Source organism: Antechinus flavipes, chromosome 2, assembly GCF_016432865.1.
Source record: "Antechinus flavipes isolate AdamAnt ecotype Samford, QLD, Australia chromosome 2, AdamAnt_v2, whole genome shotgun sequence".
Classification (NCBI taxonomy): domain Eukaryota; kingdom Metazoa; phylum Chordata; class Mammalia; order Dasyuromorphia; family Dasyuridae; genus Antechinus; species Antechinus flavipes.
The window spans coordinates 294,582,958-294,691,950 of record NC_067399.1 but is presented as its reverse complement, the minus strand read 5'-3'; the positions used below and the strand labels follow the sequence as shown (position 1 = coordinate 294,691,950).

The window sequence follows — 108,993 nt, the reverse complement described above, 5'->3', positions numbered from 1 at the left end:
ACCCCAATACAGTCTGTCATGGACTGGCCATTTCAGGAGCTAGCCCACTTCCAGCCCTGGTGGATGATACTTACAGGAGTGTCAGGATCAAACACAGTAGGCCATGAAGATGCTTTCTGCCTCCTAACTCTAGCCAGTCTCTCTCCTTTTTCACAACAGACTGAGTTGATCTAAGATGGAACAGCTTATTACCCATTAATCTGGTTTTCCTAAAAGATCTAGAAAAATGCGAGGGGAGTTAGTCAGCATTCCCTTTATCTGATACCTTGTGTAAGACCCCACTCATAAGAAATCTGGCCTCTTAGCTGCACAGTTCCCCATTCTCCAAAGTGGGACAGGAATATTCATGCTCCAAAGCCACCTTGGCTTGGGGTGAAGAAGAGATTCAAGAACAGTCTAAACTTTAGGATGAGTGTGGTAAACTTGGATCGTCATCATAAACATTCAAGAACATTCATTCTTGAAGAGAACATGATGTTAGGGATGATACCACGACATGTAAGTGGGAAGACGTGCAAAGTCACTAGTCTCATCCCTTCCAGAGCCTTCTGAGTTCAGTGGCAAGATATAGATTAGGATGACTGGGGATGGCCCCTGAGGTAGTGGGAGATCTGGGCCTTTTTAAGCTAAGGTTTTTCCCAGATCTTAGTTCATCTTAAGACAATGACCCTGCGGTGAAAGTCTAAGTAAGAAATAAAGGCCTCTTTTATCTAGTCAAAAAAAAATCTGGGAGGGAAGGATCCTCAGGATTTCTGGCCAAAACAGAAATATTGCTATTTACATTCACTCTGAATCAATCAAATTCATAAGCCAACCATAAGCTTGGCCTGGGACCTGTTGTTGACCAATTAATGAGAGCCAGAGTGATGTGGGTTTAAGACATAATCCTTAAGAAAGAAATCTAGCCAGTAAACCCCAAGATACATTGGAAGGTTTCAGCAATCAAAAAAACACATTACTTTCTTTGGGGAAGAGTACCTTCAGGTAAGAGCATGATATCCTAAGAAGGAAGGAAGAAAGGAAGGAAGGAAGGAGAGAAGGAGTAAGGAAGAAAGGAAGGGAGGGAGGGAAGGAGGGAGGAAGGAAGGACTATTATTATTATTACTAAGGTAGTTTGAAAAAGAAGTTGGGAGAATGGCTAAACAGATTGTGTTATCTTATGATGGTGTGTATGCTATAAGAAAGAAAGAGAGAGAGAAAAAAAAGACAGAGAGGGGGAGGGAAGGAAAGGAAAGAAGAAACGGAGGGAGAAGGGAAGGGGAGAAAGGCAGGGAGGAAGAGCAGCATTTGTCAATTTTCAAGTTGCAATTGCTAACACTGAAAATTTAACAATTATCTCTACAAGTCAGCTCTAGCAGAGCTGTCCCAGCACATCCCAACCCAACAACACTGTGAGGTAAGAACCATTATTATCCCTGTTTTATGGATGAGAAAACCAGCTCTGAGAGAATTAAACATGATTTGCTCAGGGTCACACAGCTAGCTAGTAAACATCTGATGTCAGACTTTAAATTCAGGTCTTCCTGACAGCAGATCCAGCTCTCTATCCACCATTCTATGTAAGAAACATAACTTGGCCTGAAGCTGAAACTAGGACAAGACAGTGGCAACAGGAGCATGAAGAATATTGTTCAGAGCTTTGAATTTGTGCCAGTGTTTGAGGTGATAGATATAATTAAAAAGATCTGGAGTCAGCATCCAAGAATAAATAATTTGCCCAGTAAAGTTGAGTATAATCCCGAATGGGGAAAAAAAAAGATATTTGATGAACTAAAAGACTTTCAAACATTTGTAACAAAAAGACCAAAACTCAATGGAAAATTTGACATAAAAGATCCAGAAGAAATTAAAAAAAAACATTAAAGACTTATTTTATATATATACAAATGTATACATATTATGTATGTTACCAGTCTTCTTAAAATAAATTATAATATGTGTATTACTATTATGATGGTTATATATACTATAAGAAATGATGAGCAGGAAGCTCTCAGAAGAACCTAAAAAGACTTCCATGAACTGAAGCAAAACGAAATGTATTGTGCATAAAATAATAGCAATATCATAACATAATCAACTATGAATGATTTAGGTATTCTCAGCAATACAATGATTAAATACACAAAACACACACAAACACAATTAAAAGGGAAGCACAAAGCTAGGAAAAAATTTCTAATCAGTGTTTATGATAAAGGTCTCATTTCTAAAATATATAAAGAACTATGTCAAATTTATAAGAATACAAGTTATTCCCCAATTCATAGTCAAAGGATATGAACAATTTTCAGATGAAGAAATTAAAGCCATCTATAGTCATATGAAAAAATGTCCTAAATCCCTATTGATTAGAAAAATGCAAATTTAAAAAAAAACCCTCTAAAGGTTTAAAAAAAAAAACCTTAGAGCTAGATGGCATCACCTCTCAGATTGGCTAAAATGACAGGAAAGATAATAAAAGCTGGAGGGGATGTGGGAAAATTGAGACACTAATGCATTGTTGATGAAGTTATGAAATGATCCGATCATTCTGGAAAGCAATTTGGAACTATGCCTAAAGGGATATAAAACTGCATACCCTTTGATCCAGCAGTGTCTCTACTGGGCCTGTATCCCAAGGAAATCATAAAAGAAGGAAAAGGATACTCCTGCTCATCATTTCTTATAGTATATATAACCATCATAATAGTAATACACGTATTATAATTTATTTTAAGAAGACTGGTAACATACATAATATGTATACATTTGTATATATATAAAATAAGATTATTTTTGTGAGGGAGGGAGAAGAATTGAAAAATGAATAGATTCCATTAATTGGGAAATGGTTGGATAAGTTAGGGTATATGAAAGTAATGAAATATTATTGTTCTGTAAAAATGATGAACAAGCTGATTTTAGAAAGGGCTAGAAAGATTTACATGAACTGATGCTAAACAAAACAAGAAGAACTAGGAATATACTGTACACAATAACAGCAAGAATGTGCGATGATCAACAATGAAAGGCTTGATTCAGTGATCCAAGGCAATTCCAGTAAACTTTGCATGGAAAATGCCATCTGCATTCAGAGAGAGAACTATGGAGACTGAATGTAATCAACACATGCTATATTCTCTTTTTTATTGAAGTTTTTTATTTTCAAAACATATGCAAGGATAGTTATTTTGACATTGATTTTTTAAAAACCTTGTGTTCCATTTTTTTCCCTCTCTTCCCCACCCCTTCCCTAGATGGCATGTAATTCAATATATGTTAGACATGGTAAAAAAAAATATGCTAAATCCAAAATAAGCCATACATATTTATATAATTATCTTGTTGCGCAAGAAAAATACAATTAAAAAAAAATGAGAAAGGGCAGTTAGATGATGTCAGCTCTGAAGTCAGCAGGACCTGAGTTCAAATTTGGCCTCAGACACTTAACACTTCCTGGCTGTGTGTGACCCTGGGCAAGTCACTTAACCTCAATTGCCTCAGCAAAAAAATAAATTAAAATAATAATAATAAAATTTTAAAAGAAAGAATAACATTCAAGTAAACCACAACAAAAAGAGTGAAATACTATGTTGTAATTCACCCTCAGTTCCCACAGTCCTCTCTATAGATGTAGATGACTCTCATCATCACAAGATCATTGGAATTGCTCTGGATCATCCAGCTGTTGAAAAGAGCTGGGTCCATCAGAATTGATCATCATATAATATTGATGTATTCATGTATAACAATCTCCTGGTCCTGCTCATTTCACTAGCATCAGTTCACGTAAGTCTCTCCAAATTTCTCTGAAATCATCCTACTGATCATTTCTTAAAGATATGGTCAATTTTTTTTTTTTTTTTGTCTTGTGGTTTTTCCCTTTTGTGCTGATTTTTTCTTCTCCAACATGATTCATAAGGAAATGTGTTTTTTAAAAAAGAATATACATGTATAACCAAAATAAATAAATAAATACAATAATCCAAGACAACTCTGAGGGACTTATGATAAAAAATACTATCCACACCCAGAATTAATGCTGTCTCAATATAGATTGATGCATATTTTCTAAATTTTCCTTTCTTGAGAGTATTTTTTTTGGTCTATATTTTCTTTCACAACATGAATGTCATGAAGTTGTTTTGCATGACTAACATATATAACCTATATCAAATTGCTTGCATTCTTAATTGGAGTGGGAGGTGGGGACAGAAAAGAGGAGAGAACCAGGAACTCAAAGTTTTAAAAATGAATGCTAAAAAATGTTTTTGCATGTAACTGGGCGATGGGATGAGGGGGAGAGAAGGAAAACTAAAGAAAACTGAAAAAAAAAGAAAGAAAGATTGAGGTTGTTTGTACAATCAGGTGATTCTAAAAGACAAAAATGGGTAGGAAACATTAAGGAGCAATTATATTATAAAAATGGGGTGTGAGAGGAAGAACTAATACCAAGGAAGCATGTAGGGATGAAGGGCTGGTAAAGTTGGAACTTGTTATTTGGGTTGAAGAGGGAACAATAGAAAACACCTGGGTTTAAATCCTGGCTATACGATCCTAATCAAATAAAATTCCTCTCATTGAAATCTCAGTTTCTTGCTCTAGAAAATGGAGAAAAAAATAATACTTCTATTACTAGCTCAAAATATGGCTGAGAAAAAAGTAATTTTTCTTTTAAATGAGTTTTTTTATTTTCAAAATATATGCAAAGATAGTTTTCAACATTCACCCTTGAAAAACCTTATTTTCCAAATTTTTCTCTTCCCCCACTTCTATTGTGGTTCAAGTGTTCTTCTTTAAAATATTATAAAAGTTCTCTCTGGGTGACTTCCCTGGAATCAGGATTTTGTCGGTCCCTGTTCGGGCACCAAAATGTGGTGATCTTTTTCTTCTAGCCCGGTTAGCTTAGAGGTCTATCTCTCTGCTTGGTTCCAAGAGCTCCCTTCGTGGTCGCCAAATCCAAAGGTTTTATCCTTCAGCCTCTGCCTCTGCTTTCTTCAGCCTCCAACCAGCACAGAGATGGAATGGATCTCTTGTCTCCTTCACTTGGGGCTCGGCTAGCTTTCTGGTGAGTCTTTCAGACCAGCTTGGTCTCAGTGGGGGGCGTGCAGGAGCCCAGCCACCAACTCCTCTCCAATGCAGCTGAACTCTCTTCTGCGACCAGCCAGCCAAGTGGAAAATATATTCTTTCTTGCCTTGCCTCGGAGAGAGGGCTTCTGGCATAACTCCGCTGAAAATCTCGACTTGTAGCTTCTTCACTCTGAAAAACTTCTTTGACTGGCCCATTGAAGCTCTATTTATGCTCCTTCAAGAGAGGGATTGTAGGTTTTCTCCCATAGTGCTCTCTGGCCCAAAGAGCTTCGAGGGAGGTGTGAACTCACAAAGGTACAAAGTTTACTTTGTGAATCTGGCAAACTTGTGAACTCCAATGAGTAAAGGTGCAAACACAAGCATTGTACTAATTAGTTCTACTTAGTACCTTGTTTCTGGTTCTGCCCAAAACATCTTCTTGTAAGATTAGATCAACTCTAATGAGTTAGCAGTTTGTAAGGATTCCAACACACTTCCTCACCTAGACAGCAAGTAATCCAATATATCTTAAACATATACAATTCTTCTATACATATTTCCATATTTATCATGCTGTATAAGAAAAATCAGATCAAAAAGGAAAAAAATGGAAAAAAAATGCAAGCAAGGTGAAATATGCTTTGATACACATTCAGTCTCCATACTTCTTTCTTTAGATGTTAATGGCTTTTTTCATCACAAATCTACTGGAATTGTGTTGAATCAGTTCATTGTTGAAAAGAACCAAGTCCATCACAGTTGATCATCCACAATCATGTTGTTATTGTATAGAATGATCTCTTGGTTCTACGCATTTCACTCAGGAACAGTTCATGTCAATCTCTCCAGGACTCTCTGAAATCATTCTGCTAGTCGTTTCTTACAGAACAGTAATATTCCATAACATTCATATACCACAATTTATTCAGCCATTCTCCAATTGATGGGCATCTACTCAGTTTCCAGTTTCTGGCCACCACAAAGAGGGCTGCCACAACATTTTTGCACATGTGGCTCCCTTTCCCTCCTTTAAGATCTCTTCGGGATATAAGCCCAGTGTATACACATTGTGATAGCCTTTTAAGCATAGTACCAGATTGCTCTACAGAATGTTGAATCAGTTCACAACTCCACCAACAATGTATCAGTGTCCCAGTTTTCCCACATCCCCTCCAATATTTGTCATTATCTTTTCCTGTCATTCTAGCCAATCTGACATGTGTAGTGATACCTCAGAATTGTCTTAATTTGCATTTCTCTGATCAATACTGATTTAGAGCATTTTTTCATATAACTAGAAATGCTTTTCTTTACCTGAAAACTTCATATCCTTTGACCATTTATCAATTGGAGAATGGCTTGTATTTTCATAGGTTCGAGTCAATTCTCTCTACATTTTGGAAATGAAGCCTTTATCAGAATCCTTGAGATATGAAATTTTTTTCCCAATTAAGAAAGTAAATTTTTGACTTTAAAGCCTTTACACAAAGTTGAATTATTATCATGTTTGCAAAACTGTAAATATGTAATTTAACTACAGTTTATGCCCCAGGTATCCTTTCACATTGTAAAGTTGCTTTTTATTTATTAAATTATTAATTTATATTTATCTTGGCAAGTTACTTCTCTTGGAATTTTTTTCCTCATCTGTAAAATGGGAATGAGAATTTTTGCATTACCTTGTTTCCTTAGTCTAATAAGATGGAAAAAAGCATTCATTAAATAGTTACTATGTGTCAAAGTGCTATGACTAGAAATACAAATAGAGAAGCAAGAGAGTTTTTGAGAATCCAGAATATGAAAAAAAAAAAAATCTTGTTAAGGTCATTGTAGATGTAAATTTTAGTGTTTTCATGGCTCAATACTGATGGTCTCTTGGGAGAGACTTCAAATCTGGCCTCGGACTTTTAGCTGTGTGATTTTAGGCAATTCTTTAATCTCAATTACCTCAAAAAAAAAAAAAAAAAAAAAAAAGGGAGGTCCCGAAGAGTATGTCTTCCTTCCTTCCTTCTTTGCAGAAGTGAAGGAATAGCATGACCTCCTTTAGCAAATAGTGGATTCTTCCACATTGGAGGTCTTCAAGCAGAGCTTGGTTGACAACTAGGTGGGTATGTTTTCTGGATTTTCCTTTTAGATCTAGGTTAGCTTAGATGGACACTTGACTATAAAATTCTTTTGAGTTGAAATCCTCTGATCCTGTGATCAGGAAGTCAGTAGCATAAATACATGATGGAATTGGTTTATATGCTAGCTAATTTTATTACAGTGTTATTTCCCCCCATTTTTTAAAGAAGTTAACAATTAAATCAAAATTTAATTTAAAAAAGAAATATGAACAATTTTCAGATGAAGAAATCAAAACTATTTCCAGTGGTATGAAAAGGTACTCTAAATCACTACTGATCAGAGAAATGCAAATTAAGACAACTGTGAGACACCACATCTCTCAGTTTGGCTATGATGACAGGAAAAGATAATGTGGAATGTTAGAGGGGATGTGGGGAAACTGGGACTCTGATACATTATTAGTGGAATTGTGAATGGATTCAGCCATTCTGGAGAGCAACTTGGAACTATGCTCAAAAAGGTATCAAACTGTGCATACCCTTTAACCCAGCAGTGTTTCTACTGGGCTTATACCCAAAGAGATTTTAAAGGAGGGAAAGGGACCCACATGTGCAAAAATGTTTGTGGCAGCCCTGTTTGTAGTGGCCAGAAACTGGAAACTTGAGTAGATGCCCATCAATTGGAGAATGGCTGAATAAATTGTGGTATATGAATGTTAACAGAATATTATTGTTCTGTAAGAAATGACCAACAGGATGAATACAGAGAGGCTTGGAGAGACTTACATGAACTGACGCTGAGTGAAATGAGCACAACCAGATCATTATACACAGCAACAAGATTATACTATGATCAATTCTGACGGACTCTTTAGCAACAAGATGATTCAGGCCAGTTCCAATGGTCTTGTGGTGAAGAAAGCCATCTGCACCCAGAGAGAGAGCTGTGGGAGCTGAATGGTCCTCGCAAGAGTACCAAAGGGAGTCTAATACAAAAATGGTTAAGAATTCATCCATGCTTTTGTTCAGGACTTGTATCCAAAAGAGATTTATTGAAGGATCTTTTTTTTTTTTTAATTGAAACTTTTTGTGTATGGATCACAACATAGTATTTTCACTTAGTAACTTAGGTTCCAATCTCCCCTCCCTGTCAGACTGGTTGGAAGAGGTTGGAACCAGATTATAAAAGGAACAGATGAGTTCTGAAAGCATCAGAGTTAATTAGCCTAGAGAAAGGAAGTGGTAGACTGGCACTTTAGGAATATAATGCTGGGAGCTGGGGGAGAGGAAGGAGGGAGATGGACTCAAGTGTAAACTTACCTCAACAAAAATTCTTTTTAGAAAAACACTTCATAATCCTTGAAAATACTAGATTGCTCACTCCTGCAATGGGCAGGTTTGGTTACAGTTTTTAAGAGACAAATTCATTTGAAGAAAAATACAGAGATCTTTTTCTAAATTTGTTTTATTTAAATTTTTACAGAATCTTGATTGAAATTAAGTATGTAGTTACAATTCCAGTAACAATTTCTACAAAAATGCACATACAATACCAGAATTTGTTTTTAAAGCAAACTAATATCATCTTCCTGTTTTGCATAAAACATGCGCTGAGCACATTTCTATCTTGACCAAAATTAGTCTCTAAGAGGAGAAGTGGCCCAATAAAGTCAGAAAAGGAGTTGTGAACAACAGGTATAAAAGAAGTTTTTTGGTTAAAGTTAAAGAAGGATCAGTGCCTTTCCCCAAACAAGCCCTTCGGTGCTAGTGGCAATTTGTTGTTGTGTTGACAACCAGTCTCAGATTTAATAGGTCTTGTCTCTGGCTAGGTAAGTTACTTTGGGGCACTGGGTCAATAACAACTGGCAGGACTATGGCTTATCTAGACTTTGTAGGCCCAGCCCCTACCACAGAATCCATACACCTTAGGTACTTTTAGAATAAATATTTATTGAAAAAGACAAACTTTTAGTACAGCCTTGGCCCATAGGTTAAAAAAAAAACAAACTGTCAAAAAAAAAGTAGAAAGAGTACTGAATTTGGAGTCAGAAGACCCAAATTCAAATCTTACAATTTCCTTACAACCTGTGACTGGTCACTTAAATTCTCTGACCTTATTTCCTTATTGGTAAGATAAAAGGCTTATATTTAAGAGGGATTCTAAGGTCCCTTCCAGTCCTAAATTCTATGATCCTATTATCTGAAAAATAAAAGTACACAGGCTGAGTCTGTCCTCCTTGCCACCACCAGTCGTGCTGGCCCTCCTAACGAGTCCTGATAACTTCCAAGTGAGATCCCTGAGGAGCCTTAGCTCCGAAGAGACTGTGTCAAAGACTCCAGCAAAATCCTTACTCTTGCCAGGACTGTTAACTATCAGGGCTGTGTAGGAGCCCTCCTGAGGTTCAGAGAGCACAAGGATCTTCCAATCAAAGACAGCCCCACTGTCCCAGCAGAACTACTAGAAAAAGCAGTTTAATTTCTTCTAAACCTAAAGCCTGACATCTCTAAGGTGATAGTCATGAGTGGGCATGTCAAAATGGAGTTCCTGCTGAGCTTAGCTGGCCTCTATGTGAATATGTATTTTGTCAGCAGGACCTAAGAAATCCAATGTAGTCAATGTGTCCTAAAGCACATCCATCATCTATTTCCAAAAAAAGTGGTTCACATAGAGGGAGGCACGATTCAAGGCTACATACTTTTCAATGAATGCTCTTGCTCCAAAAAAAAAAAAAAAAAAAAAAAAAAAAAAAAAAAAAGGGGGTGAAAGACTGTCAAGGAGACTGTACCAACTGACATGGCTTTCCATGGAGCTTACTTTTCACAAATGTAGGAAACTTGACCAGCATCCAAAGGAGATGCCATCACAATTAAAAGGAAATAGGGTATCAATTTTTCTGTTACCCAAAAAAAAAAAAAAATCATCCATGAGCACAAAATGTTTTTTTCTACCCATTTTCATAGAGTCTATCCCCTTCCATATGGGGCACATTCTGCCCTGGTCACAAAGGTCACTCCTAGGAGAATATTCTGCCACAGATTATTTGCTTCAGCATAGGTTTGGAGAGAACATAATTTTCTGGGACCCTGATAACAGCTTTTCTAAAATATGACAATATCAAAGTAGGTCAGTTTTTAATGTAGGCTCATAAGTATCCCTGATAATATCAAAAAATCCAAAGCACTTTGTAAACAACCATCAAAATTTAACAGAGTTAATACCTGGCTTATAGTACTAGGCAGCAGAAAAGGGGCTATTATCCTGGCAACCTTTTCTTAAAACCAAATCAAACTCCCTAAAACCTAAAAAACAATTGAGACTGGGGGCGGAGCATGGGAGTCAACAACCAGAGTTACATTGAACTGAATACACAATGAGAATCATAGGTAGTGAAATTAGAATATGCATTCTGGTCACTAAAGTAATGGCATGTACTAACAGCAGAAGGCTGGATAAGTCCTCTTGGAAAGGAGCATGGTGAAAAGGGGACCAAACAGTTAGAAATGTGCCTCATTTATTTATCTAACATCAGCATTCCCATTTGGTCTGAAATAAAAAAATCTCATTTATGCCATTCTAGCTGCAGTAATATTGCATCCCATCTAGCCGCCTTCTCTTTCTTGACTGAAATTCTTCAAAGAACTGCTGAATGTCCTCTCTCTTAACGACCTGTTGGTGAATAATAAAATAAGCAGTAATTAGGAGAAAATAAAAGTCACAAAAAAGCAAAACATACGGTTAAAATTATCCTCTTCCCCAAAAGAGAATAAGAATACAGCTTTTTAAAATTCCTTCCTACACTCATTAAAATTCCAGCCTTCCCACCCCTCTACCCCTGAATTCTAAAGCAGCCCAAAATGATGAAGCTTGGGAAACTGCTATCAGGTGATGAAATATGTACCAGTATTTGTGGCCCTGCAAATGTCCTAGCCCTGATGCCAACGATCCAGACTTGTGATGGAAAAAGCCTGGAATTAGAACATGAGGGACAACTAGGTGGCGCAGTGGAGAGACCTGAGGAGTCCAGAGGACCTGAGTTCAAATCTAGTCCCACATATTTAACACTTCCTGGGCTGTGTGGCCCTGGGCAAATCACTTAACCCAACTGCCTCAGCAACAACAACAACAACAACAACAACAAAAAAAAGGGTATGAAACCTAAATAACTTCTGAATCTCATTTTTCTTACTCTCGGGCAATGAAATGGCAGCAGGATAGAATGCTAGCCTTAAAGGCAGGCAGAACTGAATTCAAATTTTGACAGACACTTGCTAGCCATGTAAACCTTAAGCAAGTCACAATCTCCTTCAGTCTTAGATTCTTCATCAGTAAAATGAATAGCACCACCACTTCATAGAGTTACTGTGAGGATCAAAATGAGATAACATATGTACAGCTCTTTGTAAACTTTAAAGTGTTATAGACAAGTTAGCCAGCAGTAGTAAATAATTTTGAAAATGACTTTACAAAGTATTTAAAAGCACTTTTCTAGTAACTTCATGAAGCAGTTAATACAGAACCAAGATCAGAGAAGTTCATTGAGTTGTCCGGGGTCACAGAGCTTGTAAAATTCTGAAGTGGGACCCAAATCCAAATTTCCTGCTTTTCTACACCCCTAGGACACCAGGCTAAGTGCTGCAGGAATTGAGAGGAGGGCTGATACACCCACTTGACTGTGCTGTAAAAATGCCAAAGAGCTACTCTCACAGCAGCTGCTCTCACCATCTCTAGGCAAAGTGCTTGACAGAGAAGTAGCACAAATGCCTCCTGGGCAGCTGACCTGGGTTCACTTCCTCAGGAGTGTACAATACTCAGATATGCAGTCCTTGAAGCACCTGATGATGTTCAACTTAGGACAATTCAGGAGCCTTAGCCCCGAGTACATCATGTACCTAGCAGCAGATGTGGCCAATAGGGTAAATTTCCCCACAGGGTATTCTCTATTAGAGAAATGTTTAACTGATATCACTAAAGACACACAATGTGGTTAACTATGTGCCTGATAAAGGCTGGAACCATTTATTGAATCTATTATTGTCTCCACCAATAAGGACTTCATGGGCTCCCATTTACCAAAGTCCAAAAATATTAAAAACACAATTTTTACTTTGTAAATTATTGATACTTCAATATATCAAAAAATGCCAGCATTAATATGTTCATTGGGAAAGCCACCTTTTGGTGATGAATTTTTAGGCCATCACAGTCTATAAAAAAATAACTCACAATGTCTCTCGATTCCAAATGATAGTCTCTTGATTCACCTTTAAAAAATAAGTATGATATGATCTCAACAAGAGGAATTAACATCTTTCCAAATGTTCAAGGATTATTTTTTAAAGAATGTTTTGTATGTATAATTATAAATTCTGAGTATGTTCTTGGTAGACTGATATTTTAAGTACCTGTAGTTATTTGGAAATGGATTTTTTTTTTCTGTTATTTTATTCCTGGATTTATTCTTGCTACAGAGAAATGATAATTACATGTTCTTATTTTGTACCATGTAACTTCCTAAAACTAATAATTTTCTCAAATTTTTTTCTCAAATAATTTTGATCTTCGAGGGTTTTCTAGGTTAACACTCTTATCACCTGTAAATAAGGATCATTCTGTCTCATCTTTGCCAATTTTAGTGTCTTTAATTTCTTTCTCTTGTTTTAATGCTACTATTAGCATTCCTAACATTATGATAAATAATACTAGAGATCAGATATCCTTGTTTTATCCATATATTTCCCAGAAAAGCTTCTGATGTTTTCTACATTGCAAGTAATGCTAGCTATAGTTTGTTTTTTAATTGATTAAAAATAATCCTTCAAATATTATGCTTTCTATGTTAAAAAAAAAAAAAAGTGTATTTCATCAGTTTTTTTATTCATCTACCAACATAATTATGTGATTTGGAATTTTTTTTAAATAATAGCTTTTTATTCTCAAAATGTATGCAAAAATAATATTCAACATTCACTCTTGCAAAACCTTGTGTTCCAAATTTTTCTCCCTCTCCTAGACAGTAAATAATGCAAAATAGGTTAAATATGTGCAATTCTTCTATACATATTTCTACATTTATCATGCTGCACAAGAAAAATCAAATGAAAAAGAAAAAAAGACAAGCAAACAACCAAAAAAAAAGGTGAAAGTATGCTGTGATTCACATTCAGTTCCCATAGTTCTCTTTCTGTGTGCAGATGACTCTCCATCACAAGTCCATTGCAATTGGCCTAAATCATCTCATTATTGAAAAGTTTCAACCGTCAAAACTGATCACTGTGTAATCTTGCTATAACTATATACAATGTTCTCTTGGTTCTACCCACTTCACTTAGCATCAGTTCATGTAAGTCTCTCCAGGACATTTTGAAATATTCCTGATCATTTCTTAGAAAACAATAATATTCCATTATATTTAGATATCATAGCTTATTCAGCCATTCCCCAACTTATGGGCACCCAGTCACTTTCCAGTTCCTTGCCACCCCAAAGAGAGTTGCTACAAACATTTTTGCATATGTGCATATCTTTCCCTTTTTTATGATCTCTTTTTTGGGTTATATTGCTGGATCAAAGGGTATGCAAAATTTGATAGCCCTTTGAGCACAGTTGATTTGGCATGTTTTTAACACAATAAGTTATGCTGTTTTCCTAATCCTGGACCATCCTTATATTATGTAGTATAAATTTAACTTCATCATAGTGAATTTCCCTTCTCCAGGAATTTCTTTATGATCTACTCAACTTCATTTGCTGAGAAGAGATTAAGATCTCAATTTCATAGTAGTCTAGCCCTACCAGACCTAAAACTGTATTATAAAGCAGCAGTCATCAAAACCATTTGGTACTGGCTAAGAAACAGAGTGGTAGATCAGTAGAATATGTTAGGTTCACAATTCACAATAGTCAATGACTACAGTAACCTGCAAAACGACTCCAGCTTCTGAGAGAACTCACTATTTAATAAAAATTGCTGGAAAAACTGAAAAATAATATGGCAGAAACTAAGTATTGACCAACATCTAACACTCTAGACCAAAATAGGTTCATGATAAAGGTAACACTATAAGCAAATTAGGAGAACAAGAGAGAGTCTACTTCTCAGATCTGTATGAAAAGGGAAGAATTTATAGTCAAAGAAGAAATAGAGAACATTATGAAATGCAAAATATACAGTAATTTTGATCACATCAAATTTAAAAGTTTTTGCACATACAAAACCAATGCAGCCAATATTAGAAGGGAAGGAGAAAGCTGGGGAAAAATTTGTAAAGCCAGTGTTTCTGATTATATACAGAACTGCCTCAAATTTATAATATAAGCCATTCCCTAAATGATAAATGATCAAAGGATATGAAGACAATTTTCAAAGACATTAAAGCCATTTCTAATTATATGAAAAAGTGCTCTAAATAACTATTGATCAGAGAAATACAAAATAGCTCTGAGGTACCCCTTCATATTTCTCAGACTGGCTAAGATGACAGAAAAAGAAAATGATAAATGTTGGAGGGGATGTGGGAAAACTGGAGCATTAATGCATCATTGTTGGACCAACCATTCTGGAGAGCACTCTGGAACTTTGCTCAAAGGGCTTTAAAAATGCATACCCTTTGATCCAGCACTGTTTCTACTGGGTCTATATCCCACATGTGCAAAAATGTTTGTAGCAGCCCTTTTCATAATGGAAAGGAACTAGAAATTGAGTGGATGGCCATCAGCGAGGCACTGGCTGAATAAATTATGATATAAGAATGTAATTGAATATTATTGTCCTATAAAAAATGATGAACAGGCTGATTTCAAAATAGCCTGGAAAGACTTACATGAACTGATGCTAAGAGAAATGAATAGAATCAAGAGAACATTGTACACAGCAATAAGATTATATGATAATCAACTATGATGGACTTGGTTCTTTTCAACAATGAAGTGATTCAAGACAATTCCAATGCACTTATAATAAAAAGTACCACATCCAGAGAGAAAACAATATGGAGACTAAATGTGCATCAAAGGCATTATTTTCATCTTTTTTTGTTATTGTTTGTAATAACATTTTTTTTCTTGTGGTTTATTCCCTTTTGATCTGATTTTTCTTGTGCAGCATAATGAATATGGAAATATATTTAAAAGAACTGTACACATGCTGTCTTGGGGGGAAAGGAAAGGTGAATGTTGAAAACTATCTTTGCATGTATTTGGGAAAAAAATACTCAATTTTTAAAAAATATCTCACTTTCATGTTCTAGAGATCTGGGTATTGTATTAGTTAAGGAATTATTCATTTCTTTAAAATTATCTATCTTGTTAGCATAAAATTATGCATAATGCATTTTATTTCTTAATTGTTTTATCACCAAGTTCATTTTTATTGACTGATTTTACTTTCTCTTTCTGTAACCAGATTTGCTATAGAGGTTTATCAATTTTTATTTGGAGATGAGCTTCTTATCTGAAAAGAACTGCTAAGGAAATTGGATATCTCATAAGCTCCAAGTGGATATATAATCTAAATATTTAAAAATATATGCTAAAAACACTGAAGAACCACCAGATCAGGTAGTTTTCAAAGATGGCTATAGAAGAGTTCTTTACCAAACAATCATAAAAAATAAAATATAACATATCAGAAATTGAAAAACTTTTGCATAAACAAAATCAACTCAATTGTGAAATGCAGGGAAGCAGATGCCTGAGAAAAAGCTTTGCATCAATCATTCCCAATTCAAATAGTATCCATCAATGATCCAAGGATATAAAAAAACAATATTCAAAACATCTACAAACTCTTATCAAACATATGAAACACTACCCTAAATCATCAATAATCACAGAAATGCAGATTAAAAGGAATAAGTCAAAGAAGTAAGATCCAATTTCTTGTCTTTTCCCCTTCTGACTTATCTCTATTGATTTCTTTCCTTATTCTCCCTTTCAACCTATGACCTCTGGTTCAACTCTCTCCAACCCATGTCTTCCCAAGGTTCCAATCATTTTCTCCTTTCAATTTAAATTAGTACAAAAATGCACCAATCCCTTCTTATTGAAGTCCATCTCATGGATTATCTAAACTATCCCAGCACTATTGCTTGTTTATTTCAGCCACTCCTGCTAACAATCAAACTCCCTCTTCTCCTTGTGTAACCTTCCTCACACTGTTCTGTCTTACTGTTCCACCAAAACAAGAGGAATGAATATATATATATACTGATCTTCTTCGCTACTTGCTTTGCATGCTTTTTCTATATAGAAGGTTCCTCTATATTATCTGACCATCAACAATGTTTGCTAATTTTTTACTTTGATATTTTTAATTTTGAAGTCTGACCATCAGATTTCTTGGTGAATTAAATCTGGGGTTTTTATCAGTATTCTATGGATTCTCTTGATCTGTATTGAGCAATCTGCTCCCACTCTTTCTGAGGAATTTTTCTACATGGTTTTTAGAACTATGATATTATTTTTCATTACTGCATTTCTGGTCCTTCCCCTGTCCAAAATCATGTCCCCAGAGTTTCATATCCTTCCACAAACACTCCCTTTTCTTCTTCATTACTCAAGGTAAAATCCTTTCCCAGAAAGGGAATACCCAGCACAAGGCCCAAACCTGACAGCCCAGGTGGGAATTCACCAAAGTTCAACTGTAAAAGTTGCCTAAAATTGATATAGTATGAGGAATAGGCAGCATCAGTAAACACTATGGGAATAAGGGAAAAAATAGGGGCTTTTAGTACCAAAAACTATAGGCTGTGGAATAGGTCTTAATTTTTCCAGCAAGAATTACTATAGCAGGTTCATTCATCTTTCTTCCTTCTATTGTTGCTGAGTTTTCTGTATTTTAGTATTTTCACTTCTGAACCTATCATATCCACGATCACTTATGGTACCACAAAATCCTACTACATTAATATACTATAATTTGTTTCACTATTCCCCAGTTAAAAGCCCTTTTTTTTGGTTTTTGATTCCAGTTTTTTGCTACAACAACAAAGTGTTGTTCTGAATATTGTTCTGGGTGTGGATTTCTCCTCATCTGTCTTTGATCTCTTCTTCTGGGAATGTGCTGAATGATGGTGACCCCAGATCAAAGGGATGCACAAGTTTGACGATTTTGAGAATACAGTTTCAAATTGCTTTCAGACTGGTTGGAACAGTTCTATTAACAATGCATTTATTCAATTATTGTTCAGTAAGAAATGACCAATAGGATGATTTCAGAAAGGCCTGGAGAGACATACATGAACTGATGCTGAGTGAAATGAGCAGGACCAGGAGATCATTATATACTTCAACAATACTATACGATGATCAATTCTGATGGACCTGGCCGTCCTCAGCAATGAGACGAACCAAATCAGTTCCAATAGAGCAGTAATGAACTGAACCAGCTACACCCAGTGAAAGAAATCTGGGAGATTACTAAGAACCATTACATGGAATTCCCAATCCCTATATTTTTTTCTGCCTGCATTTTTGATTTCCTTCACAGGCTAATTGTACACTATTTCAGAGTCCGATTCTTTTTGTACAGCAAAATAACAGTTTGGACATGTATACTTATTTTGTATTTAATTTATACTTTAACACATTTAACATGTATTGGTCAACCTGCCATCTAGGGGAGGGGGCGGGGAGAAGGAGGGGAAAAATTGGAACAAAAGGCTTGGCAATTGTCAATGCTGCAAAATTACCCATGCATATAACTTGTAAATAAAAAGCAATTTTAAAAAATGATATCATACTATGTCATCTATTAAAATACTGAATTTAAAAAAATGCATTTATTCAATTGTTACCTCTATACAATCCCTCCAACAACTGTAATTTACTTTTGTTATCTTTGCCTCTCTACTTTGCCACCATACTGGGTATGAGAGGAAACTTTAGTTATTTTCATTTCATTTTCTCTTATTATTAATAATTTGGAGCATTTTTTTCATGTGATTGTTCAAAGTTTATATTTCCTCATTTGAGAACTACCTGTTCATAGTCTTTAACCTTTATTTATAAACATTTGAATCAATTCTTTATAAATATACTGAATGTTAAACTTCTATCAGATAAATTTTCTATGAAGATTTTTTCTCAGTTAATAATTTTCCTTCTAGTTCTAACTACATTTATTTTGTTTGAACAGATTTTCAATTTTATATAATCCGTATCAGCTGAAGTGTTATCAACCAAGAATAGTTCAATAGTAAGTTATCAGAAAATTAGTTAAGAAGATGGTGAGTCCACATTCTCTCTTGGTATCCAGGCAATGTCTAAAGATAGCTTCCCCCTAGTCTATTTTAGGAATAAACCCTTCATCCCCAGGGTAAAGGACGTGGAGGTGGGTAAGGTCTATGCCCACAACAATATTCATAGAGGCACTTTTTGATATAACAAAGAACTGGGTTTACAGAATAACAAAGATAAGAGTTGTACATGGTCTTCACTACTAAATGGAGTAACCAAATAGTTAAATGTCCTCAGAACAGTATCTTCATATAGTCTTAAAATCAAGAATTATATTCTCCTTCTGCACTACATGAGCATTCAGAAAGTAGAAGAGCCTTGAACTTTGTATCCTTTTTATATTTCATATCAAATATGAGAATTCATTATTCTTTGCCCCTAAGCCCAGCTCTCTTTTTTCTATGGAGGGCAGCCTTCGAGTTATCTTTGACTACTGGATTTCTCTCACATATACAGTGCATTCCCCAGTGAGCCAAGACTGGTTGATTCTGCCTCTATTACAGGTCTCAAATCCACCATCTCTCTCTTCGCACAGCCATCACTCTTGTTCTGGAATTCTTCACCTCTTATTCACACTAAAGCGATATAGCTGTATTCATCCTTCACATAGCTACCAATGTAAATGTTGGCTATCTCTAGAGCGAAATAAAAACTCTTCTGGCAGATTTAAAGCCCATCATAATCTAATTCTAAAAAGTAAAAGAGAGAGAGAAAGAGAGAGAGAGAGAAAGAGAGAGAGAGAAGCAGAGTACAAAAAGGAAAAAAGATAGAGAAAAAATATAAGAAATTAATGGTCATAGTACCAAATATCAGAAACTTTTGGAATCAAAAAAATAAAAAGTTCCAAAACAGAACTCCCAAATTATCAAGTTTCACCTTAAAAGTCCTTCAAAATACAGAATACCTTGTGTCTTGAGTATATGTATATCTGGATACGAAACAGGCACCTGAACCTTTATTGTTCCAGAAAGCACAGGACATGTCTACTGTATGTAGTAAACAAACATCTGAATTAAAAAGAAGAGACTTGCCAATGATACACCCAATATACCTCAGCTACAGGGAAAATGAAGCACTCTCTTTCTCTAATAGTACACTGATAGAGTAAGCCACAATAGGTAACTATAGAATAATATAACCTGTACTACAGTGTACACATAGGCAGCAGAACAAAGCTACAATTGAATAAAATATCATTTGACCTGCACAGCAGCATACATAAAACACAACAATGTGGGAATTGTACAGAAATCACTGCATAATATGGACAGCAAGCTTCCTCTAGTGAGATAAAGGGGAGCAGAATTAAAAAACTGAATTAGGTTTAAAAGAGAAGATAAGAATCTGCACATGACAGAAAAAGGGCAAATAGAGTAAAATGCTAACGAGACAGTACAATATTGGTTCAATTTTCCTTGATGACATAAAGGAAGGTCAGCTATTCAAATTATCTGCAGATGTCTATCCTTCTAAAATTGTTTAACAGTTCTGTACTTCATAATTTCTTAAGTTAGAGTATTTAAACGATGTTTGCATGACCTTTAATTTTAGAAATATGAAGAAGCCTCTATATTTGGCTCAATGTTAACTGAAAAATAATGCAATTTACTTGAGCAAATGCAGTTGATGATAATAAAAGATAACATTTATATAGTATTCTAAGGATTACAAAGTATATGTGACAGGGAATATAAATATTATGCCCACTGTACAGGTGAGAAACCTGAGACAGAACTATAAATTGTCTTTGCAAGGCCAGGACTTCAACGCAGGTTTTCTCATTTTAAATCTTTCCCACTACACTGATACCTCTTTCATAAGTCAAGCATGTCTCCTATAGAATAGCTTTTTCAACTGAAATTGAGATAATTTATTAAAGACTATTTATATACAGTTTAAAAAAACAATTAAAATGTAAGATATATCATAAGAATTCTGGGACATTTCTGACCAGTCTATACTCTAAAAAGTTTTATAATAATTAAATGGATCTCTCTTAGCAATGCTTGCCAATATCTAACCAAGAAGGTACTAGGGAATTATATTCCCCTGAGAAGTCTTATATAGAATGCTGACTTTTTTTTTTTTAAATATGATAATGCTTGAAGAACATTCCTCCTTCAAAATCTAAGAAGACAATAAGAGCAAGTGATGGAAAAAAGTAGATACATGTGGCTGATTATGTTAGTGAGGAAGAAATGACTAATAATGTTTTGAAAGCTACTGCAAAGTTAAAAAAAACATGAAAGCAACAGTCAAGATGTCTTTCTGGATGGTTTAAAAACAAAACAAAACAAAACAAACAGGTAGAAGAAACTTGCTTTAGTCTTTGATTCAACAATGTTTCAGAAAGGAAGTCATGTTACACCACCCAGGAAATGATGTTATCTGAACATCTTTTGCATCTTTATGATGAAGAGATCTAATGGCACAACTGATCATTTAAACTGTCAAAGAAAATAATCCATTTTTAAGGAACTCAAAGCAATGTTTTAAAAGTTGTAATTCATCTTACCGTTCCTTCATCAGCAAATCTCCTGAGATAGTCTTTAAGTTCAGTCTTTAAATCATTATATTCTATAAGAGAAAAAAATACACATTAACTTCAATGAAGAAGCATCTACTATTAAAAAAAACTTTTCTGTCACTATGCTTGAAAGAGATTTGTCTACTAGCATTTTTAAACTCAAATTATTCCTCTTATATGAAACCAGAAGTTCATTTCACATACTGCCTTAAATTCTTTTGAACTCCCTTCAACTTCATCTCAGGAACTCCAGTCCTAAAAAAGTACAGATCTAACTCCAAATATGATTAGCTCAGAAATTAAAAAATATTTTTTTTTCTTCTATAAATTTAATCTTTGGGAAAATTCAGGTAAGTCATGTTTAATCTCTAAATCCACACTACTTATATCCATGAAAAAACATTTTTAAAAATATGTCTATTAAAAACTTTGAACTCTACTATATATACTTGGGTAGATAGAGAAAAGAAGATATCACACAAAGAGGCAGTATCATATCTGTGTTATGAGATCATAAAATCTGGTGGAGAAATTAAACTACAACAACTTATATTAATGGACACAAATATATACAGCACTCATAATATATATTTAGGTAAGCATATGACAGAGAGAGAGAGAAAAGAAAATTTTAGAGGAAGAAAACTTTAAGTTCACAATATTACTGTTGAAGGTTCTTAAAAGATCATTTATCCTCTCCTTTTAGAAATAGGAAAATTAAGGTCTAGAGATTAAGTGATCAGCCCAAGTCATAAAACATTTAAGTAGCAGAAATAGGACTTAAATGAAGGCCTTCTGATTACTTTTTTTCTTACTACAACTGGAATCAAAGAGCTTGGCCCAAGTTAAGTGATGGAAGGGGAAAGAAAAGGAACAAGACAGCAAGAAGGAAGAGGCTCTCATCAAGAAAGAATCTGAAGGCTGGAGGTTTGTTAAAAGACAAATTTTTCTAGAAATGCAGGACAAATTAATGAACAATAAATGTAGGAAAGATAGAATTCTGGTGGAACATGTAGAAATTACTCTGAATAAAAGAGGGCTGGGAAGGAGAAGAGTCATAGAAATAGCAAAAATTTCATTTCATTTTTTTTTTTTTATTTGCATGGGTAATTTTTCAGCATTGACCCCTGCAAAATCTTCTGTTCCAACTTTTTCCCCTCCACTCCACATCCTCCACTAGATGGCAGGTAGACCAATACATGTTAAATATGTTAAAGTATATGTTAAATACAATATATGTATACATATCCATACAGTTATTTTGCTGCACAAAAAGAATCGAACTTAGAAATAAGGTTAAAAATAACCTGAGAAGGAAATTAAAAAATGCAAGCAGACAAAAACAGAGGGAGTGGAAATGCTATGTTGTGGGTCACACTCATTTCCCACAGTTCTTTCGCTGGATATAGCTGGTTCTCTTCATTATTGAACAAATGAAACCGATTTGGTTCATCTCATTGTTGAAGAGACCACGTCCATCAGAATAGATCATGATATAGTATTGTTGTTGAAATATATAATGATCTCCTGGTCCTGCTCATTTCACTCAGCATCAGTTCATTTAAGTCTACAAATCTCTCTGTAGTCATCCTGCTGGTCATTTCTTAAAGAACAGTAATATTCCATAACATTCATATACCACAATTTATTCAGCCATTCTCCAACTGATGGGCATCTACTCAGTTTCCAGGTTCTGGCCACTACAAAGAAGGCTACCACAAACATTTTTGCACACGTGGGTCCCTTTCCCTTCTCTAGTATCTCTTTGGGATATAAGCCCAGTAGTAACACTGCTGGATCAAAGGGTATGAACAGAAAAATTTCATTTCTAATTAGAAATTCTAACTACTACTTAAAATTCTAATTCTACATAACTAATAGAAATTTGTAACAAAAGTAGGATTCTTTTTAATCTAGAAGCAAAATGAAGAACAAAAGAACAATATCAGGATTGACTAATTTGAGTAGCACTGGATAATTAAGAAACAGAAGAAACTGGCTTTCTATTACTTCTTTATCCACACTTATTCAAAATAGCACATTTTGTTATTTTTCAAGTATGCCATCTTTGGGGAATGCAGTTTTATTATAATAATTAGAGCAGCCAAAACCAGTATAACATTAAAAAATTTAAGCAACAGCAGTGACAGATGGTGCCCAAATCAAACACCTTCAATAAAACTTGGCCTTTCCTATTATTCTTTGCAAATAATATGATGGTATACTTAGAAAATCCCAGAGCAACAACTAAAAAACTAGTTAAAATAACAATTTTAATAATGTTTTATACACACACACAAACACACGTGTATAAGTATATATAAAAGTCACTACCATATCTACAAATTACTAATTAAGTCCAGCAGTAAGAGGAGAAAAAGAAATTCCATTTAAAACAACTGCAGTCAACATAAAATACTTGGAAGTCTTGTCTATCAAGACAAACCCAGGAACTATATGAACCCTAACCCTAAATTTTTCACACAAATAAAGTCAGATCTAAACAAATGGAGAAATATTAATTGCTCATGAATATGTTTAGAATTTAGAATATATTTAAAATTATAATAAAAATGACATTTCTATCTAAATTAATTTACTTACACCAATCAAACTACCCCCACCAAAAATGTTTTAAAGATTAGAAAAAATAATAAAATTTATCTGGAAAAGCAAAAAAAAAAAACAAGAATATCAAGGAAATCAGTGAAAATAAAATGTAAAAGGTGGTGACCTAAGAATCAGATCTCAAACTGTATTACAAAATGGAAATCATCAAAACAATTTGGTACTAGCTAAGAAACAGAGTGATAGATAAATGGAATAGATTAGGTACATTATTCACAACAGTAAATGACCATAGTAATCTACCTAATATTTAGTAAACTCAAAAGATCCAAGCACTTAAGAAAACTCATTATCTCACAAAAATGGTTAGGAAAACTGGAAAGAAGTTTGACAAAAACTAGATATTGACCAACACTGTGTAGGAAGATATGGTCAAAATGGATTCATGAGTTAGACATAAAGGGTAATGTCATAAGCAAATTAAGTGAGCACAAAAAATTTTATCTGTCAGATCTATAAGAATTCTGATTATACTGAATTAAAAAGGGTTTGCACAAACCAAACTAATATAGCCAAGATTAGAAGGAAAGCAGAAAAATTAGGAAAAAAATTTACATTTAAGCTTTTCTGGTAAAGTTTTATTTCTCAAATACATAGAGAACTGAGTATAAGAATACAAATCATTCTCCTACTGATAAATGGTCAAAGGATATGAACAGGCAGTTTTCAGAAGAGGAAATCAAAACTAGCTATAAAGGTATGAAAAAAATAATCTAAATCACTATTGACGAGAGAAACATAAATTAAAAACAACTTTTATATACCACCTCATACCTATCAGATTAGCTAACATGACAAAAAAGGCAAAGGACAAATATTGGAGGTATGGAAAAACTGGGATGCTAATGCACAAGTCTAACAATTCTGAAGGGCAATTTGGAACTATGTCCAAAGGGCTAGACAAATGTGAATATCCAGTGATTTAGCAATATCACTACTAGATCTATATCCCAAAGAGATCAATTAAAAAGAACAAGATCTATATACAAAAATATCTGTAGCAGTTCTTTTAGTGATAATAAAGAATTAGAGACTGAGACTGAGACTGAAGGGATGTTACAGCTGAACAAGTTGTGGTTCATGATTTTGACAGAATACTATTGTGATGAAAAGAAATGATGAACAGGATGCTTTCAAAAAAACATGGGAAGACTTACGTGAACTGATACAAAGTGAAGTTAGCAGCTGCAGAAACAGCAACATTATACAATGATCAATTATGAATGACAGCCATTTTTTGCAACAACCCAAGATAATTCTAAAGGATGTATGATGAAAAATGCTATTTCCCTCCAGAGAAAGAATAGACGGCATATGAATGCAAATTGAAGTTTATTATACTTTCTTTTCTTTTGTTCTTCTTTTGTGACATGGGCAAAACAGAAATGTTTTGCACAATTATATATATATAATCTAAAACAAAGTGCTTTCCTTCTCAAGGAGGAGAAAGGATGAGGGAATTTGGAATTATTTTATGTATAACAGAAAAAAAAATTAGAAAAATAACTTGCCTTTTTGAGAAATGATATTAAAACTAAAATGACATTACTATATTAGCCTCAGTACAGTGCAGGTAATAAAATGAAATATGCTTTATAAATATTCCCAAATTCCACATGAGATAATATTTACCACAGATAAGTTCCACTTGCTGGACTCTATTCATGCTGTTAAGTGTATCCATTAAAGGGTCTCTCCTATCTGTTCCCTGGTCACTTTTGCCTTTGTTCTCATAAGCCAGGACTGTATCATATTCATCTGTCAGGAATAGGATTTCTAGATCTGCATACATTTTCTTTAAAGATAAAATAAAAATATCTCATTACTATTCATTACATTTACTACTCTCAAAGCTCAATCTCATGAAAAATAAATAATTATTTGATGAACAGAGTTTTAATCAATGAGAAATTGGGAGTACTTGGTAAGAAATCTAAAAAGCTATAGTAAAAGGGAAATGTTTTATTTTCTTATCATATAGGTCACTAGAAATGACAAACACTATATAAGAACATCAAAAAACATTTACACAATCCCTGTAGCACAAGATCCACTAGAAGTCATAAGAATTTTTAGTATAACCAAGGGATTCAACTACATCAATGGCTGTAATTAAATACCTCAGAATTAGTCCAAGTCATCTGCTAAAAGGAATTTGGGCAAATTTTTCCAAATAAGAACCCATGTTCTAAATCAAAATTCACAGAGGAACAAAGAGAAAAATATTATGTAATTCTAAATTCCTGCTATAATTATATTCTCGACATCAACTTCAAAATATATCTTCATTTCTTTGTTTTAAAAATTTCTTCCCTAAACAATAAAAAACTAACTAGACTCAGTAATACTCACCATGCAGTCACTACAGGTACATAATTTGTTACGCCAGTTATGGGGCCAATAGGTGGCAGTATCTTGCTTTACATACATCTTGGTCCTCAGATCTTGTAACTTGCAGACTGAATGGGATTCTGTATTCTGATGTTCATTCATGGAAACTGTCTAGATAAATTAAATCATCAGGGTTTTTTTGGTTGTGCTTTTAAATTATTATAGTTTCATTCTTTAGTTTAAACTTTGAAAAACAATATTCTTTGCATGTAAAATAGTAAAAGTATTTAGAGTATTACTACAAACCATTAAAATTATAATCAAATATTATTTTAGTAATAATTTTATTATAATGGAATATACTTAATTTATATAATCAATTTAGTTTAAATGTTTTATATCTGCATATTAAAATTCACTTTACTTAGCTTAAGCTTTGACTTTTCCATAGCCCATAATACTCCTACCTAATATTAATATGATTCTTACTTGTAGATCAGATTCAGAACCAGAGCTGGTAGATGGTTCATCAACTTGCTCTGTTTTATTCTCTTCCCTGATGATTTTTCCCTTTTCTAGGATGCTCTCTTCAGGAATACTTTCATGATTATTTGTTCCATTTTCAGCTTTGATGACTTTCTGGTCTTCTGTTCCATCAACATTCAGGATCCCATCATCTTCAGCAGTTATTATTTTGGTGACTGTAGGAACTAGGAGATAATCATCCTTACATTTGTCAGAGGTAAATTCTCCTGTCTTGTTGCTAATATTACTTGCAGAGTTTAGGAAGGGAGAACACTACAAATTTGAGGGATATTACAGAAATAAAACTAATAATTAATCCCCACACTTAACAGGTTATAATAGCGTAACTTTCAACCCAATAGGAATGGGTTTTTTGGGATAGCAAGGTAGTTCAGTGGATGGAGTTGCCAGCTCAGAGTCAGGAAGACTTACCTTAGTTCAAATCTGGTCTCAGATATTTACTGGCTATATAACCCTGGGCAAGTCACGTGCTTTAAGTACTATGGGGAATAGGGAGATATGTAGGAGAAAGAAGATTCCTGCCTTCAAAATAACTTCCAATTTGTTTAGAAAAGTAAATGGTCGTCACGCAGAAATGTAACAATTCAAAATAGCTTATGACAATTTACATGGATACTATAAGGTTTGCAAAGCATTTTCCTCAAATCTATTCTGATATAAATAGTATAAAATATTATTATGCACCTTTTACAGATGAAGAAAAATGAAGTCCTCAACTTTAATTGGTTTGACCAATATCATACCTACTAAGCTATAGGGTAGATTTGAATTTAGGTTTACTGCTTCTGAAATCCAAATCTAGCACCCTACCACACCATAGTAGAATACTATGCAAATTGAAGCATATTATACTTTCTTTTCTTTTGTTCTTCTTTTGCAACATGGGCAAAACAGAAATATATTTTGCACAATTATATACACATAATCTATAACAAAGTGCTTTCCTTCTCAAGGAGGAAGAAAGGATGAGGGAATTTGGAATTAATTGTATGTATAACAGAAATTACAAAAGGTGAAAAACACTATACCTGGATCCACATTCAGTCTCTCTGGATGTGGATGGCACTTTACATTCCAAGTCTATTGAAATTGTCCAGAACAAGGAGTAAGGGAAGGAAGTTGAAGAGAAGTAGATTTCTTCACAAAGTCATATTCCAAAATGGATTGGACTGCTTGAGATGGGGTGAAATATTGGATTCTTCATCAGAAATCTGTGTTTCATTGTTGAAAAGAGCCATGTCCGTCAAAATTGATCATCATACAATCTCATTTTACTATATACAATGCTCTATTGGTTCTGCTCACTTCATTCCAGCATCAGTTCTTGTATAAGTTTTTCCAGACTTCTGAATTCAGCCTGCTCATCATTTCTTAAAACACAATGATATTCTATTACATTCATATGCCACACTTTCTATCAAATGAGTGTTATAGGTAGTAAAACACCATTACGGTCTTTTGTGGTAGAGAAAGGGTTTCATGGAAGTACTAAGATTTCAGATGGGACCAGAAGGATAAATACCTCTTAAGAAAAGTAGAGATGAGAGAGCAGGGCATTTCAAGTGTTGGGAATGGCAGAGTATACCAAGTTCGAGATGTGGAGAGTTGTATAAAGAACTAAGAATGCAAAAGGACCTCAGAAAACATCTGGTTTAACTCGGATCTGACAGCCCCTTCTACAACATTCCTGTTAAAGGAGTCACCCAGCATTCACCTGAAGATTTCTGATGAAGAATCCAATATTTCACCCCCATCTCAAGCAGCCCAATCCATTTTGGAATATGACTTTGTGAAGAAATCTACTTCTCTTCAACTTCCTTCCCTTACTCCTTGTTTCACTGCTAGACTAAGCATATCAAGGTTAAACTTCCACATAGAGAAGCCCTTTAAACACTGGGAAACAATTATCAGCTGGGGTGTATTGGAGCCAGCTTTAAAAGGCTTGCAAGAACTGGTTCTTAAATTTTCTGTGTGAACATTGCTACAGATCAGGCCTTGAACAAGTTTTATTGTCTATACTTTAAAATCTAGTAAGGCAGATTAAACTTAAAAGTATGTGTATATTGTCCTATCCTTCTCTACCCATTATTAAATATTAGCCAGCACACCCTTTTTATCTCTGTGAACAGCTAGAGCTCAGCAGAAGTGTAAGAGGAGGCTCAAGGAATGAAGTCATCATGAGACTAGAGGCTAAGAATACAGTAAGTAGCATTTACATAGCACTTTAAATTCATTATCTTATTTATGTCCCACAAAACCCACCTATCAAGGGAGAGATACTGTAAAGGGAATAGTAAAATAAAATGCAAAAACCATAGGACCTCAGAGAGCACATAATCCAACCACCACCTAAAACAAAGACTCCCTTTCAAAGTACTGAAGCAAGTGGTTTTCTCCTTAAGTTTTTTTTTTTTTTTTTGCCAGTGATCTAGAAATTGTTTATTTTCACAATGTTCAAAAATATCATTAAAAAGGGGGAAAAACTGACATGTACAAAAGAATCTATAGAAGCTCCTTATGTGATGACAAAGAATTGGAAATTGAGTGGATGCCCATTTTTTAGGAAATGGCTGAGGAAGGTGTGGTATATGAATGTAATAGAATATTATTGTGTTTTAAGAAATGATGAGCAGGCTGAATTCAGAAGTCTGGAAAGACTTCCACAAGAACTAATGCTGGAGTGAAGTGAGCAGAAATCAACAGAATATTGTATACAGTAATAATAAGATTGTATGATGATCAATTCTGACAGATACAGCTCTTTTCAACAATGAAATAGTTCTGAACAATTCCAACAGACTTGGGATGTAAAATGCCAACCACATCCAGAGAAGAGAATTATGGAGACTGAATGCGGATCCAAGCATAGTGTTTTCACTTTTTGTTGTTGTTTCTTCGCTTCCCCTCCCCCCCCTACTTTTGATCTGATTTTTCTTGGGCAGCATGACAAATATGGAAATATGTTTAGGAGATTGCACATGTTCAATCTACATGTCTTGAGAAAGGAGGGTGGGGGAGAGGGAGAAAAATCTGGACACAAGGTTTTGCAAAGGTTAATGTTGAAAACTATCTTTGCATATATTTGGAAAAATAAAATACTATTAAAAAAAGAAATAATGAAAAGACAAATTTTAGAAAAACTTGTAAAGATTTACATGAACTGATGCTGAATGAAAGGAGTAGAAGCAGAACATTGTACACAATAACAGCAACATTGTGTTATGATCAACCATAATAAACTTAACTCCTCTCAGCAATAAAATGATTCTATACAATTCCAAAATTGTTATCTATATTGTTATACAATTCACGGAAAATGTTATCTATATTCAGAGAAAGAACTATGGAATATGAATGCAAATTCAAGCATACTATTTTCATCTTTTGTTTGTTTTTCATGGCTTTTCCTTGTAGTTCTGTCTTTTCTTTTACAACAGGAATAATGAGGAAATATGTTTACCTTACTGTACATATATATATATATATATATATATATATATATATATCAAATTACTGCCATCTTGGAGATAGGGGATGGAAAAGAGGGAAAAAAATTGGAACTAAAAATGAATGTTGAAAACTATCTTTACATGTAATTGGAAAGAAATGAAACATTAAATTTTTTTTTCATATACTTTACTTTTACTTCTTTTTGCAAAAAAAAAAAATCTGCTATATAAAAAAGACTCAAATCTGAGACTTCTGTAGTCTTTTAAAGGACTCCTGTTATGAAAACTTGGTGATTAACAATTAACAATTCATTGGTAACTTTACCCCCTCACCTCTACCCAACCCCTTTCTTATTACTATAGAGGCCAGCACCACCCTCCAGGTTTCTCAGGTTCATGACTTAGAAGTCATTTAACCTGCAAATAAATGGCTGTCTTCCCCACTGTTGTGTGAATGAGAGGGCAGGGATTGTCTTTTGTCTCTTTTAGTGCCTGGAACATAGCAAGTGCTTCATAAAGATGTATTGACTGAGGACATTTAAAAATTAAATCATTTTGTCATGGTCACACAGATAATGTGTTTTAGAGGTGGGTTTTGAATTTAGATAGTGACAAAGATATTGGACTTGGAATTAAAACATTGGAGTTCAAAAAAAAAAAAAAAAAAGACATTGAAGTTCAAAAGTGACTTCAGACTCTTATTATATGACCTTAGATAAGTTACCTGTCTGCCTGCTTTCTTATCTGCAAAATGAGGATAATAATTTGTTTCACAGGGTTATTATGACATCAAATTGAGATAATGCAGTGAAAATGCTTTGCAAACTTAAAAGCACAATATAAATATTAGCTATTAAAAATAACATCATCTATCAAAGGTTCAGGAAAAAAATAAAGGAGATGCTACTATAATGGATGTTATTAAGAAGGATAAGGACTGAAAAAGAAAAGAACTGATTTCTTAAATTTCTAACACATTTTTCCATTATTCTAGCTTAGACTCATTATTTGCTGGATGTCAAGCATGCAAAAAGATCTCTCTCAGCTTAGGAAGAGAGCAATATTCACAGGAAGTTCAAGACTTGGAGCAGGCCTAGGCCCTGAATATCTGATAACCTTGACACCCAACAGAGAGTTCTCCCAGGTTTAAGGTAGGGAGGAATTTTAGGGATACGAGGGTTCATTCCTATACACATGGGTCCCATAAGTAGAAAAAAAGAATGGCATTTAAAGTTGGAAATTCCCTATTTCAGTTCTGGTTCTGCTAAAAGCATAGCTACAGATGATTAGACATTATTTAATCCAACTCTCTCATTTTATAGATGAGGAAACCAAGGCCTAGTGGACAGAGTGATTTGGTGCTCAAGATGCTATAGGTGAAGTATGCAGGCTAAAGCATAAGCAGACTCCAGGTTTCCTGATTCTAAGTTCAGTACTTCACCCACTGGGTCATACTGAGCGTCTTCCATAGGACTCTTGAGTCCTGTGGCTAGAATAGAGAGTCTAGCTAGGAAAGTAGTAGAAGTGGATAACCTTAGAGAAGGCTAAACAATATGGACTTTACTCCTCAGGCACTACAGATTTCTAAGCAAGAGTAAGCATCTAAAAGGATGAATCTGGTCCCATATATCATCTTAGAAGACAATTGAGATTGGTGACAGTGAAACCAGGCAGGAACTGATTTTAGGAAACCTGGCCTACATCAATAAAATCTGTGGTAATGGTAGTAAGGATCTGAAACGATGCTTACTGTGAAAGAAGAAATGACAGTACTCATAATAATAAAGAAAAGAGAAAGGTCTAAGTAGTCTCCAGCTTTCAACAAAGTCTTCTCTGTTGTCTATTAAGCTGATAATCTAAATGATGCTAACTCGTATGTTCTTCTTCAATATCCATTTTCCAAAGGGACACAAATCAAACTTTACAGGTTTTTTTTCCTCTACTCTCCAACCTAGCAGTGAGGCGCCTGTTACAGTGCACTTAAATGACAGCTTGATTGGAGGGTTGTTTCAGTTATCATTAATAGTCTGGAAATAGTGATAAAGTTACCTGCTAACTGTGCAGCATAAGCCCACAAAAAGGAACAGCGTTTCATGCAAGCTTGGCACACCATCTCTTGGAAATCCCCACTCTCAGGAGGAATTGCACCCAGATGCTGTCAATTCATAAAATAGAATGTTCCAATGATCTCCAATTTTTCAACAAATACATTAATTTTTAAGCTACTAAAGTAGTGTGCTGATAATATTCAACATATATAGCAACTTTTAGTAATGTCTATTACAAAATAGAAAATATTAATTTAAAAAAAAAAGATCTTACAACTTTTATATTAGCTTCAAAAAATGAAAGAAACATTCCTCACCCTTCCATGGAACCAATCTTCACAAACTACACATTGGATCATCTCATCTGGAATCTAGCAAAAAAAAGGCAATGTTGTGATAAATAAAGATATCCAAGATACACCAATAGTTCTCACACACAAAATTTTAAGTCTTTTTGCTCAGTGTTAATTGGTTGAGAACTCTTCATCAAGCCTCTAACAGCATATCCTGCAGTTAGATTTCAAATGTGTATTTTAATTTAAATATTAAATGAAAAAATAAATGAGAGAAATAATGAACCTGGTGATAAATAGTATAAGGTATCATGAAAATGAATTGGAAAATCAATGTTGAAACCACAATCTTGATAATAAAGGAAGCAAAGGCAAACAATATAGGAGACACTCAGAAAAAAATCAGACCATAGAAGTCAAATAACCTGAATTCAAGCCTTGCACCTGAAAAGCACTAGTTTTGTGACCATAGGAAAACAAGTCACTAAAGTTTGTAATGCTTTTGGTAACTCTCTAAGAATATAAGCAGCACATAAATTACTGTTCTATAGAGGCAACGAGATCTCAAGCTGGGAATTCTCTACACAACCTCCTTCAAAAGGATAATAGTAAAAAACAGAATTATTGAATACAGAGAAGTATCCAATTTTTAAATGTCTTTTTTATTTTTATCTAGTCTTTCATATGATATTCTACATTTTTATGTTTACATGTATACTACATACTTGTCTTTTTATTTTTAAATTTCTTTAAAAACTGGCTTTTTTTTTCCTTCTTCATTTTTCTCTTTCTCTTTATTGGTTCACTTATGGCTTCTGTCCACTTTCTTTAAACCCACATAAACATCAAGTTTTTAATCTATATACACACATAACAGATTGATTCATAGCTGTTTTCAATTTATTCTTCCATAATTCAATTTAGTAACTGTAGCCCAAAGGTAATTAGAAGGAATAGAAAAAAAGACTATTTACTCAGAAGAAGACAGGAAAATGACTGAGGAGGGGGGTACAGGAAAGACATGGGCAATGGCAGATTGTTACACTTGAGCTGAGAGCCCTCTTGTGGTCTTAAAGAAAACCAAATTATAAACTTAAATCCCCATTTCCTTCACTTTAGGGGCAAAAAGCTACAAAGCTCAATGGAAAAAACAATGAATTTAGAATAACAAGACCTGTGTGAGAAAATGGCCCTTTCCTCTCTGGCTAAGTTTCCTATATGATCCCTTTCAACTCAAAGATGGAAAAATTTGTTAGGGCTTTAAATTGATCAATTTGATCATTTTACATATGAAAAAATTGATTCCCAGAGAGCTGAAATGACTTGCCAACATCACACAACTAGTTCTGGAACAGCTGAGAATAGGACATAGACTATCATAAGTCTATTATTTACAACATACCTGGTAGGCTGTTTCATTCTTAAGAAAAAAGCCAGTGGATAGAGTACTATCCCTGAAGTCAGGAGGACCTAAGTTCAAATGTGGTCTCAGACACTTAACATTTCCTAGTTGTGTGACCCTCGACAAGTCACTTAACTCCAATTACTTCAGGAAAAAAAAAGAGAAAAAAGAAAAAACCTAGAAGTTCAATCCTTACCATGCATTCCCATGACCCTCAGGTGACATGGACTCTAATCTTGACCCTTAATTTTCTTACCTCATCTTCAGGATCAGGATAAGGTCTCTTGCAAATGCAATACAGTCCAAAAAAGTTGTCATTATATTTATTGCCTGAATTTAATTTTCCTTTTTCCTAAAAGTAAGATAATACTAGTTTCAATATACAATATAATCTTAACTTTTAAATAACTGCAAAAAAAAGGATATATAGCATGAAAATTATCTTGGCATTACCAAAATTTCTGCCCAAAAGAAAATCTATCCTTTAAGACAGTTGCATCAAACTAAAACAGAAGCAAGGGCTACTAAACCAGACATAAGTATTTCATGAGCTGGATATTTATTGACTTGGAAAAACCACATATTAACATTATTCATGTTTTATAATATTGTTATTTATCTTGTTAAATGTTTCCCAATTACATTTTAATCTGGGTGGAGCCATGCTTGGAAGAGTGTGGGGTCATGGAGGTGTTAAAAACATCTGTTTTAAGACATTTTCAAACCAGAAAAGTTCAGCCCTTCAAAGAGACGTTTTTATCTAAGAGACAGGTTAAAAGAGAAACTTTCTTCTTACTCTTTCTTAACATTACTGATAAATCCTGGCTTCTCAGCAAGAGTATATTTATTGTAATATTTATGTATATTTGTATATTTATTATAACTAATTACCAAACTCTCACTGCAAACAAATGGGATCATCCTGAACTAAAAAGGGGAGACTGAAATCCTGATGGAATTTCAGATCTCGTCTAATGCCCAGTCAGACTGATCAAAGCTCTCAAAAAGACAAGATAATAGTCTACTTCTTCAAATTAACTTCCCTTTTTCAAAGAACAGGAAGGGAGATAGCCTCAAGCCTCTAGTAATCAAATCATGATTAAATTTGTCAATTAAGAAAATTTAACTTCTACAGACTGAAATCGTGTCTACCTTTAATAGACAGTTTCATGAACTGCTATGTTTAGAACAATTCATCATCAACCCTATGGTAAAGAGTGTCTCCAAAAAAAAAAATTAGACTGGTTTTCAGATGATAGACACAAGGCCTCACTGTTAGGTCCATATCCAAAGTCTTTCCAGCTTGTGATTTACTGGTATAACATTCAAGATCGAGTCACCCTTCACATCATCTATTATAGAACAGGACTTTATTACAAGATTAGGCAATAAAATAATGAAAAGTAGTAAAAAAATTCTTTTATCTACATTCACTTTGATACTATTTGTTCAAATTTTATAGTACCACATTTTCCTCAGAAAAGATCCATAGCATAAATTAAATTCACTTTGATATGTAACATATTTTAGTAAGATACTTCGAGTAGTAATCTATTTTTTAGTTCCTTTAATTTTGTTCTAAACTGTAGAACTTAAATGACTTTATTACTTAGCCTTGCAAACAAATAATAAAGAGATTAAATTCTAATGCAGATAAAGCTAATTTTCAAGGGAAATAACAAACCAATAATTTGTTTTCTGGCATCTAATCTTATGATACTATTTTTTAAGTGATTGAAAAATTTACTTACAGGAAGTAATTTGCATTCCAGATTTTTAAACTTGCTATTTCCACAATCACACCGAAAATTTCTGAAACAAAGGAAAAAGGTATTAAGTTCAACTTACTTTTAAAAATTAATGTCTTATTCTTTATGTTCAGAAGTCAAGTTATAGTCATTCTCCATTTTTTTCGTTTAGAAATTACACTTGGTTACTATGACCTGATCCTTGAACAAAAGTATTAAGAGAAAAATTGTATAATCCCCCCAAAAGAAAAAGAGGCCAAAAAGAATGCAGAAATAATCAAGTAAACTACTACAGATAAAGTTCACTTGCTTGACCCCATGTATGTAAATTTAAGGTAAATAAGTTTAGGTAAATTAATTATGATAAAGCAAAGGTAAATCAAATTGTATCTTTAACTGTAATTTTAAAAAATGTTCCTAAGAACTAACTCCTATTAAGGAACCATTACTAATTATACTGCTTTATTAACACAATCAGCTTTAATCATTTATAGGCTCTATAAAAGATTAGTTTAAAGGACAAAGTTGAGGCTAGGGGAAATACAATCGAAAAGGCAAAAAAACTACACAGTGCACCTTTTTGGATTGATGTTAAGATTTAACAACCAATGAAGATATTTTTATATTTTCTGAACAAATGTACCTTTTTGTATATAGCTCAAATAATTTATGACTTCCATGGCATTCATAACTGCATGCTAAACAAATTCCTGCTGGTTCTTCTCCTTCTGGGGTGCATGTGCTGCAGGCATATAATGCTTGTCTTTTTACAGAGCCCTATAAAATGCAGAGGAAGAAGAAAATCAAGAAGATAAATTCATTCAAAAAGAGTACAGCTGGCACTAAGCACTGTGATCTAAATAATAAATGAAATTTGATTCAAACTCCATAGAGATCTGTAGTTAAAAGCCTATTTTTAAAAAAAGTATAAAAGTACCATAAAATGGAGAAAGCATGTACCACTAATGGAAAGAGCACAAACTCTGGAGCAAGAGGACCTGGGTTCAAATCTTGCCTCTGGTAATGACCACCTCTGTGACCTTGGACATGACATCTTATCTTCCTTGATTTCACTTTATTAATCTACAAAATGTAGGGCTTAGTCTAATTGGCTTCTGAAGTTTTCTTCAACTTTAGATCTATGACCATATGATCTCCCTATAGGTATCATGCAGGGTACAATCTGCATTGAGGCCCCAGTCTACCTTTCTAACCATATGGTCTACACTTTTTCTGCTTCCACCAAATCTAACCTTTTACCTCATTATCATCACTGCATATCAAGTATGATTATAAAGGCTTATAGGAATAGATGTCAATGATGTAGAGGTTGTGTAGAATTTGAATTTATCCCCAGATATTATCTTAAAATACACTTTTTGTATTAAAATATTGAAACTACTTACTTTATAAAGTAAGTTTTATGTTTTACAAGTTTTACTTTAAAAAGTAAAGTTTTATGAAAGATAAAAAATAGAAAACAGCAAAATAAACTTGGCTAATTAGATGTTAATTGCTTTCTGGTTAATCAACATTTTATAATGTTGGCATTTTTGAGAATATGAAAAGTTAATGATGATATTTTCATCTAGATCTACTTAGATATTCAAATCTGAAATACAATTTACTTAATGGAAGAATAAGGCCTTCTCCCTTCCCTCCACCACCAAGGAAATAACAAGACAAACAGGTTTTTGCCTACTCAACTGCTGCTAATCAAGATTTTTTTTTTTTTTAAAAATGAGGTGTCTAGGTACAGCCCTAGGTGCCCTATTTTCATAAAAAGATAACAGGTAATACTCATTAAGCTCAAAGTCTGAAGTATATATCCTCGAAATTAAAAAGAAAGTACTGCTTCCAAATGAACGTGATAGTAAGAATTATTATTTAATTCTGCAAGCAGCTCACACATTTCTCAATGGTTGCTGTATTATGATCTCAGTGCCCATCAAATAATACCTTCAAGTCCCTGTCTTTCCACACTCCACTAAGCTTTCCTGTCCTTTACCTATTTTCATTCCTCTTGTTAATGCCTTCATTTCTAGGTGCTCCTGGAAGGTAAAGGATAATCCCTTTAACCTTTTTGCACAGTTGTCCAATGCCAAATGTACTCTGCTGCTTTTTTTTTTGGCCAATTTATTCTCCTGTTTCCTATCTAGTGTTTAGAGGAGACAGAGCTTCTACAAATGATTCACTTCTACAAACACAATTATCACATCTATAAAATTAGACAGAGGATGCCCAAAAACCTCACATCTCAGAGAAATCCCAACTTTAGGTTTTTGCTTGCCCAGAACTTACTATCCATTCTTGTTCTCTCTAGGACAAGGAAATGGGATGGGGGAAGGGGAGGAGAGGGAAGAGAAAAGGCAGGATAAACGACCAGAGCAAAAAGAGCAGAAAATTATGAGGAGGAGAAGAAAGAGAGGAGGAAAAGAAGAGAGGAAGTGGGATTTTAGCAAAGTGACACCAAAAATAAGAAATATAGGAACACAGGATCCCAGCTAAGGTGAGGAAGACTAAAGGCTAGAAGGTCCTAAGGGAAGGGTGATTTGGGGGAAAAGGCAGTGGAAAAAATAATGTTGAGGGGTGAACTGGGGGCAACCTACCTATGAAAGGAATGGAATAGATAAACCATAAATAGAAGGTGCCTTGGGAAGGGAATAGAAGTAGTGAGGAATGACTGGGCAAAAATAAATTGGGGGGATCCAGAAAAGGAATGAGGCCACACTGACAAGAATGGTAAAGGGGACCAAAAATGAGGATATCTTGTGCATTTTCACTAGCTTAGGATGCTCTCTCTTTAAGCTTTAAGAATTCAAACTGAAATAACCTTCTTCTACAAGAAACTTTTCCTGATCCCCTTAATCCTTGTGTCTTCCCTGGAAATTATTTACACTTTATTCGGTATTTATCTTGTCGGTACATGGTAGTTAACAAATTATTGTCTCAGATCAACAAGCATTTATTAAGTGCCTACTTTACTCCAGGCACTGTACTCAGCAGCAAAGGCAGAAACCTATCTTTGGCTCAGAAGGGCAAAAGCAATCTGATTGTGTAATGTCCTTGGAGAGTAAGGACCAAGATGTTTTTTGTCTTTTCCTTCGTTTCTCTTAGTACCGTGCCTGCAACACCGGGGCTTAGTAAATGTTTGACTTTATGTGAAGGAAAGAGGATATTTTGAAAAAAAAAAAAAAAAAATGAGCCTGAAAGGCAGAAAAGCCTTGGGTGGTCTTGCACAGGAATGAGAGTCTTTTAAAGTGGAAGCGGGGACAAGTTGTTAAGGGGGGAGACAGATTGGAAAAGAGACGTTATAGAAAGGAAAACAGAGTCGGACTGCAAAAGAAAACAAGTTGGGGATGGGAGAATATGTTAGGAACCAGGAAGAAAGAAAAGGGAATGTTGCTAAAGAGAAGTTAGGCTAGGAACGGGAGGTAAGTTGGGGACTAGGGAAACCTTGGGATGGGGAGCTTCGAGTTGGGAACGAGACGTTCGGGTTGGGAACGAGGAAGACACACTGGAATGGGCGGGGCAAGATGGCAAAGGGGGGGTCGAGCTGGGAATTAGGAAACCCCGGACACCAAGGTGGGGGGAGAATTGTGAAGGGGGAAGAGCAGGTCAAGCACCGGGACAGGGACATCCGAAAGGAGAGGTGAACTGGCAAAGAATGGGGGAGGGGGGAATCTCTGCAGAGAGAACGGGCCGGGCAGAGAGGGATGCTTGGGGCAGAGAGAACGAGCCGACAACAGGCACGAGGAGGGGGGCGAGAATGGGAGGATCCAGAATGATCTCAAGAAATTTTGGAAGGGGAGAACAGGCCGGGGAACTGAAGGAGCCCAAATTCAGTCTGCGGAACGGTCAAGAGGGCGGAAGGCGGGGAGTTGGCGAACTTGCGTGGGAGGGGGTCGTGAGCTCCACAATCTCAGCCCTTGCCCCCCCCCCCTCCACCCACCTGCGAATAGGAGCACTTCTCGGAATCGCTGCCGCCCAGCACCGCACAGGCCTCGTTCTCCAGTTCTTCATCCTCCTCTAATACATCCACCAACGACACCACTGGCTCCTGTTCGGCTGGCCGACCGCCGCCTCGCTCGGCTCCCGCCATACTCAACTGTCAGCCGGCAGGCCCGGTGCTCAGCATCGGGGGCGGCGGGAAAACTGCGCGCGAGGGGTGTAGCCGGAGATGGCGGAACCCCGCCCCTTCGCTTCCTGAAACCAATCAGAATCAGGAGGAGAAGGCGGGGAGCTGCGGGGGAGAACGGAGGCGCCGATTGCGGAAGCGGAAGCCCAGGGAAGGCGGGAGGCACGAAATGCGCAGGCTTCTTTTTTTTGTTGTTGTTGTTGTTGCTTATCCCCGCCCCTTTCCCTCCCCCCCTCCCGAATCATTCCCCACTCCCCTCCCCCTTGCGGCTGTGACAGCGATTGCTTCCGTTTCCGGTTCGCTCCGGTGGCGGGTAGTTGGAGAACTGTCGTCATGGAGTTGCTCGGAGAGTTTGTAGGACGGGACGGGCAGCAGCAGCGGATCCAGATAACTTGCGAGGGGCCGAGTGAGTCTAGTCGCTTCCAGGGACTGCTTTCTGGATTGGCGCAGATGAGGGAGCGGGTGACCGAGCTCCTTAGTACCGTGGAAGGAAAGGATGAGCAGGACCCGTCAGCGACCGGAGGCTCCACCTCAGTCTCGGAGGGTGAGCGATGATGACGGCCGCGGCGGCTCCGTTGTCCTGGCAACGGCGGGGCTCTTTGTGCAAGCGGGAGGGGGTGGGAGAAGAGAAGGAGAAGGACGACTGGGAAGTGAAGGCCGGGCTATGCCCCAGACTGTGCACGCTTCAGAAGGGCGCATGGTCGGAAATGTTGACCTCTGTGCACCCGGTCTGGTGACTGCGAGAAGAGAGAAGGATGAACTTAAAATTCGCACTCAAAAATGTTGAAGGGCCTTTAATTCTTGAACTCTCCGCTCTCCCTATACTCACTTGGTGTTGCATTTGAATTTAATCGGATTTATTTTGGGCCCTTAATGTTCATTCTTTGGGGGAGAGGAGAAAGCTTATAATAATTGAAAAAATTGCAAACATGTAGAATCTATTCAGACTAACTCAAAAAGCTTTAAAAAGGACAACCGTGGAAGTCCGGGGTGCAAATATCCCCATTTAAAACATAAGAAAACAAAATGTGAGCAAGCCAAGATTTAGAAAGATCATTTTTTTTTTTTTGCAAAAAGGCACGAAACTCATAGGTGGCCAAACGTACTCAAATCTTGCTCCTACTGACACCAGATCCTTTGCTCTTTCCACTATACAAAGTGAATATTATTTATTGAATAGCTTCTATAATGGTACAGTGTAGTACTTTTGAGCATTTACTATGGTGAAATGTAATAATACATAAAACGTCTACTATGGTATAGTATTTAGAGCATCTACTATAAGGGGAAGGGGGGGTTCTTAGAGCACCTAAATACTCCCACATGCAAAACTGATTTACTGAGCATCTACAGAATAGAGTGGCATACTTAGAACTCTACCATGGTGAAGTATAAATATTCGATAAGTACGAAAATGTATTTTAGTAGATGCTCAATAAAGCAACCTTGTATGAAGGGAAGAGTAATTATTGGGAAGGAATCCTCGGAGTTATCCAGCCTTGCCTTCCCCTCCCCCCCCCTTTTTTTTTTGCTGAGGCAATTGGGGTTAAGTGACTTGCCCAAGGTCACAGAGCTAGGAAGTTGTATGTGTCTGAAGTTAGATTTGAACTTAGGTCTTCCTGACTTCAGGGCTGGTGCTCTATCCACCGGGCCACTTAGCTGCCCCCTTGCCCTTTATTTTACTAGCTAAGAAAGCGATCTAGAGAACAGAAGTGACTTGTCTAAATATAATTTAAGATTCGAATCCAAGGGTTCTGACACTAAATCCAGTTTTTTTCCCCCAATATGCCACTAAAATACTTAATTTAAAAAAAATCTATAATTTTCTTATTCTTGGCACACCTGTCCACATAGATCCTTCCACATCCTGGTAAACAGCTTTACAAGTTGCAATAGTGAGGGGAAAAATTCATACATTGATCTCTCTGAAAGTTGAAAGGCTACCCTACCCACAGGGGAGCTTTGCCATATCCTTATTTTAAATGTTTCCAGCTGGTTAGCATTTGTCTGAGATTGTGTAGTATGAGGATAGCGTTCAGGAAATGAGGGTCACCAGTTCACACCAAGGTGAGGCAAAAGAAAAAGATGTGGTGGATGTGTCTTACATAACTCATTTTATAGATGAGGAAACTGAGGCATTAGTCCCTTAAATGACTAATTTATAGTTGGACTAAATACCTATTAGAAACAATTTTGAATCCCAAATAAGGGTGCAGTAAATGAACAAACTCAGGATGAATGAAGCAATAAACTTTTACTACCACTTTGCAGGAATAGGGGCAAAACTTGAGATGTGCTCACACAATCTTCAGGAGCCGGAGCATAGTCCTTTATCCCTGACCGGGCCCTGGAAGTCCCTCCCCCACCTCCTCAGTGGCTGGGGGATGAGGTTAACATTCTTTTGAGATCCTCCTACAACATATACCCTTTTTTTTTTTTTTTTTTTTAAACATATACCCTTTATCCTTCCTACTGCTTATGTTGCAAGACACTTAAAGCTTAGCTCCTTCGGAGAAGTTAATATTTATGAAGTAATTAGTCCCGTGTACTCTAGCTAAGCCTTTGCCCTACTTTGAACTCTTCTTACTACACAGCCAATAGTACTTATTATTTATCTAGTACTTGGTTTAGCAGGCATCCTCAAACTTTTTAAATAGGGGGCCAGTTCACTGTCCCTCAGACTATTGGAGGACTGTAGTAAAAACAAAAAATTTTGTTTTGTGGGCCTTTAAATAAAGAAACTTCATAACCCTGGGTGAGGGGGATAAATGTCCTCAGCTGATGCATCTGGCCTGTGGGTAGTTTGAGGATCCCCGAACAATGTGTCAGCCTAAGGATTCAAAAAGAGGCCAAAGGCAGTTCATGTCCTCAAGGAGTTTACAATCTAATGGAAAAGACAACTTTAGAATGACTACCTCAGACATTTTTCTATTTTGCCCTGGGTAAGTCATTTAACCTCTCTTAGCTTCAGTTTTCTTATATGTAAAATGGGGATAATTGATAGCATCTCTTTTTCCATCCATTTTTATGAGGATGCTTATAGAATAAGAAATTTTTGTTTTCATATTTAGATAACTTTTTATTTCAGTTAGATATTTTGAGTAATAAGATGAATTGAAGTTTCCTTTCACTAGACATCCCTTTTGACTGCAATTTAAATTTGTTGAAAGATAGATCATAAAGTTTTATAATCCTAGTATCTCAAAAATATTTAGTAATATTACTGTTAGCTGCCAGGAGCCAGGAAGACTCATCTTCCAGAGTTCAACTCTTGCCTCAGACACTCGCTAGTTGTATGGCCCAAATTGGCCATACACCTTGTTTGTCTCAGTTTCTTCATTTGTGAACTGACAAAGCATTCCAATATCTGCCAAGATGACCACAAACAGGGTCATGAAGAGTTGGATACTATTGAAAACTAATCAACAATAGTACTGTAGATTGGTTAAGTCTTGTGGGGCAATTATATAGTTCAGATGGTAGTTTTCATCCTTATATAAACCAGTTAGTTTGGCTCATGAACCGGGTGGGCAGTAGCTATGGTTCATAGCTTCAAACACTATTCCTAACTTCTTGAAATAGTGTAAAATCAGTAGGGGGAGGAACCTCTACCAACAACAGGTTAATTGTAATATTGATATAGAATAGTAATTTTAAAATTTCAGGAATAGAATTATACATTGCTGAATTATTTATCTCAAATTTAAAAGATGTTCATTTAATGCCTCAGAAGTAATTTTGTGTGTTTATTTTACCCCAGAAGTGAAATATTCATATTACATAGTTATAAAATGTTTTATAATTTTGAAAGTATTTGTATATTATCTCCTTTGCTTTCATTATCAACCTTTTTAGCTATCTTTTAAGAATACTGTCATGCAACAAATATTTGTTATTTTAAAAGGTGAAGACGATGAAGCTGAAGATGAAGAAAGTAACACTCATAACAAAATGTATTCATCTGGACCACCTGCAAAACGGATAAAACCCATACATTTTGACAGTAATCTTGAATGTAGTTGTGAAGCAAAAAACTTTGGCTAAATCTTGATTAAAAATATTTGATATATGTTGACATCTTGCAAAATTTGTGTGTTAGTAAAAATGCATCTGTTTTTACCTTCTTGGCTACTCTGTCAAAGGAAAATGTTTCTTCTGTATGTTGTCAACAAAAAAAATGACCATTGTTTGGAAATAAAAACAGTCCTCATGGGTGAGGATATTATTCAGTCAGCAAGCATTTAAAGTTCTTGCCCTCAAGGAGTTTACATCTTTCAAGGAGATATAATATGGACTCCTGTATAGAAGTACAAGATGTTGCTGCATGTGGCATTAGAAGGAACTTCAGAGACTATCTGAGCGCACTTCTTCATTTTACAGATCCTCAGATCCTCAGAAGAATTAAGAGACTGACTTGGCCCGGTCATACCGATAGGGTTTGAATCCAGCTCAGGTTCCAGAACCATTTCTTACCATTGTAACACATTGCTTCCATATATAAATATACACAAAAGAATTTTGAGTGGAAGAAGAGTATACTAACAACTGGGCCTCTTGAAGGAGGTAGCCCTTAAGATGTACCTTAAAGGTGAGCTAAACGGCAAGAGTGGGAGCTGAGAAAGAAGATGACATATGTATAAGGAAGAAAAAGACCAGTTTAGCTAGAATACTGGATACAAGAGGGGATAGTCAAATGATCTGCTATCAAAGTTAGGATGGATCTGTATTGTAACTTTTAAATTAAAAAAAAAAATTGACAGTATGTCTCACATGGTCTTTAAAATCATCTCAAATAGCAATTTAGCATTTTTTTCTTTCTAAAATAAGTTAAATTTGAACTCTTATTTCATATATAACATATAATAAATGTTATAATCAGTCCCTACCCTAATGTGGTTAAATATTTGGGGCCCTGTAATGTTTTTGCCTATGTATTTGTGTGGAACCAATTAATGATGTTAGGGAGGGTATCTTCTAGTTGTTGCTTTAGCTATATATAAAAAAAACATGTTATATCATGCTTTGTGAGTGGTCACATTGCAAAGAGCTGAGGTCCAAATTTCACACTTGACTACTAAATATAGGAATGACAGGATTTTAGGAGTTCTCTCTTCTAAATTGAGAGCATGACGAAAAGGGGAAACCTTTGGATGACAATCCAAGAAAATCTGTTCTCCTTATTGATTTACATCTTGTGATTAAATACTTCTATTGCTTTTAGGATTTTTAGAGGGGATAGCTCTTCTACCATTATTTCTCAGTTGCCAGAGATATAAACTTTAATTTATAAGCATTTGAATTGTGGATTTTGCAAGATCTCATTTGTTAAGGTCAAGCCAGCACTATATTTGTAAAAACCTGCTGGGCTATATTTCTGTGCCAGAAATTTATAAATTAAACATAAATGAGGTTTTTAGAATATATGGGAATGAACTGTTTTCATTTTGTCTTTGAATGTGATAAGCACAATTAAGAAACACTATATTATACTTTTTTAAGTTGTCAGTTCCATGTTTAATATAATTAAATAATTTAATATTAGGGATTGAATATAGTCTCTTAACAAATCTTTGTGAAATGAGTAATTTGTCCATCATGTGTTAGAGTAAAGGGAATTCCCTACTATTTTCCTTTTAGGTTTGGTTATGGCAGTTATACAAATTAATGTGAAGTATATATGGAAAATGAAATTTTAAAAATTATAGGATTTTAAAGTTTAATGATTAAACAAGATGACCATCTGCCTTTATTTTACATGTCAGTAAACAAATCATTGTCTTGGTCAAGGTCACCAACACAAGGAAATAAATGTCTTTTTTTCCGGGTTTTTTTTTTTTTTTTTCCCAGTTCTATTTACGGATTGAGATATGGAATATTATTGGGCAGTCTAGGTGGGAGTGGTAGAGAAACCGAATAATGTAAACTACTATACCTGTTGTTTTTCTAATTAGGAAATGTGAGTAGCATGGTGAATTAACATGTTCTGAAATCTATACCCAAAGAATAGATAAAGCTGCTGGAATCACATACCTTTCTTAAGTCACTTCAGGTTTATTTGCTTTGGCACTTTTACCTCTTGCTAAGTGCTCTTATATAATAATCAAAATAATAATACCAATTATTAAAAGCCCTTTTAAATGGTACAGAATAATTTTTAAAAAAAAAATGGTTAGACTTACTTTAAAAGAATGGAAAGGAAACCTAATGTCAAAACATAATGAAACATTTTTCATTGATAGTAATCTTTTAATCTAAAAAAGGATGTCCTCATTCTCATAGAATTTAAATATATATCATTTCATTATATTTAAAGTTGAATATGCCAATTAATTTCTCCAAATTACAGTATTATGGCTTTGTCTAGTATGTTTAAAGTGTGTGTTTTAAAGGCTACATCTCAATAAAGGTAATGTATATATTTGTGCATTTATTAAGTGCTTGGAATACATATGGAAGCAGGATAATACCTACCTTCTAGGAGCTTCTATTGGGAGAAAACACATAAACAGGAGCTGGAAAAAAGGGAGGATAGCTATACCAGGAAGATGGGAGAGGGGTAGTCCAGGTAGCTTGGAGTAGAACAAAAGCCTGAAATGGTGTCCCAAAACAGGAATTAACAAATTGGAAGGGGGTGTTATCTCCAGGGTAAGAATGCTAAGGAGGTGGAAAATTCTGGAAAGTCAGGAGCTGAACCGAGAAAAGACTAATATTTGTGTTTATCACCCCGTGTTCTATATAATTTAAACACACAGATTCTAGATAAATAATATAAAACTGGAATAAGTGATAAAAATGGACCAATGACCCAGAAATTTTTTTTTTTAATCTCCTAAATTTGCTGTTCCCAAAACATAAACTTTGGCCATAGCTAAGAGAGAAAAAAGTTGATCTCTGAAATAACTATTTTGGGATTTTCCATGTCAGGCATGTCCCAACATCCCATCCACAGGACCTCCCCTACAACAAAGAAATAAAATCTTCCAAGACTAGAACTGACAAGAATGTAGTGTTTCTCACTTGCAGTCTGTGATCTCTCTAAGGAGGAAATGAGTTTTCCAACCTACCTAGGCAAGAACTATTTTTGTAGGTGAGTTAAACCCAATACGGAACCAAAAAAAATGAGCCTCATAGGTTTTACACAAGACTCATGCATGTAATAACCATTTTGAGAAAAATGTAAACCATAATGAGTTAAATACAAGATGGGTTTTTAAAAGAAAATTAATTTGGGTATAAATATTTGTTCTTCAATGAATATGGTTCTGTGAACTGGTGCCAGAATACTTTACAAATTTATGCAGTTCATAGTTGCTTGGCTAGAATGTTTTCTTATGAATTAAAAACCTTATAGAAAAAGATTACTTAGATAAACAGCCCTTCTCTCTCTCTCTCTCTCTCTCTCTCTCTCTCTCTCTCTCTCTCTCTCTCTCTCTCTCTCTCTCTCTCTCTCTCTCTCGTAATGCTGGAGAAACTGAGGGAAGATAGAGGTTAGCGTTATAATAATTTATTGGAGAGTAAATCAATTGACTGGATTGGACTCTTGTCTCTGTTATGCCACAGTTCTCTTTAACTGTCCTGACTCAGTTTCCTTGTATAAGTTTCCCTTGTCTCAGTCTTCCTAATTACTCCCCTAAGCTGTAAATCTCCCTCTGGTCCATGAAGGCTGAGGACCAGTTAGTCTAAGGTTATAAATTGTTAGCCCAAGTAAGATAAACGAGAGTAGACTTCCTGATTATCTTCTGTTCTTGAGAAATTTACAACATCCCTTAAAATATTCCAAGATATTTCACTGACATCTTTATCTCTGGGTTCCTTTTTAATTCATAGCCTTTTCCAGCTGGGCTTTTCCCGCTCTTTTTTCCTCTTCTTTGTCTCTAAAAGGTATATAAAGGTTAGAGATTCCCCCAATCAGGGCTGGACAATTTGAGACGAGAGTCCTGTCCAGTCAATCTTACTCTCCCATTAATAAAATATTAAAAACTCTCTAATCTCTCTCCTGCCTCAGTTTCTCTGGCATTACAGTCTCCAAGTATCCAGTAGGATGTAGAGATGTAGGGTATAGAGATTCTTTACAGGGTGACAGAAACAATGACATAATGGGGAGGCACCGGAGATAGGAAAGTTATCTGATATTCTAATGGGGTAAAGTATCTGATCTGATATTCTAATAAATTGGGATGGGGAGCAGCAGCTAATATTCTAAAATATAAGATCTTTTATCCTTATCAATTATTCTGATGATCAAGAAGGAAGGGTGGTGAACGAGATAAAGTGAGATCTTTCAAGACAGTTGTGAAAATCGAGTAAGCTTCATCTATTACGAAGTTTAAGTAGGTCTGAAGGACTTTAAGCATTAAGTCAAGGGCATACTTAAAAGTGTCTTCTCCCTGCTATCTTCTTAAGGACAAAAGCCCCTTCCTGCAATCTTCTTAAAGACATACTTAAAGTCTCCTCCCTGCTATCCCTTCCCTGTCATCCCCCTAAGGGCATACTTAAGCCCCCTTCCTGTTATCCTTCCTATTTCAGCCAAATATGGGCAACTATGTACTTGACGGTCAAGTTCAATTTCTTGGGTAGTTCCCGCTTAGAATGTAAGATCCTCAGCTAATAAGGATGAGGGTCAGTGGTGGGAGAGGGAATTTGCGTTAGGGATAAAAGCGGCGACCCTGCCGCCTATGGTGCCTCCCCCCTTCGATTGTCTGCTCGATGGGTGGGTTGCCCGTTCTCGAGCGCGTAAATAAACTTTGCTTTGCTTCTAGAGATCTATCCAGTTGTTTTATTAATGGTTTCTGACCCACACAGTGGTATGATAGCTTGAGGTTTGGGGCAGAATTACTGAGGTAGGGCAGTTCAAGGAGACAGCATTACACACTCTCTTTTTATACACACACACACACACACACACAAAGTAACTATAGCAGTGTAAATGGAAATAATTAAATTTTTCAAGGTGCAGACTTGGACTTAAAGAGATATGAAAGAATACCTACCCTTAGTAAGTTTTTCTGTTTATATTCCTATGTGGGAAGATGATATTTGAAACACATCAGAATGAAGAAGGGACCCGGAAACTCCAAAAAATCTTTAGAAAAAACCTCCTTCTACTCTGCCTCAGTGAGGGACCCCGCCTGAGGGAAAGCAAACTAAACAGTTTCATTCTGTTATCTAGCAAAAGGAATTTCAATTCTATTGAATTGAAGAAACTCATTGAATTCTATTCAAATTCTAGCTCAAGCTGAAATCCCGGAGTAGATGAGCCAACTTGGGACCCCACCCAAACCCCCTTTAGCTTGTAGTCTATTATAAAAGAGCCAAACTAAAATCCTCTTTGTAGAGGTTCCAAACATGCCAGCCATGCCATGCCAAGGCCTCTGCCCACTGGATAATATTCTTTTCCAGTCCACCCTCTCTTTATCTTTACCTATTTCCCTAACCAGACTTAATAGCTCTCTGTCAGGATTTCTAACCTTACTTCCAATCCCCATAATAAACCTCTTATCAATCTAGGTTTTCAGGTCTGTAAATTCTTTAAAGAGAATCTCTGTGCTGCCAGAAGGGAGTTCCCCCAAACTCGCTATCCTTGTGCTGAATCCCAAGAGGGTGTAGGGGAGCCAAACCTCTCCATTTGGTTCCTTGAACCCCACTGCCATTAGACTTTATCATTTAACTCCCTGACCACCAGAAACCCTAATCTCATTTTGATTCCCTAAATCTAGACCTTATCATTTGGTTCCCTAATAAAGGGATCCCCAAAACCTAAACCTCATCAAGAACATTCTCATTATTATAGCAGGAGTATATATAGAGAGAAGACACAGGTGTGAGTTGAATATGAAGGGATAATATATTTTTTTTAAGTGAAATTAAGAAGTGAGAGCGCAATGTTCTAGGAGAAAAGGAAAGGGAGAAGTGGAATGGTGCAAATTATCTACCGTAAAAAAGGAGGCAAGAAAAAGCTTTTATAGTGGAGGAGGAGTGAGTTGAGTGAACCTTATTTTAATCAGAATTAGCTCAAAGAGGAAATAACATACATACTCAATAGGAATATAGAAATATATCTTACCTGAAGAAAAATAGAAGGGGAATGGTATATGGGAAAGGGGGTGGGGAAGGATGATAAAATTGCATATTGAGGGAGGGAATAGTTAGTAGCAAAACCCTTTTGAGGAAGGACAGGGTGAAAGAAGAGAAAATAAATGGGGAGAAATGCAATTAGCAATAGCAATTGTAAAAAAAAATGTGGAAGCAAATTTCTCTTATGGAATATTGTTCTGGAAAATGCTGAGCAGGATGCTCTCAGGAAAAACAAAAACAAAAAACTCTGGAAAGTCCTCCATGAACAAAGTCAAATATATTGGATACAAAGTAATAGCAATGTTCCAAGATGACCAGTTATAAATGACTTTATTATTCTCATAATACAATCATCCATGTGTACTGTGAAGGATTCATGATAAAAATCCTATCCATACTCAGAGAAGGAAGTAACTGAGTCTGTATATAAACCGAAGCATTCTCTATCTCTCTACTTTTAACTTAATTTTTCTTGAGGGTTTTTATTTTCATTAGGGTAGGAGATCTATCTTTTCACAACTTTTATGAAAATGTTTTGCATAGCTTCATATGTGGTTTCATAATTGTGGGTGGGGATAAGGGAGAGAACCTAGAACTCAAAAATCTTAGAAACATGTAAAAAATTGTTTTGAATTTCACTGGGGAAAAATATTTAATTAAAATTAAAGAATGCCTGCCTACCCTTTAACACTTCTTTTACCCAGGGTTGGGGTGGGGGGAGGGTCGGGGTACATAAGTTGGCTGTCTAGGAGAGATGAAGGAGCAGGATATAAAGGAAAATTTAGGCTATCATTACAATTTTTATTTTTTTAAAAAAGTTTTAGAAAGAAAATTATTCCTGAAAAAATGTGAAACGTAATAGCAAGAATAGTTTTCATCTTCTGAGAAAATTCAGTTCACCAAGTATTATTTATCAAGGAATTACTATGCAAGGCATTTATTTGGACATTCATTGAACAAAAAGGAAAAAAGGCCCTGCCCTCAGAAAGCTTATATTTCCCAGTATATAAATATAAAAGAATATATACATATACTTATATAAATTTAACTATAAATATATATATTAAAAGTATATAAACATAAAAGTACAAGATAATTTGAGGATATGGAAAGAGCATTTAGGATTAAAAAGTCTGAAAGAGTTTTGTATGGAAATTGGCATTTGAGCTGATCCTTGAAGGAAGCCACAGATTCTATTCATAAGAGACAATTTATGGAAAGGCCCAGAAACAGGAAGAGACTGCCAAGTTTGGGGAACAGCAAGCTGTCTAGTTTGGCTGAAATGTAGTGTGGGATTAATGTGAAATAAATCTGAGCCACATTGGGAGGGACTTGAAATGTCAAACTGCAGTGTTTGTTTTTGCCTAAAAACAAAAGATAGCCACTGAAGATTTCTGAGCAGGAGGTGACATGGTCAGACATGCTTCAGAAAGATTATTTTGACATCTATGGAGAATTCACTGGAGACCTCTTAGTTTTCTATATTAGAGTTGAAAAACAAATACAAAACAAACAAAAACCCCAGCCACATTTTCTCTAAAGATTTTATTCTATGAGACTTTGTTAGTACTTGCAATGTGTACAGAATGCATACTTGGATGTTTTGTTTCACACATTGTTATAAATTAATGAGAGTAATTCAAAATTCTATTTTTAAGTATCAGTAGTTTAATCTACAACACAAAATTACCAAGTTTATATTTTAGGGAAAAAAGGTTTAAATTACCTGAGAGGTAGCTGGAAAAGTTTTAGAGCAATCAACATCATTTAAGCATAGTTTAGGAAAAGGATTCAGCAATTTTTAAAATGCAGCATTATTTGAGAACTCTACTTTTTTTTTTTTTTCTTGACCATATCCTCATGGTACTTAGAGGCTACTTAGAGGTACTTAGAGACACAAACATGAAGGTTACACAATATTACCAAAGTGCAGGTATATAGGTCCTTGTTGTAGGAAGTGGGAAGTGAGGAAGTTATTACCTATGGTGGCAGATTAGAGAAGACTTCATGCACATTAAGTTAGGCTTTAAAAGATGGATAGGAATGTTCCCTTTAAATTTTTTCTTTTTAAGTTATTATGGCATGTCTCCATTTTCCCATTCCCCCATACCTTTGTGGCATCATATCTGAGCTGCAAAATATCTGGAAGTGTTGCCAACAGTGCAAGTGGTAATCCTGTCCATCCAAAATATAGGCAATTTGGACACAACCAAAAAATTAAAGGGAAGCCATAGAAATATGAGGTGTCTTTTGAAGACTCTAGTTCTATGGCCAATATAAATTTAACTGCCACTCTTCCCCAACTCTAATAGATTCCTTCCTGAACAAATAATGACCAAAGTGAAGATTTTCATGAATGTTTTCTTGTTAAAAGTGAAAAAAGTTACCCTATCAACTTCAGGCTGTGTTGAATTCAATTGAAGCATCAGATACATTTAATGCCAAATGGAAATGACCCAGCCAGTAAGAATATTCAGACTGTTTTGTCAACCTTTTGAAAACTTATTAAAAAGAATAGTATCTTTGAACTCTGCTCCCTACTTTATTAGAAATGTCTGTAACCAAAGGATAAAAAAGTTTGGATCTAATGCTAAGAATGCACAAAACAGAAACTTTCAAACTCAGTGTTTTCCTGAATAAGGAACCCTTCATAATACTGTCTTTGTCTACTTGGTATCAACAGAGACAAGATGTAAGATAGTTGTCTCATTTTAAGATTGTGCATGTTGCCATTCTCAGGACAAAATAAGTCACTGGTTTTATGCAAACTACTAAGGAAATATTTTTCCTTATTTTTCCAGATTTCTTATTAAAAAAAAAGAGAATATCATACTTTTGATTAAATAGTTATATCAATGATAAATGGTAGATCTGAAATAAAATCTGGGAACTTTTGATTCTTAGTCTTTTGTTCTTTCTGCTCTACCATATGGCTTCATAAAAGTTGGAACAGAAATAAAATGCAAGAAAACCAATAATACTCGGCAAGCTATAGTCATTCCGGGACAGCTTTTGACCCACATCAGCCAGTAAGACTGGCAATTCCCCAGATTTTGTCTTTGTGATATTCACAAACTGTTCTGAGTGAAAACTAATTGATAAGTGTGTTTCTTTTTAGTCTACAAGATCTACATATTATTTGAAAACAAAGTTTACCATTCCCTTACAATCATTATTTAGTGATAATTATTTTTTGTATCCAAGTACAAAATGAAGGCTAGATTATAGAATTGTCTAATAGTAACTCTAAAAAGAGAAAATCGGGGCAACTAGGTTGATGTAATAGAATGAAACTGGGTCTGCAGTCAAGAAGACCTGATTTCAAATACTGCTTCAGATTTTAGTAGCTACTTGACCCTGGACAAATCAGTTCTATCTGCTTCAGTTTTCTCAACAGTAAAAATGGGTATAAAAATAGCACCTATCTCCCAGGATTGTGAGGATCAAATTTACACAGGACTTAGTTCAATGTCTGGTATATAGTACGTACTATATAAATGCTAGCTATTAAAATTACAGTTTCTTAATTTGTAAAATTATGCTTGTTTGCATATTTGTAAACTTTTGAAAGATAAATAAGAATTTCAACATCTCGGCTTTTTAAAATAGCCTCAATAATTTTTACTTAAAATATAAGTAATTCAGGCTTATAGACACTAAAAAAAAGTACAATAGAAATTAAGAAAATCAATCATTCAAACAAATTAAGTCTCCTCTGACTCATTTTAAAGGAAAAACAACCTTCCCATCAGAAAAGAGCACATTGGGTTAACTATTCATAGAGGACTGGATTAGTGAGAGGAAGCATCTTATGACTTCAATGTATCCTAGAAGTACAATTTACTACCTGTGTGATCACAAACATGTAACCATTACTCATATAGTCAGCTTCCTTAGCTCTAAATGTGAAGCCTGTCCTACCTCAAGGGAAAGCACTTTGTAAATCTTAAAAGGGCTATGAAATATGATATAATACAAAAGAGTAGTAGAGGTCAGAAGTTTTTGGAATTTAAGACTCACTCCATATGTATAAGGAATGCTTTCTTCTAAAAGAATTGGGAGACTAAATATGGCAAAAAGCAAACAAAATCAGGAAAAAAATTTTTTTAATTGTTTCACATCACAGGAAACATGTTACTGATATGGGAAGCATTCTGCATTAGCTGTCTGTACAGTTATACCACTGACTTTAAATCAAAGATCAATATCAATAAAATGAACACACATGCTTGTGTGGGTGAAGCAACTCTGACCTGATCTTTTTGGGAAGTTCATTTGGACTCTTTGCTGGTTATCTCCATACATTTGCCAAAATGTTTTATACTTTGCCTTTGACAAGTAAAAATCTAAATCATCAACAGTTATCCATGTTGTTACATTTTCATGGGAGAAATCTTTTTGAAGAGCCTTTAAGGTGGTAACATATCCTACCAAATCAAATGCTTTTTTATAGTCAATAAACACTGGGATTGTCTCCATATCTTTTAGCTGGTTATGGGATTACAATAATGTGGTCTACTATAGATGATCATTTATAAAAACATGTCTGTTCCCTTCTCAAATCTAATAACTATAATGACTAGCACTTATATACAACTCTGGGGTTTTCAAAGCACTTACAAATATCTTATTGGATTCCATAATAACTTTAGGAGGTAGGGGCTGTTCTCATTGGACAAATGAGGAAACTGAGAAACAGTTTAAGTGAATTGCCCGAATCATACAACTTGTAAGTATCTGAAGATGGATTTAAACTCTGGTCTTCCTGAGTCCAAGTTCAATGCTCAATCTGCTGTGTCACTTAGCTGCCCCAATGCCCCAAACATACCTATGTCTTGCTAATCATTGATATTATCAATTATTTTTTGGGGGGGATGATAAGTCACAAGTTTTCTAAATCCTTGATATCTTCTCCATATACTATAAGAATTGATTACTTTCAGCATAAAAAAAATATTTTGTATATGTTTGCTCACATACATCTTACTCATCCCATATTTTCTTCTGTGCCATTTTCTCTTCCTCATATAGGACATTTGGAACTGTTACATTAAGTTTCAAATATTGACATTATTATTCACTATTGCACCAGAAATATTAGCTTTAGGAATAAGAAAAAGAAACTGAAGGAATTAGAGTAAGATAATGAGGAAACAAAACTATCATTCTTTGTAATTGATATGATGATATATTTAGAGAATCAACTAAAAAAAACTATTAGAAAAATTAACTTTAGCAAAACTGCAGGATATAAAATAAACCCACAATAAGTAAACCCAGCATTTTTATGTTACCAACAAAGCCCAGCAGCAAGGGATAGAAGGAGAAATCCCATTTAAAATAAATGTAGATAATATAAAATATTTGGGAGTTTACCTACCAAGAGAAAAAAAAATTCATATAGTTCTATATGACTATATGAATACAATTACAAAACACACGGGTAGGCTGAGCTAATATAATAAAAATTGCTATTCTTCCTAAATCTATTTATTCAAATTGCCAAGAAATTACTTTGTAGAGCTAGAAAAAAAAATTCATCTAGAAGAACAAAAGGTCAAGAATTTCAAGGGAATTAGTGAAAGAAAAGATGTAAAAGGTGCCCTAGCTATACCAGACCTAAAACTGTATTATAAAGCAGCAGTCATTAAAACCATTTGGTATTGGCCAAAAAAGAGACTAGTGAATCAGTAGACTAGGTTAAATTCACTATTCACAATGGTCAGTGACTGCAGTAATTTAGTATTTGATAAATCCAAAGATTCCAATGTCTGGGATAAGAACTCAATATTTGAAAAAATTGCTGGAAAAACTGGAAAATAGTATGGCAGAAAGTAGGCATTGAGCAATATCTAATACCCTATACCAAGTAAGATATAAGATATGGTCAAAATAGGTTCATGATTTAGACATAAAGGGTGAAACTAGAAGCAAATTAGAGTAAGGGATGGTTTTATCTATCAGATCTTTGGAGAAAAGAGGAATTTATGGCCAAAGACCTAAAAAAATTATGAAATGCAAAATGGGTAATTTTGATTACATTAAATTTTAAAAGTTCTTGCACAAACAAAACCAATACAGCAAAGATTAGAAGGGAAGCAGAAAGCTAGGAAAATTTTTTTACAATTAGTTTATTTGATAAAAGCCTCATTTCTAAATTATTTAGAGAATTGACTCAAATTAATAAAAATATCAGCAGTTCCCCAATTTATAAATGGTGAAAGGATATGAACAATTTTCAGATGAAAAAATTAAAAGATATTTCTAGTCATATAAAAAATTGGTCTAACTCATTCTTGATTAGAGAAATAAAAATTATAACAACTCTGAGGTACCACTTTATACCTGGATGACAGGAAAAGATAATGCTAAATGTTGTTGGGGATGTGGGAAAACTGGGACACTAATGCCTGGTTGGTAGAATTGGGAGATGACCAACCATTCTGGAGAGCAATTTGTTACTATGTTCAAACAGATATAAAACTTTACATACTCTTTGATCCAGCAGTGTTTCTATTGAGTGTGTATCCCAAAGAGTGCATAGAAAGAGAGAAAAAAATCCGTGTGCAAAAATGTTCATTGGCGTTCTTTTTGTAGTGTCAAGGAATTGGAAACTGAGTGGATACCCATCAGTTGGGGAACGGCTGAATAAATTATGGTATATGAACTTAATGGAATATTATAATTCTATAAGAAATGATGAGCAGGCTGATTTCAGAAAAGTCTGGAAAGACATGAACTGATGCTAAGTGAAATGAGAACCAAGAGAACATTGTACACATAACAAGATTATGTGATAATCAACTGTGATGGACTGGGATCTTTTCAACAATGAGATGATTCAAGGCAGTTCCAGTAAATTTGGGATGAAAAGTGCCATCTGCATCCAGAGAAAGAACTATGGAGACTGAATGTGGATCAAAGTATAATGTTTTCACCTTTTTGTTCTTAGTTTTTTTCATTCTTGCTTTTTCCCTTTTAATCTGATTTTTCTTGCACAAAATGACAAAATGAAAATGTTTTAAAAGAATTGCATATATTTAAACTATATCAGATTGCTTGCTGTGGGAAGGATTAGGAGAGAAGAAAAATTTGCAACACAAAGTTTCACAAAAAGAATGCTGAAAACTTTACATGTATTTGGAAAATAAAATACTAAATAAAGAAGGGCTTTACACAAATTCGTAAGGCTGTAATTTCTTTGAGATATTATTCTAGTCCTCAGCTGATCCTTAGGGTCCAAGCTGTATCTATTTTAAGATAGGGTCCAGGAAACACTGAATGGTAAATTGCAAGTTTCTATTTAAATCTTTAATAAACGTAGTAGGTCACATTGGCAGTAACAAAACTTTTATGATCACAGCTTAAAAATAGAAGTGTTCCCAAAGCCAAAGATTTGCTAGAAAATGGAATGCTATACAGAGATTTCAGGAGGAAGCATGTTTCCAGCTTGAAATAAGTATTTTAAGGTTCCTGAAAATCATTTTAGACTCCATGAATATTAGAATTAGAAACTTTGAGGCAGCTAGATGTACAGTGGATAGAGTACCACTCCTGAAGTCAGGACGACTTGAGTTCAAATCTGGCCTAGACACTTAACACTTCCTGGGTATGTGACCCTGGTCAAGTCACTTAACCCCAATTACCTCAGCAAAAAAAAAAAAAAAAAAAAAAAAAAGAATTAGAAACTTCAACTCTAGTTCATCTACTCATTCTGATCTATTTCGTAGTTTAGCAGGCTTGATGTGTACAGTTCCAAGCATTTAAGTGACACCCAAACTCTAAATTTAAAAAAAAAATAAAACCAGGATGCACACTATTCATAATTTTGCACATCAATAATGGGAATTTCAGATGGCCAAGATCTAAAAGAATCAGGATGACAAATTCATTAAATCTTATTTTTAATGTTGACCTGAACTTGGTTTAATACTTAATGTCTGCTGAAATAGTCTTTACAAATAACCTCTCTCATCTTTGATAAATGAGTTTCTACTATACTATAACATACTATACTAAGATAGACTACTTAAATTTTTAAAATTGCTTTCCAGAGCTGCTGAAATCTGTTAAAATGAGCAAATAGGTTTAGTGACAATAAGATGAAGCAAACTACCAAGAAAACATTACAAAAAGGTTTTCCTAAGGCAAGGTACACTTATAAGATCTCTTGTTCTCAAATAAATTATTTTATTTTTAAAGCATTAAGTATGTGGAAATAACTTAAAACTATTCAGAACCATGAGCCAGAATTAAATCCAGTAAATTAAAATTTGCTATACAATATGTCTAAAAGAACGTACAAATTGAAGGATTACTTGGTCGTCTTGATCTACTTGCAGATTTTTATAATCATAGACTAGATCTAGCAGAAGCCTTAGATGTGTAATATAACCCTCTTTCACCAATGAGGAAACAGTCTAGAAAGGTTAAGTTGTTTACCTGATAGCTTGTCCAGCAGTTTTCTAAAGCCTGCAAAAATAGAGCTAGAAATCTTTTTAAAATAAAAAAAGTTCCCCCAATTTTACACTTATCTGGAATTCATACAACTATACTCAAGGCAGATTATGAAGGACAAAACAAAGAAGCTACTAGAATTAATGGACAACTGATAAATAAAAGAGCCAGGATTCAATCACCAATCCTTTCAATCTGAACATAACCTTCTTTCCGCTACATCCTGTGTTTGAGTTTGAGAATAAATGGTAAGTGGCACACGAAGGAATCCAGGAAGAACTTTTAACAGAAACACTGTAAATTAAAACAAGCAATAATAGAACTATTTCATTAGATGATATTATTCTTTTTGATCACTTGAAAAGAAAATGTTCTAAAATTTTAAGGTTCTGCAATTAAACCCTAAACTCTAAAATGTAGGATTTTTGAATTAGAAAAATCTAGTTACTGACTAGAGAGACATGATTTGGACATGTTAAAGATATTTTAAGTGATTTCAAGTGCTAAAAGTTTTCAAGAATATTTCACACATTAGGTATTTATTCATTCCATGACTACAGTACAGTCATAAATGATTTGGTCATGATTTATAAGCAGGAATAAGGGATGTGACCATACTTGTTTAAAATCAAAGAAATATCTTCTAGGCAGTAAATAGGGCACTTCCCTCCCTAAATTCCCATAGTACTTTTTTCTACCATTTATATGTTATTTAACATACAGTGCCATGTTTTACATAGGCAATTTTTATCTCTAGGCAATTTTTATCTCCAACTAGACTGTTTCTTGAGGTCTTACATTGTTATATTTTTAAAAAATATTTGCCTCTCATAAAGAAAAGCACCACAGTGCTTATTTGTGGCTGAATTAAAATCATTTTATGAAATTAGTATTCCAGATGACTGCTGCAAATCATAGGGCTAATCTCTTAAGACCAGCTAACTGCTGAAATTTTGTTTTTCAAAATTTTCCACTTCATGATAAGATTTTTATTATCAAATCTCTTCAGCAGATCAACGCAACCTATCTCAAAAACTGAAAACTAAATTTTTTGACAGCTATTAGTCAAACAAATGAATGTTATTAGAGGTTTGCAAACTGACCAACAAGTGCTTGTATTTGGATAGCCTATTTGGTCCTCCTTCCATAGTTTGCCAATCTGCAAACTAAAATTTGGTGAATAAACATTAAAATCATGGGCATGAGGCAAAATGCCTGTCCAGTCTTCCAAATGGAAGTTTGACAAAGCCAGTTCTGTAAGCAGATCCAGCACTCTCCATTCTATGCACACTTGATATTGACCTAAGTAATTTTTTCATCTTTCAACAACTTACTTCAAATTTAAGAAAGATGCACCACAATTTCCATTCTTAGATACTGATATATATACTTCTACTGCTCAAGTATTTAGCAAAATCCTAAATGAATCAGTGTAAAATTTTATTCTTCTATTAAAGAGAGCAAAACCAAAAAATCCTGATAGTTATCAAATATGAAAACAGTAGCTATTGAAGTAATAGTTCCATACAGAAGTAAAGAAGGTAGAAAGATTGTGACCTAATAACTTAATGATTCAATGTTTTTGTTAGATTTCCAAAAGATATTTTTCTTCATTGAGGTAAGGAAGAGAAAAATTCTTATATTTTCCCTGCAACTTAAAGAATTTAAAACCTTTTCCCAACTATTCCCTCAACTAAATCATTAAGAACCACTAGTTAAAGAATCCTAAAGTTATCTTTCTTATAACAGGCAGAACAAATTCTACATAAGTTAATACAACTTAATACTCTATGCACCATTCTTCTTAAGTTCCTAGAAAGTAGATAGAACTGTTTACCTGTATGCAACAAGATAAATCTTTGTGAAGTTTGTAAAATTTAAAGAGAAGGAAGCCACATATTTATGCAAAATTTAAATTTTATAGTCATGTTAGGAACTTTTTACATTTAATACAAAGGAAGTGTCCATATCTATTCATTTTTGCCAAAAGGAAAGATTTCTGAATCATTATTTCCTAGCACAATAAAACAAAATCAGAATCTAGATGTATGTCCTTTAGAAGCTCTAGGTGGAATGACATGATCTTGCTTCCAAAGAAAATCTAATTAACATCCTTAGTTGAAGTCAACATGATTGAAGCACTTTATACCATTATCTAAAAATTCATTTTAAAAAAATTGCCCCTTGTCACATTTCAAAAAGAAAGGCTCAGCCCAACCACAACTTCCTCTGTAAACTTGAAAACTCAGTCTTGTGATTAAACTTGATACAGTATTTGCAGTTTTTAAAGAAAGGTGTTCATTTTATGTATCAATCAGTTGTAATCTGCTGATCTGATTAGAAGCTTTGACAAAAGTTTGGTGTCGATTGCAAATAATTGCCAGGCATATAGGAATGATGCAATAGCCCACAGTTTTTGGGTCAGCTCTTGTGCAAGAATAAAGGAACAAAAACATCTGTAAGTATGGGATTAGAAAAATAATGGTCCATAGCCAAAAAGGCAGAGAAAGTAGTCGTGCTTTCAAGGAATGTGTCCATGTGGTTCCTTCTTGTGGCTCTTTTGGATGTTGCTGAATATGTTCCAATGCAAGTCTGTTATAAGTTTCATTGATTTCAAAAACATAGTAAATTGCAGCTGCACTTGCTAATAGATACAGCCCCACTCCAATCCATCCCATCCTCTGGCGGAAGTTCATCATTCTCCATGCTCTGTGCCTTAAAATGAAAGAATAAATATATTTTAAGTGCTGTAGAGATTACAATAGCTCTATTAATCTTACTAGCTTCAAAATGGAGCACTTTTATTCTCAGTTTTATAAAATATATAACACAGCTTTCAAAAACCATCAAGAAATTTAAGTCACATAAGTCGTTAAGCAAAAAAATAGTCTAGCACCAGTATATTGACTATTCACTTTTATGCTTAAATAGCTGATAATCCCAAAGTTGTAAATGAAATGTGATCCTGTTAAAAATGAGATGGTTTAAAAAAAAACAAAAAACAAATATAGTTCAAGTATGTACCTCTAGTTGAAAACGGGAATCAAGCTAGCCTCCTGAGGAGCGTTTCACCTTTTAGTTGTTCAAATATTTTCTTTTTTGGCACAGATCTAGGGCTTTAAATGTTCTCCTGAAAAAAGTTTTAACACAACTCAAACCAACTCCAGGAAACCTAAAGTTAAACACTGTAACTCTTAAAAAAACACTTACAGAGCTCCCATCCTTCCTTTTCCCACGGCAAGAGTTACAATTAACTCAGAATACTTGGGGTGTTTTGGCATTTCAGAGGAGGCGACCACAAAAAAAAACGAAATCCTCTTCGGAACTGACCTCAAAAGAAAGTAACAGCCCTAGTTTCCTCAAACTTCCCTCAATTACTACTTTCTGCCCAGACGAAAAGAGGCAGGCAAACATGTATGGCATCACTCAGGACTAAGCCCCACGAACTGTCCTCAGGTCTAGGTAAACGGGCTAAGAGCTAGAGGTGATTAACAGAAGCGTGACCAAGCCCTCAAGTCATGTGGACCCTCCAAGGCGCTGGCCCCGCCCCCGCCCGGCCACGCCCCGGAGCCTTCCACCGCATCCCCGGGATCGCTCTCTCTCTCTCTCCCCGTCCTTCTTCCGAAGCCCGGCAACCAGCCCCGAATACGGGACTGAGCCGCCGCTTCCTCGGGATAGCGATGTGCCCTCCCAAGAAGTCCTACGCTGCGCCGCTCCCGGCGGAGGGAAAGTGGGGAAGAGGCCCCGCGGCCAGAGCTGAAGGGACCGGACATCCTGGATTCCCCGGGAAGATCCCGGATCTCACCTTCCTGTCCCGGGCGTCCGGCTGTCCCTGAGACCGCCGCAATGAGGGCTTCCGGCCTCTGCCGGAAGCCGTTCCATCAGGGAGGCCGGAAGTCCCGCCTTCGCTTAGGCTGGCGAATGCCCCGCCCGGCCTGGCTCGAAGGTGATCCTTGGCTTGGGGGCAGAGAGTAGGGGGATATGGCCCCGCCTTCCGGATCCCATCCCCTTTTTCTCTTCAGTGAAGTGTTGTGGAGGCGCAAACTGTTTTGGAGATTGGCTTCAATATTCCGCGTTCTTTTTGTATTTGGATAGCGGAAAGAGAAAGTCTTGTTCTTCTCTGTAAAGTGAGAATTTGGGTGCCTGTCAGAAACAAGGGAAATGGAGATGTTTTGAAACTCCTTCCGAGATCATTATACACTTCAACAACGATACTGTATGAGGATGTATTCTGATGGAAGTGGATTTCTTTAACAAAGAGACCTAACTCCGTTTCAATTGATAAATGATGGACAGAAGCAGCTACACCCAAAGAAAGAACACTGGGAAATGAATGTAAACTATTTGCATTTTTGTTTTTCTTCCCGGGTTATTTATACCCTCTGAATCCAATTCTCCTGGTGCAACAAGAGAACTGTTCGGTTCTGCAAACATTTATTGTATCTAGGATATACTGCAACATATCTAACATATATAGGACTGCTTGCCATCTAGGGGAGGGGGTGGAGGGAGGGAGGGGAAAAATCGAAACAGAACCGAGTGCAAGGGATAATGTTGTAAAAAAATTACCCTGGCATGGGTTCTGTCAATAAAAAGTTATTATAAAAAAATAAAATAAAAAGAAACTCCTTCCCGAGTCCAAATTCGTTAGATTAGATATGGAAAAGTACAAGCTGCCACACCCCAAAGCTTTCATTTTACTGAAGATGAAATGGTGTTTTTCGCAGTCTAGTCTCAGCTTCCCCTTTCTCTCATCAACTCTATTCTTTAATCGTGTCCTACTCTTCCTGGCAAAGATACTGGAATGGTTTTCCATTTCCTTCTCCAACTCATTTTATAAATGAGGAAACTTAGGCAAACAGGGTTAAGTGACTTGCCCAGAGTCATCCAGCTACTAAGGTCTTTGTGATTCCAGGCAAGATAGGTTGCTACCCAACTATTCCAGCAAAATACAGTAAATATTAATGGTTAAGCTGATAATCATTTTTTAAGTGCCTACTATGTGCCAAGCTAAGCTCTAAGACACAAAGAAAAACGTTGTCCAGATACTGGGTTTGCAAAGACAAAACCAAACATTTCTTCAAGGTTATATTCAGCTGGAGAGAAATTACCTATATTCTGATAAAGAAGTGCAAAGTAAATTGAAGGGTGAAGGAGCACTAATAACTGGGAAGGGTATTAGGAAAGAAAGGCTCACCTAGGATATGGCAGCTGACCTGAACTTTAAAGAAGAGTAGGCAAGTTGAGCAAAAATGAGGACCAAACTACATGGGGCAGATGTGCAGAAACATGAGATAGAATGCTGAATTTGGGAGAACACCTAGAAGTCCAATATGTGAGTAAGCATCTGTAGGAAAATTATTTGAAATAAGGGTAATAAGGCATAAAATCCAGGCAGAAGAATATGTGTTTGATCCTAGAGGAAGAGAATCTGATTTTGAGCAAGGTTAGTGCACGATTATCAGTTTTCTCCCTATCCTTTTTTTTCCCTTGATTTTGTTCTCCCATTTTGTCTTTCATCTAATTCATCATCTAGTATAGTATTCAGCATAGTGGTCACATATTTTTTTCTTATCCATAACTATCCAAGCCTGGGGTTCCTGAAACAGCCTTCTAGCACTAAGTGTGGATAGGACACTGAAAGGATTGTGACTGTTGATTGGCTGAGAAACTCTTATGAATAATGGCACTCTAGTAAATTGGCACACTTGAATGTTTTTGAAGGTATTCAAGAGAAGGAAGTCTGTCCTGACTGTGGCAAAAGTCAAGTTTGGACTTTTTAAAAGCATTTTGGAAATCTCCTGGGAGCCATAGACATGAAGCTGATCTCCATCATGAGCCTTGATGATAGGAAGTGTTTAGAAAAGACTTCTTGGTGAGATCTCTTTCCTTTGTTGACCTGAGTGTCCTGTCCGGCAGGACATCAACAGTGGGTCATCGAAGGGAACCAGGGCCGAGGGGGAGCAAAGGCTCTGTAAGACAATCAGTCTGTAAAGCACCACGTGCTTTGGAATGGAATCGGAGAGACAGAGAGGCAACTCAAGATTTAAGATGGTGAATGTCTCTGTTTAATGAATGAAGAGAGTTTAATTAAATAGGATTTCTGAGTGGGGGGTTACAATGAGAAGAATGTCGGACCATAGGTGTGGCGGGAAATCCTAGAGTATACTGTTATGTAGATTTTGGGCGGAGATGACCGATTTCTTGGGACACACATTATCTTCAGGAATTTAGGGTGTATGCTAATCTTAGCTCTTTGTCTCCTGCGTCCAAGGACATGGCAATGTTCAAGGACATGGTCTCTTGGCATATCCTCAAGAGTGGTCTCTGGCATATCTTCAAGAGCATGGTCTCTGGCATATCCCCCTTTCTTTATTAATATATAGGTGGGAGGCCTGTCTTAGGCTATGTGGCCGGCATCCATATTCAGTACCCAAGTAATCCGACCTTAGAAGGCCAGAGAAGGGCAGGACCCCTGTCTTAGGCTATGTGGGCGGCATCCGTCCCAGCACCCCAGCATCAAACTTCCAGGGTGTGCTTCTGGAAAACGGGCCCACAATAATCCCGTCATTGGGTGTTCCTGCAGCCAGAGGGTATGATGATCCTGAAATATGGGGCCACAATAATCCCGTCATTGGCTCACCCACAGCTTAACTACCGAATGCGAGGGGGCAATACCTGAGACCAGACCTTGTATGGATATGAGGAGGAGGTGGGGCAAAAGTGCTTAAGGCAAAGTGAATAGGAAGCTAGGGGTTCCCATTCTTTCAGGTATATTGAAAAAATATACCAGTTTCCCCAATGTTCTATCTCTACCTCCCCTTTTCAAATGACCATTCCCCGTATAAATCCCAAGAGCAAATCAAAATCCCTATACATAACAGACTAATACAGTAGCATTTCCTAAAAAGCCCTCAAACATAACAGCAATTACAGTTTTAACAAATCCCATCCCAAGTCTTAAACACACAGTAATAGATGATCCAGGTAAGGTTTAACAGTCAGTCATCAACCATTCCCAAAGTCCCTCATATCAGTCCAAAGTACACTCGATGCAGGATCAAGTCCATGGTCTCATTTTAAAACTGCTGCTTCAGGCTGTGAAGTGATAGGAGGCTCTCATTCCTTGCAGAGTGGGTGTGTCATGCTGGCAATCAAAGCTGATCAAAGCTGATCCAGGTTCCAGAAGCAAGTCAATATCTGTAATTTGACCAAAATCTAAAACAAAAACACAAATCTAGCACATAAAGATTGGATCAGTCTTTGATAGACTCAGTTCACCAAACTGTTGCAAAACATGAGGAGGCCAAAATGGATTGACGAGCAGTTTCCTATGTGAAGAGATGAGTTTGCTTTACAGGCCAAGCAAACAGCTGCAGTCTTACAGACCCTTGTTAATTGTCCACTTATCCTGTAGAAACCTTAAAGGAACAAAACACAAATATCCAGTAACAGACAGTTGACTAGGCGAAATAGTTGCCCAAGCATTTAGGATACAATGATTACATATAACCAGACTGAAAATAGCAAGGCATGACATAATTGAATTGCATTAACAATTCTATTGACCATTGCTCTGATCAGAGAGATCAGTTACAGAAGGAAAAATTCAAGAACATAACTATAACATAACATAAGCAATTGAGTTTTAACAGCTTATCAATCAATTGTCCCATTAACTGTCACAGGGTGGAGCTTTAAAACTCCCAAATAGCATTAGCTAATTAACTCTAAGCCCAAAAACTCCAATGACAGATGTCATCAAATTTCGGATAAATCTTAAAGAGTTACCATAACCTTACAGTAATAACAGAAAGAAATTTCGCCTCAGTAAGTTCACAACTTAGAACAATTATCATATCTAGGTAGATGTTACATGAGTGAACATTATACATACAAATCATTTTGTTTTTAAAATACCCAATACATAGAAAAATATCCCAAATTGCATATTGTCCATAACAAACATTTTCAAAAGGACAAAGAGAAAAAACTATTATGTTCAGAGGCCCTTTAAATAACCTCAGAATGACCCAATACAATCAATTTAAACTTATACAAAAAACCCAATTCCACATGAAAGAATTCAAGAAGGTTTTTTAACATAGCAATTAAACTTTTAGAAATACTCAGACCAAAGTATGGATCACATTTTATGGATCATATTTACGACCATATCTCTTAACCAAGAAAACCTTTATGAAGAAACAAATATTCAATCAATTAAGCTAAAGTAAGCATGTCCTTAAAAATCACACTTTGCTGCACTGGCTGTAAATCAGTTAAGAAAAAAAGCGGCAGGAACATACTCAGGGAGGTGAGGGGCGGAGAAGATTCCATATGGCCATCCTTCCCCCACTCCTGACCCCCTAGAAAAAACTTCCCTCAGGTTCCCCACTCAATTTTCTACATGGGGATCCTTTTCAAGATTTAGCCCATCAGTTTCCCAATATCAGGTTTCTTCCCAAATCCACCCATTTCCAACTTTCTCTTTCCTTCTGACTACATACTTATACAATCTCCTTAAAGAACTTTCCTTCCCAGATACTCCTTTGGTAAAGTAGCAGAAGGCAGTGGGGGTGGGTGACTCCTTCCCCCACTTCTTCACCTACTCCCAAAAGTCTTTCTTTCACCCTTCTGATACCAATCGAACCTTTAATTTCCCTAGCAAATCAGTCCTTCCTAACTCACCTGCATTCCTCTTTCCTTTTCCCATCAAAAACCTGTAAGATTCAACCCTATAGTGAATAATAAACCTCCAAAAATCCACACATGTCCAGCAGAGCTGGATTTAAAGTATTAACTCGTGTTAACAAACTTCAGAAGGTAACAAACTGAATCAAAGTAATACAGCTGTTTTTAAAAGTTTTACCACATTTCTTCTAGCAGCGATTATCATCTTATCTCTAGAGCTATTTATTGCCTAGGTCAGGCTAAGCTTGAATTTTATAGTTCTTTACTCTAGCAGGCTTTTCCTTAAAGACATGCAAATTATCCTTAATCATTGTTCTTAAAACTTAACAAAGCTTTTAAATCAGCAAAAACAGATTAGGGGCTGTTTCCAGGATTCCCCACCCTCAGAGAGAAGTATGTTTCACCTTGAATTCCCTTTTCCCACTCCAAAATCCAAAGCGGCTTCGGTGAATTTCCAAGGAAGCCCATTTAGTGTTTTACTCTGCCTTCACAGAGAATGCCTAGATATTCTATTCAAACGTCTTTCCTTCTGTATATTAACTTTCCAAACTTTCAAATCCCTATCAATCTATTTTTTTTTCTTTTTTTTTTCTTTTTCTCTCCCTTTTTCTCACAGGCTGCTGCAGTCAGCCAGAGACAGAGAGAGAGAGAGAGAGAGAGAGAGAGAGAAAGATTTTTCAAACTTCTTGATATTTTCTAAGTCTGCAACACAGAGGCTGAATCCTTATCTCTTACAAGCTTACTAACTTTTAACACAGACACACAGAAACAGACATGGAGCTCCAATTTACTATGTACAGTTGCAACGTTGTTTTCCAAACAACAACATAACAGACAAACCACACAGAACATGGAACATATATGACAGACTACACAGTTATACAGATTCCATGACATTCAGGATTTTTTTTTTTTTTTTTTTTTTTTTTAAACATGAGAACAACAATTTTCTCAATCGTTGACACCCTGTCTGTTTCAGGAGCTGTTCAGTGAATTTGAGTGGTTCGATCTTCTCTTCAAGTTCCAAGGTGTCTTGGTCTCGTAACTGATGATAAAAGATGTGTCTTTTTGTGATCGCAGAATCTACTTTAGATTTAACGAAAGTGGTTAGTTTATTAAAGGCCCAAGGGCCAAAAGAAAGGAGAAGGAGTCCCACAAGAGGGCCGAGAATACTAGGGAGAAGAGTGGATAGCAGGGAAGAAGTGGAGAACCAGTTCTTATGCCAGGATTCATTTTTTACTCTTTCCTGTTTTCTTTTTTCCAGACTGTCCCTAACTTTTGGTAGACTGTTTTCAACAAGGCCAAGTTTATCTGAATAAAAGCAGCATTCCTCCTTGAGGGCTGCACCAAGACCTCCTTGTTGTAAGAAGAGAAGGTCTAAGCCTCTTCTGTTTTGCAGGACGACTTCAGCTAAGGATGCTACTGAGTCTTTAAGGTGTTTAGGTCCTGCTTGCAATTCCTGTAAATCCTTATCTATAGCAGCGCTCAATTGGGAATATTGTTTGTCATTTTGTATGAGGGAGGCTATACCCGTCCCCGTTCCTACCGCTCCTAGGCCAAGGAGGACAGTCAGGGTTAATGCAGTAAGGGGTTCCCTCCTGGTCCTGAAATTGCCAGTACTTTTTCTTTCCCAGATATCAAGGAAATCATCGGCCTGGTATATATTAATATGAGGGAAGAGAAAGACAGAAACGCAGTAATCACGTTTTTTGATAAAAGATCGGGCATCCAGAAATGTAGTAAGGCCAGCAGAGCAGGCAAAATAAGAGCCGTCAGGAGCGGCCACATATTGCCACGTCAGGTTGACAGGTATGGTGTGGTTGCAAACGCCTTCAAGCTGTTTGGGAGGAAGCATGTTAGGTCCTAGGAGACAAATTCCAATGAATTGATCAAACTGTTCTGTTAGCCCAGTGGGGTCTTCTATCAAGGACCTCATTTCCTTCTTAAAGGCCCTGACTTCTGTGGTGCTCAGGGGAGCGTTCACAAATCCTATACCTCCCTGGGCCGAAGGAACCTCTCTTAAGGGATATAATTTAGGACTTGGGGTTTTAGTTCCGGGCAAAGGATAATTTCGGATATTTCTTTGAATTTGATCTAATTCCTTCCTTAAGGAGGAGAATGACTCTTTTTGGAGTCCAGGTGGGGTCAATCGAATTAAATCCTCCCGTACCCTGAGGGGCCCCCGGAGGAGCTGATGGGATTAAGTCCTCACCTTCCCTTTCCTAAAACCATGGCTTCTTCTTGGGGTGGGGATAAGTATGGAGGAGGGAGAGATAACAATGGTTCCCATTGCTGGGTCTTTAAAGTTTCCTCCTTCGTGTCCTTTACACTTGGACTCTTACTCAACATTATAGAAGCCCCGGAAAGCCATAGTCCTGCATATAGAACCTCCTCTGGATTAACAGGTTCTTTGTTATTAACACACAAATTCAGTATTTGGCACACCCACTCTTCAAGGGAGCCAAATTTAGGCCAAATAGTGCCTCCACCAATGTCTTTGTCACCCCAGACAAAGTAGCAATACCTTATCATCTTTTTCTTGCTTTTTCCTTTATATTTTGGCAGTTTGTTCCAATTACTTAATTTGTTTCCCAAGGGACTATCTACCAGTATTCTCTGATCATTTTTCTCATTTCTCTCCGCGAGGGCTGGCTGGGACTGGGCCACACCCATTGGATTTGGACAGAATCTAAATTCCAAAAACATCCAAACACGCCAATTGTCGCCAATTGACTCCAGTCACCCTAGAAGGCCTAGCCAAGCCTACCTGTCCAGAGACCTAGAGTTTAAGACTCAGGGCCTCACAGAGTCCCCCAAGACTGCAAGAGTTTCCCAGCGAGCTCAAATTAGCCCGGGCATTTGAGCCGCAAGTCAGGGGCCTAGCCCTGCCTTCCATCAACATACATTGTAAAAGGCCGGTCATCTTTCTCAAAAGGCAAGGTGGGAGCGGCCCCAAGTACCTGGGCGAAGTAAACCTTTAGATAAAGAAACTCTAGCCCCAGGAAAAAAGCTTAGCAACAATCATAGTGTGGCCACAAATTAAAATAGTTATTTAAGGCAGTTCTACTTCTGGTCTATGCAATCACACTTGAACTCAAAACTCCCAGTAAATATTAGCTGCAGTCCCAAAGGATTTTATCTTCTACATCAGTTATCATTAATCAAGGACTTCAGATAAAATCTAGTTCAAGAATCATAGTAAAGGGTTTACAGCTTATACAACTATTTTTCTTATCTAAGTAGATAGTTTTAAATTTAACATTACACAGATCTTGAAGTTCACAAGTAACTGAACCAAACTTCATATAACTTACAATTGCCCATCAGAGATGACAAATTTTAAGGCATAACTCAGTTACAAATTACCCAATACCTCTAGAAAACACACCATCTAAGTAGGAAGGTAAACTATCCCATCTTAGTCCCTCAGTAACTTCTCAAAGAATGGAGGAGGGAAAACAGGGAACAAGTCTAGAGAACATAGAAAAGCACACAGGAAAGGCAGACTTCTTTCCTAAGGGTATTCACCGAATTCTTGAATGGCTTCAGTTTCTCTCATTTACTCATTTCTTGCTGCAGTCAAGGAATGAGGGGAGAAAGGAAATAAAAAGCCATCTTTTAAAGAATTTAATTTGCCTTGACCTAAAATTTCATTCCCAGCCATCATTCCAAAGGTCTTTCTTGAAGCTGCAACCTGGCCAGGGTTGGAGCCCAGGAAAAAATCCTTTGTTGGCAGGGACATAGAATGCCAATCCAGAAAAGAATAGAAACCAAGTGTGCTAAGAGCAAAAGGTTTTAGGACTAAGAAAATTAGGAGCAAAAGAGTTCCCACCTATAGGGTTAGGTAGGAAAGTGTGAGACAGACAGACCTAGCCTGGCTTACCTAGATTATCTCTCCATAAGCAGCTAAAAAAGTTTTAAGTTTTGCCCTGAAGCTAAGAAAAAAAAACCCAAGAGCAGTTTAAAATCCCATCTTTGTAGACAGCCTTGAGAGCATGCGAAAGCGTAATTCTGAGGCTTCTACAATTAACACAAGATGACCAAATCAGGGAAACTGAGTCCCGTTTAAATGTATAGAACGAGCACACGTCCCGAGGGCTAGAAGCTGCGGCTTTAAGAGCCAGGTAAATGTCTGGAAGGGGCGCGGCCCACTTGTCCAAATTGCTAGCAAATTTCTATTTTAAAAGTTGGTGATAACCTTTCCGGAGATTAGAGAAGATTAAGATTGAGTCCCCAATCTCCCCACTGTACAGTAACCCCAAGGAGGGGGCAGGATAGAAGCATTTAAACGGCAGGTTGCCAAGCCACATGGGAGAGGTCCGAACCAGGCCTCGAGTTCTACACTCCCCACTCCATGTAAGAAGGGGAGAAAAGGCCAGAACGAGGGTGGGGGAGGAAGAGATGCCATCTTACCCAGCGCAGTGCGTCTTGAATGGCGAGGGCTCCTCTGGCGATTCCACGCTGGAACTTGAAGGCAGGGCAGCTCATCTAAGTCCCCAAATCTTACTGGGAGAGCAAAACCTGAAGGGAAGACTGCTTACCCCTGTCCAGGGAGTAGCTGCCGTGGGCAGAGACATTCTCTAAACTCACCCCAATTTAGTGACCTTTCTCCTCGTGGCTACAGCCTGACCATTAGAGACTCCATTGCACTTAACAGTGGCATGGGAGAAGGGCTCAAACACAGCTCCTCTTACGTTTCTCCGGCTATCTCCCCAGAACAGAGCAAAGAGAGCGCTGGCCTGGGGCCCCCGAGAAGGGTAAGGTCCCCAGAACGGCCACATGACCACTCTTTGGTCTGGGGTGGTGTTAAAGAGACACTTCCTCTTGTGTCTCAACAGTTCCTGCTGGAGAGCAGGACTATCTGGTGACAGGAAAAAAAGATTAGAAATGCATTGAGATGCAAAGGAAGGGCCTTTCTCTCTCCAAAGGATTTGGTTAGTGGGAGTTTCTTCAAGCAAAGCATCTGCTCCAGGAAAAGACTTTAGAGGCAGGGGAGTGTCTAGATCAAAGAAGCCTTTTCACCTGAAATGGAAGTAGGGTGAGACGGAACACAGATATTCTCCCCACTACCTTTAGAGATAGAGTGAGACCAAAGAAAGAACGCAGATTCTTCCCGGAAGAATACTGCTTGAACAGCTCAAAACCCAGATTGGTTCTGAGTGTGCCCCAAATGTTGAGGTCTAGCTTTGGGGTACCTAAACGAAATTAGGGTTAAGGTCTAGTGGCAGGTTTGGGGTATTTCAAGCGAAAAGGATCTATGGACGGCGCAACATATTTTCTTTGGAAAGGGGCCACTGGTCAAACCAGACTGGAGTGTTTTGATCTTGTCCGCCTGCAGGCTGGGCGGACCAGTGGCCCTTATAAAAAATGGTTCTGAAAACCAAGGCCAGCACGGCCAGGGTACGGCTGTACTTGTAAAGGCTGATTGATACCTTGGTTATTTTTCCCTAATCCTTGTTGAGGGAGAAAACCCTGGCTTAGCATTTGTCTTGTGACTACAGAATTGGGGCTGTACATAATAATACCCATTTGTGAGAGAATATCTCTTCCCCATAGGTTTATAGGTAGATTAGGGACTATGTAAGGGCGGACAGTGCCTTTATTTCCCTCAGCGTCTTCCCAAGTTATCTGAGGACCCGGGGGTAATTGCCGAACCTTGCCGTTGTTAGAGGCTCCTTCAATGACTTCATTAATTAATGCCCAGAGGGGGAAAACATTTACAACGTTTGGCCCTTCTCGTTTTAGGTCTCGGCCAACCTTCTGCCATTTCCCGGGGTGTATTTCAGGGCCATTTACAATAAACCAAGGACAGACCTTAACTATGTATATAAAGAATTTTATAAGGTCCTTCTTTTTTACTTTTATGCCTCTTTCCTTAAGATTTCCTTTAAGATCTTTAAGGAATATTTCTTCTTTAGATAAATACGATCCCATATTACCGACAATCGCTAAAACTTACCTCTACCCTTATGGGGTTCCGTAGAGACCGTGAATTCTCTCCCGGAATGCTCGGGGGCGATGTCGGGCCGAGGTCCACTTAGAGCCCCACGTTGGGCGCCAGTTGTCCTGTCCGGCAGGACATCAACAGTGGGTCATCGAAGGGAACCAGGGCCGAGGGGGAGCAAAGGCTCTGTAAGACAATCAGTCTGTAAAGCACCACGTGCTTTGGAATGGAATCGGAGAGACAGAGAGGCAACTCAAGATTTAAGATGGTGAATGTCTCTGTTTAATGAATGAAGAGAGTTTAATTAAATAGGATTTCTGAGTGGGGGGTTACAATGAGAAGAATGTCGGACCATAGGTGTGGCGGGAAATCCTAGAGTATACTGTTATGTAGATTTTGGGCGGAGATGACCGATTTCTTGGGACACACATTATCTTCAGGAATTTAGGGTGTATGCTAATCTTAGCTCTTTGTCTCCTGCGTCCAAGGACATGGCAATGTTCAAGGACATGGTCTCTTGGCATATCCTCAAGAGTGGTCTCTGGCATATCTTCAAGAGCATGGTCTCTGGCACCTGAGATCTTTCACTTGCAGACAAAGAATCCTTTTAATTTTGTGTATTTCTTGGTCTAATCCAAAATCTGTAACTTCTCAGATTTATATTTTTCTAATTATATTGATAAAGAGAAATACTAGCTATTCATGGTCATATTTTCTTTTGTGTAACCATCACTGGGTAGGAAGGAGTTAAATTGGGAATGATGACAAGGGGAGCCCCAAAACTCTCTCTTTCTCTCTCTCTGACTTTGGGAATGAGCCATGAGGTAAAGCACTTGAAGCATCTTGAAGGAAAAAATCTCTTTCAACCCTGCCTCAGTGAGAGATTGATCCAGGGAATCAGAAAAGGTGGATTATCTAGGTGGGGCTGGTTGAGTCCTAAGGTAAAGAATTCCAACCCTATTCAACTGAAGATTTTCTATTCAATTCCAGCTCAAGCTGAAGGTACCTAGCTTGTAGAAAAAAAATCCAATTTGGGAGCTCAATTCTTGCAAAGGTCCTAACATGCCATGCCATGCTGTGCTATGCCAAGTAAATCTCTGCCCACTGGAATAATATTCTCTTCCAGCACTACCCTTTCTTTTATCTCCCTCACCTATTTCTCTAACGAGACTTTATGCCTCTCTGTCAGGATTTCACTATGCCTCTCTGTCAGGATTTCTCTACCAATAATAAACCTCTTGTATCAGTCTAGCTTTTTCAGGTTCATAAATTCCTTTACAAAGAATCTCTGCGCCGCCAGAAGGGGGTTCCCAAAACTCCCTACCTATGTGCCAAATCCCAAGGGTCTATAGGGGAGCTAAACCTCTCCATTTGGTTCCTGAACCCCAAACCTGCGATTAGACCTCATAATGTAACTCCCTGACTACCAGGAACCTTAATCTCATCATTTGGTTTCCTGACAACTCTAAATCTAGACCTCATTATATTTTGGTTCCCTGACAAAAGGAAACCCCAAAACCTAAACCCCATCAATATAATCTAAGTGATACTTTTCCTTTGAGAGGTTTCAAGGTAAATGCTTGCATTTGAAATCTGTTGTATCTCCTAGACTACAAATAGTTTATTGTGGTAGATAAATATAATTCCAACCTGATACTATTCTTTTATTATTATTATTGCAGCTTTTTATTTATAAAACATATGCATGAGTAATTTTTCATCATTGATCCTTGCAAAACCTTCTATTCCAAATTTTCCCTTCTTTCCCCTCACTCCTTCCCCTAGATAGCAGGTAGCCTAATATATGTTAAATATGTTAAAATATATGTTAAATCCAATATATGATGATACTATTTTTGAAAATGAGGATATAGGAGACTACTAGAATTGTCCTGGACCTTACCAGTCCCTTCCTACTAAACAACTAGGGGTGAAGGCATGGCTCTTCTTTTTCTTTTAAAAGAGGAAATTGCAATCTCCCATGAAAACAGGGTGGGCCAGCTCATAGAGAAGATGTCTATTTGTGCCTTGCTTGAGCAAACATATTTCTGTATTATACAGCCACCGTACATATAACTTTACATTTGAATAAGTGTTTCAGGATTATTGAATGAGTATTTGGTGAGCAAACTCTGAGTCTATCTAGTGACCTTCAGTGGTGTTCATTTCTCTTTGTGAAGACAAAAGGCAACAAAAGATCACAGAAGTTCCTTCCTGTTTAATAGTTTGTTCATGAATGCTCTGCAATTTACTAGCTTCTCCTCCTTGAACAACTGATTTACCCTTTCTTTGCTTCAATTGCTTCACCTGTTAAATGAGAATAATACTTTAAGGCAGAGGGTTAGATTAGCTGATTTCCTGAGGTCTTTTCTAGTTCTAAGATCCATGATTCTATTATTATAATCCAAGGAATATGCAAACAATAAACATCTCTACAATAACTCAATAAGTGGACATCCAGGATCTGTTTTAAAATCTCCCCCTCCATCCATTTTTCTTTCCCTATGTCCATCTCCTTCAACTCCTTATTTCCCTAGTACCTGTACTTCTTTCTTTTTCTCTTTCCCAGTGATACAATAATACTGGATCCATTTAGCTCAATTTTGAGGAATACATTCATTGACTACAGACCATCTGTTCCAACTATGATTATCTAACTTTGCCCCCACTAAAATATGAATTGTTTGAGGAGCAAGGACTGTGTTTTGTTTTGTTTTTACCATTCTTTATTGTGCTTAACACATAGCAAGTACATAAAAGGCTTTTTGAATATTATTCAAGCTAAAGTTGGAGCTATATCTGAGAACTTGTTACTTTGCCATGGCTATCCTGCACAAAAGCAAAGATAGCCAGGAGCACCAGAAGAAATGACTTTTCAGATTAATGTTAAATTAGCAAAGCATTAGCCATTTAATCTTTATGTTTAAATCCCCCAAACCTGTTTCCTTCAACTGTTAATAGGAATGAGGAGCAAATGATTTCTACTCTGCTGTGTGCGAGGTGCCATATTAAGCTTAGCAGAGAAGGAAAAAAAGTCTAAAACAGCTCTGCTCTCAATATATTTATAATCTCTTTGGAGAGGTAAAACATACGTAAAGCCCTTCTATGAGATGTTTGCTTTGGCAACTAACTACAATTTAAGTTAGTATGTGGCATATGAATAGTACTTGATAAGAATACAGAGTTAGTGTGGGCACCTTGTGCCCTTTTTTAGTACAGCTAAAATTCGGGCTTCTTAAAATACTTGCTATGGGAATTATTACCCTTTGTAGTGTTCTGGTTGGTTTTCTGGAGGTCTCTGGACCAGCTTTCGCTTTAGCAGAATAATCACCATGAGAATAACCAGGTATTAAAGTCCAAATTCTTTATTATCTCCTTCACAGCCTAGTTTCCATGCCTGGGGCCTGAGCTAGCTTTCTTGAGATCCTCCAGAATGTGTTTGGTTTCTGTGTGGGAGGCAGGAGGACCACCATGATGGTCTCTGTCTTGAAGTCTGTCTCAGCCCAAGGGCTTGTGCTCCAACCTCGAGCCCTCTGTCTTCTCTGAGTCTGTCTCCGAGTCCCCTCTGAGTCTGACTCTCACCCTTCTGAATCTGTCTCTGAGTCCCTTTGAGTCTGAACTAGTCTCTCAGGAGAGCCACCAGGAGCGTGACCAAAGATGAAATGTCTCTGGCTCCGATGGGCCTTGGTCTCAGTGGAGAAATGAAGGAGGACAGGTCTGCCACCATGGTGGTGTGAGATGGAAGGAATGAATCTGGCTGAGTTTGTCCTAACTTATCATAGGTGTCAATCTTGTAGAATAGGTGTCAATCTTGTGGAACTATATTAAGTACTAAGTACATGTACTGAACTAGAGAATTATTAATCACCATGCTAAACTAGATCACCATTGTCTTATCAATTCCACTGAGTTAGCACCATGTAAGAATCCTTGTTTCAATTCAAAGTTTTGATCCATAACAACCCTTGAGTTTAGGAATCCTAAATTTCATCTCTCCTGCTCCTTTTTACTTCCTTTAGGTGGAATTAAGGACTGCCTGAAAAACTTAAGGGAGGAAACTTGTCAACTTCAAGCCCAATACTAATGATAAGCATGAATTTCATTACTTTAAGAAATATTTATTGTCTTTTATGTGCAAGGTTACAACTAGGAGCAGCATAGGATCCAAAAACTATAAAATAACTCCTGCCCTTCTTGAGCCTACAATCTAATAAGATTAGACATATACATACTCCCCCATACAGATTAACATATAAATGTGTGTTTGAATAAAGACAAATATATAGATATAGATATAGATATATTTATATCTATATCTATATATCTGTCTTTATATATATATGTATGAGTTTGAATATGTTAATAGATAAATATGCAAAACAATGAATAGTGGCTTTATATCTATATCTATATATCTGTCTTTATATATATATGTATGAGTTTGAATATGTTAATAGATAAATATGCAAAACAATGAATAGTGGCATGTATATTGCCTTTTCTTAGAATGGGACTGAGATGATCAGAAGCTACTATATAAGTAGTTTTTCAATTAGATTCTGAAAGATAGGTAGCTTTGATAGATAAATAGAAATGAGAGAAGAAATGGTATGGTAGGCATGGAGAAGCAAAGGAAAAGAACTGGGGAAAAATAAGACAAGATTCATGATTCTCTTTGAATAATTCCTTCATTTTATAGATGAAGTGACTAAGGCCCAAGATTTCCTAGTCTCCAGATTTTTATTCAATTTAGTTAAATAAACATTCAACAATAATAATTCAGTTCTACTATGTTCATGAATACTCAGCTAGGTCCTAAAGATACAGATGAAACCTTCCCTGTTTTCAAGGAGTTTACATTCAACTGAAGAAGCTTATGTTATACTATAAATGTTGTCTTTTATTTCTCAGGATGAAAAAGAGAGCTTTTAGTCTCTTGTAAGAATAGTAACTACAGCAGCAGTCATCAAAACCATTTGGTATTGGCTAAGAAATAGATTAGTGGATCAGTGGAATAGGTTAGGTTCACAAGACAGAATAGTCAACTATAGCAATCTAGTGTTTGACAAACCCAAAGCCCCTAACTTCTGGGAAAAGAATTCATTATTTGATAAAAACTGCTGGGATAATTGGAAATTAGTATGGCAGAAATTAGGCATGGACCCACACTTAACACCATATACCAAGATAAGATCAAAATGGGTCCATGACCTAGGCATAAAGAACGAGATTATAAATAAATTAGAGGAACATAGACTTGTGGAGGAGAAAGAAATTTGTGACCAAAGATGAACTAGAGACCATTACTGATCACAAAATAGAAAATTTTGATTACATCAAATTAAAAAGCCTTTGTACAAACAAAACTAATGCAACCAAGATTAGAAGGGAAGCAACAAACTGGGAAAACATCTTCACAGTTAAAGGTTCTGATAAAGGCCTCATTTCCAAAATATATAGAGAACTGACTCAAATTTATAAGAAATCAAGCCATTCTCCAATTGATAAATGGTCAAAGGATATGAACAGACAATTTTCAGAGGATGAAATTGAAACTATTACCACTCATATGAAAGAGTGTTCCAAATCACTATTGATCAGAGAAATGCAAATTAAGACAACTCTGAGATACCACTACACACCTGTCAGATTGGCTAAGATGACAGGAAAAAATAATGATGAATGTTGGAGGGGATGCGGGAAACCTGGGACACTAATGCATTGTTGATGGAGTTGTGAACGAATCCAACCATTCTGGAGAGCAATCTGGAATTATGCCCAAAAAATTATCAAACTGTGCATACCCTTTGATCCAGCAGTGTTTCTATTGGGCTTATATCCCAAAGAAATACTAAAGAAGGGAAAGGGACCTGTATGTGCCAAAATGTTTGTAGCAGCCCTGTTTGTAGTGGCTAGAAACTGGAAAATGAATGGATGCCCATCAATTGGAGAATGGCTGGGTAAATTGTGGTATATGAATGTTATGGAATATTATTGTTCTGTAAGAAATGACCAGCAGGATGAATACAGAGAGGACTGGCGAGACTTACATGAACTAAGTGAAAATGAGCAGAACCAGGAGATCATTATACACTTCAACAATGATAATGTATGAGGACATATTTTGATGGAAGTGGATTTCTTTGACAAAGAGACCTAACTGAGTTTCAATTGATAAATGACGGACAAAAGCAGCTACACCCAAAGAAAGAACACTGGGAAACGAATGTGAACTATCTGCATTTTTGTTTTTCTTCCCGGGTTATTTATACCTTCTGAATCCAATTCTCCCTATGCAACAAGAGAACTGTTCGGTTCTGCAAACATATATTGTATCTAGGATATATCCAACATATAAAGGACTGTTTGCCATCTGGGGGGGGGGGGTGGAGGGAGGGAGGGGAAAAAATTGGAACAGAAACGAGTGCAAAGGATAATGTTGTAAAAAAAAAAAAATTACCCTGGCATGGATTCTGTCAATATAAAGTAATTATTAAATAAAAATTAAAAAAAAATAAAAAAAATAAATGGAGTCTCACACCACCCTGGCTCTCGCCCCTCATTGCTCACAGTTTTCGCTATTTCAGGTGGACGGGCAGTGCTGGTCACATAAGACCTGTTCCACTCGAGTGTTAGGGCCGTGACGCCTAACAGTCTGTAGTAAAGAATGTGTTTTAAGCACTTGTGAAGCTTCCTCTTAAGGGCAGAAGAATGATTTAGACTGGCATAGACTACAAGGATATAATTTAGAATTTTTCACTCACATCCTGAAGCAAGGAGATATCTTAAGGCCTGAGATTGGGGTGGGACTAAAAGGAAAGAAAGAATTAAAAAAATACAGGGAATAACACTTCCTCCTAGCTGCCTAGTGACTCAAAAGAGAGGCCTGGAAGCAGAGAGCAGTACAGCTTTACAGAGTGAAAGCTAGCGTGGCAATTTGAACCAAAGATGTGGTTTGTCTTCCCGATCATAGAGAATCCAAAGCAAAATGAAGAGCCACAATGAGATATAGACTGGTCCAAGCAATTAACATTTTTTAAGTACCTTCCATGTGCCAGACACCAAGTTAAGTGCTGAGGATACAAAAGTCCCTGCCGTCAAGGAGCTTACAATCTAATGGGAGAGACAGCATGTAAACAAATGTATATATAAAACAAGATATATACAGGATAATTAGGAAATAGTTAAAAGATAACAGGAATTAAGAGAAGTTAGGAAAGTTTTCTGTAAAATGTGGGATATTAGTTAGGACTTAAAAGAAGCCAGGGAAGTCAATACTCAAAGTAAAGGTGGGAGAGCCTTCCAGGCATGGGAGCTAGCCAGAGACAATGCCTGGAAGTAAGAGCTCAAGTATCTTGTTAAAGAGCCAGTGTCATTGGATCAAAGAAAAAGATGTAAGAAGACTAGAAAGGTAGGAGAGGACTAGGTTATGAAGAACGATCACCAATAAGCAATTATTTCATATTATCCATGCCGTCCACTGCATGCAACTGAAGCCTGTTCCTATGTGTATTATCTAATTCTGCTATAGTGTCTTATAAAACAAATTACTCCTTATCAGTTCCTACAGTTGACCCAAGTATATATATTTCTTATTTTAATGATCTAGAAAAAATAACACAATTCATATAGAACATAAAAGATGGAGAATATCAAGGGGATTAATGAAAAAAAAAAATCAAATGAAGATGGCCTAGCTGTACCTGATCTAAAACTATATTATAAAGAAGCAGTCACCAAAACCATTTGGTATTGGCTAAGAAATAGATTAGTTGATCAGTGGAATAGGTTAGGTTCACAAGACTGAATAGTGAACTATAGCAATCTAGTGTTTGACAAACCCAAAGATCCTAACTTTTGGGATAAGAATTCATTATTTGATAAAAACTGCTGGGATAACTGGAAATTAGTATGGCAGAAATTAGGCATGGACCCACACTTAACACCATATACCAAGATAAGATCAAAAAGACCATGATTTAGGCAAAAAGAATGAGATTATAAATAAATTAGAGAAACATAGGATAGTTTATCTCTCAGACTTGTGGAGGAGAAAGAAATTAGTGACCAAAGATGAACTAGAGGCCATTACTGATCACAAAATAGAAAATTTTGATTATATCAAATTTAAAAGCCTTTGTACAAACAAAACTAATGCAAACAAGATTAGAAGGGAAGCAACAAACTGGGAAAACATCTTCACAGTTAAAGGTTCTGATAAAGGCCTCATTTCCAAAATATATAGAGAGCTGACTCAAATTTATAAGAAATCAAGCCATTCTCCAATTGATAAATGGTCAAAGGATATGAACAGACAATTTTCAGATGATGAAATTGAAACTATTACCACTCATATGAAAGAATGTTCCAAATCACTATTGATCAGAGAAATGCAAATTAAGACAACTCTGAGATACTACTACACACCTGTCAGATTGGCTAAGATGACAGAAAAAAATAATGATGAATGTTGGAGGGGATGTGGGAAAACTGGGACACTGATGCATTGTTGGTGGAGTTGTGAACTGATCCAGCCATTCTGGAGAGCAATCTGGAATTATGCCCAAAAAATTATTAAACTGTGCACATCCTTTGATCCAGCAGTGCTACTACTGGGCTTATGCCCCAAAGAGATACTAAAGAAGGGAAAGGGACCTTTATGTGCCAAAATGTTTGTGGCAGCCTTGTTTATAGTGGCCATACACTGGAAATTGAATGAATGCCCATCAATTGGAGAATGGTTGGGTAAATTGTGATACATGAATGTTTTTTTTAAAATAACTTTTTATTGATAGAACCCATGCCAGGGTAATTTTTTACAGCATTATCCCTTGCACTCACTTCTGTTCTGATTTTTCCCTTTCCTCCCTCCACCCCCTCCCCCAGATGGCAAGCAGTCCTTTACATGTTGAATAGGTTACAGTACATCCTAGATACAATATATGTGCACAGAGTGGTATATGAATGTTATGGAATATTATTGTTCTGTAAGAAATGACCAGCAGGATAAATACAGAGGGGCTTGGAGAGACTTACATGAACTGATGCTAAGTGAAATGAGCAGAACCAGGAGATCATTATATACTTCAACAACGATACTGTATGAAGATGTATTCTTATGGAAGTGGATTTCTTTGACAAAGAGACCTAACTCAGTTTCAATTGATCAATGATGGACAGAAGCAGCTACACCCAAAGAAAGAACACTGGGAAATGAATGTAAACTATTTGCATTTTTGTTTTTCTTCCTGGGTTATTTTTACCTTTTGAATCCAATTCTCCCTGTGCAACAAGATAACTGTTCGGTTCTGCACACATATATTGTATCTAGGATATACTGTAACCTATTTAACATGTATAGGACTGCTTGCCATCTGGGGGAGGGAGTAGAGGAAGAGAGGGGACAAATCGAAACAGAAGTGAGTGCAAGGGATAATGCTGTAAAAAATTACCCTGGCATGGGTTCTGTCAATAAAAAGTTATTATAAAATAAAATTTAAAATAGTATATATATTTCTTTGTGTCCATTGGTTAAAGCAAAAGGATGCATGGATAACTTGGTAAAACACACAGCTTATAGTAACTTTTCCTTCAACTCCATTATTGTGAGAGTTTTTTGTTCTCTAAAGAAGGGAAGGGTGGGGAAAGATGAACTTTTCATAATTTTACTTCTGGGGCAGATTTAAAGGGCCTTTTTAGACCACAGAGTCATAATATAAGCTGTTAAATTGTTAATTTGCCATACAACTGTGGTTCCCTTAAGAACAATGATAACACAGTCCAAATAGCCTAGGTTGGGGAGAGGGAATAATTTAAGGTTGATTCTAGATGCTAAGGGAAACAAAAAAAAATTTTTTTATTGAGATATAAGATATAGATTCAATAAGATTCTATTGATGCTTTATTTAATCAAAATTATTTACTATATGCTTACCATGTCCAGTACAATTGTAATTTAAAGATTTAATGGATATCACAAAAAAATTAAAAGGAGGGGGAAGACTCAAGATGGTGGAAAGAACACACATTTCTTTCTGACCTTCTCTCACAACTCTCAGACTGATTCACAAATCCAGCCTCTGAATTAGTTCTGGACAGCAGAATCATGAATATTGGGAATGCTACAAATTACCAGCAGAAGATAGTTTCAAAGATCACCAGAAGAGATCTGTTTCAATCTGGCTTGGAGGGAGGAAGGCCAGCCAAACAAGCAGACTGAGCATGAAGTGAGGCATTGCAGACCCAGAGTACTGGGAACTCTGCATGACAGAGAATTTATGGGAGGAATCTACAGCAGTGTTTGTTACTCTGCCCTGGCTGCAAGCAGTAGATCAGCAGAGAAGTTAGAAAACATTCAATATAAATACAAAAGATAAATAGTGAACCCCAAAATGCCAGAATCTCATGAGACCTGGCCATGCCCACCCAGCACCAGGAGTGAATCAGCATGAACTCAGCGCAGCCACTTGTAGAGGAAGCTTAGAAAACCTTCTCTGCCCTAGGAGAGACAATCTAAGGATTATTAGACTTCCAGAAAATCATGATGAAAAAAAGAGGCTAGACACCTTTTTCAAGAAATCATCAAAGAGAACTACTCAGATGTCATAGAATCAAAAGGTAAAATAGCCATTGAAAGAATTCGCCGAATACCTCCTGAAAGAGACCCCAAAATTAAAACTCCAAGGAATATCATGATTAAATTTCAGAACTATCAAATCAAGGAAAAAATATTACAAACAGCCAGAAAAAAAAAAAAAAAAACAATTCAAATACCAAGGAGCACAATATCATAAGGATTACCCAGGACCTAGCAGCTTCTACTTCAAAAGATCAAAGGGTCTGGAATATGACATTCCGAGGGGCAAAGGAACTTGGAATGCAGCTGAGAATAAATTACCCCTACAAACTGAGTATTTTCTTTCAGGGAAAAAGATGGACATTCAGTGAAACACGTGAATTCAATTTATTTCTGATGAAAAGACCAGACCTGAATAGAAAATTTGACTTCTAAAAATAGAATTCAAGAGAAGCATAAAAAGATAAAAAGAAAAGAACTCTTGAGAATTGTATCTCTATTATGGGTACACAGGGAGAGTGCCTATATAATTTGATTTTACTGTTGTAATATAAAAAATAAACTAGAGGTAGAAAGAGAATTGTACTGGAAAAGGGTTCCCCCTTTGGAAGTGAATGGAGGTGAACTGAGGGAAATTATATCTCAGGAATAGTCAAAGAAAACCTATTATGATTGAGGGAAAAAAGGAAGGGGGATGAAAATTGTGTGAATTCTTACTCTCATCAGATTTGGCTCAAAAAGAAAATATTAGACATATGGTTCCACTGAGAAACTTCTCTCACCTTATAGAAAAGTGGGAAGAGGAAAGGGAAAAAGGAAGGGGTAGGCTAAATAGAAGGGAAAATAGGAGGGGAAAGGTAATAGAAAAGGGAAAGGTTTCTAAAGGGGTAGGGCTATTTGAGGCAAGTAGTGCTCATAAATAAAATACTGGGGAGGAGGAAAAGGGGAAAAGGAAAGAGAAAAGTATAATTTGGGGTTAATAAGATGGCAGGAAATACAGAATTAGTAGTTTTAACCATAAATGTAAATGGAGGAAACTGTCCCTTAAAGTGGAAGCAGATAGCAAACTGGATTAAAAGCCAGAATCCTACAATATGTTGCTTACAAGAAACACAACTAAAGCAGTGTTACATGCAGAGTAAAGGTAAAAGGCTAGAGTAGAATCTATTATGATTCAGGTGAAATAAAAAAAGCAACAATAGCAACCCTGATCTCAGTTAAAGCAAAAGCAAAAACTGATATAATTAAAAGAGATAAGGAAAGAAACTATATCCTGCTAAAGGATACCATAGATAATGAAGCAATATCAACACTAAACATATATGCACCAAGTGGTATGGCATCTAAATTCCTAAAGGAGAAGTTGAGAGCTGCAAGAAGAAATAGACAGCAAAACTGTATTAGGGAGGGGATGGGGGAAAGGAAAATTTGGAATGGAAGGTTTTGCAAGGGTCAGTGTTGAAAAATTACCATGCATATGTTTTGTTTTGTTTTTTTATTATATATTTTATTTTATTTTATAATAACTTTATATTGATTGACAGAATCCATGCCAGGGTAATTTTTTTTACAACATTATCCCCTGCACTCACTTCTGTTCCGATTTTTCCCCTCCCTCCCTCCACCTTCTCCCCTAGATGGCAAGCAGTCCTATATATGTTAGATATGTTGCAGTATATCCTAGATACAATATATGTTTGCAGAACCGAACAGTTCTCTTGTTGCACAGGGAGAATTGGATTCAGAAGGTAAAAATAACCCGGGAAGAAAAACAAAAATGCAAATAGTTCACATTCATTCCCCAGTGTTCTTTCTTTGGATGTAGCTCATGCATATGTTTTGTAAATAAAAAGCTTTAATTGAAAAAAGAACAACGGTGCCTTCACCCCCATGATAACACCTGAGTATTACATAGCAATTAGAAATAGCCTGGAAAAGTAGATTGGAATCATATTGTGAAGGCTTTGAGTGCCAAATAAAGTTTGTACCTTATACCATGGGCTACAAAGAGCCAATGAAAACTAGTCCATTAGTAATATTCAAAAACAAATTAAAATAGAAACAGGCTAGAGAAAGGGACATCAGCTTAGAAGCTATTGCAGTTGAGTAAATTTGGGAATCAAGAAAGAGGAAAGAATCAAAAATGGAAGCAAGTATTAAACCTGTATGACACTAAGAATGAATAGTGGTACAATAAAAGAAAGAGGAAAGTTGTTCAGAGAGACTGGCTATGGAAGAAAAAAGATAAGTTCATGTTAAATGTGAGACATCCAACTAGAAATGTCTTAGCAGATATTTTGAAATAAAGAGCTGGAACTCTGACAAGTAGTTAGGGCAAAGATCCAAGTTTATACTTAAGAAATATGCTTGCTATTATGACCTCTATGCTAGTTTACCGTGTTTTTATAAGAACTGCTTCTCATACCCTTTGACCCAGCAGTGCCATTACTGGATCTGTATTTCAAGGAAATCATAAAGAAGAGAAAAGGACCCACATGTGCAAAAATGTTTGTAGCAGCTTTTTTTTTTTTGGTGGTAAAAAACAATTGGAAAAGAAGTGGAGCCCATCAATTGGGGAATGCCTGAACAAGTTGTGGTACATGAAAATAATGGAATATTATTATTCTATTAAAAATGATGAACAAGCTAATTATAGAAAAGCCTAGAAAGATTTACATGAACTGATGCTGAACAAAACAAGCAGAACTAGTAATACATTGTACACAATATTAAAAATAGGTGATGATCAACTATGAAAGGCTTGGTTCTTCTCAGTAGTTCAGTGATCCAAAGGAATCCCAATAGACTTTGGACAGAAAATGCCATCTGCAGCCAAAGAAAGAATACATCAACACATGCTATGTTCATTTCTTTCTTCTGTTTTTTTTTTTTTTTTAATCTCTCCCATGGTTTTTCCTGTATGCTCTGATTTTTCTCTCCCAATGTAATTCATAAAATAATATATATTAAAAGTAAATAAACTTTAAAAAACAGTACTAACTCTGTTTCAGGCACAGAACTAAGTGCTAAAGATAAAAATACAAGCCAAAAAAGAAAAAAAAAAAAAAAGACAGACCTTGCTCATAAAGAGCTTATATTCCAATGAGGTAAGATAACATGTTAAAGGAGACCTGAGAAAGAAAGAAGGGGAAGGTGGAGATGAATATGTGGACATGGTGGTGAAGTCCAGAGAATGAGGAATCCCTGATCTGGGTCTTTGCTCAAAATGGTAGGGCTTACAAATGGGAGAGTGGGGTTCCATAGAGTAGGGGGTGAAAGAAGTGGTTTTTTCATTAATTTTAGCAGCTTACTGTCTTCCTTCAAAGTCACATCTATTATAGGTAAGTATAAAATTGATGCAGTATTCTTTTCAAAAGGACTCCTAGCTTTGTCTTGAAGTTTGAGGAAGGCAAAATTGCCTTTTTCACCTGTGCATTTGGAAGGAATGAGATTATTTGAGAATGTCTGGATAATGATGATATATAGATAGAGGAACAGAGCCTCTCTAATACCTCATTCATGCACTTCTAAAAGCAAGTTCACCAAATAACATTTTTAAATGTTGATCTCCAGCCTTCAAAGTGGTGGTGGTAGTGATATCAATAACTATTTTCTTAGAGAAGATTGGAAGTGGTTTTGGTTTCCATCTTGGAAACATGATCTTCAAACCTTCACTATGGGACTTAGTTGTGAGATGGCTAGGGCCCAGAAATATTAGTGGGTCTCTCTATGCTATGAACAGTTGAAATGCCTTGAGAACAGTAGGTTATGACCAGAAAACAGTAATATCTGAAGGGAAACCTATGAACAAAGAACCACAGAAGACATCTAGGCAGTTCACTAATGTTTCTTTTAACTCCACCGAATATTTACGGATCACACAATAAAATAACTCAGTTTCCCAATTTATCTAATTTCTGTATATCAACATTATCATTCTTCTAAAAAAAAAATCTCACCATTACTCCAATTTGTTTAGATTACAAGGAAAGGCCCCTTAACTATTTTTAAGGACTTTAACTTGAGTTGAGGAAAATGAAAAGCATAGTGGAGAACCAAATCTTCCTTTGTAAATGTTGAGGGAAAACATCAATGCTATCATAATAGCTCGCAATTTTTGCTTCCTTTATTTTTATTTCATTTTGTTTTCTGTGTAGGTTTGTGCAAATCCTAAGGGAAGAAAAATTTTGGGATGTGAGAAATGATGAAAAGTTGGGTTTCCTCAGTGTTACAACCAAGTGGTGCAAGTGTGTGGGACACTGGGCACCACTGACCAAGAGGTTTTCAGAATGTGAGAGGTGAAGGAAGGTTAGGATTCACAGAACAATTAAGTGATCAATATAAACCTTGAGCAAATAGGGAATTGGGGGGAGCTAGAAAGACACAGGTGGATTCAGCCAATCAGAAAGAGTCTTGTGGTTTTGAGAAAACCATAAACTTAAGATAATACCTGATTTAGCCCAAATTAGTTGGGGTCAATGACCTGACTTAACCAACTCCCTACTGGCCATTTTAACTGAATATTAAACAACACATCCCATAGGGGAAGTTTTCTGCCATTTTTGAACATGTTTATACATATGTAGGGGAAACATGTAGAGGGTATATAAGAAAGATGGTAACCCAGAAGAAAATGACCAATTCATTCTCTGAAAGGAGGAGCTGTGCCAAGCTTCTCCCACTTCTGTTCTCAGGACTCCCTCTTCCTGAAGAGGAGTAGAGCCCGCATCTGGACAGAAGTGTTGAGATGGTTCCTTAAGATTCTTCTTTAATAAATTTTCCTCAATATCTGATTTTCAGTGTCAAGAGTGTATTTCTAACAGGAATGATTAATTTATAAGGGCAAGGTTGAATCTTTTCATTCACATATATACATACATAGTCTCCTAAAGAAAAGAGACAATCTTGCTTTTCTATCTAGCTTCATGGTACTTAACCTAGTGCTTGACATTTAATAAGAGTTTAATATATAATTTTCATTCATAATTTTCTTCATCTACCCCTCAGTTCTTGGGAGTATTCTTAGAGGGATAATGGGACTCTGCAAAATCCTTTTCTGGTGTTCTCTCCCCAGTTTCATTTGTCAGTGCCTATTAATATCTCCTCAATACAATGAGTACCAGTGTTTTGTGTCCCACTATAATTTTAACTAATTGATCTCTTGTTAATATCAATAAACCAATTAAAACCAATCAGCTTTTATAAAGAGATATTTACTAAGAAGATATAACAGTAATAGAAGTATAACCAAATTCCCCCCAAAGCATGGCATACTGTCTACTATTCTCTGGGAATAGAAGCCTCCAACTTAAAGTGATTGTTACCAGCATTTTTATGACTCAGCTTACTTTCACGTGTGCCATAATCAATGGACACATAGTTCATTTTCTTGAAAGGCACAGTGTCTTGGTTGTTGGGTAGATTCACCTGGGTACCCTAACCGGGAGATGGGAGGGAGCATGTACCATGCAAGACAACATTCCCCTCCATTCTTGATCATTATTTCTCCTTTAGACCCTAATAGAAATAGCCCAGGAACCTTAGAACCAAAAGAGCCTTGGAAATAACATTGCCAGCCTTCTTTGTAGTGGCCAGAAACTGGAAACTGAGTGGGTTCCCATCATTTGGAGAATGGCTGAATAAATTGTGGTATATGAATATTATGGAATATTATTGTTCTGTAAGAAATGACCAGCAGGATGATTTCAGAAAGGCCTGGAGAGACTTACATGATGCTGAGTAAAATGAACAGGACCAGGAGATCATTATATACTTCAACAACAACACTATATGATGATCAATTCTGATGGACGTGGCCCTCTTCAACAATGAGATGAACCAAATCAGTTCCAATAGAGCAATAATGAACTAAACCAGCTACACCCAGGGAAAGAACTCTGGGAGATGACTATGAACCACTACATAGAATTCCCAATCTCTATATTTTTGTCCGCCTGCATTTTTGATTTCCTTCACAGGCTAATTGTACACTATTTCAAAGTCTGACTCTTTTTGTACAGCAAGACAACTGTTTGGAATTGTATACATATATTGTATATAACATATTTAACATGTATTGGTCAACCTGCCACCTGGGGGAGAGGGTGGGGAGAAGGAGGGAAAAAGTTGGAACAAAAGGATTTGCAGTTGTCAGTGCTGAAAAATTACCTATGCATATATCTTGTAAATAAAAAGCTATAATAAAAAAAGAAATAACACTGCCAATTTCCAAACAACAAATCTGCCTATTGAGGGAATAAATCACTGTAAAGAATGAACTCATCTTTATTACCACCATCCACATTTGCTGACCAACTGCTATCCACAAAAAAACTAGGAATGATTGTACCCTATCTACCCTCAGACCATGGTCTTGCTTATCATCCTGCCATCATTTAGCTCTTGTGGACAAAGACTATTCCATTGTCATCAAATGTCAGCCAACTTCCACTCACAAGGCAAGCAAGCTAGCTCAGATGAAGCAGCAAGGCATCCTAAGGGAGAAATAGGAGATATCATGTGCCAGGAAAGTTAAACCCTCATTACTACTATGACCACCATATTCCTTCTTACCTAGATGGAGACAGCCCGGGACACTGAAGCCAAGAACTTCTGGAATAGCAATGTTTCTGGTCAATATTCCCATTGTCCTCTTGGGAAGATGTGGCTTGGTAACTTGTTCCTGCAGGTTTATAGTTACATCTATAAAAGACCCAGAAAGGAAAATTTTTGCCACCAATATCAGAACCTGATTTTTTTCCTTTTTTATTAAAGCTTTTTATTTTAAAAATATATGCATGATTATTATCATTCATAATTTTAGAATGTGTTATTTGTCCATAACTGAAATAATTAATTAAACCTAAATGATATAAAAGTTCTACTGAAATCACAGTCCATTGCTTTGTCATATAAAGGAATAAATTTTAAGAAAAAAACACGTGCATGGATAATTTTTCAACATGAACTCTTGCAAAACCTTGTGTTCCAATTTTCTCCCCTTTTCTAGATGGCAAGTAATCCAATATATGTTAAACATGGTAAAAATATATGTTAAATCCAGTATATGCAAATATATTTATACAATTACCTTGCATAAGAAAAATCAAATCAAAAAAGAAAAAAGAAAATAAAATGCAAGCAAACAACAATAAAAAGAGTAAAAATGCTATATTGTGATCCACACTCAGTTCCCACAGCCCTCTCTCTGGGTATAGATGACTCTCTTCATCACAAGATCATTGGAACTGGCCTAAATCATCTCGTAGTTGAAAAGAATCACGTCCATCAGAATTGATAATTGTATAATCTTATTGTTGCCTTATATAATGATCTCCTGGCTCTGCTCATTTCACTCAACATCAGTTCCTGTAAGTCTCTCCAGGCTATGTTGAAATCATTCTACTGATTGTTTCTTTTATAAAAATAATATTCTATAACATTCATATGCCATATTTATTCAGCCATTCTGCAACTGATGGGTATCCACTCAGTTTCCAGTTTCTTGCCACTACAAAAAGAGCTGCCACAAACATTTTTGCACATGTGGGACCCTTTCCCTTCTTTAAGATCTCTTTGGGATATAAGCCCAGTAGAAACATTGCTAGATCAAAGCTTATGCACAGTTATATATTTGCTTTTCACTTAAGTTATTTCTTGTTTTTCTTATTCCTTAGTTAACTTATATCCTTTAGTATTTTGCTTTAAAACTTTTTTCTTATTCAAGATAGCTAATTATCTATTCAGTTCTAGACCCCCTCTTCAACTTTTCTGTTCTCAACTATTTTTCTTTTTTGATTACTTACAAATATTTATGTTTATCTACCCTCAAATGTTTCTGAAGTAACCAGCCTGCAGCTTTTTTTCTCTTACTACTAACATTGTAAAAACTGTACTATGTACCAAATAAGCTTTAATCCTCCATCCTTGTTCCTAGGGCATAATCTCACATTCTTTTTTTCCCTACTAACAATGATCTATCCCACATACTCACTGCTTAAAGGCAGATGTAATTTTTTTTTCCAGCTGATAATGACTGATGTGATAACCTGAGTGCTCCTCAGATATTACCTTTCTCCATTGCCTTAGAATCCGAGAAAGATTTTTTTCTTTAATTAACAACTTCTCTGAGAATTATCTCTTCTTCTTTTCTTACAAGAAGGAAAGAACCCAAGAAAGAAGCTGGTTTCTGCTCCTAAAGAAGTACCTGATATATGGTCAACGAAAGAGTAGAAGCAGAAAGAGACTAATAATGTGAAGGAAATAAGAAATCTTCTGATCAGTCAGTCAATAAACATTTATTAAACCCCTACTACATGCTAGGCACTAGGGCCTTATTTGAGAAATGTTGCAAGGCCTAGGCAACAATGTTCGGTATGAGAGAGATGTAAAGGATGACCCTTAGACTTTGAACTTGGGAGAAAGCTTAGGGAGAAAGATGACAAATTTAGTTTTGGATATGTTGAGTGTAAGATGCCTACTGAATATCCAGTTTGAGATACTGAAAGGCAATTGGAGATTTAAGACTAGAGGTCAACAGAGAGGTTGAACTGGCTAGGCTTGTGGAGATCATTAGTATAAAAATGATATTTAAATTCATGGGAATTAAAGAGAAGCCTAACTAAAGGATCATGGAGAGAGAGGAGAAGAAAGTCCAGGACAGAACCCTGTGGCATGCCCACAATGAGTGGGCATGATATGGATGAGGATCCAGCAAAAGAGAATGAGAAAAAGTAGTCCGGTAGGAGGAGAACCAAAAGAATTTCCTGAAAACTTGGAGAGAAGAGAATATTAAGAAGGAGAGAGTGATCAGTGGTATTAAAAAACTGCAGAGAGGTCAAGAAGAATGAGGATTGAGGGAAAAAGTGATTGGATTTGGCACTTAGGAGATCACTGACAATTTTGGAAATAAGAGTTTCAATAGAATGATAAGATCAGAAGCTGCATTGTAGGGGGCTAAAAAGAGTAAGCGAAGAGAAAATGGAGAAATCAATTGTAAATGATCTTCAGAAGGAATCTATCCACAAAAGGCAAAAGACATTAGGATTAAAGCAGGCATGGAATGATCAAAAGATTTTTTTTTTTTTGAGATGGAAAAAACAGAAACATTTTGTAGGCAGTAGAAAAGGAGCCAGTAGACAGGAAGAAATAAAGATAAATAATAAAGTGGGTATGAGAAAAGGATCAATCTGTTGAAAGAGACAGGGAAGAAGAATTATCTTGTACAAATAGAGTGATTTGTTTTGGTAAGGAACAGAGTAAGGAATATCTCTGTGAGATAATGGTGAAGGAGAATTTAGCAGCAGAAGTAATCCAAGTGAAATGAGATGAAGGGGAAAGATGAGGAAGCTCTTAAACAAATGGCCTTGACAACAAGACTATATAATGATCAATTCTGATGGATGTGACTTTCCTCAACAATGAGATGACTGATGCCAGTTCCAATGATCTTGTGACAAAGAAAGCCATCTCCACCCAGAGAAAGGACTGTGGGAGTTGAGTGGGGATCATTACATAGCATTTTCACTCTTTTTGTTGTTGTTTGCTTGCATTTTGCTTTCCCTCATCCTTTTTGATCTGATTTTTCTTGTGCAGCAAGAGAATTGTATAAATATGTAAAAATGCTTTAACTCACTATTGATTAGAGAAATACAAATTAAAACAGCTTTGTGGTACTACCTCACACCTCTCCGATTGGCTAATATAACAGGAAAAGATGATAAATGCAGGAGGGGATATGGGAAAACTGGAACACTAATGTATTGTTGGGGGGTTGTGAATTGATTCAACCATTCTGGAGAACAATTTGGAACTTTCCCAAAACACTATAAAATTATGCCTATCCTTTGATCTAGAAATGCTGTTACTAGGCCTATATCCCAAGGAAATCATAAAGGAAGGAAAAGGACCCATATGTGCAAAAATGTTTGTAACAGCTCTTTTTGTGATGGCAAAGAATTGGAAAATGAGTATATGCCTTTCAATTGAGGAATGATTGAATAAGTGATAATGTATGAAAATAATGAAATATTATTATTCTATAAAAAGTAATGAACAATTGATAAAGGACTCATTTCCAAAATATATAGAGAATTGATTCTAATTTATAAGAAATCAAGCCATTCTCCAATTGATAAAATGGTCAAAGGATATGAACAGACAATTCTCAGACGAAGAAATTGAAACTATTTCTAGCCATATGAAAAGATGCTCCAAGTCATTATTAATCAGAGAAATGCAAATTAAGAGAGAAATGCAAATTAAGATAACTCTGAAATACCACTGCACACCTGTCAGATTGGCTAAAATGATAGGGATAATGTGGAATGTTAGAGGGGATGTGGGAAAATAGGGACACTGATGCATTGTTGGTGGAATTGTGAACACATCCAGCCATTCTGGAGAGCAATTTGGAACTATGTTCAAAAAGTTATCAAACTGTGCATACCTTTTGATCCAGTAGTGTTACTACTGGGCTTATATCCCAAAGAGATCTTAAAGAAGGGAAAGGGACATGTATGTGCACGAATGTTTGTGGCAGCCCTCTTTGTAGTGGCCAGAAAGTGGAAACTGAGTGGATGCCCATAAGTTGGAGAATGGCTGAATAAATTGTGGTATATGAATATTATGGAATATTATTGTTTGGTAAGAAATGACCAACAGGACGATTTCAGAAAGCCCTGGAGAGACTTACACGAACTGATGCTGAGTGAAATGAGCAGGGCTAGGAGATCATTATATACTTCAACAACAATACTATATGATGATCAATTCTGATAGACCTGGCTATCTTCAGCAATGAGATGAACCAAATAAGTTCCAAAGGAGGAGTAATGAACTGAACCAGCTATATCCAGCAAAAGAACTCTGGGAGATGACTAAGAACCATTACATTGAATTCCCAATCCCTATATTTTTGCCTGCCCGCATTTTGGATTTCCTTCACAGGCTAATTGTACAATATTTCAGAGTCCGATTCTTTTTGTACAGCAAAATAGTGGTTTGGTCATGTATACTTATTGTGTATCTAATTTATATTTTAATATATTTAACATCTACTGGTCATTCTGCCATCTAGGGGAATGGGTAGGGGGAAGGAGGGGAAAAATTGGAACAAAAGGTTTGGCAATTGTCAATGCTGTAAAATTACTCATACATATAACTTGTAAATAAAAAGCTATTAAAAATTTTTTTAAAGTAATGAATGAGTTAGTTTTAGAAAAATCTGGAAAGATTTATGCAAACTGATGCTGAGTGAAACAAGTAGAAACAGGAATACATTGTACATACACAGTAACAGCAAGATTGTGCAATGACCAACTATGAAAGACTTGTTTTTTCTCAGTGATTCATTTGATCCAAGGCAATCCCAATAAACTTTGGCTGGAAAACACCATCTGCAGCCAGAGAGAGACTTGAATGTAAATCAATACATTCTATGTTCACTTTTTTTCCCCTGCTTTTTTTTTCTCTTGGTGCATCTCTAATGATTGTCTATGTGTCTAAAAAATATAAAATTATATATATAAGGCAATACCCTTTGATCCAACACTGTGTTTACTGGGTCTGTATCCCAAAGAGTTCATAAGAAAGCAAAAAGGATCCATATGTGCAAAAAATGTTTGTGGCAGCTCTTTTTAGAGTGGCAATGAACTGGAAATTGAGTGGATGCCCATCAGTTGGGGAATGGTTGAATAATTTATGGTATGTAAATGTAATAATAATAAAATATTGTTCTATAAGAAATGATGAGCAGGCTGATTTCAAAAAAGCATGGAAAGACTTACATGAATTGATGCTGAGTGAATTGAGTAAAATCAAAAAACATATACAGCAACAAGAGTATATGATGATCAACTGTGATAGACTTGGCTCTTTTCAGCAATGAAGTGACTCAAGGCAATTCCAGTAGACTTGTGATAAAAAGTGTCATTTGCATCCAGAGAGAGAACTATGGAAACTGAATGTGAATCAAGCAGATTATTTTCACCTCTGTTGTTGTTGTTTGTTTCTTTTATCCTTTATCATGTTTTTTCCCTTTTGATCTGATTTTTCTTGTGAATATGGAAATATTTTAGTAGAATTGCAGATGTTTAACCTATATTGGATTGCTTGCTATCTAGAGGAGGTGGGGAAGAGAAGGAGAAAACTTTAGAACAATGTTGAAAACTATTTTTGCATGTATTTTGAAAAATAAAAAGCTATTATAAAAAAAAAAAAGGCAAGAATTCCAATAGACTTGAGATGGAAAATACCATCTACATCCAGAGAGAGAATTACAGAGATTGAATATGCATCAAAGCATAATATGTTCACCTTTTTTTTCTTTCTTGAGGTTCCCTTTTAGTCTGATTTTTCTTGCACAACATGGCAAATATAGAAATATGTTTAAAAGAATTGCACAAGAATGTTTGTGACAGCCCTCTTTGCAGTGGCCAGAAACTGGAAACTGAGTGGATGCCCATCAATTGGAGAATGGCTGAATAAATTGTGGTATATGAATATTATGGAATATTATTGTTCTGTAAGAAATAACCAGCAGGATGATTTCAGAAAGGCCTGGAGAGACTTACATGAACTGATGCTTAGTGAAATGAGCAGGACCAGGAGATATTATATTATACTTCAACAACAATACTATATAATGATCAATTCTGATGGACATGGCCATCTTTTACAATGCGATGAACCAAATCACTTCCAATAGAGCAGTAATGAATTGAACCAGCTACACCCAGCGAAAGAAATATGGGAAATCAGTATGAACCACTACATAGAATTCCCAATCCCTCTATTTTTGTCCACCTACATTTTTGATTTCCTTCACAGGCTAATTGTATACTATTTCAAAGTCTACTTCTTTTTGTACAGCAAAATAACTGAACATGTATACATATATTGTATTTAATTTATACTTTAACATATTTAACATGTATTCACAACCTACCATCTGGGGAAAGGAGTGGGGGGAAAGAGGGGAAATGTTGGAACAAAAGGTTTTGCAATTGTCAGTGCTGAAAAATTACCCATGCATATATCTTGTAAATAAAAAGCTATATTAAAAAAAGAAATACACAATAAAAAAAAAAAAAGAATTGCACATATTTAACCTATATCAGAGCAACTCTTTTTGGGGTAGTAAAGAATTGGAAAATGAGTAGATGCCCATCATTTGGGGAATGGTTGAATAAGTTATAGTATATGAAAGCAAAGGAATATTAGTGTTTTATAAACAATGATGAACAAGCTGATTTTTAAAAGTTCTGAAGATTTTCAGTGAAACAAGTGGAACCAGAAATACAGTATACATAGTAACAGTAAGATTGTGTGATAACCAACTATGAAGGACTTGTTTCTTCTTAGTGGTTCAGTGATACAAAGCAATCCCAATAAACTTGGGATATAAAATGCCATCTACATCTAGAGAGAGAATTATGGAGAATGAATGTAAATTAACATATGCCATGTTCACTTTTTTTTTCTTCTGGTTTTTTTTCCTCTTATGTTTTTTCCATTTTGTTCTGATTTTTCTCTTCCAACATGATTCATAAGGAAATGGGTATTTAAAAAATTAATGTTCAGGTATAACCAGAAAAAAAAGAAAACATTTTTTTAAAGAAGTAAAAATTTAAAAAAATTATGTGTCTAAATAAATAAATAACATATCAGATTGCTTGCTGTCTTGAGGAGGAAGGATGTAAGGGAGGAAGAACAATTTAGAATACAATGTCTTAGAAAAATGAATGTTGAAATATTATGTGACGATCAACTCTTATGAATGTGACTCTTTTTCACAATGAGGTCATTCAGGGAAATTCCAATAGACTTGGGATGGAGAGAGCCATCTGCATCTAGAAAGAAGACTGTGGGGACTGAATGTGGATCACAACATAGTATTTTTGCCTTTTGTCTTGTTATTGTTGTTTGCTTGCTTTTTTTTTCTTTCTAATTTTTTTTAACTTTTTGATCTGATTTTTCTTGTGCAGCATGACAAATGTGGAAATATGTATAGAACTGCATATGTTTAACATGTATTAGATTACATTCTATCTAGGATAGGGGATGGAAGAAGGGAGGGAGAAAAATTTAGAATACAAGGTTTTGAAAGAGTGAATGTTGAATACTATCTTTGCAAAAATTTGGGGAAAAAAAGCTATTATTAAAAAGTTAAAAAAATGAAAAAAATGAATATTGAAAAACCATTTTTCACATGTATTTGGAAAATAAAATACTACTGAAAATGTTAAAATGTAAGTCAAAGTTCTCACTTGAAAAGGTTAGTTGAGGGGGCAACCAAAGGAGGTTTAACAATGGGTGAAAAAATCTTTCTTTATACTACCACCACCATAAAATAGGCCTACATCACCCCATATCTAGAATATTGCAACAATATGCTGATTGCCACAAGCCTTTCCCCACTTCAGTTTGTCATCCATTCAGCTACTAAAGTGAATTTTCTAAAATGTTGGTAAATGCCAATGGTTTATTATAACCTCCACAATCAATTATAAAATCTTCTGTTTATAAAGGCTTCATCCCTTTCCAGTTCCTATATTCCAATACTCTTTCAATTCTATGACAGTGTCCTCCTTGCTGTTCAACAAAATATTCCATCTCCTAGTTTTTAGGCATTTTCTATGGCTGTTCCCCAAGCCTGGGATGCTCAGTTATTCATCTCCTCTTCTTGGGTCCCCTGGCTTCCTTAAAGTCCGAAGTAAAATCTCATTTTCTATAGGGAACCTTTCTAGAACCCTCTTCATTCTAGTGCCTTCTTTCTGTTTATTGTTTCTTATTTATATTCTATTGCTTATTGACACATAGTTTTTTGCTTATTGTCTCCTTCATTAGATTGTGCATTCTTAGAGGTCAGAGACCATATTTTGTCTTTCTTCATATCCCCTTAGCCTAACATAGTGCCTGGCATTTAATTGCTGTTAACTATATGTTAACTGACTTACTGATTAATTAGTAATGGGAATACATAGAAAGGTAATGCAGTACCTAATATATTAAAGAATAAAGCCCTAAGAAGCATTATTATCCCTCCTCCCCAGAGAAATATGTTATTCATCCACAAAAAGTCATTTACTTTTGGCAAAGGGACCCTGGTTCATGTATGTGTGTGTGTACTACATGTGCATATGTATGGCATACTAATCAAGTAGAAAACAAGGGAACAAGAATTGTGATTTGGTCATATATATCAGGTTAGATGTGTATCTCTTTTCTGTGTCAAAGTAATATGTCTTAATGATTGGTTCTTATATTTGGGAACTATATTTGTAGCACTTTTTCTTAATGAAACTTATTTTTAAAAGAATAAAAGTGAGAGATAAAAGGCTTAGTCAGAATAAGATTACCAGTAAAAAGTAATTTTTTCTTCCATTTAAAGAATAAAGATCTTTCTCTAAGTCTTGGTTTGCTTATCTGCAAAATGAGTAGGTTGGACTCAACAGCCCCTTCCAGCTGTGAGCTCTCTGATACCATATAATTTTTTTTGTTTTTCAGTCATTTCAGTGGTCTCTGACTTTTTGTGAACTCATTTTGGAGTTTTCTGGGTAAATATACTCCTTGCCATTTCCTTCTCCACCTCACTTAATAGATAAGGAAATCAAAGCAAACAGTTTAGTGACTTGGCCAGGATTACACAACTACTAAGTATGTGAGGCCAGATTTGAACTCAGGAAGGTGAGTCTTCCTGCCTTCAGGCCCATAGCGCTGTCCACTGTGCCACCTTGGCTGTTCATACCATGTCACTGGATGCTCATTTAAGGCACACTGAAAGTATTAGAACATTTCTCTGTCTTGTAATAAAAAATAATCAACAACAGTCTATCTTTCCCTACTGAAAAAAAAAAAAAAAAAAAAAAAAAAAGGAAGCAAGCAAAATCCCTGTTACAAACTTGTTTATTCAAGGAAAATAAATTCCCATATTGACCACATCCAAATAAACTATGTCTCCATTGGCTCTCTGAGTTCATCTACCTCCTGGAGTGAATAGTACGTTTCATCATGAATCCTGTGGAATCATGATTGTTCATTGTGTTGATCAAACATACTAAATCTTTCAGAATTGGTTGTTTTTACAATGTTGCCATTGTATAAATTGTGTAACATTTCTCAAAGCCAAGTTCTTTCTTTAGTCAAATCAATCTCCAAAGAAGAAAAAAGCAAATATCTTCTTAAATGTAGGAATATCCCATAAGATAATGGCAAAGACTCTTTGCCCTCTTTTAAATTTATTTTTAAAAACCATAATCAGGTTGTCTATATAGCACTTCTAAAAAGATCTTTTTATATGTTTCTTCTTGATAGCTTAAAAATTTGTTGTGCTTTAATCTTTTCCCAAAGCATAAGAAAAAAAAAAATGAGGTAGATAGGACATACATTTCTTTTCCCCATTTTACATAGTAAGAAACTGGAAGAGATAAAAGGTGTAAATAAACTATGTAGAGCTAAGACTTAGAATATTAGAGAATCTAGGACTTGTAATTCACTTACATTGTTCTTCCCTTTAGATCACTCTGTTCCACTTGTTAAGTTCCAGTGGACATTAAGAATATATAGACCAGTAATTTCAGACTGCTTCAAAGTCCAATTCTTTTTGTACAGCAAAATAACTGTTTGGACATGTATACTTATATTGTATTTAATTTATATTTTAAGATATTTAACATGTATTGGCCAACCCACCATCTGGGGGAAGGGGTGAGGGGAAGGAGGGGAAAAATTGGAACAAAAGGTTTGGCAATTGTCAATGCTGTAAAATTACCCATGCATATAACTCGTAAATAAAAAGCTATTTTAAAAAGAAGAAAAAGAAGAAGAATATATAGGTCAGGGAGCAACTAGGTAGTGCAGTAGATAGAGCACCAGTCCTAAAGTCAGGAGGACCTGAGTTCAAATCTGACATCAGAAGCTTAACACTTCCTAGCTTGTGACCCTGGGCAAGTCACTTAACCCCAATTGCTTCAGGGGGAAAAAAGTATAGACCATTTTTTGAATTCTTTTTTCCTCAAGAATTCTAGTACCATTTAGCATTATTAGACCAGGCACAGTAAATTGGGGAAAGCACTGGATTTAGAGTCAGACAATCTGAGATAAACACCATTTTTGTCTTTCTTAAAAATAATATAACATGATCTCTGTGAATAGTGTTTGTGTTATAAATCTAAAGTTGAAAGGGACCGAAGAGTCCATTTACTCCAACTTCTATGATTTTACAATTAAAGAGATGTAGGGCCAAAGAGATTCAGCAGGATTTGAACCCAGTGTGTAGAGGCTGGGCTGCCAAGCCCCAGCAAGACTCCACATGGTTTGCAAACATATATTGTATCTAGGATATACTGCAACATATCCAACATATATAGGACTGCTTGCCATCTAGGGGAGGGGGTGGAGGAAGGGAGGGGAAAAATCAGAACAGAAATGAGTGTAAGGGATAATGTTGTAAAAAAAATTACCCTGGCATGGATTCTGTCAATATAAAGTAATTATTAAATAAAAATTAAAAAAAAAAAAAGACTCCACATGGTTAAATGATCCCAGAATGCCTTGAGGCAACATGTAGTTCGATATTAAGAAAGCTTTGGTGAAAAGCATCATGCATGTTTTTTCCCAAACATGCTTTTGTCTAAACGCATTCTTTTCAACATCACATCTCCATATCTTATTCCACAAACTTGTGCTTTGTTCTTCCTATTTCCTGATTAGTGGGCTTGTCTTGAACCTATACATATTCCCAAATAACTGAAATACAAAGTAAGCGCCCCCTCCCCAACACACACACACACACAGACACAACTAACAGCCTGGTTTTTCCTTCAGGGAATAAAGCTGATACATACCCAACAATTGCCTTGTATATTGCCCATGAGACATTAAAAGTGTCCCATAAAGATATGACCTCCAATCTGTAAACCTAATAAATGCCTGCTTTTATCCCAGCAGCACTGTTAGTTCTCCCTACTGCTTTTCGTTGCTTGTCACCTAGATCCTTCAGACACCAGAATTAGAGTTCTTCTCCTGGTACCACATTGGTTTAAATAATGATTTGTTATTTGGTGTGCAATTGATCTGGGATTCCAGTCCCAATGCTCTATCCACTAAGCCATCTAGCTTTCCCCTTAGCTAATGATAGCTCCCAATTACTTAAAGGACTGGGAGAGGCAAATATAAAAGAGTAGTGGATTGTGGATCATACCTGAGCAGCACTTTGTTTTATGCTCAATAAGTATGCCTCACCTAGTGGGAAGCAAGCTCAGTGAGATCAGGGCAGATGTGTCTGCCCCAAGAAAAGCAGCATGAGCTTACCAGAGAAATCAATGGGCCTGAAGTAGAGGAGACAAGAGTTGCTTTGGCTTTACATGTTACTTCCACTCATGTATGCTCTCTGTGCATGTCCAATCTCCCCACAGATCATCTGTGTATTTGTAGGAGAATGTGCCCCAAGTTTATGGAAGGAATGTTTTATTGTGACTTATTTTGATATTTCATTGAATATCTTTACTTTAAATGTGCCCTCTTGCTTGCTGACTAGACAAAAAAGTTGAGATTGGTGAAGACTAATGAATCAGGGGTTAATTTGATATGAATCCAGAAGAGAACTTAAATCAGGGGTAACTAACTATTCTGCAGAGTTGACATGTGAGGGGGATGGTGCTACAGATGCTATTGTAGGCAGAAGAATGACATGATGGGATCTGTGCATAAAGAAAATATTTGGCAACAGTAAAAAACGGATTTGAAGTGGGAGGGAATGTGGGTGGAATGAACTATTAAGAGGTTATTGAAATAAACCATGGGGATGGTGATAAGGGCTCTACTAAGGTAGTGGTAATAGGAATAGAGAATAGGAGAGAAAGTACTCTGCAGAATGGCTGAGACTTGGCAAATCATGGGATGGGAAAGGTGAGGCAAGATGAAATTCAAGAAAAACACCACTAGATGGCGATGAGTACTTAGCACAATACCATACAGCAAGCTCTGAAAATAACTATTTCCTTTTAAAATGATCAAAAACATTAGTAAGGAAGTTTTCTTCCCTGAAGATTGGACAATTTCTCAAGTCAGTTCTTAGGGGAAAAAATATTTCACTGCTCTGTTTGAGGGAATTTGTTTCCTTTTTAAATAGCACTACTGGCACATTTATTTATTCTGTGCTACCACTAGTTGATAGAAAGATTGCACTTTCTACTGATCCCGTGTAGCAAGGCAGCTAAATGGTACAGTGGATAAAATACCAACACCAGAGTTGGAGTTAAAAAGATTTAAGCCCAAATCTGGCCTCGTACACTTAGTAGCTATGTGATTCTGAGCAATTTATTTCACCCTGCTTGCCTCAATTTCTTCCTCTATAAAATGAGCTAGAGAAGGAATTGGTAAACCACCCCAGTATCTTTGCCCAGATCATCCCAATTGGGGTCATGAAGTATCAGACATGTCTGAATAACAACAATAAAAATATAATAAAGCACATTTTTACTTACAACTTAGAGGAAGTTGTAATGTAAGGAAATGTAAGCAATACACTCATTTTATAAATGAGGAAACTGAGGCACAGAGAAGTTGAGTGACTTTTTAAAAATTTGGTGGCTTCAATGGGAGAACCAAGACCTCACAGCTAGGTCTTCCAAATCCATTTTTTCAGAGATTGTTCCATTCCTGCTGATTTATGTGCTGAGCACATCACACCAGAATTGAATTAGAGAATGTGACTAGCAATATAATATTTGGCCCCATTAAATCAGAGCCTTTCCTGAAATGTGAAATTACATGACAGAATATCCTAACTTCTGAGACTTTCTTGACTAGGAAACATAAAATCCAGACTTGAAAATCTCAATCCTGCCTCTTTAAGGTTCTATGGTCCTTTTTCCTTTGGTTCCTTTCTTTTAGTCTCTCTTTGAGAAATACATCTTTTATTTTATACTCTATAACTTCTTTATAATATAAGTCAGCACATTAAGGAATTCATTCTAAAATGGAATGTTATGGACCCATATTAAAGAGGTGTAATGCTATGTGAAAAGCACTAAATGGGAAATGAAGAAATTTGGATGCTAATTCCTGTTCAGCCACAATATGTCATCTTGACCATGTAAACTGCCCCTCTTTAGTCTTTAATTTCCTTATCTATAAAATGAAGGTGACTGAATGAGGTGGCATATGCCTATAATTCCTCTTATCAAAGAAATTGAGGCTGGTAGATTGCTTGAGAGTTCTGAATTGCAGTGGGCTAGGATGCTCAGATGTCAGCACAGAGTCTGGCATCAATGGTAAGCCCTAGGAGCTGGAGGTCCCCAGATTGCCTAAGAAATTGGGGCTTGGGGTTGAAGAGGTCAGAAATTGAGCAGATCAAAGTTTTGTGCTGATCAATAGTAGCACTGGGCTCCTGACCATTCTTTTCAATCTTGGGCATAATAGAGATAGCTAGGCTTCCAAAATAAGAGGGTCCCTGAGACTTTTTCTACTCTAAAATAAAATTCATGCAAAAAAGAAATTGGACCTAATAGAAGAATCTTGTTGTAATATTATTTAATTTATAGCTTGACCACAGACTCCTAGTTTAAATGTTAATTCTTTCTTGGACCTATTTCACACATTCTGCTCTGTCATTTGTTGATGTGTTTATAGCTCATAATATCCACTATTTTCCTGTGTAAGCCATAAGAAAACAGGTACCATGTCTTACTTAACCTTGGTATAAATCATGTCCATGTGCCCACTTATCTTTGAATTAAATAATTTAAATAATTTAAATACCTTAGGACACAAGAGTAGAGTTGGAAAGAAAATATGGGTGTGCTGGAGTCAGAATGTTAAATTTTTATTCTGAACATTTACACCTCAGAAATCAGTAAAGATTGCAAGACAAAGCTTGATTCATTAGTTTTTTTAATTGCCTAGATGAAAGAAAGTGATGGAGAAAATGTTAATAATACTGCCACTCCCATCCTCCTTATTGATGTTTATACACCACCACTACTACCACCACCTATGGGGAGAAAGAGAATGATAAATTAAGATATTCTTCTTACTATGCTTCACATTTGCATTTTACAAATTTTTAATATTTTTATATAATGTTTCTTCTTTGTCCCTTTCAATCATCAAGTCATTCTTATACATGAAAGGCATATCACCTTACTATATAGATGGGGAGATCAGGAAAGGCTGAATCTAGAAAATGTCTCAGAGTTTTGAAGGAAACTAGGGTGGTGAGAAATGACTGTTTTTCACCTGTGAAGAATAGCTAGTGCAAAGAAATGAAGATGGGAGATGCAATGTCTTCTTTTAGAAATACCAAGAAGATCAATTTGACTGAACCTTAGCTCTAAAGAAGCAGAGTAATGAGTAATAAATTTAAAAAGATAGATTGGGGTTAAATTGTCTTTACAAAGCTGAGCACAGGGGCTTATATTCAATCCTAGAAACAAATAGGACTTGTTACAATAGACCAATCATGGGACTATGAGGATCTGAATTAGACTGAGTGCCATGTAAATTGAGAGACTAGAGATATTGTGGAAGTAGAAATGGCAATATTGAGAGAATGATTGAATAAGTGGGATGTGGGAGATAGAGTGAGGAGTCAGAAGGTTTGTACCTTTAGGGTTGCAAACATGAATGATCATTGAAGGATAGCTGTATCCTCAACAGTAATAAAGATATCCATAATTAGGAAGAAATCTAAAATTCCTTAAGGTCATATATGCAGTTCTTATTCATCTTTCTATTCTCTATGAGGCCATAGTAGTTAGCAAAGAGTGAGCACTCAATAAATATTTCTTGAATGATGTAGCACAGGTTATTTAAGAGGCTCATGGTACCATATCTCAATAATTTGAAGTCTGAATATGGGCAAAGTAAATTGAGTAAGTTGACCTGTGAATCTCTAACCACTAATTTGTCTCTGACACTTCCCCCAGTTCCCTAAATTATCATTAGCAAATGCAACCCAAGTGTTCCCCATGCCTGGAATGCTTTCTCTCCTCACCTCTGCCTCACTTTTCTGGCCTTCTTCAAAGTCTAGCTTCAATCCTGCCTCCTAAAACATCACTTCTACCTTCCCTTACTGTCAACTTCTTCCAAGACTCAGCTCAAACTGTTTCTCAGTCCTCCTTTCTCTCCTCCATTACCTTCCATTGACACTGTCTAACATCTTATATATACATAGCTAATGCATATTGTCTCCCTCATTAGAATGGGAATTCTTTGGAGTGCTGGGGCAGTGTTTTTGTCTTTTTTTTTTTTTTTTTAAATCTCCATTACTCAGTTCCAGCACATAGTAAACATGCAAATGCTTGTTGACTGACTCAAAAGGGAAAGACAGAAAGAAGCTTTAGGAAGTCTGATATTTCTTAGGCTTCTGGAAAGATCCTTGGCTTATTAACATCTGGTGGAGTGATTTGGGAGTTGAGATGCTCTTGTATGTTCCCTCAGACTCAGCATCAGCCACTACAGCTTTCCCTTCAATAGCAACAGTGAAACTTGGCTGGGATTGTCCAGATTCCCAGCACTCTGATTTTTTGTAATGCAACCCCCTACACTTGTAACTGACTGTAAGGAGCAAATTACCAAGTCATGTTATCCAGCTATTTCCACAAAATCTGGACAGTACATTCAGGGAATTTTTTTTTTTCCTTCCTCAGTCTAGCAAGAGAACACTAGCAATGGGTTCTCTACGGTTGAAAGTACAAAGAAACTTAAAGGGAAGAGCTTTAAGAGCTCTTCTGAAGAGCTAATCAGAAACATTAGCTGTATTTTAGAGGGGGAAAAAAAAACAGCTTGGAGAGGCCAAGATTGGGAGGGAGGAGGAGGAAAATGCACAAAGCTTTTGCTTTGAGATGACTTGTTTGGGCAAGAACTGGGACCGCCCCCCAACCGCAACAAACCATCTCCCAGTGTTTCACATTCTGCTCAAATACAACAGAAAGGGCTTTTATGAAAGAGTTTGAAGTTCTTGTCGGAAAGCTCCATTTGAGAGTGGAAAGACTGCAAGGCAGTGAGAACAGGAGACTCCTAAGGACATGCTGAGTTAAAAACAAAGAATAAAAGCTGATTATTTAAAAAAAAAAAAAAGAAAGAAAGAAAGAAAGAAAGAAATAGGCTAGAAAAAATATGCATATCAAAAAACAAAACAAAACAAAACAAAACCCAACCTTTCCTCTGCTGGATATTTGCAAATATAGACCCTTGGTTAAAAAAATTTTTTTAAAGGGAACAGAAAAGAATAAATAAATGCTAATAGCAAGTGTAAGGGCATAAAAGAAAGGCTACTTGAAGCAAAGAATTTATATTCAAAATACACAACAGTTTGTCAAATTTCTGCCCCCAATTCTTTGCCAAGAAACATGCCTTATTCATGTTTGTACTGAACCTCAACTTTTGGGGGGAAGAAACATTAGAAGAAAGTTGAAACCTTCACCACTCTCCCCCTTCAGTCCCTTTCTTTCTGGCCAAAAGAACTCACTAGAGGCCTTCAACTACTACATTTCAATATTTTGCAGGCAATTCACATCTCTATAGCATTTTGAGACTCTATCTGCTTCAAAGTTTGGGAACGAGGACTCAAACCCAGGAAGCACTTATTATAGGCCAGACATTGTGCTAACATCTTTATTAATATCTCATTTGATCCTCACAACAATTCCAGGAGGTAGGTACTATTACTATCCCCATTTTTACAGTTGAGGAAATTGAGTTTAAATGATTTGCCCAGCATCAAACAGCTAGTGAGTATTGGAGGTTGTATTTAATCCCAGGACTTGCTGACTCCATGTCTAACCACTTAGCAGCCTCTTTAAGTTCATAGATGCAAAACTAGAGGGGACCTTGGAGATTAGCTATTCCTGATCCGCTCATTTTGCAAAATAGGAATGAAGTAATTTACCCAAAGTCACACAGGAATTAAGAGGAAAAGTCAAAATATGAACTTTATATAAATCCAGGCCTCTTGTGACTACAGTTCTTTACACTCTACCACCTTCATTAATGACTTTTATTTTAATTTTGAAATAGTGTCATTAGGTATTAGGTTTGGATGTAAGGTTTCAGTCCTTGTGGTGAGGTGAGGTTACAGGGCAATTCCTATTTTTATTCAGTTGTGTCCTACTCTTCTTGGGGTTTCCTGGGCAGAGATACTGGCATGGTTTGCATTTCCTTCTCCAGCCCATTTTACAGATGAGGAAACTAAGTGACTTGCCCAGAGTCATCCAGCTAGCAAGTATCTGAGGCCAGATTTGAACTCAGGAGTTGAATCTTCCTAATTCCAAGTCAGATGCTCTTTCCACTGTAGCTGCCATGCAAGTCCTGTAGAAACTTTTCAATTCCAATTAGGCACCACTATCTCTTCCTCTTGGAATAGCTTCCTTTCTGGTATGGATAACTAAGAGCAACAGGAATATCCCACTCAATAGTTATCCATCAATCAATCTATCTATATATATATATCTTCATATATATTTTCATATATGCACATACATATATTTCAAATATGAGTAATTTAGATAGCAACACAGTATTTGATTTCTTCAATTTCCTCTATTTATAAAGAATAAAACACCCCAGTTAAGGGGAAAGTTAAAAGGAAAAAAAAACAACAACAAAATACTCATCAAATACTATAATTAATATTTTAACTGTTAAAAACAGATTTCTTTTATTATTAACTTGCTCATCTTTGTCTTTGTTGGCATGACAGTCTATATATTTTCTAATTGTTTCCATGTATTCTATGTGTGAGTTATCTCAACCTAGACTATGGTCTCTTTTGTCTTTACCTAATAGGAAATTACAAATGGTGTGACTACAACCATTTGACAGTCCTTTGCTCATAGTTTGTGTTCAATATACATGTTAGATGAATGACAACAGTTTCTAAAATATATTACATGAAAATTTCACATGGGTCAAAATGCTTGGTTATTTATCCACTAGGAGTCAGTGTATTACAAAGTAGAACTGTATATCTTTTCAAAGTTGTTTTTTATACTAGCTCTCTTTTAACTGCTTGCCCTTCTGTATTCCATAATCAAGGAAAGGTTGGATTATCACAGAATTATCATGAAACTGAAGCTGTTAGAGACTTTAGAAGTCAAGCACCCCCTCATTTTATAGATGAGGAAATAGGCTAAGACATTAATTGATTTGCTAAAGGTTATATAGCTAATGTCAAACAGAAAATTCTGACTTTTTAAAGTGCTCTTGACCAATAGCCTGGAGAGATAACTTTCTCTTTGGCAGCTTTTATTACTTAAGGGAAAGCTGCAACGCTGACTTAAGGGAAAACTCTGACTTTGGGATTGTTAGTTATCAAGGGGATCTGTCCTTCCTCTCTTCTCCCTCTAGCTTTGCATTCTATAGCTTTTTGGAGCCATAAGTGAGAATAGAGTGGCAGGTGGAACCCAAAGATGGATGTGAAGCCCTGAAAAGAACTGGCTCAGCAAGCCTTCACACCAGAGGTGTTGGTCCTCCCTGAATACCCCCTAAGCTCCAACAAGGCCACCCTTGGTAAGTTAGCAGTGATGTCTTCTCCATGCATATGAAGACTTCATTCAGCAGAAGGAACTAGCGAGAACAATCGAATGTGGCCAAAGCAGGCTCTGTGGAGAGCTGAGAGCTTGGATAGACATCAAAGACGCCAAGTCACCCACTATGTGCCAGGCCATCACCAGGGATCTTGACTTTTGGAAGAGAGAGCAAGGCTGCTTTACTTTGGGCAATCCTATCTCACTCAAATTCAAATCATATCTAAGTCAAGATATCCCTCATGATGCTGCTGG

At 36.2% G+C, this 108,993-nt stretch overlaps 3 protein-coding genes across 6 annotated transcripts; 1 reads left to right on the top strand and 2 right to left on the bottom strand.

Moving 5' to 3' along the window:
• Window positions 1–8,565: 8,565 nt before the first annotated feature.
• Window positions 8,566–39,529, bottom strand: UBR7 (ubiquitin protein ligase E3 component n-recognin 7). The gene is made up of 11 exons (XM_051977368.1): window positions 39,279–39,529; window positions 35,970–36,103; window positions 35,330–35,390; window positions 33,835–33,930; window positions 32,201–32,254; window positions 31,885–31,990; window positions 26,330–26,550; window positions 25,862–26,011; window positions 25,142–25,304; window positions 20,870–20,931; window positions 8,566–10,785 (listed from the first exon to the last, which is right to left on the bottom strand). Exons 1-11 carry the CDS (start codon window positions 39,426–39,428, stop codon window positions 10,693–10,695), a joined length of 1,290 nt encoding a protein of 429 aa, XP_051833328.1. The 5' UTR covers window positions 39,429–39,529; the 3' UTR covers window positions 8,566–10,692.
• Window positions 39,530–39,707: 178 nt separating this feature from the next.
• GON7 (GON7 subunit of KEOPS complex) lies at window positions 39,708–45,890 on the top strand. The gene is made up of 2 exons (XM_051977369.1): window positions 39,708–40,008; window positions 43,369–45,890. The coding sequence occupies exons 1-2, from the start codon at window positions 39,798–39,800 to the stop codon at window positions 43,506–43,508; spliced, it is 351 nt and encodes a 116-aa protein (XP_051833329.1). The 5' UTR covers window positions 39,708–39,797; the 3' UTR covers window positions 43,509–45,890.
• Window positions 45,891–59,894: 14,004 nt separating this feature from the next.
• Window positions 59,895–62,489, bottom strand: LYSET (lysosomal enzyme trafficking factor). Of its 4 annotated transcripts, none has more exons than XM_051977367.1 (3): window positions 61,801–61,828; window positions 61,020–61,125; window positions 59,895–60,710 (listed from the first exon to the last, which is right to left on the bottom strand). In XM_051977367.1, the coding sequence occupies exon 3, from the start codon at window positions 60,692–60,694 to the stop codon at window positions 60,299–60,301; it is 396 nt and encodes a 131-aa protein (XP_051833327.1). In that variant the 5' UTR covers window positions 60,695–60,710; window positions 61,020–61,125; window positions 61,801–61,828; the 3' UTR covers window positions 59,895–60,298. The 4 variants fall into 4 exon arrangements, with proteins under 4 accessions (XP_051833327.1, XP_051833325.1, XP_051833326.1 ...); XM_051977365.1 differs by lacking the exon at window positions 61,020–61,125 and adding an exon at window positions 61,206–61,320 and having other exon boundaries at window positions 61,801–61,816; XM_051977366.1 differs by lacking the exon at window positions 61,801–61,828 and adding an exon at window positions 61,206–61,789.
• Between the last annotated feature and the right edge of the window lie 46,504 nt (window positions 62,490–108,993).

Excerpts from the sequence above, each read along its gene's own strand:
- UBR7 (XM_051977368.1), bottom strand. The coding sequence starts at position 39,428 with ATGGCGGGAGCCGAGCGAGGCGGCGGTCGGCCAGCCGAACAGGAGCCA. Across the intron at positions 36,104-39,278 it reads AGAAGTGCTCCTATTCGCAG|GGCTCTGTAAAAAGACAAGC; the intron begins GTGGGTGGAGGG and ends TGCATTTTATAG. Across the intron at positions 26,551-31,884 it reads TTATGCTGCACAGTTAGCAG|TTCCTACAGTCACCAAAATA; the intron begins GTAACTTTATCA and ends ATTATCTCCTAG.
- GON7 (XM_051977369.1), top strand. The coding sequence starts at position 39,798 with ATGGAGTTGCTCGGAGAGTTTGTAGGACGGGACGGGCAGCAGCAGCGG. Across the intron at positions 40,009-43,368 it reads CTCCACCTCAGTCTCGGAGG|GTGAAGACGATGAAGCTGAA; the intron begins GTGAGCGATGAT and ends TTATTTTAAAAG.
- LYSET (XM_051977364.1), bottom strand. The coding sequence starts at position 61,877 with ATGGAACGGCTTCCGGCAGAGGCCGGAAGCCCTCATTGCGGCGGTCTC. Across the intron at positions 60,711-61,800 it reads CGGACGCCCGGGACAGGAAG|GCACAGAGCATGGAGAATGA; the intron begins GTGAGATCCGGG and ends TTTCATTTTAAG.